Source organism: Vidua chalybeata, chromosome 1 (genome assembly GCF_026979565.1).
Source record: "Vidua chalybeata isolate OUT-0048 chromosome 1, bVidCha1 merged haplotype, whole genome shotgun sequence".
In the NCBI taxonomy this organism is placed as follows: domain Eukaryota; kingdom Metazoa; phylum Chordata; class Aves; order Passeriformes; family Viduidae; genus Vidua; species Vidua chalybeata.
In genome coordinates, this window is record NC_071530.1 from 56465825 (window position 1) to 56596756 (window position 130932).

The 130932-nt window shown below is 38.9% G+C and overlaps 2 protein-coding genes and 1 long non-coding RNA gene across 7 annotated transcripts in view; all 3 read right to left on the reverse strand.

Moving 5' to 3' along the window:
* Positions 1-481: 481 nt before the first annotated feature.
* Positions 482-19167, reverse strand: PPP1R17 (protein phosphatase 1 regulatory subunit 17). 4 transcript variants are annotated; one of them, XM_053946919.1, is made up of 6 exons: positions 19103-19167; positions 12075-12187; positions 7977-8129; positions 6419-6580; positions 3109-3205; positions 1245-1309 (listed from the first exon to the last, which is right to left on the reverse strand). In XM_053946919.1, exons 2-5 carry the CDS (start codon positions 12154-12156, stop codon positions 3132-3134), a joined length of 471 nt encoding a protein of 156 aa, XP_053802894.1. In that variant the 5' UTR covers positions 12157-12187; positions 19103-19167; the 3' UTR covers positions 1245-1309; positions 3109-3131. The 4 variants fall into 4 exon arrangements, with proteins under 4 accessions (XP_053802878.1, XP_053802885.1, XP_053802894.1 ...); XM_053946903.1 differs by lacking the exon at positions 3109-3205 and having other exon boundaries at positions 482-1309; XM_053946910.1 differs by lacking the exons at positions 3109-3205; positions 19103-19167 and adding an exon at positions 13057-13090 and having other exon boundaries at positions 482-1309.
* Positions 19168-44543: 25376 nt separating this feature from the next.
* On the reverse strand, positions 44544-110253 carry LOC128788129 (solute carrier family 12 member 7-like). Of its 2 annotated transcripts, XM_053942963.1 has the most exons (25): positions 110065-110253; positions 98332-98426; positions 96198-96320; positions 93607-93753; positions 92850-92904; positions 90544-90674; positions 88201-88442; positions 86279-86490; positions 81300-81467; positions 79715-79813; positions 79001-79058; positions 75124-75298; positions 73195-73313; positions 72413-72511; positions 70435-70554; positions 68683-68787; positions 66413-66581; positions 64253-64448; positions 59694-59863; positions 59412-59543; positions 57184-57291; positions 51636-51752; positions 49423-49604; positions 45962-46095; positions 44544-45506 (listed from the first exon to the last, which is right to left on the reverse strand). In XM_053942963.1, the coding sequence occupies exons 1-25, from the start codon at positions 110174-110176 to the stop codon at positions 45415-45417; spliced, it is 3360 nt and encodes a 1119-aa protein (XP_053798938.1). In that variant the 5' UTR covers positions 110177-110253; the 3' UTR covers positions 44544-45414. The 2 variants fall into 2 exon arrangements, with proteins under 2 accessions (XP_053798938.1, XP_053798947.1); XM_053942972.1 differs by lacking the exon at positions 51636-51752.
* A 12758-nt stretch (positions 110254-123011) lies between these two features.
* LOC128801555 (uncharacterized) overlaps positions 123012-130932 on the reverse strand; it is a 9531-nt gene continuing 1610 nt past the window's right edge. Inside the window, exons 2-3 of the long non-coding RNA XR_008435211.1 lie at positions 126506-126575; positions 123012-123235 (exon numbers count right to left, since the gene is read on the reverse strand). This is a non-coding gene — a long non-coding RNA (uncharacterized LOC128801555). The remainder of the gene's footprint in view (positions 123236-126505; positions 126576-130932) is intronic.

Sequence of the window (130932 nt, forward strand, 5' to 3'; positions counted from 1 at the left end):
CACAGTGGCAAATGGAGTCCAAACTAGTATGGTCCTCGGTTGTCTGTATAAGTGACTTAAAAAGATAACTAAATTCAGTCTGCCAGGCTAGATAATCTTCAGCCTCTCTGCTTAGTTCTCTAAGGGTTCAGCTGGCAGTGCTACTCCATCTGTCCCAGAGTTATTAAGGCAAGCACACAGCATCCAGTTTTGTGGTTTTTGGGGTAAAATATTCTACCAATACCCATCTCTCTACAAATGCTGAAGGCTGTAGCTAGCTGTGAAAAAAATTCTTGTTTGAATAATTGAGGTAAACTATTTAAAAAGTCACATGACACTCTTCTACCTTGCAGTAAGCATATGCCATTGAGTAACATTATTCCTTTTACTCAATTTTTACTTTCTTGCTGTGATTTTGAATCTTTACAACCTCTCCTAACTGATTACCTAGGATTCAATTTAAAAAGCAGATGTGAAAATAAATTATTTGGAGCAAAAGGATCAACTATCCAACAATTTTATCTTTCACCAAGCTGGTGGAGACAATTGCTTACACTGGTGTAACAGGCAGGCATTGCACTTCTCTGACATCTCTGCCCTCCATCCTATTTGACGTGTCTGCCAACACTGAGAGCCCTTAGGTGTAATTTTAATTCTACAGGAAGTTTGTATTTTCCTCCTTACAGACAAAAATCATGAGCAGATACAGGCAAAGGAAATTTTTACCATGCATTTCAGGGACTCTGGAATTGAATCCTGGCCCTTTCACCTTCTCCATCAACCCCATCGGGTCTGCACATGGGAATTTTCACTGTGGTCAGTGCTATTCCAGGAAAGGAAAGCTGGACAAATGAAGTCAAGTGTCAGGCAAAAAATGTATTTTGCATCACTAGCTGATGTTTTACTACTCTGCATTACCACTTCTAGTGCCAGGTACTGTATGAGTACTACACTGCACAAAACTAGATCTGATGTGAGGTGGATTCCTCATTAACAAAAATGCTAGGAAGCCATTTGTAGTAAACTGACAGAATCTTTCAAACCCTGTGTAACTGAAGTTTCTGCCATTCATGTCCAATGATTCTTGCTGGGAATTATGAGATGCAAATAAGCAGATAAGCACTTGATGGTAGTTTAAATTTGAGTGTACAACTGAGAAAATTATTTATAAAGGTGAAAGATCTTTTTTAATGTGCTGCCACTTTGAATGACCCATGATTATTTACACTGTATTATTGAAATATCACTGTAATCTAACTGCGGATTATGTCTCCATCCTTTTCTTCATCTTCTATAATCACTGTTTGTTCTTCTGTAAACAGCTTAGTGCCTTAAAAAGAGAAGAACACAAAAAACAAACAAACAACAAACAAAAAAAAAGGTGGAAAAGTGAGTTGATTTAATATACTGCTTTCTAGAAAATATCAGGCAAAAGAGAATTTTTCAGTTCTCTCCTATTTCTTGTTTTTAATGTAATTTTCCAACATCATATGAGTTACTCCTCATTTCTTTTTGGCATTTCAGTCTCTTAATACTTACTAGAATTCAATCACTGCATTTTAAGCTAAAATTATTAAGCATTCTTAAATCCAGTATATTTTTGCTACCTGTAAAAAGAGACTGAAGTTTCATTTGGGAACCTGTTGGTTATAAAGGTTTGGGTAGCTAAATAAGAGAAAGAGCTTGCATGATGAAGCAAATACTATAATTAATCTTTGTAACAGAAACAGCTTTTATGGACATGTATGTTTTCTCTATGTATATAGCCATATTAGTTAGATTTTGCAAGTGCAGGTGATGCAAGAGACATGTTAAAATATCCACATGACAAGTGGCATCTCCACTGAAATTATATAGTATCAATAAACTGCAAAAGCTACTGAACTAAGAAAAATGTGAAAATAGACTTGGATTGTAGATCATACCTCCACAAATCTGTCACTTCTCCTTTCTCTGTGTCTCTCTTTCTCTTTTTCTCTGTTAAACCAATAAGTCTGTCCTTTGAGGATCTGGAGGCTTTTATATAATACCAAGGTACAACAAATATTGTAACTGCTTTCCTCATTAAAAAATAAGTAAGAGTGCTGCAAGAACAATGCATTAGGTACAAAATATTTACCTATACTGCCCTTCATTTAAGTTAGCTTCTGCTTCATTTATATGCAGTTCTTGTGAACTAGCTGGTTTCAGAAGCACTATGAGATAAACTGAAAAGCATAAATTAATAACATTAATTTATGCCTTTCAGTTAATTTGCAACACAAAGGACTTCATTTGTTCAAGCAGCAATTAAGTAACTCTTCTTGTTAACTGCAAAGAATGATGCCTTTTTATGGAGATGGATGTAAATATTACCCACACAGACTTCTATCCCTATAGGCAACCTAGGCAAATATAGACAAGTTTTTTTTTTTTCCTGATGTCTTTGGGGTTTGGGTTGTATGTGCTCCAAAGGGGAGTGGGGGTTATTTTTTGTTGGTTTTTACATCCTGGGCAATTTCAGGGACAGGGAAAACATGACTAATATGTGCTTAAAATGTACCTTCAACTGTGTGATGAAATTCAATCTATGTGCATTTGCTATTGAGAGAATGACAGAAACTAATGCAATTTTCAGTTGTTTTCAGTTATACCTCCAATGACACTTTGTTGCCTACTGTTGAAGCCACCTTTGAACACTTGGCATGGAATCAAAGCAGCCTGCTAAGATGCTGCCTCTCTGTACAGAGCTTTTCAGTTCCTGTATTCTGGATCTGTTCTCCAGTGATTAACTGCCTGTGGCAGACTTGTGCCTGTATCAGGCAAAATAACCTATGTATTTAAATGCCTGAATTCCATTCTCTTCCTATTTTAAGGATGTATATTTAATTTTCAATATACATCCAATGTACGTCATTCTGCCGATTGAAATTCACCAGTGATGGCTCCATGATTTGCTATGATAAGCCTTTGGTTGAAGGCTGGCCCAATATTTGCTACTTATTTACTTTCAGATTTATTCTATCTGGTAGCGCACAGAAAGAAGCTAAGCTTTTGTGGAACTGCTGTGCAAAACAGAACCTGAATTATAGACTTGGAGACCTGAGAAGACCCAGCATAACTATGTGAGCTAAGTAAATATAGACAAACCTTTCTGTCCTGTCTCCTTGTTATTAGTCTTGCTGAAGTAAGCAGCATTCAGTGCTACATGGTATTGATGCCTTGGAGTGGCTACCTAGAACAGAGGCTAGACAGAGTTAAGAGAATAAAGTGGGTATTTATTAAAGGCCTTCAATAGCTACACCTTGAGCAGTGTAAAAGCCTAGTGGAGGCTACACCCAAGGTGGACAGCGGTCACAGGTTTTTCAGGCAAGTATAAGTTTTGTCTGTTTGCATATCACACAAATATGCAAACATATCAGGGGTTAATTCTCCAATTACAGCTTCCGGTAATGAAGCCATATTCCCTCAGCTCGTTCCTCCCCAATTCACTTTTGTTTATACTGTTCAGGGCCTGAGGCTGTGGTGTGTCCTTGGATCACAGGCCCAGAGGGATTCTTTTGTCTAACTAAAATGTTAACAGTTAACTATACTTTATATGGAGTTCAGAGCTATGCACTAATGCAGTGTAGGATTTGTAAAATATAAAAGTTAAAATCTTAAGGCATCAGTATCTCTTGTGACCTGCTAATGATGATTGCCACCATTTCCAATATTTCCCCTTCAGATCCCCTGCAAACCACTTCTAGATACCAATTCAAGAAACTCCACTTAATTCTAGTAAAAGATCTTATTTAATAGAGTATTCTCTTGAACAGCTGTCCACACAAATACTTTGTTGTAAATGCAGCTAAAATGGCAGATGTGTTATCCCTCTTTGTTTTGACCAGCACTCCTGGGACAGTCCCTCTCCCTTTTGGGTGGTCTGAGAGATTTTCTGTCACAAATAAAAGCAAGTCAAATGTACCATGTAAAATGAAGAAAATTAATGTATCTACTGGATGGCATGTGGTCCAGAGAAGCAGAATCAGTTTTACACCTTGAGAGCACCTAATTCAATTGGGAAATGCAGTTAAAGAAAGGGGGCTACTAAGTTAGTTATCTGAAATCTCCTCTACAAGGGTCAGGCTTCTAAATGTATTCAGCCTTCAAACTTCTGCTGAAGTGGTACAGTTAATGTTATGCCACGTACATACAAATGAATCATGAGCAGATGTCTCCTTCAGTAGCAAGCTCTCCTTCAGTCAGCCAACACCTTGTCTTTCTGAAGATATTAGACCAGAAAGCAAAATACAGTCAGATTTCTAACGGTAATTTTTTCCATATCACTTGACAGTAAATGGCTTGAATCTGATCCAACCCTGTAGTCAGCTTTGGAACACACTGTTGCCATACCCATTTAACATTATATAGTCCATTAACTAAATTAATGGTCTTCAGGCCTGTGGGTTTGAGCTAGAATGTAAATACATGTGTTAATATGGGAATGCTGTTCCTGAAATGTGACTGAGGTTTCCTAATCAAATGAGAGATAACTTGTAAAATCAGTTTCAAATCCTCATTCTCTCTCATAGTCTAGAAAACCAGTTAAGGCAGCTCCTTTAGAAAAATACCACACCCCTATTGAAAACATTTGGGTGAGAAGAATGGAAGTTTAACCATTCACCTCTTGTCTCTCCCAACTCAGCTGCAGGAGTTGTCCCTAGGCAGTCTGTAGACATGTGCTATCTTGTTGTTTTTCTGATTTGTAACCCAAGAGGTATGGCTTAGATCTAGGTGGCAAAATGTCTGACAAATCGATGATTTAAGACAACTTTTTCTGTCTATTTTTTAGCTTTCTAACAGAAATATTCATGTTTCTGTGAGCCATTGTGGTTCTAGAGTGTATCTAAAAATTGCAAGTACTTGCAAGTTCTATTGGGAAATTATGGTTACATTGTATATTTACCCTCTGTTTTCTTTAGCCAGATCCCTTAGCAGATATTAACAGAACAACCTAACAATCCTTAAAATCGATCTGCAGGATGAGTTGCATTTCATAATACACACAGCTAAGAAAACAGAGGTGGAGAAGCTAAGTGACTTTTTAAAACAGCAAACAGAGAAAGACTAATTTACAAATGTTTCCCAAATCAAACATGCTTCTCACTCCTTGAAACCCACAACTTCCAAACTGCACATTTTCTTCACAAGTGATCAGAGGCATCATATCAAAGAAAAAAATATTTGCCCAGTGTTATACAAATCACTACCATTTTGACTTCCCGTTTGTATTCCCTTTCTATTGTTTTGTATTAAAATGCTGATTTGTCCTTGAAATTGCTGGTGGTCCATGGAAAGTTTATAACATATATCTCTGGGCTGCATCCCTCTGAGCTTTGAATCCTGAACTCTACTGGGAACCTCTGGAGTTCATCAGTTAGCAAAGTGATTCCTTGGTAATGATCTTGCTATTGATTGTGGCAAGCATCTGACACAGTACTAATATGTGTCCATCTGAGAGCTGGGGACCTCTGTTTGGGTCTTACATTGCAGCTGTCTCTAGTACCTCCTCTAAAAAGGCTAGTTTGTGTGCTATAACTAGGTAATCAGAATTACATATACATACTTTTCCTTCATCACTGCTTAATTTAAATGAGAGGGAATATGTTCATAAAGCACAGTGCAGCTTTATTTAGCATACATTCCTGAACTCTTACTCCTGAGTTTACCCAAAAAGCAGGGTAGCTCTCTTTGAATGATCCATGGTAAGGTTTCCCTTCCCTTCCCTTCCCCCTTCCCTTCCCTTCCCTTCCCTTCCCTTCCCTTCCCTTCCCTTCCCTTCCCTTCCCTCCCTTCCCTTCCCTTCCCTTCCCTTCCCTTCCCTTCCCTTCCCTTCCCTTCCCTTCCCTTCCCTTCCCTTCCCTTCCCTTCCCTTCCCTTCCCTTCCCTTCCCTTCCCTTCCCTTCCCTTCCCTTCCTATTGGCATGTTATGCAGTGTCTATTGCATGCCATGCCAGAAGCACAGAATTATCTCTAAGGGGCTACTAATGAGAAGTTCATCACCACTTGGCTTCCTCAGTGCATGTCAGGGACTGCAGAATGAAGAGGGGATTAATCAGTACAGCTTTGCTCCAGGTTGTTGGAGGCATTTTAGTGCTGGTGACCTAAAAATTTCTATGCACTTAGGTTTGAAAAGCAGGGCAGTAGTTGGCTTTTCAGAAAAGTAGGATTGCAGTTTGCAAGAGATAATCAAGTGACCAAATGCCTTTTCTTTCTCTCCGCTCTTTCTATCCTCAGAGCTTGAACACAGGATATGTATTAGACTTTTCATGAACTCTCACTATGACCAAATAGGTCCAGTTCAAGAACTGCTAAGTATACTGAGAAGAGAGCAACCTCCTTTCAGCCTTCTAAGTATATCTCTGACACTAGCCACTTTTTGGTACATCTTAGGAGGGTCTTTACCAAAGTTTCTTACCAATTATCAAAGGTGGGATGTGTATTGCAGGCGTATCTTTTCTTCTGGGCTTTTTCTGCTCCAGTTCAGTAATTTGAGAGACTGGAGTCACTCTCTCTCTCTGTGACTTCTCTGTGATATCATACCTTTTCAGCAGATTTTCAGACGAGTCTGAAACTATGCCTGTAAGTAAGCAATAAAGAAAATGCTACTTTAGCCTGTTTACATAGAAGGAACTTCCACCTGTGTAGCTCTCCTAAAGACTACTCTGAAGTATAGAGGCACAACTGCATGATCTGCTGCATGATATACCTACCCTACATTTCTTTCAAATTATTTCCCATAGAGTCTAGAAAATTATGCTATCAGGCCAGCTCGCTTCTGATTGTACATAATGCACTAAAAATCGTGGGACAGATGAGTGTAATCTCCTATTCCAGAACTTTAGACATCTTACCACAGTAACTTAATCACACAGATGCTCAGGAGGTTAGTTGGGAGCAATGTGACCACATAGAAATGGTTGTTTTAACTAGCAAAAGAATGTTTTCTTTATGATATGACAATTGCAGGAAGAAAACACAGCTCTCCAGCCTCTGAGCTGCTCTTCCTAAGAGAGAATTGCTGATGGAAGGTGCATGTGAAAACTGAACAGATCAAATCCAATTTCAATTCAAATTTCAAATTCAATTCCCAGGTGTTTGTTTTTGACTTGGTGATTTGTTGCAGATATACAGAGAAGCATACAAGTAGTTACTGGCTAACTCCTCCATGTATGTGCATCATGGGAAGAACTCAATAATATAAGAGCACAGCTCTCTTGCTGGAAATTATAACACAGAATGCTTGTTAGCTGAGAGTGACAACATTTATTCCCACTGCTGTTCTTGGATCACTGGGTCTCAGTAGCAGTCTCCTGCTTATTCTTCCCTTCTCCAGGTTGGTGGCATTTGGGTCTCAAACATCTGTATTTGTGCCACAGTAGGGAGCAATCCACAAGAAGTCCCTTCATTGCTGTGATGTTTTCCTGAAACACCTACCCTTTGCCAGAGTCCCCATAAACACATGATCCCTGTGATTTCCAGGAGGACAATCCTGCAGGTGACTTGTGTGCTTGACTGGTCTACTCCCAGTGTGAGCCCCAGCCTCCCGCTGTGCACTGGATGCAAGTTTCATGAGAAAGTGCAGGGGCTGGACTTGATCCTTTTTGATTTTGGACTATATCCAACTGGGACATCTAGTATGGCTCAGCAGCTGCCAATAAATATACATAATTTCACACATAAACGTAACATTATTTATCAGCAAGACTATGAGATCCACAGAAGCATGTTTTTCAGAGCATAAACCTATCCACCTTGGTATTCTCAGAAGTGAGACCAAACCCTTCAACTAACATGGAATGTCTTTGAGAAAATCAGACTTTCTGTTCACCTGCCTTCCCAGGTGCACATGCAGGAAGCTGTGTTCCTGTCTGCATCCGAGGGGACATAACTGATTGAACATTCCATGGACTTTCACCCTACTCCAGTCCCCAGAGATGAATTGGGATTTCAAAGTCGAGAGATTTACTTCTCACCTGTTAGAAGAGGTGGAGTGTGCAAAGCCGGTGTATCTTTTCTCTTTGGCTTCTTTTGCTCCTGTTCAGTCTTCTGGGAGGCTGTGAGAGTTTTACCTTTTCTTGGTTTATTTTTGAGGTCACAGCTCTTTATCAGCTGCTCTGAAAGATCTTCTGCAGAGAAAAAATATAATAGAAATTAAAATTTAGGGGAGATAAAAAAACAGATGGTGAAAATAATCACTTTGATAATAGTGCTTTAATCCAAGTGCCCAGGTGTTGCTTTCTCTCCGACTTCGTTTCCGCCCGGCTGCTTTTTCCCGGGGCGCTGGCCAGGTGCTTCCGGGAGCAGTCGGAGACAGCAACAACCATCTTTGGGGTTCGTTTGATACAGACAGAGCTATTTTGAGAGCGCTACCATGACCGAGATAAAGAGACTCAAGACATTGGACACTTGTGTGTCGTCCAAAGTAGGTTGTATTTGCTCAAACGCCGCACAGACAAGTGACCGCGTGCTGGGGTTGGGTTACCATTTTTATGGGGAATACAAGAGATAAGGTAAATCCAATAGAAACAGAGTCTAAACTGAATACATTACAGGTGAAATCCAATGGGAATAGCTTCAGGGGGATGGGTGAATACACGTAAAAATACAGAATAGAAACTCCAACTTCAAATTCCTGAAACGGAACTCCAACTTCCGATTCACAAAGTTTTCTGCTCCTTCTGCGTAGCCACACACCACCACACCCAGGAAGAAAAATCTCTTAAACATTTAGAAAGCTAACAAAAGAGGGCTCTGTGCCATACTACATGGGAGTCAAGTGACTTAGGTAGTCCTTCTGTGTTGTTGGCAGTAGACATAAAACAGAGAGAGAAAGTTGTGGGCAGCTTGTGTGTTTACATGTCAGAGGGAAGGCTGCATCATTGTGTGCAGAGGTTCTATAGCCACCCCTGATTCATCCAGTGGTAACTGTGTGGATTGTATCTGCAAGAATTACAAGGCCAGTTTTGTGAAGGAAAGTTTTACATGTATAAGGTCAGTCTGACCTATTTGTAAAATGAGCCAGTCAGTATATTGTTCCCTTCAAGAGTTAACTTTATTTCCAGAGCTAATGAGCAATTGGTATTTGCTTTTTATTTACATAACATGACACTGGATTTTTGGTTTTCCTTTAAAACAATCCTTTATTCAGATCCCTCAGAGAATCAACAGGACTTTTTCTGCAAGGGTCTGTATTTTTGGGTGCTTATGCAAGCTGAAAATACTGAAGATAGCTTGTTGTGTAGTACACAACAAGTACACCCCTCTCCCTCAACTCTTCTTTAGGCTTGATCTACAACCTCAGCAGTTCCCGATAAGCCTTAGTTGAATCAGCTGAGTGATGAAGTGCCCTTTAACTGTGCCAGTTGGGCAGTGAAGCATTCATGACCCTACTGGGTGCTCTTGTATAGTAAAGCTAGGAGCTATTATGACCATACCAGAAATATCAGCAGTCCGACCAAGGTAAGGAACAAAGGATAAGCAGTCATTCTTATTAGTCTTGGCAAGTCATTTACCCAACTGAAATGGTACCATTGTTATGAGACATGGACACCATTGTTATGAGACATGAGATATTTTCATTTTTGAAAAAGTGAATCGTAGCCTGAATGTAATAGTATTATTTTTACTGGACTTTTAGGAAAAATCATCTTGTGATGCTACAAACAGCACTATAGCAGCAAGGAAAGCTGTTTGAGCTCTCCTTGAACACAGTGGACCTCTGAATAGGAAGCCTCTTGGAGCTTGCAAACCCTCAAGTCTGCAATACTTGAAAGACTGTTGTTGACAACAAGATCTAGGCACATACCACTCCCACACATACATATTCCTTGAGGTGCAGCCCATGCCGGTTCAGAAACACTAAGGGATTTGATATGAGTACTGCACTGAGCCTGACAGGAATTTTTGATAGGTACCTTTACACTAGTTGATATAGATGTATACATCTTTTCTCATGTGTTCATGCAAGTGAGTGGATTATGGTAGGAATGCTGCTATTTTGAATATATAATTAACTCACTGTTATAATTGTAGAAAATCCTATTGAATTATTTTTTTAAATATTAAATTAGTCAATGATTAAGTGCTTTTGCACCCTTTTCTTATATCCATATCCTCTGCACCCTTACCCTCTTGCATCTCCAGTCTTCATGTAAATCATTCCAAGTTGCTTCTAATCCAATTTACTTACGTATGCTTTGTCTGCATAGTAAGTAATAGAATGAGCCTTGCCACTTAACTCTGTTAAAGTTGCATTCTCATGAATTCATATTAAACTTTACTTTTTGCCAATAACCTCGATGATGATTCTTTAAGCATTTTAACCACTCATTTGTGAACCTCTCATTAGTATCATCACAGAAACTGATGTTTTGAATTCTTAAAAGCTGCTTGTTTGCCTTCAGCTGGGCTCCCCACATTGTTACCCAACCCCTGACTGCAGACTTGGATGCAAGCACGACTTCATTCCAGGGTCTTTCACACTATTTAAGGCAGCTGTTATGTCTGTGAGCCTGCAGGTAGATGTGGGAAGGATGGCCTCTGAGTTAAGTCCCTGGAGATGTGGAGTTTTTTTCTGGCCTTCATAGGCTTTCTTCATAGTCCTAATGAGCTCATTTACCCTCCCACTGCCTCAGTTTTCCAACAGTATAATGAAACTCATTCTGTATGTATTTAAATTAGCAATTTTATGGACCAACTATGGTATATCAGCAGTTGTAAAAACAGTGTCTGTGGCTAGAAATGCCATGTAGCAGAGACAGAACTAGGATGCCTTCCTCACAGTACTAATAAACTAAATTTATAAAACCTGTGGTGAAACACTTTTTTTTTTTTACAAGGAAGTGAAATTGCATTTGTCTTTCATTATTGTTGTCACAAAGGTAACAACAAGAAACATATTTTTCTTTCGGGGTTGCTAAATCTTCAGGACAATTTTGTAAGATAAGAGTGAAATCATAGCACTAGAAGCAGAGACAAAGATCATGAATATGCAAAAGTCTTATCTATCAAGCATGAAATCTGGTATTCAAGAGTATGACAGAACAAAGACAACTCTGGTATGCTCATTGTAAAAGCTATGTGAAGTAGCTTCAAGAAGGAGAAAACTGTGGGAAATAGTAAAGGTAAGATGATTTTCGGAAAGCTGGAAAAGCAGGCCTGAGAAACAGAAAGAGCAGAGAAACTTAGAACTAGCTACAGCTGCAAAGTCTGAAGGTAGGAAAAGTTACAATAGTATAGTAAGCAAGGACATGAAACAATAGCTGGAATTTTAAGTTTGGCTAAGATAGACCTTAAGATTGCAGAAAAATATGCTTAGCAAGATAGTAGAAGATTTTAAGCTTAATAATGAAGTATTGTGTATTGTTAATAGAAAAGCAGACAACAAGCAAGCATTGCGTGAAGCAGGTGTATGTGTAGTTTTAGTAATTGGCTAAAACAATTGTCTGTAAGCTTTAGCAATACACTATTGGCTAGAAATAGTGTTTTGGAGCATTTTAAATGCTCCATAACAAAGAGGTCTTTGGCTGTTGCTGGCAGTACATGAGCTTTTGCCATCTTTCTATTGTCTCAACCATGTAATGAGGCTGGTGCTGCAATAAAAGCTCAAGGAACGTCTCCCAGCAGTCCCGTTCTGTTCATGAAAAGAAAAAAAAACTTCCCAACACAGAAAACATTTCTAGAAAGCTGTCTCAGTGATGGCAAATGGAATGCTTGAAATCTTTTACTCAAATTGCATATGGAAGATATATTCAGGGAAAGCTCAGCTATATCCTAGTTTTAAATTTACTGTGGTATAAATGAAGAAACTGCTCTACCAGGGAGAAGATCAATGACTCTTTCCTTTCTCCTCTTTAACTTCACTCTAGAGCTTCAGCTGATATTTATATGCAGGAAAAATGCTCTTTGTCTTTCCATCTGGCACTAGAAGTGTCAGCAGAAGGTGTAATCTATCTGTTTTCATGGGGGGTTAGTTGTATCACTGGAGGGGAAAAAATGGGCACTGGACAGGACTTTATGATATGAAGACAACACCCCTCATTAGAGCAATGACATCATCAAATAACACTTACCTAAATGGTCACGCTGTGAATCTTGCTTGTCCAGTCTGTCAGCTGGGATATCAAGCGGCTGAACACATTCTGTTGACATCATTGAAATAGGCTTTTCTCCTCCTATAAAGATACTACACCACATTAAGAAAAAAAAATTTAAAAGAAATTCAGCAGCATGATATAAAACAGACATATTGGTGCTACCTAACAACTGATGAGGAGTTCTTGTCTTCCAGCAGTCTGCTGACATGATTTTTTACTGACACATGATGTGATGCATTTATTCACTGCCTTGGTTACACACACAGTAACCTATTTTTCCACCTACCTTGCTGTAAGGAACCTACACTAGTATAGATTGACTCTACAGAAAAACTTTTTCTTTTGAGCGTACAGAAAGTGCTATCTCGTGCAGAAAGTCCTATCTCATACACAAAGTAAATGCTAAGGAATGCAATGTTTTGGTTTGGTTTTCTTCTCCATTTTTTCTCAACAATAAACTAAGGATCATATTTGATATTTATTATATGAACCAATTTTAATTATGAATTCTGTTGACTTAGTCTTTTAAGTCCAGCTCCACTAAGAGATCTTAAATATCCCAGAAAAACCAGGTGTAAAGTGCTGCCTCAGAAAGATGGCCAATTCCCACAGATCCCAAAGCCATCATGAAGTGAACTTACTCATCACTTCGGTAAGATCATGGGAACCCATTTCACGCAGCTATTTAAGTGTCCATGCTCTGTAAGTCTCACTGGATTGCTCTTTGGGCTATTTTGTCCCCCTTTACTTATAGCTGCAGTGGGTGTAGAAGTCCATCCTCACCCATCCTCCTACCTGAGCTTCCCCAGCACCTTGCAAGATGAGACTTGATCCTGGGGCTGCCACAGATGCCACCACAGAAAGAAGAAACTTAGACCATTTTTCACTGCTGATAATTTCTATCATTGCTTAGCAGAAACTCATCAGAATGGAAAAAGTAATGTTAAAGGGAAACAACCTTCAATCTGAAGGTGCAGTCCAAGTGATCTTGGTATCTTCTTTGATCCAGCAACAGCTGTGGTAGTTTTTTATTCACAACCTCTGTTCTCCATTTTCAGGGAATAAGAGCAGACTATCACTTCCTTGTAAGGAGGAGAAAGGTAATGAGGAAAAGAAAAAAAATGGAGACATTATGAATAGAAGATGAAAGAAGTAATTGAGAAAATAAAAGATGAAGGGGAGATAGAGAAGGAAAGGCAAATAAAAAAGTAAGAAAAGAGGCAGCTGCAGAATAACAGTGAAAAGGAGGATGGGAAAATAGGAGACTAAACTGTGGGAGTTTGGTTTTATCTTGCTGGAGGAAAAGAAATTACCTTATTATTTTTCTATAAATTACAATGGTTGTTTGATGACAAGAAACAGAACAGTAGGGGAGTTAATCTCATTTCCATGACTAAACTTGCATCTGTGTAAAGAACAATTAACCCTTGAACAAAATCCACTCACAGAAGTATTTGCAAAAGAAGGTAGGAAAGGTTGCACTGATGTAGTTCTTCAGTGGATGGAAACACATGTCTTAAATGCCAGTGACTTACAAATAAATGGAGTAACACTGCTGTTATGATTGTATGTGGTGGTTTAGATAAGCCCTTGCCTTTTGCCCAGGCCTCTGACAGCAGGCAGTAGCTTTATTGAGGCAGCCAAAGCTCACTCTCATTCACAAGTTTTTTAATATAGGCTGATTTGGTCTATAATAGAATGAATTATTTATTTAATAGACAGAAAACTAAGGACATAAGACTTAAAACAAACTAATACTACATAGGAATAAAGACAAAAATAAAAAAGACTACTAGTAGACATATACAGAGCAAGGTTAAAGGTACCTATTAATGTTACAGCTATCAAAGAAATAGTATAACTTAGGATTCAGTGTATCTTACCATCCAGTTGATGGTGGGGCACACATCAAGATCCTTTCCCTCAATCCTCAGGGAAGTAACAACAGATTTGCATCCAAAGTCCAGGGAGAAATCTCTCACATTTTCAGGGTGTATGTGTAGAAGGCTTCTACCTCTGTGATAACTCATATGTCTTTTATAGTTTGTAAAACAGTGTCTCTCAGTCAAGAATATTTCATTTATCTCTTCCCACATCTGCTTTCCAGACTAAGATGCTGATTCTTAGGTGAGGTCTGAGCACTATGGTGCCAGGGATGACCTCCTGCTGTGCCTTTCAGCCCTTTATGGACCAACTGTCAGTGGTAGAGAGGAGGGTAGGATATATGTTCTGCCACAACTGCCTGGCAGCATCAAATTTGACTCAACTCATGTCAACATCAAAAGTTGACATTTATTGATATTGTACAAAGGGGAATAATTCCCTTATGTTTCACTATTTAAAATTTACAAAAATTTGTAATATTCTACAAATTATTAAGATCTTACTGAATCAGGTCTTGATGAGGGATTTCACCTCCAAATGTTCACTATAGAAATGTCCCAGTCCAGCCTCATATCTGTACTAAAGTGTTATACTGCCTGAAGGCTCATTTGCCTTCACTACAAGAAAAATCCTTAACTTAGGAAGACTCTACAGAAAGAAATCTTTGAAGGCACTTTAACACAGTTGCTCTGTTTATTCACTGTATAAGTAAGCTATAGCTGTGGTTTAAAATAAAGCAGACATAATTTTATTTAATACCAAACTTATTATCTGTCCATATGAAGGCTTGCACTACATTTTGTGACTTAAGGGAGTTTTATTCTTTCAATGCCATTTGATTTTATTGGATTTGATTAGGGCATGCTGGCTAAATATTATGACTATAGATAAAATGTTCTTTTCTGAAGAATACTCTGTTTACAAGGGTTTCAGTGAAATCAGGGATATTATTTCAGACACTATGGACATTTTTGGTTTTAACATGTCTTGAGGCAAAAAAGGCTGGGGATAGATAGCAAAATTTAAATGTAAAATTGGTAGTAAATTGTATTTGCTGGAAATAGCTTATAAAATATAGTTAAATTTGGTTAGATTTCAATAAGTTGTTTTATTGAATTATTTCACCCAATAAAAATTAAGCTTTGTAAAGAGACTTAATATAGAATTGCTTCATATTTTTTTTATTATGATAGTTTGGAAAATATTATTCTAAAATACATCTCTTAGGTCTGTGTTCATATTTTCACTGTCACACATGCCAAGCCCTTGGCATCTTCAGTGCTTTAAAATTCTGGTTTACAGGCTAACTTCTGACACTCCCCTTCCATTTCTTTTCTTTTGTAAGTCTGCCCTGAAGCCAGCATTGCTTTGCTTACTAAAGCACTGCACTTTGACAGTCTGTGTGACAAAAGAATAAAAATATAAAAATTACCAAAATATATAATGGATTTTGGTATCTTGGGTTTATATACATTGTGTATGACATGTGAACCTTTGAGCGCTGTTTCATCCTGTTACCATAGATTACACACAGAGCTCTCCTTCAAAGGAAAGTTGCTGTATGTGACCATTGTAATGGTGCTTTCCCAAATCACTAAAATCAGTTCCTGCCACTAAGGAAACAGATTCCCCAGCTACGTTCCCCTGGAAGGTAACCTGCTATGGGGACTGTATGAAGCATTAATATGGCTTTACAAATTGAAGCATGTTCTCAGATTTTCATGCATTAAGTGCAACACTTTTCCTAGTAGCCTTCACGTTAGCACAGTTTGCACTCTCTGCTGCCATCAGTCACCTTGGTAGCAAATGCTTGCTATTCATGTGATGAAGTAAAGTGTTTTTTTCTTGCACTCTGTTATGTCTCTTGACATAATGATCCACAATCATCTTTTGTGCATCTGTAATGGTTACATTGGAGGCCTAGTTCACACACAACAGAAGATACTTCCTGAGATGCTGAGATTTGCCTATATGATTTAGGATTAAATTGTCACTTAGCCAGAGACTTTGGTACAGTGCAGCTAGTCTGTACCACCTTCTTTAGAGATATGTGCCTAAATGAGTCACCTGAAGTCTCTTATTTCTTGGAAAAGAGAGAGCTGATAGAGACTGAAGCTGAAATGCTTTCCTTAAAGTTGAGACAAGTTCTGGCTTTGCCTACATAGTTTTGCCTTGCTCCTTGTTAAAACTTCTGGCATGAGATTGGATTGGCTCTACTTACAGACAGAGATGGTGATTCAGATGAAAAATATCTGAACTTTTCACTTTCTGGATATCAGCTTTGGATTTTTAGACAGGTTAAACCACATACTAAATTTTTTTTCAAAATTCTCAGTTGTTGTACCTGCTTGATTAAAGTGCCCAAATAAAGCTATCTTATCACTCACTAAAATAATTCTAAAACACACAAATACTTGCAAGTATATGATTACTTTCTTTGCTTAAATTTTTTGGTTTCCATAACAAAATTCACTAATGCAACCGGTTCCAGGCTTCAATTATGTAAAAATACTTTGCTAGAGACAGATAAAGAAACCTGTTGTAGTTTACTCTTTTAATGCACAGTTGGTTTAGCATAGATGTATGTAATCTGAAGGGACAATACAGTTCTCAAATGAGTCACCCATAGGTGATCATTCTTACTGATAAGATGAAGAAATGAAGTTCTGATATGCAATTCTTATAAAAGTTTACAGGAGTTATGTGGGCATCAATGTCAATACTCCTCATCATTGTACATTAAGGATCATGATTTTCTTTGTATATTGAATACTTAGAATTTCTGAACTAGCCCTTTATAAGGTATCCACAGCCTGTGCCTCTGAAGATTTCAGTAGACCGTGTGGTGAGGTGAGTGTGGCATTAGGTTTTATGGGGGTTTTTTTGTGTTTTTTTTTTGGGGGGGGGGGGTGGGTGGTTTTTTTTTTTGTTTTGTTTTGGTTTTTTTTGGGGGGTTTTTTTGGGGTTTTTTTTTGTGGTTTTTTTGGTGTTTTTTTTGTTTTTTTTTTGTTTTTTTTTTTTTCTTGTTCAGGAGAGTGTTTTATTCCTACAATTGACAAAATCCTGAAGAAAAATGTGCTAATTTCCAGCGCATGCATAATTATTAAACAAATCACTGGTATGTTGACAAGGATGCCAGATAAATAAAAGTACTTTTGAAAGCATCCTTATTGGGTGACAGCAGTCAATCTGAATTTAATAACTTCATTTTGACAGTTGGTAATAATGTTGCCACAGAAGCCTGTTTGGCCCTATGTACTTATCTTCTGAAGCCAGAGCAACTCCTAAGAAGAATAGAGGGAAGCAGAGGCAGAAACAGAGGCAACTAAGGTCCTAGGGTAGTACATTGTGCACACTTGTTTGTCCTCATTCTCATAGGCAGAGCCTGGCCTTGCTGCAGCTGGTGTACTCAATAGCTGGAAACGAAATAAACAGGGAGTATCTCACAGGCTGCTGCCAAATGCAGACATGAGGCAGAGGCTGGACTTCATCAGTTACAGTCCAGTCTGGACAAAAAAGTAGCATTTTGCTGCCCTGCCCAAACAGCTGCTTTGGCATGGAGGTTTAATCTTTAAACATGCCTCTTCTCCCACCAAGCATGGACTTACAGTTTCCTGGGGGGTTTGGTTATTAAATTATTTTAAATTTGTTTGCCCCTTTCTGTCTGGTTGCAATGAGCACATAAGCAAGGAGGGACAGGCAGGCTCCCAGCATCCTTACCCGCTCCTTTATCCCTGCAGATATGTGGGAGGTAAAGAGCAAGATCTGTCATTCCTTCTGTAGCATGCCCCCTGTGGAGGGCTCTATAAGTGTGAGTAGGCCCTTATTTGCTTGAAGTCATTTACAAATGCAGAAAGAAGGAATAAGATTGGATGAAGCCACCCTGCACACATCTGCCCTATGCAGAAATCATGTGAAACAGGTCAGGAGTCAAGGGGAATGGTGCAACATCTGGCTGCATTTGGCTTCTTCCATCTGCACTCAGCAAGCAGCCTTAGTATCTTTATCAGAAAATATGCACTTTCACCCATACCCCACCCTATCTCAGCCCCATTACAACTGCTTCCTGGAAAACCATCTGAATAAAGCAAGATTACAAGTCAGAGTAGAAAATAGATGCCCTACAAGTAGAAATTCTCAGTGTTGCTGCTCTGCACTCCAAACGTTTAATTACAAGTTTTACTATATATTTAACATTATTCTATTGGAGTGATGTGTTCCAGGATACAGGAGACAGCTTCATGTTAATGCACAAACTTTCTTCTCCAGTTACTTAGGCACTAGGCTGCTCTCCACAGGCATACTGTCAGATTAATCTAATTTTCACTTTTATAAAGAATATTTAAATCTTCTTAGCAAACACTTAGATATTTGAAAGCCTGATCTGAATGCCTCCCTCTACCCAAAACTTTTGCTACTAATAATAGAATGGATGCAGAAGTACCACAGAATTGTCTCGGAGCAGTTTCTTCTCACAGTCAGTGGGCTTCTGGGTGCTATTTCAAAAATTGTGGCTGGATGGTAGACGAATTCCCACTACTACCTTGTAAAATAAATTTGTAAAATAAAACCATTTATTTGGTTGATTGAAAAATGCAAGATACATTTGCACAAGTTCTGGTTACAAAGTCTTTGTCTTTGGAGATGATAAAAAATACAGTCTTCCCTAACTTTTTTTTTGAGGTACAAATTAACCCCTTGCACATGCCAGACTTAGTAGTGAGATAAGAAGTCCTTATATCAGCTCCCACTTTCCTGACATAAAAATTTGATTTTAAACTGTCCCAGCAGTTAGTGCTTTAGTTTGCTCTAAAATGCTCTCCTCCACATTTCCCTATCCACAAATCCCAGACCCAGTTAGGTCATACCTTAACTTTCCCCACACAGGACCATCCCCAGCCCATTCCCTACGCAGTGGGACCTGGTGCTTTCCTGCTCGTCCCCAGAGGTGATAAGGCAACTTGATGGTGGTGGCTGCTAAAAAAAACCCAAAGCAAACAAACAAACAAATGCACACACACCCTCAAAAAAAAAAAAAAAAAAAAAAAAAAAAAAAAAAAAAAAGAAGGAAATCAAGAAGCCAACCAGCCAGGAGGAAAACACATTGCTGAAGTACTTACTGAGCAGTGTGAGCAGTGTGAGGGGAAGGTGCTGTTTTGTTGTCGGGGCTCACTAGAGGACCTTTCTGTACTGGCCCTGCAGCTGATGCCCTTGCCCGTCTTATCTAGGAATAATTGGAAGCTGTCGCTGTGGCAAGGCCACACTCAGGCGTCCTCCTGGAGGCTAAGGAACAGCAGCACCACTCCCTGCCCCACCAGCAGATTCTAATCCTGTTTCCGTCCTCTTCCACAAGTTGCAGGGGCCAAAGGAGAGGCAACAAGATGCATGGGAGACCAGCAGTGCCTCAAGGCTGAGGCATCATTCCTGCCAGATGACCAAGATCCACAGATACTGGTGCTCTCAAAGAAGCAATAGAGGATGTGAAAGCTTTGGCACAGAGAGCCAAAAGGTGAGCTGCAGCTGCTGTGTCTAGAACTGCAAAGAAAATCACAAGGGGAGGGAGTAAGGCTGATGCCGTCAGGGTCCCAGGGGAAAGTTGAGAATAAAAGTGGAGCAAGAAGGCAGGGCACACACCCAGAGCAGTACCATAAGCATAGAAACTGTTGGACACTGTCTCCAGCACTGAGGTTCAGTGATGACTGCTTTTTTTTTTTATTTTTTTTTTTTTTTATGTATATATGTCCACAACTGGTTATACAGGCATGGTGTTGATGGGGCCAGGCAGGGAGTCTTCCATGGCTGCCAGGTGTTTGCCAGCAGAGACCAGTCTCTCCTATTTTAGCCCATGCCTTTGGATGGAACTGTTATTTCAGTTGAGGGAAAGAGATAAAAACTTGCCTGACATTGGAAAAGCTCTGGAAGAAATACTCTAGTCTGTGGTGGGACTGTGAACTACCCCTCTCTTAGTATTAATTTGCAACAAAAATGCCTTTGTCTGTAAAAACTGTGACAGCTCACAGTTGTCATTATCTTCTCTTCTTTTCCCCTCACTCAGTGACTGTAATTCAAAAGTGCCAGTGTGCATGGCATACTTTCTTTCATAAACAGTAGATTGTACAGAAAGCCCAAACAGGCAAAGTGCTAATTGCCAGCCCTGCAAACTATGCTACACCTGTGGGTCCTTTAGGTATCATATGTGGTTCTACAAAATGCCAAGCATGTTAAATGCTCTAAAGGAACTACCTAAAAGAACTGTGAGCTTTCTTCATCAATGCCTGGGAGAGACAAGTACGTTCATTTACTTGCAAGTGTAAGTCACCTGTGCTTATGTGTCTCAGTGGCCCACTTTTAAAAGCAAGTTCATAAATGCTTAAATTATTCCTGAAAAAAATGGAGGAGAGGCTCCCAAGAATTTTTTGGTGAAGATTAATATATCTAAATTTAAAAAAAGAAATTAACTAAAAACTCCAAACCTCCAAACTCCTCAAATCACACAAAGCCCAACCTTGCTTTTTATGAGTTTATGACCACCACCATTGTCCAGACCTCTCTGTTGCAGTGAATTTTAAATTAAAAACTCTCTAATTTTCACTGAAATGTATTTTACTTAAACACAATTATTTAATATTTTTCTATGAAGTCAGAAAATCAGAATGAGGTGAATGAAACAAAGTGGTCAAATCAGAAATATGTTTTGAAACTCAGCTGAAGATTGCCTTTTTATTGTCCTGGTTGAAAAAGTCAGCCAGTCATTTATAGCACTAAAGAATCCCCTGAGAATGAAAAAATAATTTCCTGTTCTAGGCACCAGATCCCAAGGTTGCTTTGGGAATGTTACAATATAGGTTTACCCAAAAGGAAAGCAGCCTATCAGCTATCTCAGCAAGATTGCACATCCAACCCTGGTCACCTTTTAGGTTTGTTAGCTACCATAATGCCATGAAGCATTTAACTGCAGTAGCAGATTTATCCCAGTTTCCACAGAATGTCTGTTGCTTTATCAGTGTGATGGAGGATTTACTGTCAGATGTGGTCCTTTAAATGTTTACAATTGTTGTGCCAAACATACCATTCAGAACTCAGGCAAAGCCAGGGTTCTAGTCCCAGCCACTATCTGCCTTCAGCTGCCCTGGTCTGTGGCATATCTCTCCCACAACTCTCCCAGAGGATATGGTGGACCAGGGCATCCTTACAAAACAGCTTATAGACTCTTCTTTCCCTTTTGGAAAGCATTATACTAGAAAACATTATGAAAACATTGTTACCCACTCTTTCACTTATGTTTTATTAGCTGATAAACTATCAGCAGCATAGGATTAGAGAGCCTGAGAATCCCTGTGTTTTACAGAGCCTCTGAGACTCTCCACCTGTCTTAGACTTTTTAGGTTCCTACCTCTCTTCCTCTCATTTTATCTTCTTTCCATGTACATTCTAAAGAGAGTAATTAATTTTTTCCTCCAAAGGTCTTCATTGACTTTCACACTGTTCATGAACACTCTGGTCAATTTTCACCTCCCCCCTGTAAATCCAGAGAAGAAATTATAAGTTACTAAAAACCCCAAATTACGGCTAGGATTTAAAAATAAATAATTTTTAAATTATATTTTTCTTCCAGATTTGCTTTCCTTATTTATTTCTTTCCAAAAGTGGAAATCCCCAACAAATCTAACATAAATCCTCAGCACATTTGTTTATTGCATGGCATGACAGTTCATGCTTCACTGACAACATTCCATCACCTAGCAGTGCTAACTATGGATGAGTGTTCATCTTTAGAGATGCTTTAATAGGTATTTTATTCTTTTGACACATTTCCTTCCATCATGTTTATCTAGGGATTAGCAGTGACGTGTCTAATTCATTCTGAGCTGTTGTATTGAATTTGTTGCTGCCTCACACTGCTAGCTCACTTTTGCCTAGCAGGAGACCAAGACATCCTCTTGCTTAAATAGTCCCACCAAGATTCCCTGATCTTTTGTTGAATGTAAAGCTTCACCTGACAACTTGACTACGTTACAACACAGAAAACTACTGAATCTGAGAGTCTATAATTTAAAAAAACCAACCCAACCAACAAAATGTCCCCAAAAGCTCTACCAAACCAACATATTAGAGGTCCCATTGGAGAAGTAAAGAAGGAGTAAAGCTATAAACTAAGGGGAAAATAGTAACAGAAAAGTGTCTGCACAGTCATACAGTACATGAGGAGAATAATTTATTTATCTGCCAGTCCTAAAAGGAATTTGCAAACTCCTTCCAACCAGATGTTTTGCTGATGTCCATCCCTGGATTTTCTCCACTATAGATAGGTTGTCCAGGAGATGCATCAGGTGGGTTTCATATGTGACCTTCTCTGTCTTCTTTGTAAATTCCCAAGACAGACAGGATTCCTGTTCCCAATAGCCATTCTGGCACAGAAGTGTGGCCCCAGGCAACAGGACCCAGGCTTCCTGGTTTTCACTTTTGCAGACACCTGTGTATCTGACTCTTGAGTTCTTCTATTTCCTCCTCAGTCCTCTCTGTTTCTCATTGTGCTTCTCTCTCTACCTCTTGTCTTCATTCTAAATAATATTTAATAACTAATATTTTTGTCAACTATATGTCTTCTCTTTCTTCATGTGTTTCTTTTTGTATTTTGATAAGAAGAATACTGTATGTTTTGCATAACATTTCCAGTGACAATAGAGACTCTTCAGTTTAGAGATGCTAGACTCCTCAGGTTTGCAGAATATGGAAAGTGATGGAGAAAATGAACGCATACCACTTTTTCACAAAATCCTGCTGTTCTAGAGTTAGAGGATATTCATTAGAAGTAGGACATCAGTTTAAAATTGATTTTAAAAAAGACTTCACATACCAACTAGCAAATTTTGGGACTTACTTTCCACAGGAAGCAATGGAAGTTTATGGGAAGACAATATAAAAAGGTATAGACATATTAGGAGAAGGAAAGCCAGTCCCTCTCTTGAGTGGGATGTTGGATTAGCTCAAAATCACAGAATGGGTAAGGTTGGAATGGACCATCAGTGCAGTCAGCTGGTCCAACCTCCTGGCTCAAGCAGAGTGATCCTAGAGCACATTGCATAGAATTGCATCCAGACAGTTTTTGAGTATCTCCAGAGAGGGAGACTCCACATCCTCTCTTGACAGTCTGTTCCAGTGTACGATCATCTGCACAGTAAAGAGGTTCTTAATTACATTCAGGAGCAACCTTCTGTGTGTCAATTTCTGACCTATTTCTTGGCACCATTGAGAAGAAAGAAGCCTTCCCTGAATCCTTCTCAGCTTAGAGGGCATTAAACCTGTTTGTTAATGGCAAATCTTTAGGAGAAATAGGATCATTTCTCCTTGCACTCAGTGAGATTGGAGAATGGCAGCATTCTAGCCAGCCTTTCCTCCTATTCACTTCTTGTGAGATAGTGCAGAACCCACCTACATCTCCAATGTAAAGAAGGGTTGAGGCTCCTGAGTCTGTAGGGTCTCTGAAAATATACTGTCTCTCATCCTCATGGAAGATACGCAGCCTAACTTCTTCATGTAACTCCTTGATCTGGTGATATAGCTCCTCAACACAGACAGCCTCAACACTTTCTGCAGAGCAGAAAACTCTTGGTCCCAGCTTCCCAGACAAGCACCAGACACTTTACAACCAGAGAGCTGCAGAGCTACATCTACTGTTTAGGGGTAAGCCTCCAGCATCACTTGTGCAGCAACTCCAACAGCCACTGGGGAACAAGCTCTACAGTGTGTCATAACCATAACATTTGGAACTCAAAGTACTTATTCCCCTCAGTATTAACTGTGGCTCGTATACATTACTCTCTGGTTCTGCAATGATGTTGACCTTCTTTAGGAGAGGAACCATTCCTCACAGACTACCACACCCACACACTCTTGTCACTCACAACCCCAGGATGCTTAGATCTGTCACAATTGTTCCTGGCAACCCCCACCCAAGACTCAAGCCTTGCTCTTGAGTGCTGTGGGTACCTTAGGTTTTGTTCATGTTTCTCTGACTCTGGGAGCCCCCTACTCAGCCCATTTTAGAGCTCAGCGCCCAGGGTAACCACTGCTGCTGAAGCTCACTTTACCAACTGACTCAAGATTTCCTACTCAAATTGTCTTCCTGTGATTCTGTAACAATAAGAGATACTAAATGAGACAGGGAGAAACATACACTCAAATTTTCTTTATCCAACCATTGTATCTGCTGGGAACATGAGGACAGCAGCCTGCAAAAAGTAATCAGGCTCTCCCACCAAAAAAACCCACCTATTTTCCTAGTTCTAGGTTCTAGTTTCCTAGAAACCACACATTTCCTAGTTTCTCTTGTCAGAGACAAACATCTCCTGGTTTCTTGTTGTCCTGTCACAGGTGGGCTGGCCCTGTAACCCGTTTCTTTCGGTTTTAATCACTGGATGCTATATCAAGGTTTAGGATAGCCTTTAACTGTTCTTTTGAGCTTTCACTTAATCTGCCTGTGGCCTTAACCCCTTTGCTCATCTGTGATCTTGACATGCTCATAAATGGCCTTGGAAAGATGAACAAGTGAATTTGTTTAACTGGATTTCTGAGCAAGGTCTACACAGATTATGTATTTCATTGAAGGAACTCTGTGGATGGATATCTTTAGGCTACCATTAATCTGATGAATCTACACATAGAAAAGGAACTTCTGTTGAGTTTCAGGCCTCTTATGTCCATTACACCTGCTCAACTGCTGTTCTCTTTCTGCTTTTCTTCCCATGTCTACCCCTTGTTTTCAGATTCTTCTGTTCCATCCACACCTACAGCATTTCCACTATGCTGCTCACAAGTCCTTTTCCTCTTTCTGGATGGTAGTTAGCCCAGATGCTGCATGCTTTAGCAGCAATTTGTAACCAGGGCCAGGATAAGGTCACGAGGCACAGATCTTCCTGGACACCACCTCATGACATCAAAAGGCTATCAGCTCCCAGTATGAGATTTCTTTGGCACTAGCTGCTCCAAGTTTCCCCGGATATCTCACTCCCGCTACCCTCCACCCCCTGCTGCGCACACACACACACACACACACACAAACACACACACACACACACACACACACACACACACACACACACACACACACTCTCACTCCTCTGTGGATTAGCTCAGCCCGAAACCCAGTTCTCAGAAAGGTGGTTGTCACATTTGTCTGGCTTAGTTTGGGATGACTTAGTTGCCCTTGTTTTCACTTCTCTGTTTGTTAAATGGGACAAGGATGTGAGGAATCCAGGCTACTGTGCTTCCAACATACTTTGCTCCAGTTAGAGAAACCCTAGATCTGGAATAGCTCTCCTGAGGTAACGAGATCATTATTGCTATTCCTTGTAGATGAAAAATTAAAGACAGTGAAGCCCTTATGCAGGACATTACCAAGGTGTCACTAATACAATTGACTCTACCTTTCAAGTAATTAGGTTTTTCATTTTTTTCCCCCAAGAGATTTTAATTATTTACTACTCTCCCTAATTTCTTTCTCTGCCAGTATCTTAGAAAAAGCTCTGTAAAGTCCAGGCAACATTTAAAAAGCTAATTTACCAGTAAGACAATACTTGACTACAGACTTTCACACCATCACCCCCTCCCCGCACCTTGACACACACACCGGCACAGCCCTTGTTTCACCATAGGTTTACAATAGCTTGACTTGTCTATTGTAAGAGAAACTGTACTTGTTGGGGAAGGTGCACATTACTGTACCTTCACAGACTGGGAACTGACCTAAAGTAATTTCCCAAAAATGTGTACAGGGTAATGAAAACGGTAGTGTACCATTAACATTGGGGTGAGCACCACAGCTTTCTTCACCACCTGGGACTATCGTTCTGCTTCTTTTCATGACTTCTAGCAGCCTGTCACCCTTGACAAATTTTTGCATTATCTAAAATCCCTCTAATAAATATAGATTGCAGTCATTCCTGGAGGCAGCTGGATTATCACAGAATACAGAGGAACTGGAATGTTTTAGATGTCTGTATTTGCAGAAGCCTTTTGCAGGTGACAAGGCCAGAGATTGACAGTGACATGCAAGGGAAATCTGTGGCATATCTTCAGGTGAGGTACCACAGAGCCCTCACACTCCCTTAGCATAAGGGGTGGGGTGATAGAACGGACAACTTAGCTTCCAACTTTTGGTCTTGCCTTCTCATTATTTCTGTGACTGTCCATACAGACTTTTGTATTTTAAGGGGTGGGGGGAGAAAGAAATCAGGAAAAGGCTGCCTGTGTTTTGTTACTTGCCATGGTACTAAATGTTTCCCCTATCAATGTTAAATAGCCTCAATGGACTACACCTGTGTCCCTCTTACTAGCTGTGATCTGGGCTAGTTGAAAGAGTCCTTTGTCCACCGAAAGACAATGAAAAACAATGAAATGAAGATGGATGAATTCAAATGCACCTCTCTAGAGAGGTGCGATCAGTGCTGTTTAACAGTGCTTTAATTCCTGGCAGTCTCTGATCTTGTAATTCTGAATTTTCCCATTTAATAGAAAAATCGCCTTTGTTCATGCTTCAGCCTCTCCTACCCATATCCATTTCTACAGGGAAGACTAAAACCTTGTTTCTGGAGCACAGAGTTAAAACAGTCAACAGCCTTATAAAGTGACAGTGCAGCTGTTTCTTAAGTAGTAATGGATCTTAATGGAAGTCTGCTCATAAAATTATTACCACAGCAGAATTTAAAGGTCCTGATACTAGGTCCCTATTGTGCCAGGCACTCTAGGAACATAGGAGAGAATAACTTCACTGCAATGAATTTAAAACCTTGTTAGATAAGACAGAAGGAAGTTGTGCCAGGGATAAGGGTCCCTCCAGGGCAAAGAAAAAGACCCTGATCACAGAAAAAAACATATGGTACAGCCTGAAATAAGATGAGGGGTTCTTGTCACCAGGTGTTATGAATGGAGATGGGAGCTTAGATAAGACTCTGCTTTTTGCCCAGGCCTCCAGCAGCAGGCAGTAGCTTTATTGGGGTGGCCAACACCCCAAAACCCATTCTCATTCACAAGTTCTTTAATACTGGCAAATTAGGTCTATTATAAAATTAATTATTTATTTAATAGACACAAGATTAACATACATAAGATTTTAAACAGACTATTTACTACACAGGAGTAAAACAAAAAGCACTACTAGTAGATACCATACACTGCATGATTAAGGTGAAGCGATACACAGAATAAATAAATAGACTCCACAACCTGGGGTAGTTATGAAGTGGGTATGTATTGTCGGCCCCCAGCACAAGTGAGATATCTCTCCAAAAACTTGTGCCTGAGCTTCAGTCTGACCACACCTTTATTCCCAAAGGTGTTCCATATGCAATACATTTCACAACTTTCCATGCATATTCAACCCCTGGCCCCGCCTGTCCTCGCTTCTCATGCTAAATAGGTCCAAGCCCTTCTAGGCATGCGTGGTTTGCTGTGGTGGTCCTGTGGGGGTCTCTCAGGGGTCTCTGAGGCTGAAGATTTTAGTCTTCCTCATTACTGAACTTTTGAACTTTTCCTCTCTGCACATGTGCTTTTGGTCCTTTGGTGCTTATCTTAGTATTCTGTCAGTCTTGATAGGCTTGGAGACAGCAGAGCTTCTTTATCTGGGTTCTTTGCATCCTTGGTCCCCTCTGGTATTGTTCTTTATGCAAGAGACTTCAGAAATTTGCATTTTCCTATGCCCTTTGTACCAGGCAGAGGTTTCTTAAGTAAAAGGTTAAAATTCAACACATAACTCTACAAGCTAAAATATAAATGCTTAATTCATTTTGTTAATTTAAGTGAACTCCAAAAATCTCTATTTCAAAGGTACCTATATTACAGCTAGTGAAGAAATAATATAGCTTAGGATTTAATATATTTTACCATCCAATTCTTGATGGAGCATACATTGAAATCCTTTGCTCTCAATTTCCAGAAAAGTAACCACAAAGATGCATACATGCTTTGGGCAGAAGCCGCCCCACACATTTCCAGAAAGTGTTTAAGAGACTTCTACCTCTGTGTGAATTTGTGTGACTTTTATAGTTGTAAAGAACAGTGTCTTTGGTCAATTATATTTATTTTTCTTTTATCTCTTCCCATATCTGCTCTCCATACCAAGATATTGATTCCTGGTCGGGGCTGTAGACTTTTTGACACCAGGAGATGACTCCTTGCTGGACCTTTGACCTGGCCTGGATTATCTCTTCCACCTGCACCAGTCATCTGTGGTAGAGAGAGGGGGAGGATGTCCTGCCACACCAAGCCCTAGAGCAGAAAGCCATTCATATCTAGTAGCTCAGAACCAGTTTATTTGTATTGCTTGAGGCCAAGATTTGAGACTTTTTGGTTTTTTCAAATACAAATTCCAGCACAGGGGAAGCCCTGGGCCAGACCTGGGGCACTGCATCACCATGCACTGGGATGCAAAAGGGAGGCAGTATGCTCATATTGGGTAGAGTTGGACTGTACACCTAGCAGGAGGTCAAAGCTATGTTTAAAGCAGCCTGTGCCCACATTTTTTTGGCTGTCACATCCCCTCTCCTGAACCCTGTCTTCTTCTAAACCTGTGTCAAATCATCTTTGGACTTGAAGTTGGAAGGGGCTGAATTCCTAAGATAGTACTTTTCTTGGAATGTCATGGCAGCATTGACATAAGGCAACTGATGCATTAACATGCCAGAGAGGTTTTGATGTTTATTCATGTGATGCTCTCAAGGGCTGATTTAATTGATGCCTGATATGACATCTAATGGGAGCTCTTGGCAGGGTACCTTAGATTAATTTCCTTATTATCTGACTAGATTTTATACTCTTTAGCAAAATCAATACTGAATGTGGTGCACAAAGCAGCCTCTTCTAGCTTCAAGGTTTAAAGATTTATGGGGACATCAGGGAAAACCACTGAAGGCAAAAGACAATGACAAAAGGAGTAAAATCCAAGTGACACAAATCATTACTGAACTGGGGTGTGGCAGCAGCTCTCTGGCCACAGAGAGCAGGCACAGACTTTCCCAGGCATTTTCCTGGGGAAGGCTGTGAGAAGATCAGAGAAAAAAATGAGAAACAATTCTTATCTCCATTTGTTGCACCTGCTGTTGTGCACATGCGGAATGTGTTATGGAGATTTGTTTACCAAAGGGTGATTTCTTAATTGCACACTGGATGGTGTTTGGATGGATTGACCAATTAAGTCAAAGCTGTATTGAACTGGCTGTAAGGGTTACTGAGTTTCTTAATAAGTATAGTATAATATAGTATAAGATGATATAATAAAGCAATTGATCAGCCTTCTGCAATCATGGAGTCAATGCTAATTATTATCCAGCTGGGGGCCTGCAGCGACACTAGGGTAGGTAAAAGCAATCATTAGGTTTTGAATTTTCTATCTTCATTAGGGAATATTTTTAAAATTTATCTCCCCCTTCCTGTCCTCCCTCCTGCTTTGCTGAGGCTGCATGTTGCCCTTGCATTCCTGATACTGTAACCAGAACAAAGAAAATGCTAAACTGTCTTTTTAATAGAGAGTTAAAGGATTTCAGGTGCTTGCTTCAGGTGCTAGTAGAGGTAAAAGATACTGAAAGAGCACCAGACAGCAAGGACAAGAACACTGCTGTAACCCTATGTGTCTTCTCGTTTTCTATACCTGGTCTGATATATATTGCATGGACCTTAGTGATGCCTCATCAGTTCTGTAGAAAGAGCCAATGGTTCTACCTGCTTTAGTTTTTGAGAGGTAAAATGGGGAAGAAAACATAATTTTATTGAAATCCTTCCATTTCTTTCCTTGTTTATTTTTTTAGTTTTATTTTTTGTCAGAGTTCCTACAGTGTCACAAGATCAGTTTTCTTCAGATTTCAAATTTGCAACCTGCTTAATGCTAATTAATGCTTTTCACAAGTAATGTAGCTTCCCCACTCCTCCAAGATATGAGCTTGCAAGCTATTTGTTTTTTAACTAGCTAGAGCAATTGTGATACTGAATCAGATCTATTATTATTTAATCAATTATTTTGAGTTGTCATTGAGATTGTCACCATATTTGCATATGACTGCCCAAAAGGGAAATAAATGATGGATTTTAGAATGTTGGTAACACTGTGAGTTTAAATAGGTACACTGGCTGTCACATTCACCAGTGCTACTCCCGGACTTTCCTGATCCCAAAATTACTGTTTGTTTTCTTTTTTCTCCAATTTTCAACAACAGCATTAGAAGACACAGTCCAGTTATCCTGGTAACGTGCTTGGAGGAGTTATGAAGTGAAATATGGAGACCCTGTTGGGCATTTCCCTGGTTTAAGGAGACACAAGAAGGTTCCCTCAAAAAGCTGTTAGACCCCATTTGCTCCTTTCCCTGTTCCTATGTCTGTTCATATGCGCCTGAGCCATTCCTCCCTATTCCCTGATTGGCCCTTATCTTTGTAGTGCCCAGAGACCAAGGTTCACCCCCCCACTCCTCACACGGGGCAGGGAGAGCTGAGACATGTGTGTGCTGGGGGAACTCTGAACATCTCACCGTGCAGCAGAATTAAACATCTGTGAATTTTATGCAAAGGCCCTTTCTGCTTCTTTACCCTGGACCTTACTTGTAGCAGTTCAGGCTGCAACAGTGAAACACCACTTGTGCTTTAGGATTATTCAGAAAGAAGTATTTTCCCATTGCTTAGTATGTTTTTTTATTGCTATAAGATTGTGGCTTAACAATTAAAAGTGTTGAGTGTTTGAAAGGTTTTCTAGCTATACATGCAAACACACCAAACATTAACAATATTTGTATCTAAGTGTTGCATATGGGGGAACCATACCATTCATATCTTGCATTAAATTATTTTATAATTGAATTGATAGGAGGAGCTGGACTGCACATACCAATCTAAAGATCATTCAAAGAGGAAAGATTTGTTAACTAGAGTCAGATTCAGTCCTTATCAATATTAATGGTAGAATTCAAATGGTACAAGAGGTCCTGCATGATCTTTTTAATCAAGAACAGCTGCTACCTGCCAATACCATCTTCTCTACATATAGGCATAAGACAGGCTAACAGTAATTGCAACATCACATCCCTACAGTGGTTTTATGCATTGGGTTGCAGTGACTCTTGCAAAAATCATTTTGTTTCATGGGAGGAATCATGATATCACTGAGGCAAGGAAACTTCTTAGCCATTCTTTCTTCCAGGACATCTTCAACAGCTGCATTGTTGTTTGTCCTTCACCAAAAGCTCTTGCTTTTCTCCACAAGCTGAGAGACAACATCTGCAAGTGCAGTTTCTAAGCCAGTGGAGAAAAAAAAACCACTATGCCAGATTTATTACTTATTTCAAACAAAAATTCCATGGAAGATGTTTTGGTCCTGTTTTCATGCTGCCTAAAGATACTCTTACAATCACAAACCTTGACATATAAACTCTTAAAAACCTGATAGTATGGAAGTGGTGTACAAATCCCATGTGGGGTCTCAAGAAAGGGGCAAATTTCAACCAGTAAAATTCATAGCCCAGCAGGCTGGGGAGGATCTTGTTAGTTCCTATGTTATGTACCTCTCTCTTCTAATCATTTTATTACCCTGAACATCTGTGGAAATATGGAGGTGCAAGGAACCTCAAAGCTGCTCAGCATGTTTGACTGTATCTTCTCCTTAAACATGTGCAAATGCTACTTCTATTTGCACCTTAGCAGAGCTGTGATTTGCAACACCAAAGCAATGGTACCTAAGATCCCCTTCGAACATTAAAAAAACAAGACATCTCATGTGATCTCAAAAAGCAGGACATCTCACAGTCTGGGAAGCCCTAAATTGAAAACTGTACTGCTTTGAAAATGAACCAGCTGCTTTTCCTTGCTGTGATTACAAACTTGAGAGGCTTTTCTGTATAAATCCAGGCTCTGTGTGCTTCCCAGAAAGCTGAACAAGGATTCTGATTCCAGGCTTAGAATGTGTTTCTTATCTCCTTTTTGGTTTTAGTTGGATTTATATGAAGCAAACATGAGTACAGCCAGGTGACTTTGCACAGTAATAGTTCAACAGTTTAACTTTCTATGCACTGTCAGCGAACTTCTAATTTGATACTGACAGTAACAAATAGTCAGAGGCAGTTAGTAGCAAGTTAAAATTTAGAATGTGGCTAGGACTATATGAGGTACTTTGCACCTGAAATCAGTATTGGTTGAAGGACTACTAAAATAACTGTCTATAAGGAGAACACATTTAAGTATTATTTCCTGGTCTGTCTGCAAGTTCTTAAGTTTCTTCAGAAAAAATAAGCCTTCCCTTGCAGTGTCGTGCTCTTTCTCCCGGGTCCAGAGCAGCCCCAGCGCCCTTCAGCACCGCCTTCCCCCAGACGCTTGGGTCTGCTGCTTCTCTCTGACATGCTGCTGTCAGAGAGAGCACACCGGTCAGGATCTGCCGGGTTCTGTTGCCCGCACGAGGGTTCGAGGCAAAGAGGGAAGGAATTGTCCAGATCACCCACAAAGGAAAGCAGGAAGGCTTTATTGTCGTGGAGAGCTGCAGTGGGGGGTAGTGACCTGCGCTTCCCCCTCCACATGGGGGAGATGGCGCTGGGACCCGGGAAGGAGCGGGATGATATAGGGGATGTGACAGGGAGGGCAGACGCCCCCCCGCCCAATCAGCGCTGGTGCCGCGGTGATGACGTGGCGACAGCAACCAACAGAAATACCGCAGGGGCGGACACTGAGCTTCGGGTTGAGTGGGATTGTGGAGATGGGGCAGTGGACACGGGATTCCCGCGGCCGGACGGGGGAGTGGTTACAGGAGTGGCAGGGGGGAAAACCCAACGGCAGGCAGCCTGGGGCTAGACACCGTGGTGGGGGAAGACATGGGGCATATAAGAGTATACATAGAACTCGGCTAGCTAACACAAATAAGAACCCCTAATCTAAACCCAATTCCAGGATGCAACATTCCCTGTCGGATTGAATGCCTTGAGGGGTCCATTGGCTAGCTCTGGACCCCAGCTTCACTGACAAGGACAAAAACAAAAGATGAAAAGTGCTTTTCCTTCTCGGGACTAACATCCCACAAGCTTTATTGTCCATGAGAACAGGGAGCATCCAGGAGAAGAGATTGTCCGCCTCATGGCAGGAGATTTTAAACCTGGGCAGGAAGGGGGCGGAGGAGAGGAGCTACAGGCAATGGGATACAACTGATGAGAGGGGCGGAGGGAGGAACTAACCCCGGGTGGGGGGGAAACCACTACCACAGGACTTTGGGGGGAATATGGAACAAACCATGTGATACAATATAAAATAACAAAGCTACCCAGTGCAAAATAATAACTAATAAACTACTTAGTGCAATACAACACTTCCCCTCTTCTTTTTAAATGTTTTTTCAAAAGACAGCTCTATCCCATGTAATTCCGAATAGGAGGACTATGAGTTTAGTAATCACAGAATAGGAAAATACGTATCACCTCTCTTCAAAACATCCTTTAAAAATGCCTGCTTTTCTGGTCACTCATCTTGTGGCAAATGAAACTACAGTGATCAAAACTTTCTAAAATGTAAAGTTTCATTCATTTGCTTCTGTCATATACCATGCCGTTCACGAAACAGGCCACAACTATTAAAAACAAAATCTACTAATCTGACATCAGTCTTTTCCTTCTGCTAAATCATTACTTTAAAAATTTTGGCAAGATTTCTTTAACTGGAAAAAAAATGGAAAAATATGCTGTTTTCTTTGTATGTTGAAGGAATGACCAAGACTAGACTTTAAAAAATGGGTGCAAAAGATAACAAAACATTATCTCAAATATTTCAGTTCCTCAGTCCTCACTATCTGTCTCTGAGGAACTTGATTCTTCTTGATAACATCAATGTTAATATCAACATAAATCAATATAGTAGTATAAGGCTGCAATGAAATCCATCATTTAACCCTAATTTTTCATTTAAGAGAATGGTAAATCCTTTAAAAATTGGGACACTTGTTTAGATGGAAGACACTATTAATTCATAAGGCAGCTATTTATGATATTTTCTAGGTTTATATTATATTTTTTAAATCAGGCATAATTTTTATGGTTACATTATGATATATATGCTTATTTGGAATTTCTTCAGAAAAACAACAAACCTTCCAATTCAGTGCCCTTATTGCCCTTGTAAAATTGGTTAATTAGGTCTGAAATTTGAAGCCATAAACTACTAATTTCACCAAGAGAGAGAGTTGAATATATTAATAAGTCAAACAATTGCCTTCAAAGTTCAAGCAAGCCAAATACAATCCATGTATTTGTAAGTTCTTCTCTCTGGAGCATTTAGATCATTGCTAGAGCTTACTGAGAAATATCAGGGTGGGTCCAGTATCAGTTCTGCCTGTGTTGTCTATGCAGACTGGAAGTGCACCGAAACACTGACTTAATCCCTTCAAGATAAATGCATAGCTTAGAAGGAAATGGTCCTGAGCTAGTCTGTAGCAATGAGACAGAGAATAGTAAAATTGTACTGCAGGTCAACAATCTCTTCCACTTAAAACCTTGAGACTGAGACTGAAACTTTTACATTGTATATGAATGTCTTAAACTTCATTTTTGCTTGTGGATGTTCTTTTATTTCCTTATTACTGGTGGAGAGCTTCTGTGGGTCAGGCTCAGCTGAATTTGGATCAAGTACTACCCTGGTAGGAAACTGCATTGAGGATATCCCTTGCTGTGGGGCAGAGAGAAAGCCTGTTGCTGTCATGTTTTTGCTAGGAGCTCTTTTGTGCATCATTTTTGAGCACACATTTCCAGAATGCACAGCGTCAGCAGCATCTGGAAACATTTATTGTGGGCTTTTCTTTCTTCCTTTCAGTCAGAGAATTTGAGCTCAGAAAACAGATGAGATTCTGCTAGTAATTGGTCCAGCTGCTGCAAAGAAAATAGAAGGAAAAGCATGTTGCAATAATAAAAATATAATAAAAGGAATCAGACAAGATACACGAGTATATGAAGCATGCCTGCTTCTGCTTAGTCTGAAGAAGACATGCAATATTTGACAACTGACGTGCTGTCATAAAAAGGAGGTGAAAACCCTAAAGGACATTTTATCTCAACAGATCTAATTGCCTAAGGGATCATTTGCAAACAGACTTCAATCTGCGGCCAATGCAATCTTTTCTGGAGCTTCTTACAATTGAGGGACTGTGGGAGTTGGAACTGTTTAGCCTAGAGAAGAATGAGAGGGGATCTAATCAATACATACAAATACCTTATAGGAGGATGTCAAGAGGAGGGTGCCAGACTATTTTCAGTGGAGCTCAGCAACAGGACAAGGAGGAAAGGCCACAGAGTAAAACACAAGGAGTTCCCCCTCAGTATGAGGAAACCCTAGCTATTCTGCACTTCTGAGACCCTTTAACCCAAGCTTGTCAGGAAAGAATCAAAAGACATGTCCCCTAATCATCATTTTTTACTCTTCCTATCAAATTGAGAGGTGATCCAGAAAAAAACCAAGCTAGTAACCATTTCCCAATAATTATGTAGGCTGACTGTGTGTCACCTTTTTTTCTGGAAATCAAGAACAGGGTAAGATACAGACCCTTTTATAAATATTGTCACTTTTCCCAGGTAGTTGAGTTCAAGTAGCATAGCCAAGGAGAAAGAAGGTCAAATACATAAACTGTAAGTCTTGTATTTGAAAATCCTCTTCTTGGCTCTGAAATGATTTTCAGATGTACCTTCTGAGTAAGCAATTCAAATACCGAATAACAGCACATTCAATTTTTCCCACATGACCCAAAGCAGTGCTTGTGCAACATACCATAAGGATGCACTCTCTAACCTGACATGCTGAACCATTCTGCTGAAGTTCCAGCTGTGCAACCATTTGACCAATGGCTTGCTGTAAGAACTGCAGATATCTGTTTTCCTTCCTGTAGGGAAGCAGTGAAAACACATTAGACTGAGCAGCGAACACCCTCCTTTTTTCATCCAGCATGATGTCTTTTGCATTCCTCTGTTGCAGTCTTGCTTTTATTAATGATGACAGAATACCTTACAAAATATGAATAAGAGTCTTTGTCTGCCTGATCCTCATTTGCTTGATTATCTAAGTTGCAAAATTTAAAATACAGTTTCAGAGCTATTTTGAGTATGCTAGACCTGCTATTTCCAAACAGAGATGGGCTGGTGGGAGATGTGTGGTGGTTGGAGCCCATCCGGGGTGAAGTGATCATAAAAGTATGGAGTCTTCGATATTTGGTGAAATAAGGAGAGGCATCAATAAAACTTCCACAATGGACTTCCAGAGGGCAGAATTTGGCCTATTCAAGAGACTTATCCAGAGAGTTCCTTCTGAAGCAGACCTTAAAAAAAATTGAGTCCCAGAAGGATGGCCATGCTGCATACAGAAATCTTGAGGGCACAGCAACAGACTGTCCCTATGTACCAAAAGAAGAGTTGACAAGGAACATAAGTGGCCCGGATGGGCAAGGAACATTTGAAGGAACTAAGAAAAAAATGAGAGTGTATCACTTTTGAAAGGAGGGTCAAGTATCTCACAAAATCCTTAAGGATTTGCTAGGTCATGTAGGAAAAAAATTAGAGAGGCAAAAGCCCAGATAGAACTCAATCAGGCTATTGCAGGCCGGGGGACATTATACAAATCATGAATGGGATTCAACAGCTCTCGAGGTTTTTTTCATGCTGGACTGTGCCCTGTCCACTGTACAACAAAGAGCTGGGCAGCAGTGGGCGGAGAGCACGGCCATCTGCCAGCAGTGTGCAGCTTGACCAGGAAAGTGCAGTCTCCTTGGAATGTGCAGCAAATCCCATTTCTTGGCCAGATCGAGCTAAGTGCTGGGAGACTTTCTCCTTGAGAATTGGAGTGGAAAAGCTTTTCGCTAAGATTCAGACGACTAGAGAGGTAGAACACGGCGCTCCGGAGCTGGCCGAAGGGAAGTGCCAGTTCCCGGCGTCTTTCGGCAGAAGCGGTGCTCCGGAGCGCATCGCTGCCGCTCCAGTCATCTGTGTGCAAAGTAGCCGCTTCGTCGCCTCCGGCAGCCAGAGATCGCGGTAGCTTGCAAGAGGTGAAGTACGAAACCGCGAAGAAGCCGGCTTGTGTGCGGAACTCGCAGACTGCTGGAGAAGGGTGGCTGCCACTCTTCTGCCTGTTGAATTCACTCTTGGCATGCGGCTGGAAGGCGTTCCAGGACAACTTTCCTGGGTTTTTACGAAGCCCTCATGAATCCCTTCTTGGAAAATCTTGCTCGTCCTCTGAGGCTCCCAGATGCAGGCAACACGATGGCAGCTGCTGAAAAGAAGGGCGGCAGTGAGTTGGTCAGGAAAGCAGAAGATAGGCAGCTGACTACACTTGGCAAGGAGCAGCTGCTGGGTTTTTGCAATTGCCTTCACTGCACACAGAAGCCCGCTGCTCTGCTGCTTCGTTTTTTGCATTCAGAAAATTGAACAGTTTTGAATCTGAGCCAGGCTGTTCAGCTTTGCTGCTTTTCACCAACTAATCTCCCCTAATGCAACCTGATGGCTCTCGTGGTTTTTCGCCTTCGCCAGGCTGGAATGTGCCCGCTACTACCAAGAGCTGGGCAGGAGCGGGCAGAGAGCACGGCCATCTGCCAGCAGTGTGCAGCTTGACCAGGAAAGTGCAGTCTCATTGGAATGTGCAGCAAATCCCATTTCTTGGCAAGATCGTGCTAAGCGAGAAGTGCTGGGAGACTTTCTCCTTGAGAAATGGAGTGGAAAAGCTTTTCGCTAAGATTCAGACGACTAGAGAGGCAGAACACGGCGCTCTGGAGCTGGCCGAAGGGAAGTGCCGGTTCCCGGCGTCTTTCGGCAGAAGCGGTGCTCCGGAGCGCATCGCTGCCGCTCCAGTCATCTGTGCGCAAAGTAGCCGCTTCGTCGCCTCCGGCAGCCAGAGATCGCGGTAGCTTGCAAGAGGCGAAGAACGAAGAAGCCGGCTTGTGTGCGAATCTCGCAGACTGCTGGAGGACCGTGGCGGCCACTCTCCTGCCTGTTGAATTCACTCTTGGCATGCGGATGGAAGGCATTCCAGGACAACTTTCCTGGGTTTTTACGTAGTCCTGATGCATCCCTCCTTGGAAAATCTTGCTCATCCCCTGAGTTCCCCAGATGCAGAGAACTTGATGGCACCTGCTGAAATGAAGGGCAGCGGTGAGTTGGTCAAGAAATAAGAACATAGTTATAACAACCTTAGACCAAGATGTGCTCTGCCTGACTGCTAGGCTCAAATTGCTGTCAAACTGAGCCCTCTACGATGAAACAAATGGCAAAATCCCTTTCTGCCTGCAACAAAACCTGCGCTCAGTGCAACAGTTCAACAACTCTTTCTGCTTGCAAGCAAACTACAGAAGCACAAATTGCGCATGGGACATCTCCCAGGCTTACCAAATGGCCATTTCTGAATCTTGTAAGGGTAACCTATCGTTGGTGTGTCTATCTTTAGTATGAATTGGTCTGTGGGAGAAGCAGACGCCAACTCACCTCCAGGATAGTGAAAGCGCGACAGGTGACAAAAGGCAAAGAACGAAGCTGCAGCACTGGGCTTGTGTACGTAGTGTTCAGATTGCAAGGGGAACATGGCGGCCAGTCGTCTGCTTGCCCAATTCACGTTAGCTGTCATATGGAAGAAGTTCATTGACATCTTACTTGTGCTGCTACCTATTCCTTTTCCAGCCCTCTGCAGAAACTCTTGTGCTTCCCTTCAGACTCCCAGATCCAGAGAATGCTACGGTAGTTGCAGCAGAGAGGGGTAGTACAGCATGCATTGGAGAGTTTGATGTGGTTTACGTGCGGTAAGGGGAAGGGCGCAGCCCAGTGCTGGGTTTTACTTCTACAGCCTTTTGCTACAGGGGCAGCTGCTCAAAGTGGCCATGAGAGTTGTGAAAGTGAAAAATGGGACAGCACCTCTATCTGAGAAGAAGAGTACAGAGCCACAGAGTGTTGTGCACTGTTTCAAGGCTGTTTAGAGGTCAGCTTTAAGAATGCCTTGTGTTCCACAGAACCCTGCCACACCAAACATGTAAGAAAGTGCTTATCTGCACATTTTGTGATGAAGTCCCATGGCTGTGTGTCACATTTTCAAGAAACAAGAACATTCCCAACTTTACGAGCCTACCCTCTCAGCCCCCCGAATCACCAGGCCAGCCCAGATATACGGAGCCTTGAGGGAAGGCACATCAGGAGATGGGCACAGGTACAAAAGAGGGTCCAATTCCTGATGTGGTTCTCCAAGCTTGTTTAATCCATGAGATGGAGGGGAAAAGAGAGACCGAACAGGAAGGGTCATGGCCTTTTCTAGGCTCTGGACAGGGAGGGCTTTCTGGCTCTCCGCCAACCCCAGGGGAGCAGGAAGGAAGGGACCCTGTTTATCTGATTCCAGTCACAGGGGTCCCCGAAAGGGAGGAAAGTATAGCCCGAGCGCACTGTAACACCAGCTATGTCTGATTGTGAATGAGCTCTTGCTGGACTTTTCGCAATTCTCACACCAGCTCACACAAGCCTGATGCTCTGCCTCTTTGTCCCCAAAGCCCTCCAAAATAACCAGAAATCACCTCAAAATCATCTTCAGCACCCTCAAAAACATCCCAAATTTCCCCCAAAACACCCCAAACACCCAAAATCACACCAACCCCCCCCCAAATCACCCCAAAGTCGGCTTTGGCGCCCCCAATATCACCCCCAAGACCCCCATCATTGTCTCAAAAAACATCCCAAAATGGCCCCGAAAACCATGCCAAACACTCCCAAAACATGCACCAAATCATCCCAAATCACCCCAAAATTTGCTTCAGTACCCCCACAAAACCGTAAAATCACCCTGTCGTGGTTTGACATGGAAGTAAATGCTTTCAGGAAGTTAGATCAAACCAATCAGTAGTCAGGTTTGGATACTGGCACCTGGAGTGACCACTGAAGATATGGACACGCCTCTGAGAACACAGAGGGTTAAAAGCAAGAACTCCCAGGGGAACTGTCACTTTACTTCCAGTCATCAGAGAGTGCAGACCTCCCCTGCCCAACCACAAGCTGAGTGGGGGAGGGGAAGCCATGCGACCTGAGAGTGGTAGGTAAGGCGTAAAGCAACTGGAACCAAGCCAGCTCCTGCAGATGGAAGGGTGGAGAGAAGCAGAAATGCCTTTGTTCCCCGCCCCCCCCCCCCCCCCCCAGAGGGAAAGAGACAGAGAGCCTGATGGCACCTAGAAATTTGCTGTCAGAGGAGAAGGAGAAGGCAGGGGAAAATGCCCAGTGTGAGAGTTGAGAGTTCTGGGCAGAGATTTCAGCCATCTGGGGAGTCTGAACTTTTAACCCTATCCTAGAAATTGAAGGTTTTGTAAAATATTACTCCTCCTCGATTTATAATAGAAGAGAGACAATTCGGGACCTGAGATGTTAGAAGAAGAAATTTTTAAGTAGGAAGAGATAATAGAGTAGCTTGTAGCTAGATTTTTCTTGTTAGCCATAGACTGAACCAAATTCTTCTGCAATAGCGACTGCATTTTAGGGGGATGCAGTGGTGAACCAAGGAGACCTGCTTCAGCAACCACCAGCACAGGAATGGCAAAACCAGAAAAAAGCTGAAGAAAGAATAGTGATGCCCTCTGTCTTCAAGAAGAAAATGATCTCTGTTCTTAGACCCTCAGCCCCAGGGGAAAAATGGGGGGACTGTAGTCCCAAGATGAAAAGCTGAACTGTTGTCTCTTTTGGTCCATGGCAAAGCGTCCTTAAAGGAGCCCTATGGGCAGTCTGTCCATGCACAGTGGTGAGAACACTGTGACATGGAGAGTGTCACACCGGCAGATTTTCTCCGGGCGGTTGCCATGTGTGACATGGAAACACAGGAGGTGGCAACTGTGTTTCCTGGGGGTCTATGGCGTAGGAGAGACTCCTCTCTCCCTTGATGGACTGAGTATTGATTATCTGAAGGGTGGCAACTTGATCAAGAATCCCGGGTGATGTCTCACTGTGGTTGTTTTGGAAATTGGGTGGGAGGAGGAGTGTTTTGGAGGGTCTTCATCCTGGATTTAGTGTGTGTCTTACACAGTAGTAGAAGTTTAAAGTTTTTTTCATTTGTTATCAAGCTTGGGCCTTCTCTGCTCTGTTCCTGATAACATCTCACAGCATTTATTTGAAGAGGTGTATTTTCATGGGGGCGCTGGCATTGCACCAGTGTCAAGCCATGACACCTACTATCAGCAGATGTCTCCCCTGAGAGAGGATTGGTTGTGAAAGAGATAAGGAAAACTTCTCACTTAACAGAAGACAACTGCTACACAGATGGCAATAGAATACATCTTGCTTCTCAATCTGGGACAGTAGTACTAAAGAATGAGTAACAATTTCATATTATGACTGCTATCAGTTGTAAGCTGTTTATTTTTTTTTTTTTTTACTACTATTTAGGTAAAGATAAATGACAAAGCCAGCTGATTTACAAACCTTCACACACTGTTATATAGCTATTTATAAGACATGTATTATTTTGAAGAACTTTTCTAACTACTATTACTTACAGGTCTTTAAAATATATTAAAAAGACTCTTCCAGTTAAAGCCTGGACCCTGGCCAAGTTCTAGCCTTAAGTAGTAGGGAAATATACCAATAAACCCAAGTGTTTTCTATACCAAAACTGTACTCAAGTAATTTTGACTTGCCAAATTTAGACCTATAATAGCTAAACCTCCTTTTGAAGTGAACTTGGAAATCTTACCCGGGAATGGTTTCCCAAGCCCTCACTTTAAAAGGAAGCTTACCAATTATACAGACTCTAAGTAACAGTACAATATTTAAGAAATTGATAATGCATTGTTTTGAATCACCATTCTATTCTTCTTGTACTACTAATTGTATATATTATCTAATTTATTTTTACTTAGTATAAGTTTATTGGTTTTATTGTTTTGCTTTTATGTTGCCTTCATGTTCATAACAAGAAACATATGTTATTAAGAAACAAAAAATTAGGGGGGAATATAGCTCCTCCAGAACTTAACATTAACAATGACACTAAAAATTTTGAAAGCAAATCAAATCAAGTCAAACTTGACCCCTTACCCTCCTGAAACACCCTCAGAACCCCAAGAATTAGAGCCACTGCATTCTCTGAAATTGGATTTTTGTGTTAATTTTAAATACACAGGAAAAAATAATTCTAAAGCTTAGGATGTTTCTCCCTGTCACCCTGTATATAAGAATCAAACCTTTTGGTGCAATTATATTTCTGGCAGCCTTTTTAAATCCAGTAATGCTCCCCCTGCGGCTGTCATCGGAAATGTTTTCAAAGATCAAGCCTGAGCCTTTAGTGGCCAAGGTTTTTAGCTAAAAGATTCTTTTTAAGATGGGTATGTGATGATTTTTGAAAATAATTGTATTAATCACAATACCTTGCCTGTTTCAATGTATGCAAACATTAATTAATAAGACCATTAAAGGAGTGGTTTTGGTTGAAAAGAGGGAGACATTGGGACACACAAGACAGATGGACTTCGGACCTGGTTAGCATAAGAGATTTGATAATCAAGATTCCTTGGCAAGAACAAACAGCTTTGAAGATTGCCAGAAGATTAAATCAGACTCACTTATCAGAAAAGAAAATTACATCAAGACTTCTGCAAGCAAGAGATGTTGTAAAATGTATAAGTTTGTTTATGTAATGATTAGCCCAATCATTGTAGTAAAACATTACTAGTCTTCCTAAACTAGTACATAAACAATGTAGTCCACAATAAATTTGGGTTCTTTTGACCCTCTCACAGTCTCCCCGTCTCTCTCATCATCCCTGATAGTATCCGTGATCTATGTTTACTGCCATAAGTTAATGGATTCTTACCTCACTTCTTGACATATTTAAAGGTTGCAGAGGACAGATTTGCAGGTGAGAATAGGTGCAAAATTGTCCCACAGCTCTATCTTGTGAGATCATTAGGAAGTATAACAAACTATCACCAGAAATAAGGCCTCAATGGCATTTTGCCCTGACTAGTCTTGCATGTGACTATCCCACCTATCCACCACTTTAAATCACAGTGTTTGATAACTCATAGCCTGTAATTCTTAATACTGTACGCCTACAAGCAAATATCAAAAAAAATGAAGCCAGCATGTAAGTGTTCATATGTCCTCTATCAGAGGATGGGTGTTCTCTGTAACACAGAAGCACATATGAGTCTCAGAAGCCTATCCACTGTTGGATCTTCAAAAGCTTCCTGTCTAAGTTGACGTTTTGTACTTTCCAGCATGACGGTTTGTTCTCCACCACTTCCACAAGCTCATCAAATGCCTTCTGGTATGCCCACAGAAACCTCTTGTCAGTTTTGCCTTGCATCTAAGGGAACTCATAGAGCTTTTGGTAGGTCCCAGATGCCTCTGAAAGCCTATCCCTAAACTAAACTTTTACTATGAGCTATCTGCAGCTGTCTTAATGTCGCATTGCAACTGATCTGAAGCTGCCCTCTAAACTCAACCAACCTAGAAGAAAATAAGTCCCTGGATAAGGTACGGATAGGTTGGATTCAAACCCAAGCAAAGACCTCAGCCAACACTGTTCTAGCTTAGATGCTGATACACCACTGGCTAGAGAGCTGGGCAGAGAGAGGTCATCCAATCAACTATCTGAGCCCAGGAAATCCAAAGCCCCTATAAAAGGGGCAGACATATTGAACTCATTGCTGTTTGCTGATGACCTACCAGTGTTGTGTCATGTGTCTGTCTCCAACCCACAAGCCCACATATCAGTTCTATAAATGCCTGCTGATGGCCCTGCACCACAGCCCATGGAGTGCCTTTTAATATGTCCCATGAAAGGCTTAGAGACATATAGAGTGCAGTAGGGGCATGTGCTGATGTTTTTCTTCTCACTAGCCTGAGAATGTTTTTTAATTCAATTGATACACTGTGCAAATCTAGAACCTTCACATGCCTTCTGATCTGTCCACAGGACCTTCATGTGCCTTTCATTGTACCTAAGAGCCTGTGGAGTGTCTTTGGTGTGCTCCCAAGGTACCTCTGAGTGCCTATGCATAAACCTATTCCTAACCCAAGGCATACAGCTGCAGTCACACCCAGTGGTATATGGGGACATTCTAGTGTGCAGCATGCCTTTCCAAGTGCCTTTTGAAGTATCCCAGCAGTGCTTTTGACTCATCAGGAGTTCACTGGGCCACCTGATTACCTTTTTATTCCCTCTGTTCCTGTGCATCAAACCACAGGGACAGGTAATGGCTGCTTTCAGCTTTTGCTGTTTATAGCTTTGTCTTACTTCACCTGAGTGTTATGATAAAAACACTGGCCTTGAGCCTAGCCAAGGACTTGGGCACTGCATCACTCTTGTTCTAATCTGAGCAACTCACATCTTGATTGTATTACAAAGGAATAAAAAAAGGAAAAAATAAAATAGTGGTTTATATGTTTAAACAGACCCATTCTTTTTAGAGCAGAACAATATTCTGATACACTTTAGGTCTTAAACAACATTTACAAAACTAAAGACCGCCTAAAAATGAACAGAATAGTAACAGGAGCAAAAGGTTTCTATTGAGCACCTAAACTACTCAACAATTTCAAATGAAAAACACTTAGGAGCTCGTTCAGTTCAGAAAAGCAGATTTTATTTCAAACAGCAGCACATACATATATTTTCAAAATATACAGATTTGAAAACAAGAGACTGCATTTCATTAACCACCTTGTTGTGGTTTATCAACTGTTGAATTATATTTGGAACCAGGTGGAGTTCCTGTACCATAGCCTTCATATAAGATGGACGCTCTCATGTTTCATTATTGTTATAATCATTCAAAATAACGGTAACTGCCAGTACCTCATAGAAAAAAAACTCACACGGCTTATCTGTTTACTATCATCTGGAGGTTTCATCTACCTCAGTACTTTAAATACAGAAATGTTATTTTTAACAGGTATTGCAAATAACGAACTTCTGGGAAACACTTAATGCACAACATAAACAAATTTGACTGGCTGTATACATCTCTGAAGGAAGGCTCCTGAACCACAACTAATTCCCAAAGAAGCAATATAGCAGCATTTTGGTAAGAAAAAAGGACAACCTTTTCTAAAACCTTTCCCTTTTATTTAGATGCAGAACAAATATTAAAATAATCAAAAGTTGCTGACATTTCTGTATCTTTAAAAATATGATTGCATTACCAATTTTGTTTTAGCACAGCTTAAAAAGTGTTAGAATATGCTACATATAAATATCCTAAGCTATCCACCATTTATTAATTCACCATTTATTAATTTTCTACATAAATCTGCTTAAAATATTATTTAAATTGAACATCTTGCTAGGAAAAAAACCCCACATCATCAGAAGATTCAGCTTGCAGCTAATTTTCAATGCACTAGAAGACAAAGAAGCTGCTCAAATTATGGCCAAAAAACTTCATTTTCTTATGGTGGGGATGTGTTGTGTTTGAAAAACACATGCAAACAGATTAAGAATAAATGGTGATCACTTCACGTCCACTGCCTCGGACTAGGAGAACTCTATCTAGACCTTCTGTCAGAACTTCCAGAAATTCCATGTCTGAAATACCATTTGGTCAAGGAATTTATTCAGAAGAGAAACAAAATATCTAGCAATCTCTCAAAAAGTCTGACATATAATGCAAAAATAGAGTTCAACAGTTTCATCAAAGAGTTTTTCTGTGCCACCCTTTACTGTCCTGTTACCCAGTTATTCAAGTGGAAGTAAGGCCTAACTTGGGGGAAATTCCTAGTTTTGCCCTACTCACCTACAGAAAAGATAAGAATAGGAAATTTTAAAATTAGTTTAAAGTTAAGGAAATCCTTTATATCAATAAACCACCTCCCCAATCAAGATTTTTTATCTTTTATTTTTTAACTCTCTTTTTGTCATTTTCTTATAGGCAGACTTATGCTTACCATACGTAGTAATGGTTATCCCAACACGTAATGGCAGAATCACAAAAATTAAATTCTCAGTTTCAAGAAATATGGAATCAATACAGTAGAGGATACAGTTTTCATCCCCTTTTCTGTTTTTAGGAGGTCCAGGCATATTCAGGAGAACTAGCTGAGCATGCTGTGATTTATTAAGCACTACTCCATTGAGCTTCACAGCAGTGTGCATTCTTCTCACATTTGACTGATTCCTAGCATGCAAAGAAATATTTGTAAGCATTGTTATAACACTTACATAATTGAATCATACAATATTTATTTGAAATTATAAGTATGTAAAACAAGCTATTTTCATGGATACTAGTATTTGTACATATTCAAAATAAATAAAATGCAATACCTTTGACAAGAACATTTAACTTTGAAATTCAAGCAGTTCTAAGTAAATTGTCAAAATGCACAAATCTTCCAGTTTTCAATTATCTTTTACCAAGATGAATCAAAAACTTGATTTCAATAGATATTACAGGTCAGACAAGAACCACTAAGAATCTCATTTATTGACTTACATAAAAAAGTAACTGGATTTACACAAGAATTTCCAAACAATGAAATTCCAGGAATGCAATGGAAAGATCACAGTATTTATGTTGTACAGTAAAAGATTTTACTCAAGCTTCTTTGGAAACATTAAAAATTCTACAAGCTGGTGAAGAAAATTCACAAACACCATAGAATTTTGAAAAAATTGCTAACTTCTTATGTTGCAACAGTACAGCAGTAAGCAGTGAGCTGAAACTGAGCTTATCCCTTTACATTATCAACATTACCTAATATTTTCCTTGTTTCATCTACAAAGATAATTGTTGTAGATCTGTGCACAAGAAGAAAAAACTGCTAGGATTTTTTAAATGTCCTTATTTTACTATCTCTTTTGTATGGCTCAGTGGTTTTTCAGAACAAAAGAACAGTTTCCTTACAGTTCCTGAGAAAGAGCTGTGTGTAGAGTTAGCCAAGGCTGGAAATGAGTCATATGCTACAGTGTGACCAAAATATTCAAACTTTACCATAGTCCATTTATCTAAAAGATCTGCTGCCTAAAAGTAGGGGTTGTTTCTGTTTTGGTTTGTTGTTGTTTTTTTGGTTTTTGGTTTTTTTTTTTCCCCAAATAAATAGTTAAAAGGTATTTGACTTGAAATTTAGTGGCCAGTGGAAACCAGCCCTATCAATTAAATTGATTCTTCATGCTCTGCCACCTCCCATCTTCCCCCTCTAAGCGAATCATATTTCTAAAACTGAGTTTATCAGTCCCTCCTGGGGGACTTTCTATCATGTTGGCCACCTATCTTAAGAACCAACTGTACAAAAACTATATATGGAACAAAGGAAAGCTTGAAGTTCCATTTTTTGGAAGCAGAATTGCATTTTGAGAAGACCAAAAAGAACTATGAAGAGAGGAAAGATTGTATAACTGAGATGCATAAATACTGAAACTAAAACATTGCTAAACCAAAAATAAAATGCAGGGTGTAACTTTGTGACAGAGTGGGCAAAAATTCAGCACTGAAATAAAGGCTGGTGGTGTGTAAAATGTGAAGTGAGGCTAACATCACTTATCCTTCAAGCACTGGTAGAACTGAAATAATACATAGTAGACAAAGTAAACGTCCAAAATTTTTATAAGAAGCTCAATTTGCTAAGCAGATAAAATTAAGAAAATGCTGAACTTTGAAAAAAAACCAGAGCAGTCAAGTGAGTTCAACTCAAGAGATGTAGTATTCCGTTTTTGTGTGCTGTCATACCCAATGTATGTCCGAACTTATGTGATTTCTACAAATGCTTGGGTTGGTAGAAGGCAGGCAAGAACTGACTTTTGATGAAACAAGAAAGTTCCCTTTGTGAACAAATATTCCCTATTGTCCAAGTAGTTATAGGACAATGGGAGGTTATTCTTCCAGAAAAAAAAAATTCATTTCATAATGTAATTAATTAGAACTCTAAATATTATGCTGGTGCAGAGAAGTACTGTCAAGTTTTACATTCTTACAGAAACTGTAACACATGTTTTGTGACTTACCTTGAAAAGAAAGTTGATCATATTTAAGGGAAGATTAACAAGTCACAATGATATTTTTTTCAGGGACATGCTAAATCACAGTATATTAAACAAGGAACAAAAGAATACATGCAATGCAAATTACAATTTAGAAGCATGCATAAAATGTACAAGATCACAAGAACCAGAGAACCCAGCGTTTGTTGTTTAGGTGAAGTGAAATTTAGACTTACAGATTTTCCCATTCTCTATGTGAAAGGGAAGCAAATGCATAGAAAAAAAAAAATTATGCCATCAGGTACATTTTAAAGTCAACAATATTAATATACTGTACAGGCACCCCAAGTTTGAACTGTAATTTCTACCCAATTACACATAGTAATCTTAAAATAATAATATCTGAAATCAGTGTTTTGCACAATTCTAAAGTAGTAATAAGAAATGTTTCAAAGATATGAATTTTAAAAACCCCTAATGATTAGAGTATAATGCAGCCTAGGACAATGCTTTACAGCATGAGCACAATAATTTTTGGAATGTGCAGAAGGCAAGCTGTTTCTAAAGAGCTCAAAGCAAATCCAGGACTTATGACTTTAAAGTACTAATTTGAAATACACTTTCTAACTGCATTGCCTACAAGTCCCAGATTTAAGATGTGTTTCATTTAGATATTAAGATTTCCCTTGACATCCACAGTTTTGGTTTGGTCATGTGCAGAAAAGAATTTATGCTATGCTTCTAAGTGCAGTCTTCCAGAACTAAGAAAAGATGCATGTGAGTGCTTAAAATTACAACATGAGGAAACAAACAAGCTGATTTCTATCTGTCATTGTTTTTGTGTCTACTACATTGGTTTGATGCAGGGAGTAGCTCTTATCTATTTAAGAAAAAGACATTAAGGAATCTTTAAATAGGAAATACTTAATATAGCAATACAGATATATTTACACAAGTTTTATATTTCTTTAATTTACAGGATGAGGTCTGAATGTCCATTAAAACAAACATACAAACAACCAACTCACCCCTCTCTCTTCCCAACAAAACACCCCCCACACCCAAAATCACTCACCTAAACTCAAAAACATAAGCTAAATGTCTTGAAAGACTATCTGCTTCTTTGGAACTCCCTCTAATACCAAACATAATAAAAATACAGGGACATACACACTAATTTTTCACCCACAGGAAGAAATAAAAAGTTATTAAGCTTTTTAACACATATGCTTTCTGGTACAATCCAAAAGTTGAGTTAGCAGCTTAAAGGCTGTCATATTTAAACTTCATTCACAACATTCTTGTGAATGACTCTTTACAGTCATTCCACCCAAGTCTATGCTATTTTTATAAGGATGCCATTTAAGTGCATGAAAAGCTCAATTTTTGTATTCAATTTTAAATAAAGCAGAATCTCTTAAAAAACAAAACCCAGATAAAACAACAAACTAGAACCTCCCCCCCCCCCCCCCATTAAAATACACACAATGAAATAAAAAGCTCCAAATACCACATGCATACTTACGGCTTCATGTTGAAAATATCTTTAAAGCCAGACACATTTGAATCCTTGTTTTTATGCTTTTCTGCTACAAACTTTTCTTTAGTCCAGGTCATTTGCACTTTCTCTGGCACAGCAGCAGCCACACTTACTTCAACTGCTGGAGCAGAGCGTGAGGCAGTGTTTTTATCATGGATCAGCTGAGCCTGGCCACAAAACAAATAATCACCCCAAAATTCAGCCAAAACCAGCATTTGTAAATTACATGTTTTTACAGTTTTGAAAACCAAAGAATCAAAGAAGCTGAAGAAAAATGCACCTTTACTTTGTGAACAAATATGAGACTATTGTGACTTGAGCATGAAGTGAAATTGCTTGTAAAAATATTCTTATTTGTTTATATTTGCAAGACTATATCTTACGTGAAGTGTTACTTTTGTAATGAAATAAAGTGAGGTTGAATTCCACCAGAGAGTACTTTATTAACATCAGGGTGTTTTGCCAATGAAAAACTTTCATTGTTCACAAGTTACATTATTTTCTCAGATACTGTTGTAAACATTGTCCATTTCACATGCCTTTAGTTGAACTACAACATGAATCTCTGATGCCAGTATGGGACTGGCTGAATTTAAGTCTAGTTATAGATTTAGGTTATTGAATTAGATTATTTATGCCTACAAGAGCATATTACATAACAAATCCAACCAATCTAGCCATGAAGGGGTCTTCTCTTCCCTTTTAACAGTAGAAATTCTAATCAACTTCAAGAATAAAAAAGTGCATATGCATGTGGGAAGAATATTGTGTTTTCTATTTTCCATTCTCCTTGCTTCTTTGGAGGAAAAGAATAAATATTTAACACATTATTTACTTACTTTTCCTTGTAATACTTTGTCCATAGGCTTTTCTATTTCCATCAAATACAACACAAATACAGTACCTTAGGCTCTAAAAATTGTAAGTGAATTGGTAATTTGGGGTAGGATTCTTTTTGTGCTTTGAACTTTTCTATTTTGGAGGTGGTATTTCTTTTATCCTGTGATTGTTTGTTTGTTTGCTTTTTGTTTAAGATATTTAACAGGTCTGAAAGCTATTCGGAGACTTGTTAAATCATGAGTTGAAGCCCCTGTTCCATTTGAGAACATCAATTATTCACATGTTAGACATAGTCATGGTCCCCCTACATACCTGGTAATTAAGAATTTCATTCAGTTCAATAAAAACCATTACTAAAACCCAAGCAGATGAGAATTCTACTTTAGTTCTCAGAAAAGCAATTCCTCTAGTGGTTCACAAACTGAATTGCAGGTGGTTTTAAATGCCTTTGAGCTTCAGTATATTCCCTAAAATATTTCCTAGTCCCTATCCTTCAGGATTCCCAAATTCTGGAGTTCAGTTGTGAGGTTCACATAAATATCTCTTAGTATGATGGTCTTCCTGCATTCACAGATGATTAAATGATGAGTCAAGACCACAAAGCAGAAGTTCCTGTGAATACAGTTATATCACGAGAATCAAAAAAGCTAACAAATACATGCCAATATTGCAAATACCATGCAGCAGTATCCATTTCATTGTAATGAAATTTTGTATTTGTATTGTATTTGTAAGATGAGTTCAGTACAACTATGCTTCAATGGAAGAAAATTTGCCATTTTTAGAAAGACAGTGAGACCAAGAGAAATTCTGGACTTATAATACATGTTTATAAAAATGCAAACACAACAAAAGCACATTTTTGTTAACTGCTATTTTGATACTAAATTCAATTAATGACACACAACATGTTGCTCTCTCACTCCATGACAAAAGGGAAATACAAAGGTATACAGCACTTCTACAAACTAAGCTACACATTTTACATATGAGCAACACTTCAAGTGCACACTAAACTCATTGATTACATCAGTCCATTTCCTTTCAATGTCAGCCACAGAATACAGTAATGACATATATGGGTTAATAATGGCTTGCAAATAAAAATGGCTTGTGCTCCTTGAAAGACCTAGTATATCAATACAATCTCTGAGAATCTTCAGTACTTCAATAGAGGAACTATAAAGGAAGTCAATGGTTTGTGAAAGCATGAAATATGTTCATTAATGTAACACCCTGCTTCTGGCTCTTAAGAAAATAGACAGTTTCAGAAATGTGTAGTTCAGTCTGCAATAGTGATACTTGAAGTGTTGCAATGGAAAATATGTCTAGTCATGGTCAGCACTATGCCCAACTACCTCTTCCTCTTGATAATCATTAGTCAGCAGTGCCTGAGCATCTTGGACAATGGACAATGGACTGGAGTAGCTTTTTCTTCTAACTGAGCCTCGAGACTCATCTGTGATGCTCTGAATCTAGGACAAAAATGTTACCAATGACAAAAAAAATGTCTACAGTAAAAAGCAGATATCATATTATTCTTCATAAATAGATAAGATGTGGTATCAGCTCATAAGGCTCTTTTTCACAGAATTCTTTTGAGGTTGGAAGAGACCTTCAAGATCAATCGACCATGCCCTAACACCTCAACTAAACCATGGCATCAAGTGCCATATCCAGTCTTTTTTTAAACACATCCAGGGATGGTGACTCCACCACCTTCCTGGGCAGGCCATTCCAGAGCTTTGTCACTCTTTCAGTGAAAAACTTTTTCCTAATATCCAACCTCTATTTCCCTTGATGCAGCTTGAGACTGTGTCGTCTCATTCTGTCAGTTGCTGCCTGGTGAAAGTGACCAACCCCACCTGACTACAACCACCTTTCAGGAGGTTGCAGAGAGTGATAAGGTCACCCCGAGTCTCCTTTTCTCCAGGCTAAACAACCCCAGCTCCCTCAGTTGTTCCTCATGAGGCTTGTGTTCCAAGCCCCTTCCCAACCTAGCTGCCCTTCTCTGGATGTGCTCAAGAATCTCAACATCCTTCCTAAACTGAGGGGCCCAGCACTCAAGGTGTGGCCTCACCAATGCCGAATATAGGGGAAGGATGACCTCCCTGCTCCCGCTGGCCACACCATTCCTGATACAGGCCAGGATGCCATTGGCCTTCTTGGCCACCAGGGCACATTGCTGGCTCATGTTCAGCTGGCTGTTGACCAGTACCCCCAGGTCCCTTTCTGCCTGGGAACTGTCCAGCCACACCGTCTCCAGCCTATATCGTTGCAGGGGGTTATTTGCAGGGGCCAAAATGCAGGACTCGGCACTTGGATTTATTAAACTTCATCCTATTGGACTTTGCCCATCCATTCAACCATTCCAAGTCTCTCTGCAGAGCCCTCCTACCTTCCAACAGATCGACACACACTCCCAGCTTAGTGTCATCTGCAAATTTACCAATGGAAGACACAATCCCCTCATCCATGTCATCCATAAAGATATTGAACAGAACTGGCCCTAGCACAGACTCCTGAGGGACACCACTGGTGACTGGCCGCCAGCTGGATGCAGCACCATTCACCATTGTTCTCTGGGTCTGGTCATCCAGCCAGTTCTTAACCCAGCAAAGAGTGCTCCTGTCCAAGCCATGGGCTGCCAGCTTTTCCAGGAGTATGCTATGGGAGACAGTGTCAAAGGCCTTGCTGAAGTCCAGGTACACAACATCAACAGCTTTTCCTGCATCCACCAGGCGGGTCACTTGGTCATAAAAGGAGATCAGGTTGGTCAAACATGACCTACCCCTCCTAAACCCATGCAGGCTGGGTCTGATGTATGTTCTGGCCATTCTGTAAGTTCTGTGCGATGACACTCAATATAAACTGTTCCATAACCTTACCGGGTACTGCGGTCAGGCTAACCGGCCTATAATTAACAGGATCCTCCTTCCCACCCTTTTTATGAATGGGTGTCACATTGGCCAGCTTCCAGTCATCTGGAACCTTACCAGTGAGCCAGGACTGATGGTAAATGATGGAGAGCGGCTTTGCAAGCTCATCTGCCAGCTCCCTCATTACCCTGGGATGGATCCCATCTGGTCCCATGGATTTATGAATATCCAAGAATCTCAGCAGTTTTCTGACTGCCTCCTCTTGGATAATGGGGGGATCATTTTTAAATGTTTAGTAGTTAGTTATGAAGTCCCTTTACAGACATTTGTGAAAATCCTTCCATCTCTGTGGGAAGCTCAAATATTCACTTGTTTTTGAGGGTCACATCCTTTCATATATGTATATATTCAGGTGAAATTTTTCACTCAATTACAATCAAAAGCATGAAAAAAATTAAAGCATGTGAGAAAGCTACTTTTCAACTGTAAAAACCTAAAAACCTAAAAATCTAATAATTCACAAACTATAATTGTGCTCCTCACCTGCATGCACCCAGATTTCTGCCAATCTTGCCTAATAACACAACCCAAGACAATTTATTGGTACAAAGTATTATCACCTTCTCACAGGTCCCATTATCATTGCTTTGCCCAAGAGTCCTTAGTGAGGATTAACCAGAGAAAGAAGTCAACAACCACCAAAAAAGGAAGCAAGAAAGGGAATGAGGCTCTACATTTTCTTTCCCCTTTGTAGCACTACTGACTAAGTCAAATAAATAATTGTTTACCAGTTAGACCTAAGTTGCCTATGTTATGCTTTGCAGGCATATATTATATTTATACCCAAATAGAAGCAAATTGATCAAGTTTTCCAAAAAAGTAAACAAAGATCTGGTGAGTCCTCTATCCCCAGTTCTACTAGAAAACCCAGAGGCAATATCAAATCAATTTTCTTTTAAAAAAGTGACAGGAGAAGGGAGGATGAGGGTGATTGCTCAGGGGTAAAAGCATGCTTATAACTAAAACAGCAAATAAACACTGTACCAAAGAAAAGTCTCCACTTTGGGAAGGCCTAAGCCTCATTTGAAGGTATACATGCACAAAAGCACTAATCTTGGTGGTAACAGGAAACCAAATTACACTCAGTATTCAAAACTGGAATACCAGGTTATATTTTAATGCCTGGAGACAGATATTAAAAAGAAATGCAATGCTAATTTGAACTAGTGATACTAATAAAAGAAATGTTTTGGACGTCAGCAAAAAATTGAAAAGAATGGCTCAGCTAATTAAAAAAAAAGATGATCAGAGTAAGAATGGGCTGGGCACTCTGTGTGTATATACTAATCTTGTAGCTCCAGAGGAAGTGAAGACATAAATAAACTGTTGTGGCTCGAATTTATTTTACTGATTCCTTGATAAGTGGTTTGTTATGTTGTACCCCCATGTTCTCCCCAAGTTGGTTTACCCCTGGGTTTTACCCTCCCTCAAAGCTGTCCCTCATGCCATTCCCCGCCCCTTGTTTCAGCTCTTTCCCTGCCTGTCAAGGCAACCCACCCCTTGATTCCCAAACCTTCTCTGCCACTTAAACCTCGGGCCAATCCCTGTCTGCAACACCCCTTTGGAATGCCCATACTCCTCAAAGCCCCATTGGCCCATGTGCCCCGTCCTCTCCACTCTCCTACTCCAATTGGCCCCAGACACTTGATGTAATCCCCTCACTCCTCCCCTGAGGATTCCCTATTGGTTAGCTGTTTGTGTATACCCCCGACTTGTATCTAAAAAAAACCCTTGCACAATAGAACTAGAGGCTTTTTGTCCTGCTTCCTTCACCTGGAATAAACTGTTCCTTGTGGAACCTTAAGACAGAGAGCCTCCTCCTTTCTCTTCTGCCTGGTCCCTGTCGTGGCTTGTGTCTCGCACCTTAGAGCAAGTGGTTCTAAAGGTTCTGCCTCTGGTAAATCCCCATACCGAGGCAGTTCCCCACTTGTGGCACGGTGCCAGAGTTCTAAGAGTTATCCCAGGTTCCGGCAGTCGCTTCAATAAACCACATTTTCTTATGAAAATACAAAAGAACAAGGTAGATTTAGATATCCTAATCAGAAACAATAGATGGAGATGACTTTTATTTTTGGACAAGGCAACTAGAGTACTAGTAGGTTCCCAGTACTAGAGGTTTCTGGAGTTATCAAGGGTTTTACTTCAGACCCTGAAATAAATTCAGTGGTATTTTGAATGTCTCAGATTTTACCCTGCCTGATAAGAAGGAAGAAATTGATGCTATAATGGTGATGGTAAAGTTCAGATAAAAGTGAGTAATAAAGAAAAAAAATTATATGGAGGGAATAGAAAGAAATAAAAACTTCCAAGCAAATAATACTCTGAAGTATAGTCCAGATGCCAAGCAACTCAGAGCTGAGAAGAAATTCTTCCATCTCCTCTGCAATTTATGTGCTATAGAATACAGAGCACTAGCTCTTACTAATCATGTGGAAGTTAAATCCTTCAAAATCTACAAAAGATAAATTACTCAAACTACACTGGAAAAATATTACTGCTTAGTAAAGAAACAATAAGACTGAATGAGTTGTACAGAAAAGTTTGGTTTTTTACTGGAGGATATTAGGCAGGCTCAAATTGAAAGAAAACTAGCGTTGAGATGGATAAGAAAGACGTTTTACAGCAAGAAACTGTAACAATAGCAGGCATCTTTAAGAACCTTTAAAAAATCCTGTGAGGTGGAAAAATGAATAGAGAGAAGAGGAGAAATAAAAGGAAAAAAGCATAAATCCTCCAAACTGCTCGGACTTGTACAATTAACACCAAAAAAGAAAAGCCATATGAAAAAGAAATCTAGCTGTTTTACTATGAGCAATTAAACACAGTAGAGTTCTCTTGTTTGCTATACGATGGAAATCATTTATGTGATGGCAAAGCCAGAGCATTCACTATCTTCTACATCACTAAAAGGTCTTGATAATACTGAAAGAGTTAGCAGAATAGATGAGGGGGTAGAAGCACAAGCCAAAAGGAAAGGACTTATAAGTTACAAATATTCATAAAAATACAGCTGAATGAAGCTTGTTGCTATAATATGCAAAATAGTAAGGATAGGGGAGCAGCAAAACCAGCATTTCTATCTTGATACTATAGGATTATAGTTTGTTGGGCTAATTTTGGTTCCAAAAAAAAGAGTTGATTCATAAAACATTCAAAACAATGCAGAAACAAAAGCACAGTCAGTGTGATTTGAACAATTTTGTATTATATTGTGTAATATGGTGTATTTGTAAGTCATACGAGGAGTGGCTGAAGGAGGTAGGGTTCTCTAGCATGGAGAAAAGGAGGCTCAGGAAGGACTTTCTCACTCTATTCAACTACCTGGAAGACAGTTGTAGTGACGCAGGGTTGGTCTCTTTTCCCCAGTAATAAATGAGAAGACAAGAGGAAATGGCCTTAAGTAGTACCAAAGGATGTTTAGATTGAACATTAGGAAAAATTTCTTCATTAATATGGTTATCAAGCATTTGAATGGGCTGTCCAGGGAGGTGGCTGGAGTTGAGTCTCTGGAGGTATTTAAACAACACGTAGATATGGCACTTAGGGACATGGTTTAGTGGTGGACTTGGCAGCATTAGGTTAGTGGTCAGACTTGACTTAAAGGTCTTTTTTAACATAAATGATTCTATGATCCTAAGACCAAATCACAATAAAAGATAATCAGTCCAATTGTGTAATCATGAATCTTAGCTACTGATGTCAAGTTTGGAAAGACTCTGAATGTATTCCACACTGATGCTTAAATGTTTTGCTAATCAACACTTACACTCAACAAAACCAGGAAAACTCTTAAAATCTATTTAAAAAAAAGTTATTTCTTTCCCCATATAACTTTAATCTTGTAAGTAAAACTGGTTGTAGAGAAACACAATGCAGTTATGGAAGTTTTTGACTAGTTAGAAGCTACAGCTAGAAGATTGTTCTTTCAGATTTTTTACGGAACATCCTGTCAAGTCTAAGTTCCTACCTCCCTTTCTCTTTCATTCTTTGATAGCTGCATCTGTTTTAGCATCTGAGATCGCTGTTCCATCATAAGTGTCTTCTCATATGTGAACGCAGAAATATCATTTTCAAACTGCAAAATAAATTGGCATTAGAAACACCAGAAAAAAAGTACTGTTTAGAAGAACAACATTTAGATAGTGCATCTCTCATATCTGTATTCATTTGGTGGATGTATTTATGGCATTAGAGTAAGCCTAAGCACATAATTAATCGATCACTTCCGTCCTCATTCTTAAAACCTAATCTTCGAACAGCAATTTCATACAGTGAACTATCCTACTGTAACAATATTATTGTGATTTTATCTACATTTTAGGTACTTGGAACAGACTTTCCACTATTCTGTTCCAACTAGGTTGCAGAAGTGAGAGTTGAAAGCACTTATTTAAACTGGGTCTGCATTGGTGCTACCTGCGCATATGTGGACACTTGTTTCCTTAAAAAACTGTAACTGTTAGGCACAAATAACACATTATCCTTTCATCAGAGAGAAATGTTCATAAACAAAGCCATTTCTTGCCATAGCAAGAAATTCTGGCATATATTCTCATACTGGCTGAAAACTAAAATACAATATAAAAATCTATAGGAGTCACCTGTGTTATCACTGACTTGTAACATATCTCTTATCCTCTGGAAGATTCTCAGAATTAAATATTACCGACAGAAGAAAAGAATAAATTGTATTTCTGTAGTGGTTTAACCCCAGCCAGCAACCAAAGCCCATGCAGATTCTAACTCCTCCACAAGTGGATTTGGGAGAGAATCAGAAGGATAAAAGCTAGAGAACTCATAGGTTGAGATAAAGACAGTTTAAGAGGAAAAGCAAAAATTGTGCACACAAGCAAGCAAAACAAGGTATTAATTCACCGCTTCCCATGGGCAGGTCCCCATCATGTATAATGGTTACTTGAGAAAACAAACAGCATCACTCCAAACATTCCCCCCTTCTTCCTTCTTCTCCCCAGCTTATATACTGAGCATGATGTCATATGGTCTGGAATATCCCTTTGGTCAGTTTGGGACATGTGTCCCAACTGTGTCTCTTCCCAAATTCCCCCAACTTCCTTGCCAGTGTGGCAGTACGAAAAGCAGAAAAGATCTTGATTCTGTGTAAGCCCTGCTTCACAATAACAACAACATCCCAATATGCTCAGCAGATATCCAAAACACAGCCCCATACCAGCTGCCATGAAGAAAATTAACTCTACCCCAGCTGAAACAAGCACAACTTTCTATACTGTCTCCTGCTCAAAATTCAGCCAAGCCATTTCATGGCACTCTGTGTTCTTTCAACTGTACATGCCACAGCATTTGAGATTTTCACATTCAGTACTCTAAGCAAAGAACAGTAAATTTTTTCACAAGTAATTTTTTTCCTAAGTAATTAAAAAAATTCTTAAAATTGTTTTATGATTGATTAGTATGATAAACCTTTTAATAAGTTCAGGTGATTCTAGAAACTTGTGGTGGTAGAAGTTTTCAACCAGTTTACTCATCTTCATCCCACTTCAGAATGAGTAAAAGTTTTGGTTGGGTTTTTTTTCCCGCATGAGTCTTACTTTGGACATTATGCTAGTCACCTTTTAGTGCTGGAAATTACATCCTTAGTTTCAAAAAAAAGTGGGCCTAGACAGAGTATAGCTTTTGTCCTTTCTCCTAAACAGTTAATGACCCATATTTTAAAAAGGAAAAAAGTTACAAAACTCATTTTGTCACTACCTTGACTTGTGAAACTGTAGCTATACTGTCCTGCTTTCAGTACTGGCTGAGGCTGGTGATGCCAAGAACAACTCTCATTTGAGCCTAGGGATTCCTTATTCCAGAGAGGTATTCTTACAGCAGTTGGAGACATAGCCAAGTCCATCCTGTCTCATACCATATCTAATATCAAGCACATTCAGCCTTCCATTTCACTGCTTGCTAAAAATTCAAGCTTTTCCTTCTGAATGAGCCAGCTCTATGGACTAGTCGTCATAAATAAACTCTACTTGATAAACCCATTAAACTCACCACCACATACAGCAGCATTATAACATGGTAAGATAACGATGCTTAACTTCTTGTTCTTTGTGGGACTGCAATTTTTCAATTCCTGTATTTGGGCTAATATCCCTTTCTTTGAAAAAAGCTAAATCTGTTTTCTCAAGTTTAGTCCCAGTTGCACATTAAAAATATGTAGTAACAAACCATTTCAACAACTTCCACTTGAGCATTTAGTCTAAGGTGGTATAAGAACATCTGAAGATCCTTCTTCATTTGAATGCTATTATCATCCATTTGAGCAACGGTGAAGATACGCATTTTACATTTTCTCCAAACCTACCAAAAAGATACACAAAAACAGTTTGCAACACTGTGATTGCTATTACCATGCATTATTTGAACAAGGTGAAGGAGTATTTAATTAGACATGCTTAGAACCACTTAGTGCTAGAAAATGAATTCCTAGCCATTTTCTGTTGTCCTTGCCTTGTGCTGTCGAAGGAGAAAAGGCAGCAACATCAGCATACCACCATCATGAACAATCCACCACACATCGATATTTCCTTCAGTAAAACGTTCTTGATTTGTTGGAAATAAGTCAATGTTTTTAGCTACCAAAAGTGCTTGTTGAGCTGCAGTTGTTTCTCGTACAGTATCTGGAAGGGAAAACAAGACATTTAATCAAGAACTCCTAGTTTTCATACACAGATTTTGCTTTTGTTTTAAATTCAAAAGATTAAACCCTCCCAGATTCTGCTGAGGCAAAAGAGGAATATCCCAGGTGTCTTGGCAAAAGAGGAATACCCTGGGTGTCTTGATTCCAGCTGGGACAAGGTTAATTCTTGCAATAGCAAAGAGACGTGCGGCTAGGACCCAGACGTTACTCTACATTACTTAATGCTGCTGAAAGCAGGCGGGAGTATCTTCCAAACAGAAGAGGTTCCTTCTGGTCCAATAAGCATAGTGCTGAGCTGGAGGGAGTGCTTGGGTGGTACCAGTTCCAAGACAGAGGAAGAGGTTGAGGTGACACAGCTGTGATCAGGTGGAGCTTCATGGTGAGCATTTTTGCATATGCGTCATTCTCTCTTTTGTACACTATTTGCTGTTAAACATTGTTGTCGTTTCCAGTAAATTGTTCTTAACCTGTGATCTTTATCTTTTACGCCTCCAATTCTCCTCTCCAACCAGCCTCAACAAAAAAGGAAAAGTGAGCGAGCAGCAGCATGATTTAGTGCGTCAGTGGGAACACTAAATTAGGGAGTACTACTCCTAAGCCACAACAATATTTATTTGGTGTCTGAGGTGAGGCACAATGGGATAAGATAACAACAGACTGGCTAGAGCAGGTCGGAAACAAATTTGATCTAGGCATTTTTTGGTTTAGGTGTGGAGCCACTGGTTGCAATGTTGCTTGGTCTGTTCAAGTATAATCTGATATATATTCCTGTATGTGCTTCTCATTATATTTTTCAGAGTAGGAAAAGAGATCAGGATTTCTTTGCTGATATACCGAGGGATGTCAGTTTATGACATCATAATGTCAAAGATGATGATCATAATGTCAAAGAAGATGATTGACTGTTGCTCTCCTACTCTTACCTCAGGTACTACCTTTGCATGTTTACTAATCATACACTCTCTGTGGGGGGAACAGGGCAGGATAATTTTCCCCAGCTTTTCATCCCCTTTTCCTGGCCTTTTACACCCCCTTCAGCCTGTTACATTCAGAGAATTCTGAATTCCATTTGGATGTTAAGGAAATCATACTCTTGGTGCTAAGCCTACCAGGTTTCCTTAGTCTACACCACGTTTAGAGTAATGGACTTTTCTTAGGAGGTTACTCAGAGATCTGTGCCAAGGGTGTATAGTCATGAGTAACAAAGAAAGTGGGAGAAAATGGGCCAGCTTTTGAAGGATTATTCTGGTTTGGAACTTCACTCCTGAACTACAGGACCATGGTAAAGTAACAGAATACTTGACAGAAAAATGCTATGGCAATTCCAGGGAGGTGTGAAGTTCTCCAACATGCTGGGCCTTGGCTACTATTTATTGGACACTCTGCAATACTAGACAGCAGTCTCAGGGGGAAGAAGAGGAAGGCAGACTGACAGGCACTGTGGCCACTCAAACTGCAGCAGAACCAGAGGAACAACCTGTGCCAGTAGCAGTTACCCCTATATAGAAAAAGAAATCAAAGACAAAATCAGTTCACTTAGTGAAGGATGAAAAGGAAGGGGAGCCCTCACAATAGGAGGAACAGGCAGGGCCAGAGATAATCACCCAATCCCTATCTCCAGATGAGCTGTGAGATATACAAAAAAAAATTTCAGCCACCAATTGTGTGAGCCCCTAGTGACTTAGCTGCTCTGATGCTGGGATATTGCTGCCCGTGATATGAAACTATGCTTTGGCTATCCAAGACTGCAGATAGATTTGAAAAGTTCAAGCAAGTTAGAGAGATGCCCCATGCCCTGCCAGTATGGAACAGAGTCACTGCTATAAGAAGCAAGGCTGCACTGGAAAAGGGTGAGGCTCCAGAACACTTGGAATACATTGATTACATCATCTTGTGGGGCAACACAGCAGACGTTTTTGAGAAAAGGGAGAAGATAACCCAAATCATCTTGGAGGCCAGTTTTACCATAAAGCAAAGTAAGGTCAAGGGACCTGCCCAGGAAACTCAGATTTTAGGAATCAAATGGTAACATGGACACCATCAGATTGCCATGGATGTGGTCAACAAAACAGCAACTACGTTTGCCTCACCAACCAGCAGGAAGGAAACACAGGCTTTCCTAGGCAAGTGTGGGTTTTGAAAGATACATATTCCAGAACACAGTCAAATAATAAGTTCTCTCTATCATATGACTTGGAAGAAGAATGATTTTAAGTGCAGTCCTGAGCAACAGAAGGCTTTTGAACAAATGAAACAGAAGACTTTCATGCAGTAGCCCGTGGCAAGTCAGGACAGGACAAGATGTGAAAACTGTGCTTTATACTGCAGCTGGGGAGATTAGTTCTTCCTGGAGTTTCTGGCAGACAGTACCTGGGGAGACTCAACAATGATTCCTAGGGTTCAGGAATCTCGCATACAAAGGATCTGATGCCTGTTATACCCTTACTGAGAAAGGGCTACTGGCATTATAACTGGATATTATAAAGGGGTTCAAGCATCTTCAGAAGTGATTAGCACCAAAGCACAGCTCCTCCTGGCATCCCGACTGCCAGTACAGGGCTGGATGTTCAAAGGGAAAATCCCTTCCACACATCATGCCACTGATGTTATGTGGAGTAAATGGATCATGCTGATCACACGGTGAGCTTGAACAGGAAACCCTGATTACGCAGGCATCTTGGAAGTCATGACAAACTAGGCCAAAAGTGAAAATTTTGTACTAAAATCAGAGGAGGAAAAGGTGATACATGCTGAGGAGGCCCCACCATATAATCAGCTACCTGAAAAAGAAAAGTGTTATGCTGTCTTTACTGATAGTTCCTGTCATCTTGTAGGGATACATGGAAAATGGAAGGCTGCTGTATGGATTCCTATGTGGTGAGTCACAGAAGCTATTGAGGGACAAGGCGGATCAAATCAGGTTGCGGAGCTGAATGGCATCCAGCCGGCTTTAAGTATCACCGATCAAAAGAAATGGCCAACATTCTAGCTGTACACTGACTCATAGATGGTAGTAAATGCTCTGTGGGGATGGCTAGAACTACTGAAAAAGACCTATTGGCAGCACAGAGGTAAAACCACCTGGGATGCTGAATTGTGGCAAGACATTGCTGCTTGGGTAGAGAAGGTGGCTGTAAAAGCATGCCATGTAGATACACACATACCCAAAGGCAGGCTATTGAAGTACATTGCAACAATGGACAAGTGCATTGGGCAGCCAAGAATGAAGTCTCTCAGGTGGCAATATATGCTGAATTATTTCTGGTTCACTGGGCCAATGATACCTTAGGTCATTGGAAAAGTGATGCAACATAGTGATGGGCTTGTAATGGAGAAGTGGACTTAACCAGGGACAATGAGCATGGACTACAACAGATGCACCAGTTTTGACCTCCTGATGCAGCTTGCAACCAGCCCTTCTGCTCTGGAAAACACTTAGAACCTGCAGTCATGGACTAAATGGACTCAAGAGACATCTTGGAGGAATGGATATCGACTGTGGAAAAGATACTTGTTTGTGTGTGTGTGTGTGTGTATACACACACACACACATTCATATACATACGTATATATATGTGTAAGTTGGAAGGCGTAGGATCTGGGCACAACATAAATGGTATAAAATATGTGGTGGATAATGTTTTGCTTCTGGCCAGGACAGAGTTAATTTTTGCAACAGCCAGGAGGGGGCATGGCTAGGACCCAGACCTTATTATATGCCACCTCAGGATATTGCCAGAGGCAGGGGTAAGGCAGTCTCTTCCAAGGAGAAGGGTTTTCTTCTGGTAGAATAAGCATGGGCCTGGTTCAAAGCTAGAAGAAATGACTGAGTGGCACCAATTCTGAGCTGGAGGGAGTAGTTGGGGTGGCATGGCTGTGGTTGGGTAAAGCTCCTGGTGGACGTTTTCGCATGAAAATCACTCTCTTTTGTATACTCTCTGTTATTAACACTGTTGCTCTTACTACTCATTTTCTTATCTCATTGCTGTTTCCAGTAAATTGTTCTTATCTCAGTCTGTGATCTTTACCTTTTGTGCCTCCAATTTTTCTCTCCAACCCAGCACAAGGGGGGTGGGGAAAGAGAAAGAGGGGTAAGTATGCAGCAGTGTGATTTGGAAAGTCTCACTGGGAGCACTAAATTGCTGAGCAGCATTCCTAAACCATGACACTGATTTTAGTGACCAGCCTGCTTAGAAGAAGAAAAAGCAAACCTGTGGTTGAAGAGGGCTGAGAAAGGCCACTCCAGATTAAATCAGATGCAGATTCAGTTGTTCACTAGATGTTCAGTAGTACATTTCATCCACACAGCAAATACATTAGTCACACAGTTGAATTACAAATGCAAATAAGAAAGTCAATAAACACACACCAACAAAATTTTTCCATGAGAAACGATTGTCTGTCTGCTTCCATGACTGTGGCCATGCCATCAGGACTGTGTTGTGCTTCATCCCTCCTAGACCAGCTGACTGAATCAAATAGGATATTCCATCTCTGAAGTTAGGAGATACCACAATCTGGCAAAATCCTTTAGTCTTTTCTACACCCATTAAGGCCTTAACATTCTGCAATAGGAAAATTACACATAGGGAAATACAAACCATCAACACTGATAATTAACACCAGAAGGAGTAACAACATTACAATAGCAAACAATAGCAAAACTTTATCAACAATGTCTAATCAACATGAAGAAATCACTAATTCCAAAAGAGAACATGATTCTATGAAAACTAGAGCCCAAATTGCTACCACCCCAAAAGACACCATACACATTTTTTTCATTATTTTAATTATTCTGCCTTTTACTTCCAAAGAAGAATGAACAAGACATGAGTAAAAACACATAGATAAAGATAAATGAAGTGACACTGCTTCAGGTAAAGTCAAAAGCAGTGGATGACAAAGCAACATATGGTTGGAATGATCAGCCATTTCTTTTGGAATTGGAAGAGTTTGGAAGTGTGATGCCAAGTACTTAAGAAGAAGAAGCTGCCAAAGTTCCTTAAATACCTTTGACATTAAGAGGCTGATTATTTATCAGCTCCCGACATGGAAAACCAGATGCCAAAGAAAATTGGAAGCACTGTCCAAATAATGACAAGATAAACAGACCAGATTAAAAATCCCATAATTTTCCATCTTTCAGAAAAACAGCTCAGTTAGGCTGTCTACAAATAACATTTCAAATTCTTGTAAAAGTTTCTGTTTAAAGGGTTTTTTCTGTTTTATTTCATAGGCCTGATTTTGTATTCTTCATCTTGTTTTCTACTCATACATGTTGATAGCAACAGCTTAGTAATAACTACTTCCACAATATAGCATGGTTGGACTTTTCAACTTGTTTTCAAGTTAATTGGTCTCTTAGGACCTTTTCATGTGATATCAAATAGGTCATCTATCTTTATACTTTGTTATTTTAAAAACCACTATGGATAAGCCTGAATAGCAAGAGGAAGAAGAAAAAGGAAAACTGTGAGGAAAGGGGCAGTTAGCTATGTTAGCTAGTCCATTTCAAGATTTTAAATGCTCATCTATTTAAGAGATACCAGGTCTGAAAAAATCACAGGGGTTTTTACACAGCTTTGAAGGCTACTTGGATCAAAATAGTAGACATATCAACTGGTACTCCTTTGAGCAACACTGCAGAAATTAATCAATATGGACGATAAAATGGCAATCAAAACCTACTTTTGGACATTTCAATAAAGTAATAAAGAAACATGATACTTTATCTAAATATTTCCCCACTCTGTAAAGATAGGAGTAGGAGAGTTTGCATAGGCAAGTAAATACAGGTATTATTGTTAAAGAAATTGAAATGAAACTAAATTTACTTGTGTTTGTGGGCACAGTTGGATGTAATTTTAAATTATGTGACAACTTACTATTTTTTTTCTACTGATCCTACTTTCTCTGGAGATATGGTATAAATAGAAAAATAAAATAAAGGATCTCAAGAAGGATCCTGTTTACAGTTTTCTGGCAAAGAGTACTCCTAATCCTAATTCTCATATGTATTTCTAGAAGGATGTAGAAAATCACATCATGAGGATGATATTACGCCACACATTCGCATTTTTTAGTTAAACATTAATTTTTTTGTTAAATATATGATGTTTTCTTTATAAGGTAATTTATTAAAGCTTGGTGGGTTTACTGGGGTTTTTCTTGTTGCTTTTGGGGTTTTTTTTGTGTGTGTGTGGGTTTTTTTGCTTTTTACATTTTTTTTTGAGGGGGGGGCGTTTAATTTTTTTTAATGTAATTTGATTGTAAGCCCAGGACTCTCAATATTAAAGAAAAAGCTAGGAAGTATCAGTACTGTCTCATCCTATTAAAAAATTTTATAGAACATTTTGCTACATACACCAATACATTCTTTTTATATAATCACTGATTGTGCTGAAAGCAAAAATAGAGGTTTTATTCAATATTATACAACAGTTCTCATTCAATGTATGAGCTATCCAGATTCAACATTTAAATACTAATGTAAATTACATGTATTTGCAAGCTCTCTTTTACATACCTCTTCAGCTTTCTGAGTTTCTGTACATTTATCTAAGTAGATTCCCTGAAGCACAGAACCCACAATAGTCAGTCCTTTACCAGCCTTCAACTGAGAGGTAAAAGAAAGCAATCTAGGGTGTTTGACTAACTGCTCATTATCCAAGTTTAACAAGACCAAAAGTTGAGGTCTGCCAAACAAAGGGAAAAAAAGTTTAGTGCACACACACACATTCATTGTGAAGAACTGGAAAATTAAAATTAAGAATTAATCAAATGCAGATTAATTGCTTAATTCAATGGAAAACAGCCAACTCCTAAGTAGGTAAGCCATAATTTGCAATAGCAACAACAGTTCAGGTATGGAATACAAAAGCCATCACAATGTCATTTTGAAATGCTCCCTTAAAGACTAGTTTCACCTAAAAAATTATAAAATCACTCTTCCAATGTCATCTGGTGCAACCTGCTGCTTGAAATGACTAAACACTGAACACTGTTTAGTGCTTCATTCAGTTGGATTTGGAAAACCTCTAGAAACAGACCTCTGGATCACCTCTTCAGTGCTTAATTATTTTATCATGTTCTCTTAGTCTCCTATCCTAATCTGCTGTAAGAAATCTGACTCCATCTTCTTAGTAACCTTCTTTTAGGTTTTGCATGTTTATAAGTTAGTTATAACAACTTTTAGGCTCCTCTTCAGCCTCCTCGAACCTGAATAAGCATAGCCCCTCAGCCCCTCTCCAGAGGGAAGATGCCCCTGTGCTCCAACCGTCATCTGCGGTTGTATCTACTCAAGTTTGCCATTCCTACATCATAGTACATAAACATGGAAGAAAGATTGTAAATGTATACTAATGAGTGCTAAACAAAAATAAATATCTCCCAATATATTTACTTCCCAATGTACTATCTGTCCTCCTGTCCAGCATGCCATTGCCAATACACACTGCTGGATTACTATCTACTGGGAACTACAGGTTCTTTTTACCAAAGCAGCTTCACAGTCTTGTATCACTGCTCTGTATATGCCTGTACCAGGTGTATTCAGATAAGGATAGAAGGATAACTTGCAGTTATCCTTTCTGGATTTTCATGATGTTCTCAACGACTCACCCCTCTGCCTGTGTAGGTCCTTACAAAAGGACAGTCAACAATCATACCAAGAGTACCCAAAGTTCAGTTTCAACTGCATACTAGATGAGGATGCACTCTATTTCCTTTAATCAATATTCAATCTACTTACTTTTCCCAAATCAACATTTTATACTTTTCCTGTCATTGCTACAAATTCAAAAGACTGATGACAAGTTGGATCATACTTCCTACCTCAAAATTAGCACAGTTTAAGATATAACAAGATGGTTCAGTTCTAGCAATTATATTGACACAATGGAAAAAGATACCTCATTTGGAACTGAAGCAGTCAAATATTTAACAGGATTGTCAACACTACATTACATTGGTATCTCTGATATGCCAAGTTCATCAGTCCCAGGAAAAATGGTAAAATAATGCCATTATACTGAAGGATAACAGAACACTGCATGTGCATGCACCCCATGATACTATCACTGAGCAGTGACTAGAACTATTCATTAGTTCATTCATTACATTCATCAGAAGTGACAATGTGCAAAGGTCCTTCATTTTTAAATGTTAAGTAACTTTTAAAGTTGGCTTTGAGGAAAATTAAATTTAACAAGTAAAAAACTTACATTGCAAAAATAGTAGTGGAGATCTAACTCCATTACAGTAAAATGTGAGATTTCGTTTCAATGGCATCTAAGCAATTTAGAAAGTGCTACTATTGAATGAAGCTGTATAAAAAGAATACCATAAAAATGAATTTAAACAAAAAAGAGTCCTCTGTAGATTTGTACAAGGTATTTCAGAGGGAACATATACACAAACAAAAAAAAATTGCACTTATGGAATTGCAGTGTTTCTTCGGTAGAGATGGTGAGATTCAAGGGTAACTGTTTCTTTGAATCTGAAAAATCTATAAATAATCAAACATTACAATTCTTCTGTACTTTTGAAAACCATGTCAACACTACATGAATTTAAGTTCAAGTCAGTTTGCCACAAAGTTGATTAGATACTGACCACAAGTCACATTCCGTTTCAGTAAAATAGTAGTATTGCAATGACATCATTGCCGTGCCCAAGTTAAAACATTATTTTAAAGGTGAATCTCACTTTTTCTTTACTTCACTGCTTTACCAGCAGTATTCCAATATATTTACATATTTCAAGAATTAAGTGACCTCAAAAAACATAGGACTCTACCTCCAGTTCTTGGTGTGAGGAGGACCGTCTTCAACACGAAGCAAAGCATAGCGAGCTGCATTCAGAGACAGGCCTCGGATTCCATCGCCCCATTCTTTTTCCGCTCTTCAGGACACAAAAGAGGTTCAATTAACAGGGTCCCATTTATTTATACAAATCAAGTACGTTTTTTCATCTGGGGGATAATGGATGTAAAAATTGATCACTCTCTTTTTGCATGAATGCATGAAAAAACCTTGTCTTGTAGACTTAAATCAAGATTGAAGATTAACCAAGGTGAAGCAGTTCCAGACCCCTTCAAGGTAATTTTTCTCTATTTATAAATATTTACTATGGTCTAGTTTATTCATACTTCAGAAGCATTTTTGTAATGGTGAGAGCTACTTAAGTTGCTTTTTAGCACTAGAATGAATAAGTGAAGGATACTTAAAAGGAATTTTTTTAAAGAAGCAAAATTAGTAAGTGAAACTTGACTTCACATGGATTAGTATAACCTATCTTGCCCTCAACACCACCACTACAGCCTTCTCCACTTTCTTTCCTTCCCAGCTTCCCTCCCAGAAAGCCTAAACCTCCATCCATTCTCCTGACCATTTTCAGTCTCCCTATATTTTCCAGTCATTTTAATTCCAATATAGAATATTGGTGATTAATAGTGGTCAGGAGAATGGATTCTATACTGGCAAGGGGTCCATCTCCCTTGCCCACCCTCCCTCTGATTTTCACTCATGAGTTTTCTCTGAACTTAGCTAGCTCTAGTAAAGCATCTCCTTCAACAAGGTAAATGTCCTGGTATGTGCCAACATTTGTAGAACTTATATATAAATTTGGAATGATGCATAATTTTATGTATGAACCGATATATATATATATACACATGCATGCAGAACTGTTACCATCTGATCTGACTTTCTCGCTAAAATTGGGAAATTAATTTTCTTATCATTAGCCCAGTAAATGGAGATGTTATAATCCACGAAAGCATCTAATCTGGAAATGGAGATATTAAAAGATGGAGAATCCACAGGGTGGAACAGTTAATACCAGCTGATCCACTTGAGAGCTGTTTTTAATCACTCATCAAAACAGTGGCCTAGCTTCAATTTCCTGCTCCAAGATATTACTATTTTCTTTCAGCACAGGGTAATTATCCTTAGAAAGGGACAGCATGCATCTTTACTGATCATAATTAGCTGTACTGTTTCTGTATGTTGTTTAGTTGGAGTCTTTGCTGGTTTCATTTTTTGGAGTTTTTTTATGAACACAGCATGCACTTTAAGACTCATAGTTGCTTAGCATGTCTGACAGGCATGACTATTTCTTGACAAATGCATACAGTGCAAAGTATGTTGCAATTTAAAGATTAATTCTAGAAAGTAATCAAGTCCACGCACGCAAAAATGTAGTTTGAGCTTCTGCACAAGGTAATAGTTTTGTAATAGCTGCTGCTTGATGTTGGGAGGTAATGTTCCTGAAGTACCAAAATTTTACACCATCATCTCTGCTCCAATGAGAGTTTCCCAGACTTACTGATTATTATTTCTGTCAGTTCTCACTGTTGAAAAGTATGTAACAGAGCTTCCAGAGAAATTCAAGTCCGAAAACTTACAACCCGTAACAGAGATCAGATTTTACCTTGTTTCAAAGAATACTCTGAACTTTATTAGTTCAGTTGTATCTATTTTATACAAAAGAGCTTTTGCTGAATGGTAAAGATATTAAATATAGAATAAATAAGATATATGGTCTTACCCTCTATATTCTATGTATTTGTATATACATCCTGCGATTAGCATGGCAATCAAAGCATAGTACCAAGAGCAAATGAACATCAAGGCAAGACATAAACTCATCCCCAGGAATGAAAGAGTCCTAAAAGAAACCAATTTTTTTTCCATTTTTGTAAATAGGCATACAAATGTTCTACAAAGTTAATTTCTTATTTAAGTTAACTTCCAGAAAGGCCTTTCTCCTTCAAAGGCTATTTTTTAGCTATTATAAAATAAAAAAAAATTGTCCCACTTTTAGCTTATATGAAAAAAATGCATTTAGAACCTTTGTGTGACATAAATAATGCATCTAAATTAGATATAACAATAGATTTACTACATTTGTCAGTATTGAAATTTCAGTATCTCCAAGTAAGCTCACATATTATCACTTATTACTGTAGATTTGAATTTAAGCTAAAAAATTCAAACAGTAAAAAACAACTTTGTTACTTCCAGCAAAAATAGTTGATTAGTTTAAATTCAATTTGACTCATCAATTCTATTCTTCACTTCTGTTGTGGTCTGTCTGTTGACCAATAACACAAGTCAGTGGAATACAGAAAACAATCTTCTAAAGGTTACAAAGAAGAATGAATGTAAGCTAAAAAAATTACAAAAGCATTTCCAAACTTAAGTCTATATGCCTGGTTTGCCCACATTTATTAAATTTAGATGTAAATCATCTCAAAATTGCCAGTTTTGTGTATATTTTTAGTCATATACAACCTCCCAAATTAGTTTTCACCCAATTTCCAAATTAGTGCTAACTTTGACTATATTGACGGGGTGTCAATATAGTTAACTTTGGTTTGGTACCTTTAGTTTGGTACTTTAGTGCACTGAGTTCAATTTTGAACTTAGGGAATGATTTCTACAAGTTCTGAGGACATCAGTCTTGTAGTTTGTATAGAACAACAACAGCTGCTCTTTCATGCCTGAATTAATCTAAGACTCTACTTTCACTCAGAAAAGAAAATGCCATCCCAATTCCTGCTGAACATTCCAACACCTGCTTTGGCTAGAAGTAGTCACACAGTGAGTCAGCTGCCTCACTGATGTCTCCGAGAAAAATATAAAAAAGAATTGTTGCCAAATGTATATATTTGGAGGGTTAGGTGTCAAACTAGTATGTAACTACAGAGCAGATTCAACAAGTTTTTTCAAAGCTAGTACTGCAACATTTCATTTTCACTCAACTCTTTAAAAGGAAAAATCATAAGTAACTCTTACATCCTAGAATCATGCCAGCTTATCTACTAAATGCTCTAGTATTTAAGGTCATTTCAACAATAAATTTCTCAATAGAATTATTTTTAATTAAGTTATGTACTTTTAACATACACTTAGAAATAAATCAAGAAGCTTAGAGATGTTTGAACTCTTAACCCATTAAAAAAAGATTAAACAAAAAAACACACTTTCACCTTTTGTATTCTTGACCTTTACTCACTTTTTAAAGTGTTTACTTCAGTTATCAAATGCAATGTCCAAAGCATATTTTAAAACCAGTCATCATCAATGAGCCAACTGATGTATATTGAATGAGACTTTTTTCTGTAGAAGTTTTAGGTTTGTGTATTTTTTGCATAACCAAAATGAAATTCGTCCTAACCTTCCTGAACACTTTTACCAGTTCTTCTGAAGTATATATACAAGGCAGATTTTATGGTTTTTCATCCTCATTTTCCCACGGAAGCTCTCTTGGCTTCTAAGCAGAATACAATGTCATCCTGTAACCCCTTTCCAAACCATCTATATTAGCCGCATGTTTTCATGATCACTGTTATTACTATGGTGCTATTCTAAAAACATGAAAACAAGTGATGCTCTTATTGAGTACATGAATCATAACTCATGTAAGTCAGAAAGGAGATTTTGTTTTATTATTGCAATAAAATCAACAATTGAGGGCTGTATAGTTAGTTTTTAACTCTTCTGAATGAAAAAATATTCCCTACCAGTGGTAATACTTGAAACGAGGTCTCCAGTTGGGAGTTCGCAAAAGTGTCTGAACTGCACAAGCCAGATTTACAAACATATAACACATAAGGAAAAACCTGTTAAGAAAGGAAGAGCATTTTCTAATGAGAAAGGTACTAGACAGATGTGCATTCAAATATAAACACAATCCAAAAAAGGGAAGGAAGGTATACATTTTCCTGTAAACTATATTCAGAGTGGCCAAGAGAACACAAGACACACATTAAGATTGCTTATAGAATACTAGGCCTCAAAATATAGTATTACCATAATATAGAGCCTCAAACACGTATTTTGGAGACAAACGTGGCAAATAACTGACAATCATGGTGTATCATTTTTGGCTGGAACAGAGTTAATTTTTTTCTTTTTCTATAGAAGCTCAGATGGTATCGTGTTCTGGACAAAGTAAAAAACAATCTATTCATATTCTAAAAGACTGAATTTTGTCTGTCTCTGTAAGGTGCACTTGGCCTAAAATAGCAGTAATTATTATTTTGAAATCCAAGTTTTTAAAAAGTTGAACATATTTTTATTAGTATTCCAGACCTCTGTCATGGAAAAACTTCTTTGTGCCTAGAAATTAGTTCAGCCAAAATATTTTGTTGTTTCATATTACCCCCAGGATCACACAGGAATATAATTTGATAGAAAACAAAGTCTAACATGTATTATTTAAAAAAGAAAAAGAATTACCTAGTTAATTTTAAAAGAAAATACTATTTAACTTAAGAACACAAAACACCACACTCATACTTACATAGAAAGAATCGGTGCTACACTGTCCAATGAGGCTATCAAAATTCCTATTTCACAAATACCAACAGTGAGGAGCAGAGCCCAAGTTGGTTCTCCATTTGCTTTTCCATGACCAAATATCTAGTTCAATTCAAGTTTACAGTAAGATTAGGGAAAGCTGTTCATTATACAGTAGTAAACTATGGTGCAAATAATGAACTAACTTATTTAGTTCTAACTCAAAGTAGTTATTAGTTACAAAGGAAAATTATGCAATCTATACTATGAAAAGCCAAAATTAAAACTGCAAACCACACATTTCCAGTAAGAAATATGCTTACTAAAGTAAGCAAAGACTACATAACATGGAAGTCCTATAGAAGCTCTTACTGAAATATTCTTAAGAAAATTAAAAACCATATGCATAAGAGATTTATGCCTAGTAAAAAGCTAATATAGTTTAGGCCAGTACTTTTTGTAACATAGAAATTAGGTATCAATTCAGTACTTATCAACATAATATTCACCCTTAAAGAGAAATTAGACAAGACTATGATCCTGCACAGAGCCCTACCAAAAAACATTTTGCATGTGGTAATTTCTTTTGTGGAGAATTCTATACAGCCATACTGGTGACAGATGGCAAAATGCCTGAGGTTCCCATGGTATTTATTCTCCTCCATATTCCTCCATTCAATTACAGAAATTAAGACCTCATTCATTCTCTATGCTGTCCTCTTAGCTTCCTGTCCTCCATCAATTTTCCTACTATTATATTAAAATCCCCTTTTTTTCTACTCATGTTTCAAGTAATTTGGGTTTTTTTTTTCTTAAGTATATCATAGTCTTGCTTCTGTAATAAACCCTACTACTAGCCATATCACTCCAAAACAGCAAGTGCATTCTCAAGTGCCAAATCCCTCTCTAAATATCCTACTTCTCTTCAATTCCCTTTCTCTCACTTCCTGAACCACAAATCTTTCCTTTTGATTCTTCATTCCTTTCAAGTCTAACTCTCAGGATGTGTAATCATAATGTCACCTTCTCTCTACCAAATTTTTGCTTCAGGCAAAAGTAAATTTTTCTTGTTTCTCTTTATACTACCCAGAACTTAAAACTTATTGCATTACAGCCCCTTTCCATTGACAAGTCAAACTCCACCACTACTCAATCCCTCCACTTTAGCATACTTAGTGTATCTATTTCCTGTTACAGATAGTCTTGCAAGTCTTGAGGTAAGCTTTCAAACTCCAAACTTCACCATACAGATCACAGCTTTGCTCTCCAGACACTATTATCTTTTGGAGTTTTATTTACTTATTTTTAACACAAGTGTAGTTGTCTAGATTTTGCAGAAGCAGCCCAGCAAGAATTCTCTCATCATCTTCTGTTTGCCAGCTCCCTTACTTTGAGAAAAATCTGATTTATTTCTTCTTAAAATATGCACAGAGATGTTGGAACAAATCTTCATATTTGGAGTCATGGGATAGAATTCTTGTTACATCTTTACTGACTTAATTTACCTTACAAAAATGAATAAAAATTAGAATTTAATCTCTGTAATATGAGAAATTTTATGCACTTCCATTGTGAGATTAAATAACTCTGTTCACAAGTGCAAGAAGTAAACACAGCCTAGAGTCTAGAAGTTCAGTTATGAGTTGCTTCTTAGTTCATTTATTTCCATTTATAGAATACTATATTCAGTTTGGAACCACTAACTTTTATGTGTAAAATCAAATATAATTAAATTGCACTGCACAAAAATATTGAAGCTCAAACTTTGTCCTGCAATAGCCTGATCTGTTATTGTACACAAATAGAACTGAGCTCCAAATCTTTTCTTCACATTCTACAGGAATAGCAGAAATAATGCATCAATTTTTTTTTTCAAAATAGAAGCTACATTGGAAATACTGTAAGAACACGAACAAGAAAAAAAAAATCTCACTTGAATAAACGGTACAATGCCATCTCTTGCAATGGCCTGCAATAGTCGGGGTGCACCAGTGAGACTCTGGAGACCAGCACCACATGTTGAAAAGAATGAACCAATCACAATAACCCACGGAGAAGGCCAGGCCAGTGTACCAACCACCAGATTTCCATTAACTGCTTCTCCAAACCTTAAGAAAGAACAGGGGAAACAAAAATAACTAAAACAAAACAAAAAAAAGAATCAGTAAGCATTAAAATAACTTTTACTGTAGCTTCAACACCCACATTTCAATCTTTCTGGACAAGAGCACTTTTTAACAATAAACACTGTGTTACAGTACACACTATAGGATTTCCAACCAAGCAATCTCTCTTTATTCTGCCATTTTAAAGAAGACATTATAATCACTTCACATTAATGCTGCCTCTAAGCAGATATGCAGCAATTATCAGATACCTTGGCAAACTTTTCAGAATTAAAAAAATAGCAGGAGTATGTACATTTGTATCTTACAGATCCTTGCGAGAGCTAGGAACTAGTTTACAGAAATCTGTTCCACTATATACACAAGTATACCCTGGGGCATAAGCAGGAGTTTCACAAAAAGTATTAGCCTTTCCTTTTAAAAGTGTGAGACTGACATACAATACGTAAATAGAGAAAATACTAGACACAACCATTTTGAGTTTTCCACATCTTCTGGCTGTTGTGCAACCTGATGCAATTTTTAATTAACTAGAGCAAACAAGTGGGTAGAAGTTAAGAAGAGGTGCTTTCATTACAGTCCTGAGTGTCCAATCCAATACTAGCTCCACTTTTTTTTTTTTTTTTGATACCTAACTTTATGTTAATTTAGGCATGACTTGAATAAACTGCAAAAAGGTTATTCCTCCCTCCCCCCTCCTTTGAACTGGCAGTTTTGTTTTAAAAGCAAGTATGGTTCTTATAGTTCATCTTACTGTTGGTAGTAATCAGCCAAAATTAATTTTAAGGCTATCTCTACTGTAATACCACCATTATTTTTTCCTAATATGTTCAGTTTTTTCCAAATAAAAGGAAAGGTCTACAGAAATAAAAGAGAAAAATAAGGAAAATTAAATGTTTTTTGTCTTTTCAGACATGCTTTTAAAATAGGGTCAAGAAACACAGCAATTAAGTGAATATAATATGCCAGTGTTCAAATTCTTGCTTATGCCCAAGTTTGGATGCACAACTACACACTATTTTCAGCAGATGAAAAAAAAAGAAAAGGTAAAATCACACTCCTCAAATTTATAGGATAAAACCCATATTGTCCTCCTATAACAAGATTTCTCTAACTGTATATTTATTCTTAGTTCAAATTCTAATGCCTATTTTTCAACTAAATACAGAATAGGAATAACAACAAGAGACGCAAGAAACAGAAAAATGTACAACTTCTTTTTTCCCATTGCAGATACAACAATCATAATGAAAAAAGCCTCAGAAACCAGTTTTTAGACCAGACTGAAAATCCACACACTTTACTGTTCAGCTGAATTTCAGCCAAATAAGAACTGGCTGCAATGTAAATGAAAGTTCATGGACTCAAGGCTCTTGCTACAATGCAACCTGCTCTAACAATAGCTCACAAAATTCCCTCACCTCCCACTGCCCTGTAAATTTCAAAAATACGAGTTTAGCTCTGCATTAATTTCTTATTTCAGAATTCATTTACTATTTCCTAGGCAGTTTGATTTGGCTTTTATATTTATGGTGAAGGAAAAACTAACAGATATTTTCACTGGTGCAGCAATATCATTTTAAAGTAAAAATCACAGAATCACAGAAAGAGTAATGTTGGAAGGAGCCACAGTGGGTCATCTGATCCAAACTCCCTGCTCAAGCAGAGTACAATGCACAGGATTGTGTCCAGACAGTTCCTGAATATCTCCAGTGATGGAGACTCCAAAACGTCTCTGGGCAATCTGTTGCAGTGCACAGTCACTTGCACAGTAAAGAAGTTCTTACTCATATTCATGTGGAACTTCCTGTTTCTGGCATAAGTTTCTGCCCATTGCTTCTTGTCCTGTTGGTTGGCACCACTGACAAGTGCCCAGGTCCATCTTCTTAGCACCCCTCCTTTAGTTACTTAAATACATTGATGAGGTCTCCTCTCAGTTGTCTCTTAAGGCTGAACAGGCCCAGTTCCCTCCGCCTTTCCTCATAAGAGGGATGCTCCAATCCCTTTATCATCTTCATAGCCCTCCACTGGACCTCCAGAGGCTCCATGTCTCTCATGTACTGAGGAGCCCAGAAATGGACACAGCAGCCCAAATGCAGTCTCATCAGGGCTGAGTGGGGGGGCAGAATGATCTCCTTTGACCTGCTGGCAATGCTCTTCCTCCTAACGCAAACTAGGATTATGTTGCAATACGGTAGAAAAAATATTAAAAAAAGGCCTCATAAGATCAGGCCTGCTCTCCTGGAATCAGTGGCTGGCCTTATCAAGCTAGCACTTTATAAATTCCCATGTGAAAGCAATCCTGGTGTGATCAGTTTGTTAACATAACAATCTATTCCTGGGTGAAAAACAACTAGCACCTGTATAAATTGTTTTTACACAGTTAGAAAAATGAAAACTATCTCTCACAAGCAACTTTTCCTGCACGTACACATCAAGGGTTTCAGTGACCAATCAATACAGGATAGCAACTTGTTACTAACCAATACAGTAACTGGCAAAAAAGAAACTAACCAATTGGAGTCACACATGAGGTCTGTAACACTGTATAAAAAGGAGTTATGTGAATAAAGAAATGGCTTTTTCCACCATGAAGAAAATGAGTCTGCACAATTTATTCGCATAATATTACACTGGTCTTCTTGGCCACAAGGGCATACCACTGGTCCAATACAGAACCCTGGGGGGCACCACTAGTTACAGGTGTCCAACTAGACTACGCCACTGATCATGACCCTCTGGGATTTGCCAGTCAGCCACTTCTCAATCCACCTCACTGTCCACAGTTCTTGAGTTTGCCTATGAGGATGCTCTGAGAGAGTGTCAAAAGCTTTCCATGGATCCCCTGCTGCTTCTTGTATTAGTTTGATTAGAATCCAGCTTTTAATTTATGGTTTTCCTTCTAGACTTATGAAATAAGTTGTCTCAACATCAACTTCACCACCTTTTAAACAATACTCCAATGACACTATTTTATCACCATAAAAGCAAATGTGGCCCTCAGTAGAAAACAGAACCAGACACCAGCAAGAAAACAATTGTAAAACCTGACAACAGTTTCATATTAACCAACTTCTCCTAATGGAGAAATTGATCAAAATCTGAAGATTCTCTTCATACTCGTGTCCATCACATTTATTCCCTTCATTTGTCATATTATGCCTTAAATTCTTCAGGCAATTACATTGTTGAAAATAGACATGACTCCTGATGTACTACTGAGATTTTAAAACAAAAAATAGTCATATGTCTAGTGGAAATCATAGGTCTGATGGTGCACTGCTGTCTTCTTACAAACTCCCCTTGTCATGCAACTGTCAAATTTTAAAATTTGTTCCTCAAAAACCTATTACTTCTCCCAAAGTAGTATCACCATATCCCCATCCATCAGCTCTGCAAATACTAATTATAATATTCTTCATCAAGAACATTATATTAGGCTGGTTCAACTTCAAACATTTATCTTAGATTCTGCTTCTGCTTCTTGAAGGCATACAGTCTAATAACCTGACTAGTTTTTGCAGCCATCTCAGTTTAACATACACGCTTTCCCTCCAGTTTTAAACTAAGCAAAAGAAATATATACCACATAGATATTTCACACAAGAGCCATTAATAAGTCCTATTAATATAACATATGATTACATATACTCCATGTAATATTAGAAGTTGAATATTACTTACTTATCTCTTAATATTACACCTTCTATACAGGCACCAAACAATACTATACAGGAGAGATCTGTTAATGAGACTGAAGGAAGATTACTCTCTAAAAAAATCACATAGAGGAAAACCCACCTTTTTTCACCAAGGTATGAAATTAAAATGTCCATGACAATGAAGTATGTGTGTGTGTTTCCTGGCTGCTTTTTTGGTTTTTTTAGCTCTTCCCTACTCCAATTTTTTAGTTTATGTTCTTTATGACTGTATTTCACAGTGACCTGTGAAGTACTGGAAGTAGCCAGCTCATACATCATGCAATAGGACAGGCATTTTCTCATACAAACAAGCAAATACTTGTGTACTCTAGGTTTTGAAGGACCGACGACTTCTATTACTGGGTGTTTGGTTTAAGATCTGGTTATACTGAGTATGACAACAATCTGCCAACTGAAGCCTAATGCTAAAAACCTCCAGATCGCTTAACTAAAACCATCAATTACACCTTGGAATTTGAAGCACTAGTAGAATATATATATATATATAATTTGACATATTTTAATAATGTTTATAAATAATAATGATATTTTAGACAAATATAAAAGATTTCTTTTCAGTTTAGATTTCATTCATTTTATACTTAGGAAACTCCAATAATTTTCCAGTGAAAAATCTGTTATACCTACAGAATCTACAGAATGTAGACTAAGAAAAAAGTCACAGTATAAAGGATACAAATAAAAGATGTAGTTGAAATAGCCAAAATTGTACCAGTAGGAATAGATTTTTGAGCATCCTTTAGATCTCCAGATCTATTTGAACCTGCCATAATACCTTAAAAAGAGACAAAATTTATGTAATAAAAACAATTAATAATAACTCCATAATAGCAACTAAGAGAATAAGAAAATCTAATTTTAAGCCAAATTTAACTCAAATATTGCCAATGGGGCAGGCTACAGAAGCATATTATAATCCCGCACAAATCCTCAATTTATACCTTCATTTTATTCAGAAATCTGTGTTACTACCCACTTGAGTAAGCAAATACTATAAAGGTCAGTAAAAAGACAGATTAAAAAAAGATTTTCAAGCATTACTTCAGAATCATTCTTGAAATGAAGAAATACAAGGAGTAGCAATTTTGCCACTGGGAATGGATGTTACAAATTAATAGGGACTTAGCAATTTTAGCCAGTGTGACCTAATGCACTAACTTTCTACTAAAATCATAATAACAATCATAATAAAATAACATCATAATAACAAGCAAATGTAAGCAAGCAAATCAATAAACTAACAAATAAAACCTTAGAAGCAAAAAAGAAAGGAGCAGGCAAGAAAAAGAATGGTTAGAAGAATTACATGTATGCATGTGTGTGAATCTAAAAAGAGAACAGAATTATTTTGTGGCACATACAGTGACAGGAGGGAAAGAAACCTATAATATATAGGTGGTTTATACATATATATATATATATATATATATATATATATATATATATATATATAAAATAACTAATTCTGCCATCTCTCCTAGAATTGACCAGACCACTAGAAGCAAAACCATAGAAGCTAATATCAAGATTTTGAAGTGCAAAAACATTGTCAAACTCCATGGAATAAAACATTAACCATGGATTCAGATATGATGAATGTTGGTAAGAGTCTGAAGTAAAGAAATGGGAGTAGTGGGGTTCAAACAGTGAATACAAAAGGATGATTCCGCTTCATAATAAACTAGCAAACAGTGCTGCAACTTTTTAGCGGAGTTCTATTGTGTTACTTGATATTACAATTACTTCAGCTGGGACTTTTGTAGAAAAATATATCTGTTTTTTTCAGTCAAGGGTGAGCTGAGGAAAATGAAATACAACTAGTCTAGGCTTGACAAAAAAGTCTACACAGTTAATGTGGCAAAATATTGGACATGTAAACAAATCCCAGGCAGTTAACCAGGCATCTTGGACACTGGAAGAATCATTTTAATATTAAACTGTTCTCTCAAGCCTTTGAAGATTAAAGTGTTATAAAGGCACCTTATTTTGAATAAACATTTAGTAACACATGAGGGTTTTGCTTTCTTTGCAGACATGGAGATGGCCCTTAAACAGTTTTCTGGTTTAATTCCTGTAATCTCCAAATGTCATCAGCCACAACCCCTAGCACCAGAAGGTTTTAGGTACATAACCTCAGGCACAGAAACTTGCAACAGCATGAGTCACCTATAAGAGTGGGGAAAATGAAAAAAATTCACATGAAAATATTTTTTTCCAGATAAAAGTACATATCTTCATGCAAGAAAAATAGTTGTGTTTACCTGTCACAGATGGAAAATAAATCCCTACAAGCATTGTGAAGTAGGTCATGATGTCTGTAAAAACATAAGGAAGTCCACCCATTTTTGACTCTTCTGATCCAGCAACTGATGGCTGATCTTTTTTCTCAACTACTGATCCTTTTTCTGAATAGGCACTCCAGAGATTATCTACAAGGTGGGGGAAAAAACAAAATCAGCGTCACCTCTCTGTTTCAGGATATCAACTAGTGAGAATGCAATAATCCTAGGAATCAGATGCCTTTTTCTTACACAAAAATCATGACATTTCCCAGTATGATTAATAACAATTGTAACACATGGGCACTCCAGTCCATGCCACTAAAAATGCAGTAGTGTGAGATGTGTCCTGCAAAATTTTCTCTTCCTTTAAAGCAAAATATAGTTATAGAATTAAATTCTAACATATTTGTAGAATGTACACTTACATTGCACAGACACACAGATGTACTGTTGTGAAAAAATAAGGAACCTTATCTCCAGGTTCAAGGAATTTTAGTATATACTAATATTTCTTGTTCTTGTATTTTGAAGAGCAGTATGAAAAAGAAATTCTACTTAACTGTAGTTTGAGTTCTTTGAGACCTCCTGTACAGAATAATCCTGCATAACAAATCAGGATTCAGCTGTTAATGTTAAAAAATTTCCATATGGTGACAAAAGCAGGGTAACCAGACTCCAGAAAATGACTGATAAGCAAAAAAAAAACCCAGCAGAATATGGCTCTAATTCCCCAGCAAACTAAGCACGTTTGTTTGAAGAGTGATAGGTCAAAGCGTAAATTTTGAGAACTTAAACTTGTGGAAAACAGTGGTCATGTACCTTGATAAGATTGTGAGAACAGACCACACTGATTCTTATTTGAAAATGAGACAAGTTGTCCTATCATATGTGAGAAAACAAAGTAGATACTCTTCTGGCCTGTCAAGAAGGCAATGGATTTTACAGCAAGGAAATAAACAATTCCCATGGACTGCCAGGATGATCGAATAGCCGATTTTCAGACATCCTGAATAACTCTGAACAACTCTAGGGAATTTAAGTACAATATTCTAAGCCTTTATAATAGCAAAAAGTAACCTTGAGCACAGTAGAAGATGGACTTTGAACCATAAGTGGCCAAAGAGAGGGTACTCATACCCAGATTTTTAACAAAAATCTTACAATCGTTAAGCATATATGGAAGTATGCATGAGAAGCAGAAGAGAAAGCAGAGGAAAGATTAAAAATAAGCATTATTTCCTAAGGTGTTGGGGAAGATTAAATGGGAAAGCCTTGTAAATACGATTGCCTGGCAAAGGATTTGGAAAATACAGAGACTGTGGGTGAGACTGAGATGAGAATGAGCTTTGAGATGTCAGATCTTGGTTGCTGAGCAACTGGAGAACAGTGGTGTAGCCAGTTGAAGGCAACTCCCCCTTTTGACCTACAGACAGATCCAAGGGTCAGATAGAATGTTCTGCCTCATCCCTCAAAAATGTATAGTTTATCCCACATCTGTAACCCTCCCCTGAAGTATCAGGTATCTGTAATCCCATTGGCCCAAGTCTTATTCTGCACCCACTCTGAAGCCCCCTGATAACGTGTACCTGGAGGACCAGAGGCCCTCTTGGAATGCTCTCTTGGACCCTCTCTTGGAATGCTCTCTTGGACCCTCTCTTAGCATCCTTTCCCGCCCCCGCTACCTCTCTCTCTCACTATCTCTCCCTGCCCCCACTCCTGGGGGCCTGCTCCGAGCTGCGGCTGGCAGCTCCAAGCAGGCCCCCCACACCCACACCCTTTGCAATAAACCGTATATTCTAAGACCTGACTTCAGAGATCTCTCATCTTTATCTGTCCCGACCGTCCAGGACACCAGCACTCCTTACACTAAGGAATGCTATGTGTATTACTGCAATCAAATGAAGAGGAGTAACAGACTGATCTAGAGATAAGACTGAAGCCATAAGAAGAGTTAATAAAACAAGAGAATTTTAAATTTCAGGAATTTTAGCAGAGATTTGATGAGTGATGTAAAATAAGACGATCTCCAAATTAGCATCTATTTACCCCCAGTGAAACATAAGAAGAAAATCCAAAAATCAGCTTAAATTGCCAATCAAAACCACTTAATACTTAATAAGCACTCAACAGCTTGTGTCCTTTATTCAGCATGACACAGGAATGACGATGACCTAAGCTCTGCAATGCATGCAACTTAATTGTGGAACTGTGCATGCCAGCACAAGTGGGTAAAATTGGCTTAGATACTTTGTTGAATAGAAATCACTTTCCCATTTCATAACATGTCACACAGAGTTTTCCTATGCTTATTTTCCCAAAAGCGATAATCCAAGTGGACTTGAAAGTTAGATTGAGAAACAAGAATAACTTTTCAGAAAAGTCCAGACATTTGGCCCTTCTAGGACCATTCCTTGATTGCTAAGGCTCCCCTAGCAGCTAGCATTTAGGGTACATACACAAGAACAGGTACAATGTATCAGACCAACATGCTACCAACATCAGAAAAATGTTGATAAAGGTAGTTGGCAGAACTGTATAATTTCTGTTAGGTTTATAGGCCTATTTAGTCAGCCATCTGCAGAATGATTTATTATTGTTAGGACAACACTCACAGAAGGTATATAAGAGATGAATACTTACTCTATATGAGTGCCCAATAAATGGTGTGAGGACTTGGCACGCTTCCTGAGACACTCAGTCATGGCATCTGAATATTCCCAGTCACAGCTCAAGAAACTTTAATGTGCAGAGCCTGCAGCTCCAAAGCCTTCACACAATGCAGAACATTCATCAAGTGGAAGAAAACTCTCCTTGAGAAATCTCTACCACGAGAGCTCAAGCTTATGCTAGGTATCAGAATGTGTGCTCACACTCAGCAAGTAAGACACCTAGTTTTAGTATTAGGTGTAACTAGGATAGTGAAATGCATTGTTATGGAGTAGTTCTTGTTTAGAGAAATGTTAATCAGTGAACAGAAGCAGAGCGCATATTTTCAAAAGCAGGAAAAGCAGTACTCAGCCTGAAATCTCCAAGAACACTGAAATACCTGAGGTTGATGTGAAGTAGTATTTATACCCAAGGACAAATGGAAGGCCATTTCTTTCATTTAAAAGTGTTTCAGGGAGACACAGAAACTAAGGACTCATGAGTAGCATCTCTACAGGAACAGTCAATAGCAACAATAAGAGTTGATAGAGGCAATAAACATGGAAGTTATTTTTGATTTCTGACAAAACTTAGTAGTTATTCACAGTTTTTCTTGAGTTTTGAAAAACTGGGGAAGCCTCAACTCAGCTTTTGTATAAGAAAATTGTCAGAAGTATTCAAATTCCTTGAGGGAAACATAAATGAAGACAATCCACTTGGATCAGTCTATCTGTATTGCCCATGTTTTTAAAATATTCCTCACCCAAGGAATCTACACAAGACATTGGATAAGAGGAAATCTCCTCACATGGATTAAAAAAAAACAGTTCAAAGACAGAAAACAACAGGTAAAAGTAAATGGAAATACAGCTTTATAATGCAGAAGAGCCACCAGTAAAGTTCTACAAGAATGACCATCAGGATGTAACCAGTGCTATCCAGTACACTCAAACAGCCCAAAAATAGGAGCTAGCACCAAGATGAGAGCCTGCTGGCAATTCTCAGTTAATTCAAAGTTGCAGAAGGAAAAACAGCTGCAAGGAACTTAAAAAAAAAAAAAAAACAAAAAAAAAAAAAAAAAAAAAAACAACCAAAAAAACCACACATGATGAAATTTACTAGAGGTAGGCAAAGAGCAGTGAATACTGGAAAGCATGTTGCTCACACTGAGCTTTCAGCAGACTCCAGGTCTTTAGAGATCTTAGCATTATGTGAGAATAAATTAGCAAAATATATTTTAATACAGGATTGCTTGTTCAATGAAACATTAAACAGTGAATGGAACAAAAGAAAAAAAAAATAGTACTCAGCCTGAAACCTCCACAAAGTAAAAGAACAATTTAATTCTTACAGGGTAGCAAAAAATTAGAACAAACAGCTAACTTGTGAGCTGGGACAGGAAGTGCAAAATTATTCATGAAAAATTGTAGATAGGCATATGGTAAATCATAAAACTCAGAGAACAAACTCTAAGTTACATTTCTTGTAGCAAGCAAATAATTTCCTTTTTCATTGAGAAAATTATTTTTTTAAAAACCACAAATTTAGATTCAGAGAAGTCTATGTTTCATTTAGTACCTTTTACTGTATTTGTACACTTTATATGTGATATTTTAAACTGGAGTACTATGGCAGCAGTGACTTTCTAGTGTCCCTATGTAACATATTTATATAAATCAAATTTTATTTTAAGGAAACACAAAGGAGAGGTATCAGTGTATCCATTTCATTCCCAGAAATATTATTTGTGTGTGTACAATACAAATTATTACACATTTAAGATGAATCCTATGACTTGATGCAATTTGAATTCCAAGCTGCCACAAGCATACAGATCTGTAAAGAGAAGAAAATCTACATACTTTGTAGACTGCTTTTCTCTAATTCAATCACTAACTTGCACAGATTGGACAATCCACAGAACTTCATTCTTGTTGCACCACCTGTGAACTGGAAACAAGTTCTCCCTCAGGAGAGTTTGAAAATATATTAATGAATGGCTTTATTGAAATGTGTGTTTGGCATACACATTTTTAAAAACAGCTGTGAGCACTTTACCACTTTTTTGATTGAACAATGGCTTTTGAAAGTGTACCTATAAAACTCCAAATACCCCCAAATTAAAGCACTTGATACTAAGATTCTAAAGGCAGATGAAAATTTTATAGGAAGAACCATGTTCAAGGTAGCAATCTTTCACACAGACTAGGGGTAAAGAGATAGTGACAGACCAGACCACTATATTACTGACCAGCCATTGGCCAAATTTAGAATGTCCAAAAACTTTTAAATCACTGTGCTTTCCAACTTACCAGTTAGAACTCCACTCATTATTCCTGGAATTCCTTGAATTTCTGTTACATTATTGAGACTGAAGTAATCATCACATGTAGCATTAAGCAAAGAACTATCACAGAACAGGCGCCACAAAGGTGTAGTCTTTGTTTCATTATTGCTTTCAGTAAATTTGGCACAGACATCAAAGTTGCGTTTTGACAATGTACGGTTTCCAAGGAGACAGATACTATAAACAAGAAAAATAAAATCAGCGTTCCTTCAATACAAGGCTGTGAATTAAGCCATTTTTTGTCCACTAAACTTCTTCAGAAACCTGTTATTTACACTATCTACCTTAAGGCCTATACTACATCTACTAAAACAGTATATAGTTTCTACATCTAAAACTATCATCAATAGCCTTTAAAACATGGATCAAATATTTCTACTTTATGGTATTGGCAGCTATTTTGCCTTCTGATTTGTTCTTCAGAAAGTACAATCAATTTAAGTAGCTTGACTACTAAATAACAGCAATTATGATGCATTCAGTCCTACAAGAAAGAAGTAAAATTAAGTAATACTTTATACACTTAATTAAAAGATGAGTCTGATGAAGAAAACATAAAAGTAAGATTAAGCAAGTAAACCATGCTCATCCTTTTCTAGCAACGAAAAACTTTAAATGATCCTCAAAAACATTACAATCCAAAAGCTGTTTTGTTTGGGTTTTTTAGCGACCACCATCAGATCAGTGTTACCATTATATAAAACAGCACTTGAGTTTATCATTTTGAGGCAGACTCTAAATGTAAACCATTATATTTAGTGGAAAATAAACTCTTTTTATATTTTTCTCCCCAGTACAATAATATTACAGTAGTAGCCACATATAAAGTTTCCAGGAACTTGGTAATGAGTCTTACCTATGCTACATATCCACATAAACTATCTTTTACCTATACAGGTGACAAAAAGATATTACAATTTCCCCCTTGGAAGTTACTGTTAGAAACACAAGTTTCATTCAGAAATATGTCAACATTTTGCATATTACATGTAAAATAATGTCACAGAACAGTCCACAAGTACTGCTCTAATGGTCAATTTGAAATGTAATTACCAATGCTTCAAAGTAATATTGAAGTTGTACATATGTACCATATGTAACATCATATGTAATTGAATCATACAGCCAAAGATAACTCTAGTTATGAAGTGCCATGCAAGATTGAAGTTATCAGCCTATTCCGATCATGTCTTAAGCAATATAATTTTTCCTCTTTCAACAGAAAAATATGCACAAAATGCAACTTATATAACTGGGTAAAATAAAATGCAACTAGTAAGTGGAGTAAAGTAGTAACTCCTATTGAGCTAAGAATTAAGCACATCGAGGACCTTGAAAAGCAATGTGTCATGAATAACAACAATACCATTTTATTTTATTAATGGGAAAGCCTTCACAAACACAAGTGAATTTAAACACTTCAATGTTTCAATTTTAAGTAGGGAGAAATGGAGGTTCCTAAAATTTCTTCATAACACAAAGTTTAAAATTATGGCTCTTTTATAACTATGGTTAATAGCTACAATGGTTTCTTGATCTTTTTACTTTATAGGTTTTAGTTTAAATCTTTAGATAAAGCAGTTCCATTTGCTGTCAGCAAAACCTACCTTCTTGCTCCTTGGTGTGGATGAAATAACAGCCAAATTTTAACTACCAAAGAATATTTCCTAGAGTTACCATATCTTATGAAAAATGAGAGAAATATTCAGATATGTAACTCAGAATAACAAATGACGACATCAGTATTTAAACTACATAAACCTACCACTGAAACCAATGTGTTTGTATTTTGAAACTTAGCTTAAAACATTAAATGGTTACAGTAGCTATTCCCTCCCCACAATTTTTTCTTTTAAATAACCCACACAACTTTGATATTGCACTTACGGAAAGTCAGGTGGGTCAAAAGCAGTCTTAATAACTCCAGCATATATGGCAATGATGGAAAGAATAACACAGGCAAGGAAGACCAGTGCAAGTTTGTTGACATACTTTACTCCCACAAAAACTACTATGGCCATCAGAATGACAATACATGTTCCATAGACTCTCATGTTGTTCAGCATAGCCTCTGTTTCATCACCAACATCTGCCACTTTAAATATAGCAGCACTTGGAGAAATATAAGTCTGCAAGAGAAATGGTGAACTATCATACATGTAATAATGAACATTTTATTAAATCATTTAATTGAACTATAAAATCTAACCTTCTATACCAGTTTTGCTTTCACAAATGAGTTTAGTCATTTAATCATATAATTTGGGCATCAAGAAACTGTAGAGATAAAGGAAGGGAAGGGTGAGGGTGAAGAAAAACAAGGTTTAAAAATAGGATACAACTTTTGCTCCAGCTTCTTATCCTGTTAAAAAGCTTCCACTCCTCAAATTGATGTGTTTGCCAAATGGGAAAAACCACTAAGGAATTTGGGTGGGGAAGGAAGTAGCACACATAAAAAATAAAAACCCCAAACCATAAACAGGACTTCCATTGACTGAAACAAAATATGAAGAATCAAACAAAAGTATAATAAGCTAAAAATGCTTTCAGTATTACACACCCTATATAATACTTCATAAAATTTTAATTAAAGTTGCAACAGCATAATTCAAGATTAGAGTGAAGAAGCTCAGCCACGTGCTAAACCAGACATTTCAAACTACTGCAATTTCAAACAAGATTCTCTTAGAGATCTCTTTCTTAAATTTTGGTGTGCTCTACCTGCAAAGAAGTTGGAAACTGTTTATACCACTTATACTGATAAATGCGTGTGAGAAGACAAACTGATCTGTAGTTCTGAGACATTGGTGTACTACACTACACAACAATATCTATATTCCTTCTTCTAGCACCCCTAAAAACACTCCTCTCTGCTCAGCTACCAGGGCTTGAGGCAACTCCAGTCCTTAAAAAAAACTGCTCAAATGACTATTTTTCAATAATGTAATTTCTAAAGGCAGGGAGAAACTTTGAACAGGAGGTTACCATGATACATTCATAAGCAAAATCCAGAAATAGAGACACTTATCTACCAGAATTTCCTTAGATTAAATTTAAGTTTAGCAAATTAGTATTTACTAGAATGCTGGAAGATATGAAAATTGTCACATCATCATGGAAGAAAAAGAAAGCAAACTAAAAAATTATTACAAATAAAGTATATAGTGTTAGAAAACCCTACAGTATGGTGACATTGCAAAAGTTTCAGGACCCTACACAGTGATACTGCAGAAGTTTCAGGCTCTGTATGGAGGTACTCCAGAAGATTTTCTTGTGGATTTCAAAGCCTTTGCCAGGGAAAACCACAGGCAGATGATTGTTTTCTGCTTCTCCAAATAATCCATGCCCCAGTGAAGGAAAAAACCCAATACTCATGCCTTGTGGGCATGTCAGGGATCTATTCTGAGGTCTTTGACAGAATTCCTGGGCAGCATTTTACTTCAAATTCTGTAGCTGTATCCCATACATTTTTATTAGCAACACAAACCCAGCACAACTCTCCCTCTAGGGAGAACAGTGCACCAAATTCAATCCACAATTCAAAATCTGCTCGTGTTACTACTATAGATCAGACAACAACCCAGATCAGATCACACAAGCAAGCATTAGTGAATACTATCTCTAATTTAAATGTAAAAAAGCCTGGATTTGATTACATGGATCATAGTAAGTAACAAGAAAGAATTCTGAAGTATCTCTTGTGCATATTTTCAGTTTCTGATATGATGACCAATTATTGGCCCCTCCTGGATGACGCAAAGCCATAGTAGCTGGGCCACTGCCACAAAGGCAGCCTTCCACAGCATCTTTGCAAATATATGAAAATTCAAAGCCAGTAGTTTGGAAATGAGGAAGTGTGATAGATTGTTATTGCCTCATCAGAAATATGCCCTTCATGTTCTCCACAACTTTTCACTGGGCAGCAGCGAGTTACCCTGGTAATGCTTGACAATTATTATTTGAAAAGAGAAGATTTCTGCTTGGTTCCCACATTATGTAGAATAAATATACATCAAATAGCATTTAATTTATTTTTGTATTAATGATAAAAATTTAACTCCCTCAAATAGTCGCAAGTAGAGTAAGAATAAATATCAACATCCTGAAAATGTAGTAACAAAACATTAACGATCATCAAACTAGAATGCATTTTAGACCATTAAGAACACTCATCAGCAATATCCCGAAACAGCCCAAATACATTTAGTCTTAATAGAAACTAGTACTTACCAATAAAATTTCAATGGTACCAAGAATGTACATTGCTCCTGCAAAGGTTGTGCCCAAGTAGAAACAAAGTCCCACTGCTCCACCAAACTCTGGCCCTAAAGATCTTGAAATCATGTAGTAAGAGCCTCCAGCTGTGAATTTAAGAAAACAATAACAAACAAACAAAAAAATCACAAAACACCTCCAGGCCTTCAGATTAAGGATCGCAGTAGAGAAGAAAATTTTGAATAATTCAATCAACATAATCATGATAATCACTGCTTGTGTCTCCACTGACATGCTCATGACAAGACTGTAATCAATGTCTGTACCATCTAGGTAGTTAGAATGTACATTTCAAGATTAATATCCTGATGTGCATTGTCTGTGGAACAGAAAGTGAAGACCAAAGCAAGAAGAGGAAAAACTCCACAAGCTAAACAGAAGTAAATTAGAAAAGCATATACAGGTATAAATAGATGTGAATGAATTTTTGGCTTCTAGCATTAAGCTGATCCCCATCAAACAATAAATTTCCAAAATAATTGCTTTATGAGACAAGGACAAAAGAGAATATTTTCTTCTGATTTATGTTTTCTGTACACGAAACCATTGCCACTTTAACTACAGATCACAGTTTTTTAGTACTGTTTAAAGGTGTTGGGTAGGGATTGCTTATTCTTTGTCTACTTATATACTATTCACTTCGACCCTGAGTTCTTTAATTCTCACTCTTATTTCCATACATATGCATCATCTTTCTTTAAGTCATAAACTACACCACCACCATCCTATTTCCATTGCATTATTTGCCTTTTAATAAGGCTCTAAATTTCAAGCTTATCTCTGTCTTTTAGAATGTCAACCAACTCCCTCAAGGCAAACTCTTCTCTCTGGTTCCTTCTCCATCTACTCTTAAATTAATTCTTTTTTTCCTGCTTGTGGGAAGAAGGAGACAGAGAAAACATGTGTGTAATTTTAAATAACATACATCAATGTGCAGAGTCTGAAGCTGTTTTTCATAGACTCATTAAGATTGGAAAAGACCTCCAAGATCATGAAGTCCTAATCGTTGACCTAACACTACCAGGTCCACCACTACACCCTGTCTCTAAGCACCACACCTCTCCTTGTTTTTTGAACACTTCCAAGGATGGTGATTCCACCATTTGCCTGGGCAGCCTATTCCACAGACTTCAATGTTTTCAATATGAATGAATGAGAAACTAAGAAAGATATTACGATACATCACCAATCCTTTTACTAAATATAATGCTCTTGCATATAAAGGCAAAAGCAAGGATCCCCTGCTCAGGTCTCCTCCAATCCTAGGTTCTTATCTGTGCTTTCTGCCTTCTCCATATATTTCAGGACAAGCATCATTTCTCTAAGAAACTGGCACCAACAACAAAAAAAGTGAAAATGAAGACCTGTCTCATGTAAGAACTGCAGGCTTCAAAGTCTGTGAGAGATGCTAAACAAAACCATTAAATGAACGTTAAAAATATGAGGGAGAACAGAGCAGAACCTTTTAGTTATCTGCACACTGATTTGAATAATTCCATTTTATTATAAAACACAAGTATTTTAAACAAAATTGTCTATTTTTTTTTATTTAATATATGGTACTGTATACCTGAAATACATTTATAATACAATTATTCTACATCCTTCACAAATTATAGCTTTTACTTTTGCCCAACAACTTCAGTTTAAGTTTATTAGCTAAACTGTTCAGACTTCATACCAATATCTGAACACCAGAACTATCAATTATTGTGCTGAGAAACTGAAAAGGGTAAGAGCCCCAAGAGCTAACTGATTTTGCAACTAAAAAAAAAATCCGTTTACTTTATGAAGCCGAATCAATTTATCAATCTGTCCTGAAAATTTAAGGAGATGAGCAGAACCCAGAGTGTTTATACAGAAAAATATTTTTGCCATGAGACCAGTTACTATTCTTGCAGAAAACAAGATAACTAACACCAGTGTTTAGCTGGAAGGTAGGAAAATTCAGGAGAGAGAAAAGTAGTAACCTTATTTGTGTGAAGACTAGTCTCCATTAATTCAATTTATAATGTCTTATCTTTGATTAAAACAGGATCAAATGACTGATGATAAAGATGTGCTGCAGATTGTAATTCCCAGAAGACCCAGTTAAAGCCTGCAACTCACATTAAAAAGTTATTTATAAAATCAATTAGAAGAAAAACTGCATTTGACACAAAAGCATTACTTCTGATATTTGAGAATGATAAGAATTTCTTATCTCAGATTTAAACTTCATTATTTGAGAATTTGCCATGTAAGATAAAATTCTTCATTACCTGGAACTACACCATTTGTTGCTATAGCACTCATTGAAATTGCAGTTAGCATAGTCTGTGAAAGACAAAATAGAGGAAATTTAAAATACCAGAGTTTTGGAGGGTTTTTTAAAAAGATTGGGCAAAACAGTAATTAAATTGAACTAGATTTTTTTTCCCCAAGATGTTTAATTTGGGATATCCATGCAACTCAAGTACTCAACTTTTCAGCAGAAGATTCAGTTAACTTATACTTGATGCAGTCTTTAATAAAGAACTGGAAGAATACAGACCATTGCATATACTTAAAATACTATGCTCATTATTCCAATTAAAAAGTAGTGAAAACTAATTGTAACATTATTATGACAACATCTGGTAGTGGTCTCATATTCTAAAAAATTACTTTATGGATGCAATGCTGTGGGGTTTGATTTGTAGTTTATTATTCAGTTTGTTCTGAAGTTGAAAAAAGCAGAACAGTTCAGATCTCAATGTAAATAATGAAATATTTGCTAAAGGCTGATTTAATAAAACTCATATAATACTTCAAACAAAAGCTTACGTTGATCTACTCAAAAGAATGTTCATACGGGTTAGACTGACACATGACATTCTCTCAATTCAACCATATTGGTTAAATATCAGTACAATTTTATCAATATGATTAAATACGGTTATTTTTTCCCTGATACTCATATATTAGAAGGTATCAGTACTCTTCCAACAGAGGATTTGGACAGGAGTTTAAAAAAGAAGTAAAATAAGGGTAACTTACACAAGCACAACACATGAACACAATAATGAAAGACTCAAGAACTCCAGCTGTTCCTACAATCCATGTTAAACGCAGGAAAAGGATAACTCCCAAGATGTTTTGCAAACAGGGAAGATATACACCAATAAAAGTGCCCATTCGTGGACCCTGGAAACAAAGTGAGAACATCAATTCCTTTGCACTAAAAAATTTTAAATCCATAAACACTTTATTCCACAAACACTTATCACAAATGCTTCCACAAATGCCAAGTGAAACTGAATGGTAGCTTCAGAGTGTCCAGCTTTGCAAATATTCACGTGCTATTTATGAAGAAAAGTTCCTGAAAAGAGAGAAAACTATTTGTGATTACAAACTCTCTTGTTCCACAGGAATTAGGATGAAACCTTGATAGGGATAGGATGGCCCTTTATCTGTTGATTATAACACTTTACAAACTTTTTCTGAAATACCAGTTACAGGCTACAGTTTAAAGATAAATTACTGTCATAATCAAAATATCATTTATATTCTGCAAAAAGTTGATCACAAATTGCCACACAGCTGGCACAAAAAATTAAATTCAGTAGTAATTTCAATTTAAAAAAAAGACAAGGTATTAAGACAGAGCATGAAGTAATGCAGAGCAGACTACATTTTTTTTTTTTCAAAAATTTTAAAACCTGCCACAACATAGTATATGTGTACTTTTTATTTGTTAATGATCATCATAGGTCAAGACACACACAAAAGCATTCAGGCTTCATCACTGAAGATTCAGTCTTCTACACTTATGAAGAGAAATCAGACTTCGAAATACTGCAGTTAGAATCAAGTTATACACAGTAGCTTGCCAGTTACATAAGATGGTCTTAAATCACAACTTGGTCTGTGAAAAATGGCAATCAATTTAAATAAATAAGCAAGCATTGATGCTTTAGAAGTTATCAAAATTATTAAGAAGACACTAAATTTTCAAGTATTTATAAGAAACCATAGAATGCCATTTAGACTATATTTTTTATCTTTAGCATCTTGGGCAATATCCATGTGCAGCATCAACACCACTGTCTCAATCACACCATTGAAAATGCTACTCTGACAGACTACTACTTAACTATCACAATTTCAGAAATGAAATTAAGACACATACATTAAAATTGTGTTATCAGGCCACCACATGGAGCACAAACAAGATCAAGAGCAAGTGAGGACATTATGTGAATTTGTTCATAGTCAGTTCCAGAGGGAGTAATAAGATGCTGCATTGACAAAAACCTCTACACAGCAGCTGAAGAGACAACAGGGTACACACTAAGTACACACTAAGGAAAGTGTGCGAAGATCAGTGTTACTTTTCTCATATCTGAAGTTTATCTTCAGATGAGATGAAACAAATATAGATCAAGCACAACTAGACAGAAAGAAAACACACTCATTAACAAATGCAGGATAAGCAAATAGTTAAACAAACAGTTGGACTTTATCCCTGACCCTTGCCCACTGTCCTGGTACCAACTTCCACTCAAAATCTCCCTTCCAGTCAAATGAAGTGCTGTTCTAAGCTTATTTTCAAATGTATTTTCATCTCTGTCTTTTCTGTTCTGTGCTCATTTTCCTTTTTCTCATTCTCACATACTTCTCTTTTCTTCATAGCTCAGCATATAAATTCAGTAGCAGCACCCCTTCTACACAAAGACAGGTGACTCCCAGCACTGTCCCTTCCCAGCATCTACCTTAATTTTCTTACTTTCAGTCACCACGCTCACCATGCAGCTCATCATCCCTCCTTTGTCTATATGTTCTCTGTCAGGTCACATGCTTTAATCCAAGCTTTTTCCTTCAAAATCAGCCTCTGCTAACAGAGGGATCAATCCAACATGCTGCTGCAGACTCCAACTGTTGCATGCATTCCACTTCTACAGACACAGAGATATACATTTTGGGTATCCAGTAGACAGACAACCCTTGATGAATTCAATTCAGTTCTAGCAAGTGTGTTTAGCAATGTGTCAAACAGAGCATATGACTTCCCCTCCCTCAAGTATAATATTTAGATGTTTGCAACAAAGTGTTTCCTTGGAATGCATCCATTAAGTTATAAAAATACTTACTCCAACACACAAAACCAAGACAGCTACTCAAAAAAACTACTACCATGTTAAGAGGTTCAAATATGCTTATAGAATTAAAAGAGTGAACTGTTTCATCTCAAATTTGCCTTAATGTAACCACCTAAAAACCTAGGCAGTTAAAATATATTAATAAACCTGCAAGAAGTCCTACTGTACGCTCACTAGAGCTAGGTAACAGGTACTGATGCTTGCACAAATTCACAAGGAAGACGAAAAGGAAGAAAAAACTGGGTATACTCATTGTTTTAGATCCTAGCTTTGCACATGTTTTACCTAGGGGTTTTACAGCACAGTTTTGCTAAACATGCTAACAAGAACATCAAATTAACACAAGTCCTGCTGCAAATGCTTCAGTTCTAAACATGGTATTACAAACCTCACTCCCATTTTTAGGTGTCCACATATTCTCTTTTCAGGTTGAAAAGCTAGCTGTAAGAGGTGTATTTTATCTCAATAAATTATTAGAAATTGAAATACCTTGACTTCCTTTCGTTTGCTGTCTTCATCTGCTTCATGTTCCACCACTCCTTGAGTCAGATTAGTGTAGTTTGCTAGTTTATTCAGAAGAGATGACACCATGGGGTTACTATCCATTTCTTCCTGTTGGGTTTTGAAGAATACTGAATTTATTAAATAATTTTTTTAAGTCATCATTTTATGATACTACTTCAAACAGACACTCAACAGGTCAGTCCTGATTTAGCCAAATAAAAAAATTAGCATGACAGAATGCCAGTCACCTTTCAACCAAGAAGAAAGTTCTATTATTTCTAGAAATTTAACTCTACATGGCTATGTTGCACCATTTCTTTCATATTTTTACACTACCATACAATGTGCAGCTCTGATATGAGGAAAACCTAGAGAAAGACCACTGTAATTTTAAAAGTCTATTTTTATCACAACACAGTCTTTAGTGGATTGAACTGGTAGGGTTGTTTTTCCAGCATCTGGCTTGTGTTTAGAAAGTGACTTCAAATGATTTCTCAAGCACTAAATTACTTACTTCCAAAGTGTTAACTTCTTAAAAATACCCATACATGTGCATATCACATATGTTATAACACCTGACACAGAAGGCAGCCCATCTTTCTTTACTGCTACAAAACAAAAACATGCTAAAACAAATAATACAATCCAGAAGACTATACAACACAAGATTTCCAAGAAAAACGGATCCATGAGAATTCAATTAAATACAAAAAATTGCATACTGGGAAGAAGACAAGAGATCAGGGTGACAAACACAGACAAGAAGTAAAGTATCTCTGCCTGTAGGTTAGGTAATGATAATGGTCATAATAGTCAAACTTCTTTTTTAACTGTTTATACAACTCTAACATCTGAAAACATAAGAAAAACAAGATTGTAGGAAACTAACTCTGAAACATACATATTGTCAAAAAATTTCACCACAACAACACCAGCAGTGATGAAGTCACTAGAAGGCTTTCAACGCAATACTATTAACAGCAATACCTGTAACTTGAGATACATAAAAATAATGGGTTTATATCACCTGATTTAATGTAAGCCATGTTTCAAAATAACAGACTCGAGACAAAAAGCAGCTATGGCCAAATCATCATCACTGAGAAATACAGCAACTAATTTGAACCACATAAATTTTGGAAACGGCTTTATGGAGTAGAGCTTGAAGGAAAAAAATTCAATGACAGAACTTTAATACCATCATTCCTGTCAAAAAATACTAAGATATTGCATACATGACAAAAAGACAATTAATGATCAACATTACTTTGATCCTTAGCAAAATTTTCTCTAAAACAGTGAAAAATAGTAAATATACATTATTTGGGTCATACACAGGTGAGATGAAAGACCATGTCCTCTGTGCAAAGATATTTGAAAGGAAGAAGAGAGAAATGTAAGAGAACAACAAGAAAACATTGAGAAGAATGCAACAGTAAGGTGGCTAAACAACGTTGGAAGCACCTTGTCTTTGTTAACAGCAAGCATCAGAGCAGGAGTAGTTGATGCTGCTAGAGCAGAGCAACTAAGGTTTTTACTAGAAATACTACTTAATTGCAAAAGTGGCCCTTAAGAGTACTCAATTAATATACTTTTTCAGTAATTTGATTTTAATAATTCAGTTGATTAAAAAGGTATGAAACATTCATTATGAAGTATATGTTTACATTAGAAATTGCTATGGTGTGCTCTACACTGTAGTTGGACAACACAACTAAGTCATGGTTTGTAAGTTTGTTTTATAGCTTTGCTGCTTAACAGAAAGTCTGTAATTCCCCTGTTGAATAAATTATTTTGCTACTCCTTTTAAAACTGAATACTGCTTTCTTTAAAAAAGATTTAACTTCCAGTAGCTTTCTCTAACAATGTCTAGATGCGAGCCCAAAAAATGTAAATGCACAAAGACTTATTTCATATCTTCACATTAATGCACACCAAAATTTACTGTTCTTGCCTATACACCATTCAAACCCAGTGAAATGGAATGTTAGCAGGAACCAAATTATGAAAAAGTTATTAAAACTCATTTTCTCCCCCACTAAATTTTAAGACAGAAAGAAAACAGGTGATTGCTCATCTCCATTAAAGGTAAAATATGGTTTTGGAGTATTTAACTTACCTCAAAGAGAGCCATATTCTTTCCTTCATACATGTTTCCTCTGCCCAATTCTGCACAGTTAATAAATGGACTACTTTCCCCGGCAATCCCATCCCCTAGTGGAAAAGTAACACAATTAAAAACAAGAGGGAAAAAAAAAAGATACATTATACTATAAAAGGAATAATCAGAAGACACTGGTTTAAGAATTGGCTCTAAGTAACACCATAGGTTGCTACAAACCCAGTTTTCATCTCAGACATATGGATGTTAAACATTTAAGGAAATTTAGTTTAACAGTCTAATCTTGGTATAGTGTTCCATCTCTTAACTAGTACTCTTTAACACACATACTGATTTCTCCCCTACCCTTTCTAGTTTCCCTAAAAACACTTGATAATTGCACTTCATAGAAAGGTTTTGAGTATAAAATAAAATAACCCTCCAGCAAACCTTTTTATTACTTTACTGACTCCTGCAAAAAATCTCCAGTAGTTGAGGCATGAATTTATGAAATACAATGCAAAAGGAATTACTTTGTAAAGGTAGTGGGGACACTTCCATGACATGTTATACTTAATCCATTCCTTATTGAAATATAAATTGCATTAACCTGTAGCTCTACTGACCTGCTCTGGCACACCTCTCAAAAAATACAGCATTACTTTCATTGCCTTTCAGCCCACAAACTACAAAAACTATTACATGCTGATACTGTCACAACACTGGCATTTCCAAATAATCTCAAATCCTTGCCTGCGCCACTTTGCCTGTGTGACCTTTTGGCCTTATACTCACAGATTACAGCAATAGCACCTACAGTCTCTTCACTACAGAATTAAAGAATAGTTGGAGAACAAGCTGAACTCTTTTCCTCTCTCCCTCTGCTCCCTACATAAAATGCCAGAAGAAAGCTCTAGCAAATGCGTACACCAGTCTCAACACAACATATTATCTTGGTTGTAAACCAGACAGATATATCTCAGTCCCTCAAAGATAAGAGGGACTATGGATTTCCCACCAATTTCCTACCACTCTCCACAGTATCACTATACTTATTGGTATCATGACATAGAAACCACATACTGTCATAAGAGACACAGAAGATAACAACTATCCTAAAAATTAGGGCTCTAAAATTAGATCCTCAGTCCAGAGAAGAAATGGTGATGAATTCACACATCCAATATATCTCCTTCTATCCACATCCTCCAACTTTCATTTTTCTGTTTCTCTACAGTTTATATTTGGTCTCTCACTACTTCAAGTCCTACAGCCAGGTTAGGTGCCCCTCTTCCAACCAAGGTTAATGCAAGGCCAGCAGAAGGAACACTGTCAACACAAAAGAATCTCCCTCATGAACTAACACCTTGAGATGTTTCACAGTATATGGAACATGGTGGTTTACACAAGATTATCTGAGAAATTAGCATTTATGGGCTCCATTTTAATGGGCTCCACTGTACTTAGAGAAAGGTTCAATTAGCTTCTCTTTTTGTATTTGTGTATGTTTGACACAGCAATTTGATAGGTGATGCTGATCACGTAAAATATTATTTTAGCTTCACTTGAAAGAGAATCAATGCTGAAAAAGTGACCACAAAAGCAAACTGACAAGTACTCTGTCATCTGCAGTTTGTTGACTACTTCTGCAATTATCATAAAGTCATTAGAACCATAGAATTATAAAAGAATTAAGGTTGGAAAAGAACCCTAAGTCCAGACTTTGACTGAACACTACCACGCCAACTTAACATAGCACTAAGTGCAACATGCAGTCATTTCTTGAACACTCCCAAGGATGGTGGCTCTACCACTTCCCCAGGTAGTCCAATCCAATGTTTAACCACCTTTTCAGTAAAAAAATTCTTCATCATGTCCAACCTCAGCCTCCCCTGGTGCAGTTTGAGTCTATTTCCTCTAGCCATATTGCCAGTTGCCTGGGAGAAGAGGCCAACCCCTACCTTCCTACAACTCCTTCCAGGAGGTTATAGAGAGTGATAAGGTACCTCCAGATCTTCCTTTTCTTCAGGCTGAATGACCCCAGCTCCCTCAGCCACTTTTCATCAGACTTGTGCTCCAGACCTTTCACCAGTTTCATTGCCCTTCTCTGGACATGCTCAATATCTTTCTTGAAGACAGGGGCCCAAAACTGGACACAAAACTCGAGGTGTGGCCTTAACAGTGCCAAGTACAGAGCAACAATCATTTCCCTAGTCCTGCTGGCCACGCTATTTTCAATAGAGGCCAGGATGCCATTGGCCTTCTTGTCTACCTGGGCACATCACTGCCTCATATTCAACCAGCTGTTGACCTGCACTCTGAGGTCCTACTTTGATGAGCCACTTTCAGGCCACTCTTCTCCCAGCTTGCAAAGTTGCATGGGGTTGTTGTGCATGACCTGGCGCTTTGCCTTATTGAACCTCATACATGTACCACAGTGGCTAACCTCCAGTTGTTGTTTGTCTGGAACCTCCCCAGTTTATCAGGACTAACAATAATGATAGAGAACGGCTTGGCAAGCTCTTTTGCCAGCTCCACCAGTACACTCTAGTGGGTTCCTTCCAGCCCTATACACTTGTGAAGTGGCTCAATGGATCACTGACTATTTTTTCTAGATTATAGAGGGTAAGTTCTGCTCCCCATCTCTTTCTACCAGCTCCAAGGGCTGGTTACTGTGAGAATAACTAGTCTTTCGTTGAAGACTGAAAAAGGCACCTCAGACTTCCTCATCCTTTGTTACAATGTTACCCTTCACATCTAATAAAGGATAGATTTTCCTTAGTCCTCTTTTTGTAAATATATTCATAAAAACACCTATGAACACCTTTGAGTTTTCATCACTGCTGTCAACAAAATCACCTTTATTTTAAATTAAAAACCACCACCTTTTGAAGTATGCTTATTTAATATGTTTAGATATACAGTGAATCTTATTAACATGTAAGTCAAATTGACATGTATTATACCATTCAGTAGAAAGAACTAGTTTCAGAATCTCAACACACAGACATCTGTGGTGAAATTAACCAAACAATCTCAATGTTTAGCTCATCCTTTCTTCAAAAGAAGATTCAATAAAAAAGAAATTATTCATTAGAAAACCAGAACTAAATTAAGACAGGATTAACACTTTTCACAAATGCTGTAAATCTTGCCCCTCATGCATCAAGTGGACAATAGAAAAAGCTATTTCAGTTACCTCTACTGAGGTAACATGGAACACAAAAGGAATAAGTACTTCATTTCACTAGTAAGTCTTAAGCCATCTACAATTTATCTTAACCCTATCCCCTTGAATTCTATGAGGAAGCTTTAAGATAGTCAAAGCACAGAATCACTTAGGTTGAAAAGAGCCTTGAGCCCAACCACGAACTTAACACTGCCAAAATCACCACTAAACAATGTCCCTAAGCACCACACCTACACATACTTTAAACACCACCAGGGATGGTGACTCAGCCACTCCTTTGGGCAGCCTATTCCAGTGCTTGACAAGCAAATCACCTTTTCCTTAACTCTCTTTGAAATTGTGTCTGTTTAAACACTTCTCAAGTGTGAGCTGAGTGAAACATAAAATAAAAATTAGAACTTCCAATGTAGTTTCAGACATATCTTTATGCTGTATTTCTTCTGAAATCCAGTTTCTGCAACTGCAGCACTCCAAAAATCTCTACTTCCGGTTGCTTGATTTCTGAAAGTAACTCAGTTTATGAGGGTTTATAGGCAAAAATCTTAAATCTAGACTAGTATTTCATTTTGGACCACAAAAAAAAAAGGCAAAATAGAATAACAAAAAAAAAAAAAAAACCCTCTTCTTTGGGTTTGCTTATAGTATGTTTCAGCTGTCTTCTGACACACAAAAAAAAATTTGCCTGTTGATATCATACTCCATGTCACCCAACATAAGTCATCAAAGCTTAAGTTTTAAAAATTATGTTTCTACCCTCGTACCTACTTTAAAAACTATTACAATTTTTAAACTGATAAAGAATGTTCATATAACCTAGCACAATTCTGTGCTTACTGCTGGACCACTAGACAAACTAAAGCCATAACTAATGTACCTTTCCTAAAAGCCTATGTGGTATTTGCTGTGTTGACAGGACATGCAAAAAACTCTACTCTTGATTTCTATAGATGAGTCATTATATCTGCATGAAAATTAGCTGCAACGACATTTTATTTTGTAAACAAGACATACATCTACAGAAGAGAAGGTAAGAGATATGTCTCAAGGTAATAATCAGTGTGTTGATGCAGATCATCACAACGTGCGTGCCTATACACACCAATCCCCCAAATGTCAACACAGAGTAACCCACACAAATTATCACAAACTATACCAGAGCTGTGCTGGCCTTAAATTTTCTGGTAATGTCATCAGATGATTTTTTATTAACATTTCCACACACCAAACAAAACTTAGATAAAAATTTTTGTGTGTCACAATTGAGTGCTGGTCACAGACACGAAAGGCAGTAGGGTATCCAAATTCATATTCTTCAGAAGTTGCAGAGCAGTGATCCTCACAAACACCAACAGGTAAGGTATGTCAACAGTTAAAAATTTCTAAGCTGATCTAAACTGGCCCATTTCATACAGTGTAAACCAGAACCCAACAGTATTGCTTAAACATGCAGATGCCACCTTCGCCAATAAGGTGGGCCTCTTATTCAGGGGTTGGACTACATGGTCTCCAGAAGTCTCTTCAAACCGTAGCAATTTTGCAATTCCCCTCTCACGCTTATTACTCACCCCTCTGATATGCGTCCCTATATCATACTGTTCCTCATAGGAACTGAACTATTAAACATAAATGCTGTCACCAGAGACGACGAGCGTAGGAATAGAGCAATTACTCGAACAGAAACTACTTCCTCAGCATTCATGACAATTCCACCTCTGCTTCCTTCCCCACTCCTGAATCACAAGTAGTAGAGTATGAAAAATATATGTTATAGCTGTCTTGTTATAGGGAAAGTGTCAGAGAATGGCTAGAGGTAGACAAGAAAATGATCATTTAAGTTATCCTAAATTTGCACTGTGATGCCTGTTCAAGATATTAGAACAAAAATATTTTACTATCTAATTTCCCATCTTTACACAGGCTCAGGAATTTCATTTGATCATTAAGCTCTATAATTTTAAGAAAAACATATTGAAATTTAAGCAGTGCATCTCTTGATGTTTTCAGAACTGAAATAAGAAAAAACCCTATTAATTTATGTAAAGCTTAAGGGTATTTTAATACTGAAAAAATCTCAAATTGCTCCATATTTCTATTTAAATTTGGTTCTTTCAAACTTCTAGCTATAACATCCTAGTAACTGCTTCCAAATTTAACCACTCAAAGTATTTTCTCTCTGTGAAGGTAACTATACTTATTCAAATCATGTCAACCTATCTCTTGAAAAATCAAAAAGTTCTTAAAACATTTTTCTAACTTTTAAATTATTTTTGTGGAAACATTCTATACAGGTTTTAAGTTACACAAAAAAAAAACAAAACAAACAAAAAAAAATCAAATTTTGAAAATCAAATACAGCATCAAATTTTGAAAATCAAATACAGTGTTCTAACACCAGTCTCAGTCAGTGCTATTTACAGAAGTATAATCATCACCTCTCTACTCCAAGGATCAGGCTAGCCCTCTTTACCACAGCATTAAACCAAGCTCATGATATTCTAATCCAGTCTGACCCCTAAATCCTTTCCAGATTCACTGCTTCCTCACTGTCCCAGACTATGTCTGCCATCATTATTCATATCCAAGTAATGCTCCTATTTAGTTTGTATTCAAACATGTTTTGTCCAAAAAAGAAAGCACCTTTTTCTCCTGACATGCCATAAGAGTTTAACATCTATCTGAAAAATAAAAGTAGATAGATAGCTTGCATATGGCAAAAAATACAGGTGTTGTTCAAAGGAGTAAGAATTACATAAACTTTTGAACAACACGACCTCAAATAAGGTAGCTCAGCCATGATAATGTATAACTGTTCTCCAAACAAGTACATGTGTTAAACTAGAAGAGCTTTGATTCCCACTAGAAATTGCTAATTTTATATGTTGTTATCTAAAGCAGAACTGCAGTTGGGGAATAACCCTTAACAGGAAAGTCCTAATTCTTCATAGTTTGCAAAGGGCAACTCTTAATCACAGTCCATGTACCTTGAGGTAGGTTCTGATTAGCCATTTACAGGTGAAATGTAACAGTTTTAAATAAAAACAATGGTAACATTTTCATTCAGATAGCATTTGGTCACATTAAGAACAAGCCACTGCAAACTGAGAATATGAAAATGAGATCCTGTTTGCACAAGAGACCGCAAACATTTAATGTTAATGTAACAAAACTTTTAAAGGTAAAAATATATAAAGTTTAAAAGTCAATAGAACTGATGCATATAACCATCACATCCAAGAAAGCTGCCTGTGGCAAAACCTGTAATTCTATCTTCTCTATCATGCATATTACCTTCCTGTAGGTTCAAGTTTTTGATTGGCAGGCAACTAAAGAAAAGTCATACAATCTTATAAATTAAATGTCTTAACACTTCTAATCTAAATCCACATATTGGAGCCACCTTGGAGTTCTAAAATACAGACAAGTTTTTAAAAGCCACTATCTTGCTATAATGCAAATTATGAAAAAGGCATCCATAAACTTGTTTGAACACACTTTGCCTCAATTTTTGTGCCACATTGGTTTATGAATTCAGTGCAACCTAACTTAAAGTTTCATGTTATTGGGTTCTTTTTAGTAATTTAATGTCTAAATATATTTACTACATCACAAATTTCCTGCAGCATTTTTATTAATGATTAGCACAATTTATATGGTATGGTGATATGCAGAACAAAGTGTATTTAAACCCCTTGTAAATAAATCTCTTTATAATGGATATCATAATGGATGATTCTAAAGTTACATCCATCACCTATGTAACATTGCTAAATTTTAGATTTTCTTTACTTAGGCTACTATTATAATCAAGCACAGCTTACTTCTAGTGAAAACACTGCAAAGACTCTTTATAAATTCTTTAAAATATGGCTGGAAGTACAGGAACCTCCTATGTCAGTAAGAAAGATATTAGAACCACAGCATTGTCTTGTAAAGAGACTCACTTGGATTTTGCCCATTTTCTTCATAATCTTGCTCACTCATGATTAAGGAAAATTAAGTCAGTCTCCTCTGATGATTCTTCAGGTATCAAGAACTGAAACAGGAAACTGACAGTTCCTTCCTCCCAGCTTAGTGTAAGACGTCAAATCCTGTTTCTTACTAGTATTGAATTAATCCTGAAACAAGTCATTAAGGCTTCAGGCAGCATGAGGCATGAACATGACACGAACTACATGACAGTCACAGAACTCTCTGAAGAGAATTAAGCTAAAAGATTCCTGTCAGCAATAAACACCCTGCTTAGTGATATGGGAAGGATGAAGTCACTGAAACATCCCATGTCTCCATTAAATAAGTACTTTAAAAGTTTTATTTCTATCAAATAAATTCACTTTAAAAGATATCCACTGAAAAGATCAGTAGAGGTTAGCAACAAGTAGTATGAACTTATTTCAAAGACCTATCTACATTTAAAAAAACTTCTTTTACACACCAAGTACATATTAGCAGACTTTAAGCAACTCAGTTCGTTTTTAAACATTGATTTTATGTAGAAATAGTTGGCACTTATTCTACTTAAGATGTAGCAGATAAACACTTAAAAATATAGTCCTAGTAATTTTGTAAGCTCTTTTTAAAAACAAATATTTTGCAATTATAAAGGCTTCTTTTTAAGACTGGCAGCATAATTTGTTCATTCTCTTTCAAACTAAATATGTAGTTGTTTTCTAGTTTATGCATTAATGTATTACACATTTTATACTAGCCTTAAACTCATAAAAAGTGTTGCAATTCTGTTAAGTGGATGCCAGTAATAGAAACAGACTAGTTCCTGGGATCAAATTTTTGAATAACACCTAAAATCTACTTTTCTCTGATCATAATATCTATGCTACAAGAATGGTCAACTGTGGCTGTTAAGGTTGAAGGGTTGACTGAAAATACACTAGACTTCTCAGTGAGATTAATCTATCTTCCTCCATTGAACATATATATACACACACAAACACACATATAACTGTGTCAACTGTTGCCTAGTTTTCCAATAAATAACATTTTGCAGAAATTCACAGCATCCATGTTTCATTAGTTATATGATGGCTTCTTCACAGATGATCAGGTTTGTTATTGCTATTCCTTGTATTTGAGGGTCTTCAATTTTAAAAGATTTTGCAGGAGTTAGTTCTCACATTAGTTTCTAAATAAGAAACTGCTGTGGCAAGATAAATACTACTATGGGATGCTAAAAATACTAGTGATGCCTTGAAACACCTGATACACAGAACTACTAAGCAACAAAAAGCTGATCAACTTTACAAAATTTTTACAGGTCTATCTAGACAGTCACTACAACTTTGTGTGAAGAAAACAAACAAAACACCCAACACAAATCAAGCCCAAAATTTCTTATGAAACTTCATACCTTACTGTCTACAGACTCGTATTTCCTTCTCCAACCATTTACTGTCTCCTGACTACCCTTTCTTTGTAGTATATTATAAACACATTAAAAGACACAGGCACATCTTCTTTCTGCTACTTTGTGAACATTTGAGTCAGCAGGCTGCACCCTTAACCATGTTAACTTCAAGTATTCTGCCTCTTCTGAAGTACTACTGTGACTAGTGCTACACTCCAGCCCCATAGGCAGTCACAAATGTCTTCCCCTCCTTTCATATACATCAAAGTATCATATAGTCAGAAAATACAAAGCTATCAAATTTCAGATTATTAAGAAAGAGTGCAGATCATAGAGCAAGAACATCCCAGGTTACTCCTTTACCATATAAATGATTATCAGGTAAGAATGTGTGAAAGGGGATAAATGCACAAAACTGAGCACAAATTGATAAGTGCCCTGCTAATAAGAATCAAAACTACTTTACTGTTGATCTAATGACTAGACAGCATAGCTGATTCCCTCAAAAAAATTAGCATTGAGTTTGACAGGTTTGTCAGGTTTTCATGTGTTTGGTAGGTTGGGGTTTTTTTTTAAAAACAGTACTAGTGCAGTCAAGGAAAAACTACTTGGTTTTTAAGACAGACAATTCAATCAAAACTGATAACATGCTAGATTTCTAAACAACTGGAACAAAATAACATGCTGAGCTATATAGGCTAAGGAGAAGTCAAATGGGAAGTTCCCATTCTCCTCTTTTTTATGTTCATCTCTGCTCTCAGCTTTACCCACCTCCCACCTTGACACAACCCTAGCCATTCTCACTTTTTGCAGTACGCACCTCAAGTCAAAAATATGGGAAGCATGATTTTTACCTCTGCAGTTTAGTTTACTCACAGTTTAGCATGCTGAACCAGACCAGTGAAGTGTCTGATAGTCAAGCGCAGGAAAAAGGAAGCAAACCCAGACACAGAGGAGGACAAGGAAAGAAATAATTTACTTCTTAGCCTTTTTCTCAAGGCTGGAGTAGTGAGAAGGGCAAGGGGTCCTTCTCTGAGCAGCAGGCAAAAGCTTAACTACAGCAGCTTTTAGCAGTACTAACATTTCAGAATTCTTTAGTTTTCAGAAGAATAACTCAAGAACAATTATTTGATTATACAGCATTAACTTAACAATTCCATACAATACCCAAAGCAACAGTAAGTAGTACATCTTTCACATCCCAAAACTCTCTGTCAGAGGGTAGCATTTAATCTCTTCATGAAGTCAGAGCTCTTTGCCTATAATTTATATACAAATCAATGCCTTCCCTTTTCAGTATTTTCCTCTCTACTTCCAATTTTACAAACACACAGGAAGAGGCATACATAAATTCATCCACTTGACTGATACAGATCCATAACAGTATTTAAATATATCTTGCAACTGTAACTACTAGTCTCCAAAACACCACCTAATCGCATCAAGATTTTTTTTATCTCTGGCCTTTAGTTGGAACACTATGAAAGCAGCAGTTCCATTCTTCTTCTCACCTTCCCAGGATTTAAACATATTCCAAGCCTTTCAGATACTTCATATATACATGCAGTCTAACAAATCCTGTCTAACTATGCCTGAATGTATATTCAGTATTTTGACAGGCCATCTGAGTAGACACCATACACCATGCCTTTCTGACTAGCTCTTCTACCAAAAGAAAATTTGTCCAGATTAATGCTGTACTACTAATCATCCATCCAGTACAAACAGATGTCACAGAAACAAACTGTTGTTTGTTGTCAGAAATAAACTGTTGTCACAGCTTATATTGTTTTGGTTTTCCTATTGCATTTAGTTTAGAAAAAGAAGAAGCAGTTATTAGAACACCTAGTCAGCCTTTGAATTTACTAAGGGAAAGGCAACTATATGTATTATATATCTTTAATATGTAAGTAAGATTTAAGAGTAGAAAGCTTTGGAAGAAAATAACTGTGTCAGTTTTGTGTTTTACTATTTAGCTTCCTAAAATAATGTAAATATATTAAGTGTGTCAAATATCTGTTTTTATCTTTTTACATTCATATCCCACATCACACAAAATTAGCCTTATTTATCTGTCATCTTTACCACAAAAATAAGATGCCTTTTACAAACCCCCATCTATTCACCTGTTATCATCTAACAAAGTTAATTCCCCACCCAAACCTTTACAGAAGTATCGATTGTAACAGAGCAGAGATTGTCCAAAATAAAGTGCAAGATGCGAACTAGCTCTCGAAGTGCTAGCAGTGATTCACATACGATACTTGGTATTGCTGCTGCAACACGCTTCGAAAAAAGGAAGTGTTAAGAGCCACAAGAATTACTGCTTTCCCAGCAGTGCCTTGTCATGCAAGTGAAGAATCACTCATTTCTCCAGCAACGCTGGCAGAGAAATACTACTGCCCCTGCATAAGGGGCTCTCCTGAGCAGACCCTCATTCATGATGCCCGAGCTCCACCTCCGGTTTGATTCTACTGCCCCAGGAGGCTTCAGGAACGAGGCCTAGCAAGAAACAAGGCTCCGAACGCGACGGCATCTCGTAGCAAACACCTACTTAACCCTAGACGTTATATCTGATGCAGAAGCACATGCCTGGACAAACACCTGGAACAAGGCAGGTAAAGTTGTGCTCTTCTCCACAGTGTGAATCTTGCCTCTTAGCCCTCTCTCTAGTGTTCTCCAAGAGCAGTTAAATTTTAAGATAACCTAATGGTTGGATTTGATGATCTGATCTTCAAGGTCTCTTCCAACATAAACGATTGATTCTACGTATTTTCCCCGTTTGTTAAACCGCCGTGAGCGGCGCTGCTTCCGCCCGCTCTCCGTCGCAGGCGGGAGGCGGACCGACCGCCCCACACCGCCCCAGGCAGGCGCCGCGCCCGACAGCGAGCTGCTCCGCTCCCCCGACTGGAGCCGCCCATGAGTACTTCCTCCATTCGGCCAGCGTCGCTGACTAATGGAAACAAAGAGAAACAACCTCTCAGCCACCCCAGGCGCCGGACTTTCGCCCTTTCCCGAAGCGCACTTCTACACCTGGACAGGTAGCCCCGGCATAGTTCGCTGCGGAGAGGCGACGCGGCCCCTCCATAGTATTCGGGGGCTCTCCGCCGGCCGACCGGCCCGCCACAGACCCGCTCCTCTGCATGCAAAGAGCCGACGCTCTCTTCACGCGTTGACCCCCGGCGCTTCCCGACTCTCTCACCAGCGCCCCGGTCCCTCTCGTCGCCTTCATCTTCCTCCTCTCGCAGCTGCCCATCCCGCTGCCGCTCCTCGCCCTGCGCCTCCACCGGCACCACCGTGAAACTCGTCGGCATGCTGCAGACAGCCCCAGACCCGCTGGCGCCTCCTCTTAGGGGAGCGGGCAGGGTGAGCCGGGCGCTACCGCCTCCCTCACGTGAGAGCCATTTCCTCACGCAGCGGGGGGGGGGGGGGGGGGGCGGGGGGGGGCGGTGGCCGGCACCGCGCCACTTCCCCCCTCACCGCTTGACTGATGGCTCTGCGGCCATAGCTTCGAAGGGAGGGGCACGGGCCTTGGAGCATCCCCTCTGCCTCAAACCTTGGCTTACAGTTACCCTTGCAGCTCTAAGACCACCAGGCTGCTGCTCCTCTGATCCCACCAGACAGAAACTGCCTTCCAAACGAGACCAGAGCCAGGCTGTAGGACCTTAATCTTCCAGATCACTGAAGGGATGACAGTATTCAGAAGGCCCAAGCAGGAGATTTATGATCACCTTTTGGACAAGTGGAGAAAGTTCACTGTGTGCCTTTGGACTACCAGGACATAAAGATGGCTCCCAGAAATCTGCCCTCCTATGCAGCAGCCATAGTTTACAGTAGACAGGTGAAGATCCTGGGATTCAGGCCGGAGTCAGAATTTAAACTCTGACCAGCAGTGAAGCAGATTCAAAGAGTCAGTGGATGAGCAGTGTATCAAATTAAATATTAAAGATGTAGCACTAATGATGAGATATAGTTCTTGGTTACCTCCAACTTCCATCTCAAAGGAGGTTGTAACATCTCCACTCCAAAAGTAGAGAAAACAGATTTAGAAGCTCAGGGCATTTTTCTTGTCTCCTGTTCTTCTAGCAAAGTGCTAGAATAAATCAGAAAGACTATTCATGTCAGTCTATATCTGTGTCTTTTGGAAGAGAACTCGTGGTTTTGTGGCTCCCATACTTCATTGGGATGGAAGATGTATATGTAACACTATAGTCTGTCCCACAGCATAAAGGCCTCCAGAGAAGGGTTAGGCAAAGTGATTCTGGCCATCAAAGGTGGCAGTGAGCTGGCAGATGTGGAGATGATTGGTGTGAAAAACAGAATTCACTGAAAAACATAATTCACAACCCCTCCTCTTTGTTTTTCTTACTGTATTTGGCTTGAGCTACAACTTTTGCACTTCTGAACTTTTGGCATACTGATACTTTTCACAGATCTTGTTTTCATCATCTTTTTCTTTTCTCTATAAAATTATATACTATAATTTTCTGCTTTCGTCCTATGGTTCCCAACTTTGGATTGGTGGCTACTGTCATTATTTGCATGTTTTGGACTACATAAGTGATTAATCGAATAAAGCATGGGATCAAACATGGAAGAAAGATTAGACCTGTTATTTTGCATAGCACTACAAATCTGGCCCTCTCCCACCAGGATATTAAAAAAAAATCTTCTAACCATCCTTTATTCATTATAGATTCCCATTTTTGGACTGGCACATGGGCTATTCTCCTGATGTTTCTGGCTATATCCAAAACTGCATCCCCTTTATCATCAATTTGTAGACAGCAATCAGATGTGTTAAACTTTCTGCAAACCCCTCCCTATTCTGCTAACAAATAGTCTAGTGATAACCGATTTTGATACACTGCAACTCTGGTTTGCCTTTGCTGTTTGACTATTAATTCCATGGCCCCTGCTGTTTATTAGATATTATTTCTGCAACTGCTTGGAGTTTTATTATGTGATTCAATATATAAATTGGGGTTCGATATCTCCAACTCCCATCTTTTGCCCAGGTAGCTGGACCATATGTATGTGTTATCTGTTCAGGTGGCCACTCTTCATTGCCCCACTTTTCGTATCCCCCAATTTCTCCAATTAGTTCTTTCTTATTTCTTTTTAAGGTATCATACACCAGTATTCCCAGATTATCTCCATCTTGGCTTGGCAACAGGAAAAATCCCGGTTGTATAATCCCCAGAGTGCAACTTCTTTTCCACAGGGGAGGAAGTTCTGGATAATCCCTTTTCCCACATACCCAAAATAAGCCATCTGCTGCTTTCCAGTATTCATTCCTTTGGTTATTAATATTTTCCCAAAATTTAGATTGGGATCCCATAATAGGGGTTTTTCCCAGGGTCATTGCACCAGAAAAGTTTAGTTTCCTTTTCATATTTACAATTCTTTTTCCTCTCCTGGGTCCAATATTGTGTGGGTTTTTCAGGGATCTACCATGTGAAAGTTCCATTATAAACTTTATATCTTTTACGAGAGGTCTGTTCTATATTGTCTGAAAATTCTCTTCCCATAGGCCAGAGGCGCTCCTCTCCAATTATTTTTGAACTTAATATCCACCCCTCTGGCCAATTGTCCCCTTTCATTTTGGTTCTGTTCCATTTGAGATGTTCAACTGGGCCTAGGCTACTACCCTTCCATAGCCATTCTTCAGACATTAAAGTTCCCCCACAAACCCAGCAGCTGGTAACATTTAGGTCCTTGCTGATCCTTTCTCCCAGGTCTACAAAGAAGTTTTCCCCTGACTTTGGTATTTCTATTTCATTTTCCAGTTTTTGTCTCAGTTTTGCATATAAACCTCCATGTGGAGTTGGCTTCAGAGTGGTGGGTTGCTATGTCTGTTTTCTTTGTTTGTTTATCATTATTCATTCCCGTATTAAATCTTGTATCACATCTCGTTCCTTTTTCCATTCTTGGGTTTGACTTGTGGAGACAGTAATTTGTCTCCTCATGGGCACCTCTGTTTTGACCCTACAGTTTTGGTAACTTTATACATTTGGTCATTTTGTATGCAGGTGTCTACCTGAGAGGAGTTATAGCAGTGGCTAATGAAGGTATGAAAGCTAAAGTAAGAACCTTGGGTTTTCCCATGGTATAGTGGTCTGTAGTATTTGTGGCAAGGATCATCTGGATTCCCAAAGGTGACATGACTAATAAGGAGTAACAGAAGACCAGTATAATGTGTACCCCCACCTTCCATGTCTGATGGGTTTGCTGCCCAGCATGTGGACATGAGTGGTGGTGAGTATAGTGGTTAATCTGATCTCGCCTTCTGGTCTCCTTATCGCAAAATTACTTATGTCACCTGCTTTTCTTATATTGTGATACTCTGTAGTTCCTTAAATAGTCAGCCCTTATTAAGTTCACTCTCGGAATAGGGTTTTATTACCTCCCCATCATATGGAGTCGTTGCCTGCGTTCAAAAGATAGTCTTTGTTTTTGATTTACTACAGCCTCCCACTCAGCTTCTAATAGCTCGTGAATATCAGGAATCATCCACTCAACTCCACAACAAAGTGTTAGAATTAGTGCCTGCCCTCAATTAGTGTTGGAACTTTTCCCTTTATCTCAACAAATTTTGCAACACGCTGCCTGGGCAAGCTACAGCACGAGAACTGGCCACAGTTTTCACACTTACATTGTACCCAACTTGAGTGTCTCATTCCAGGGTGTTTTAAGCAGGGTATGTGGTCAGGAATAAATCTGGAAGGTGTCTCAGCAGAGAAGGTTAATTGTTGTTCTTTCTGCAGGTTACAGGCAAAAGCGAAAACTCTAAGCTTGCCATGGACCCTGTGTTCGTTAGTTTGTATATACCTGATCCTCCTGACTGGGGAGGTAGCAAATCACCGCCCCGGAGTTTAGAAAGTTTCTGGCTGACACAAAATAATCGATAAAGCTCGCAGGGAACTCCCTCCCAGTCTCGATTGATGCGTGGTTGCTCGTGGTTTACTGGCCACATTGAGCTTGTGCATTCCATTTTAAAGTAATTTTCAGTCCTTCTGTGGAAGTGACAACTTTCGAGTTGCAGGGTTCTCTTATTGGTCCTTTTATCCTGCTAGCATGAGTCCATCCTTGTTCTGCAGTTATATTGATACAGCCAATTTGGTGGTTAGCAGCACCTGAAAAGGACCTTCCCAGTTGGGGGTTAAAGGTTGGTCTTTCCATGATTTCACCATTACCCAGTCCCAGGAATAATACTATGAATTTTGAAATTTAGGGTAGCAGTCTGAGGGATTCTTCCCTTTTCCCGGAGTTCCTCTAAAGTCTGTGCTATGGACAGGACATATTTCTTGACACCATCCTCCCCCTCCTCATAAGTGGCCATGCTATTGGATGAAGTCAAAAAGAGTAGACCAAACATCATTTCATAAGGTGAAACTTTTAAGTCTGATTTAGGCTGTGTTCTAATTCTTAACAAGGCTAGGGGTAGGCACTTGATCCATGACATTTGGGTTTCAATCATAAGCTTTGTTAGAGTTCTCTTGAGAGTTTGATTTATCCTTTCAACCCACCCCGAATTCTGCGGATGCCATGGAGTGTGTAATTCCCACTTTATACCTAAAGCTTGCCGTAGTATTTTTGAGGTAAAATGTGTCCCTCTATCTGAGTCAATGTGATTTACCATTCCATACTGGGGAATGATTAATTCTAGAAGAGTTTTGCATACCACACTGGCAGTAGCTTTAACTACTGGCACCATCTCTACCCAATGTATTTAATGATCTACTATTACCAAGAAAAATTGCCACCGTTGCATCTGGGGGAGTTCAGTGAAATCTACTTGGATGCTTTGAAAAGGTCATAAGGCTAATTCTCACCCTCCTCTGTGAGTTTTCCTCATGACTTTTCTGTTTACCTTCTGGCATATCGCATATTTTTTAGTTATTTGTTTAGCTATTCCATAAATTCCTACGCAGCCCCAGTTTCTCAAGAACTGATCAATCAGCGCTTGAGTACCCCAGTGAGTTTTACCATGCATGCTTTCTAATATTTTCCTGGCAAATGGTTTCTTTAAAAGCTGCCTCCCATCAGATAACACCCACTTCCCTTCATTGTTCTTTTTTGCTCCTATTCTAAGGAGAGCCTCTTCTTCGGTTTTACTGACTACTGGTACATCCTGAATTTCTCCAGTAGGGGTCAGTATCATCACCACTTTCTCTTCCCCAGCCTCAGCTGCATTTTTAGCTTCTAAATCTGCTAAATTATTCCCTCTTATTTCTAAAGTGGTCCCTTTCTGATACCCCCAAATATGCACAATAGCAATTTCCTCTGGCAACTATAAGGCTTCTAAAACATCTCAGATGAGTCTTTCATTAATTAGTTCTTTCCCTTTAGAATTTAACAATCCTCTTTCTTAGATTTTCCCAAGCATATGCACCACCCTGAAGGCGTACTTGGAGTCAGTATATACAGTGCCCCTCCCTTGTGTCAGTACCTCAAGGGCTTGTTTCAAGGCATACAATTCACATGCTTGAGCTGACCAACTGGGGGGTAGCCCTCTCTTTTCTATGGTCACTATTCCTTCATCTACTATAGCTATCCTGACATTGGCTCCCCCTGACTCACCCTCGAGGGTCTGCCGATGTATAATTTTTTCCCCCCCTGCTGGGATGGTCTGTCAAATCCTCTCTCACTTTGTTCTGGTAGTTAATCACTTCTAAGCAATCATGCACTACTTCTTCTACTGGTTCCCCATACAAAATCTAGGCAGGATTCAGGTGCTTATCTGTAATTAGTACTAGGTCATCTTTGTCTATCAAAATTGCTTCATATTTAAGCACTCAAAAATCAGTGAGCCACTTTTCAGCTTTCTGGTTCAGAATATTTCTAACTGCATATGGGGTGTGCACTTTTAATTTTCCCCAAAAGTCAATTTTCTACTTTCTTCTACTAATAGGGCAGTGGAGGCTACTGCCTGGATATAGGTTGGCCACCCTCTACTAACAGGGTCTAACAATTTTGACAGATAAGCTACTGGTGTCTTGGACCTCCCACATTCTTGGGCTAGGACTCCATGGGTTACTCCATTTTCCACATCTACAAATAGGTAAAAAGGCTTATCTAGTGCAGGAAGACTTAAAGCAGGGGCCCCAATTAACTTCTGTTTTAAACTTTCAAATCTCTGCTCATCTTTTTCCCATGTAATATCTTCCTTTTCATATAGGCATTTAACAGCTTGAGTGTATACTTAAATCCATATTCTACAATATCCTAACAACCCCAATAGTTTCCTGATTTCCTTTTCACTTTTTGGCTGGGGAAGTGAGGTTATTCCTGTGATCATTTCAGGATTTAATAAGCCAGCTCCCCTGGTTTATTATATATCCTAAGTATTTTAGTTCATTCTCTACAAATTGGAGCTTTTATTTTGATACCTGAATCCCCTAGTTCCCCAAAAAGTTTAGTAATGATATGGTGGATTCCCAGACCTTTTCCTCATCCTCCTCTGAGAGAAGTAAGTCATCAACATACTAGATAAAAAGTTTTACCTCCAGTATTATGGGGAAACATTGCAATATGTCTTCTAGGGCCTGTCCAAATAAATTAGGGGATTCAGTAAATCCTTGGGGCAATTTAGTTCATCTGAATTGTTGCTTTCTCCCTGTATCGGGATCTTCCCATTCGAAAGCAAATATATCTCTGCTTTCCTCTGCAAGGGAACAGGTCCAAAAGGCATCTTTGAGATCTATCACACTGAACCACCGGTGTGATGGAGAAATAATTCTACTTGACAGTGTATAGGGATTTGATACTAATGAATATCACTCTATAGTTATTTTGTTTACTTCTCTCAGGACTTGGATGAGCCTGTATGTCCTGTTTGATTGTTTTACTGGTAATATGGGGGTATTGTGGGGAGACATGTACAGCTCCAAAGTTCCATCTTTGATCAATTCTTGCATTACAGTTTTCAACCCTTTTCTCCCTTTGAGAGAGAGTGGATATTGCTGTACCCAAATTGGGCAGTATTTGTTGGGGTTATACTACTATAGGGGTTGTGTTTAACTTACCCCTATTTCCAGATTTGGCCCAAACTAATTTAATTTGCTTTTCATCCTCCTCTTTTAACCTGAGAAGTTTAACTACCATTTTATCCCCCTCTGGAAGGACCCCTATGCCTTGTAGTTGCAAGTCCCTTCCAGCAGATTACATCCTGCCCCGGTACAAATAAAACATTCTCCATTCCTATCTTGTTGGTTCCTTCAAATACCATATGTTTTATGACTGGCACTCTAAATCCTTCCCCTTTTGCTCCTACTACTTGAATTGTATCTTGGCTTTTCACACACCCTGTTGGGATTTTACACACACATGTCCTCTCTACCCCTGTATCCACTAAAACCTCAAATTCCTCCTCCTGGAGGCCTACTTTTAAAGTTATCAAGGGCTCCTGTTGGTATTTTGCCCCCAGGAGATAGAGGCCCTGACCCCCCTATTCATCTGTTTCTTGAACCTCCTTGAAAACTTTCAGATCATTTTCTTTCTGTGGGCAATTTCGTCTTAAGTGTCCAATTTTCTTGTAAAAATGGCAGATTTGGCCCTGATTATTAAATTCCCCTTCTTCCCTTCTAGGCTTCTCTCCCAGGGGGCTCCATTCCCCTTAATTTCCTCCTAGCCCCCCTTGCTGTGGCCTGACTGGGGCTTCACCTCCCTGTAGGAGTGACTCTTTGCCCAGTGGTTTCCTTCAGCAATAGCAGCTGCCATTACCTTAGCCTTTGTCTTTGCTTCTTCTTCATCTCTTCATACATATACCTTTTCGGCTTCTTTTAGCAGGTCATTCAACCCTCTGTCTTGCCAATCCTCTAATCCTTCTAGCTTCTTTCTTATATCCAGCCAGACATGGGTGACAAAGGTCACTTTTAACAGTGTTTGTCCCACCTCGGTATCAGTATCCATTCTGGAGTATTGCCTCATATTCCTTTTTAACCTCTCCAGCCATTCAATTGGTGTTTCATCCTTTCACTGCTTAGAATTTTTAAAAGTTTAATAATAATAGGATAAAAAAGGACAATATTTCCAGCACTGGGATGCTCCTAGCCAACAACCAAAGAACACACCAGTGTATACAGACAATGTTATCTTTATACTGTTACATTGCTGAGATACATGCATATTCATGTGTTTCATGCATTATTCAAACTTTCTTGTGAACTTTCTGATGTGCTGGGAACTCCTTTGTTTGACTTCTTCACACTCCGGCTTATCTGCATGACATCCTGTGTGTCAGGTCAATATATTTTATTTTTTCTTGTGTCACCATCCTGCTGTTTCACATCCTCTAATAAGGATTTCGTATGTCCTCCTTGAATTTAACATGGTATTCTCTAATTGTCCTCTGGTGCTCTGGTTTATGTCACAGTTATCATTTGGACAGGTTGGTCAGTGGATAGCCTTACATTGTTTTTAGTTATACAAAAGCCTTCTTTTTACATCTTATGTTGTACTAAGGTCTATAACACAATACATTCATCACACTATTATTTCAATAAATGATACATAGATATTATATTCATTACACTACTATTTCTATGAGGAACACATTGCATACTTAAGCTGATCGATTATATTATATTAACAAGCAGCTAAAAGAGTTATAATTGATACTATTTCTAAATACTTCTAATCACTAACAACATGCATAAGCTAATACATAAATGCAAAAGCCAATATTATCTGGTCATTTTTCACAGCTGGGCAGCAAGAAAAGGACACAGAGAGATGCATGGTAACATTTTGATATTTGGTAATGGGCTTCCCATTCAAATCATGGTGTCACTACAGTAACAAGAATAGCGGCTGCATGAAAAAAAGAGTTTCTTCATTCTCTCTCAGCCTTTTTCCAAGCTTAAAAAAGCAACTGGAATAGTTTCATTGCTAATGATAGCAGATCTCCAGTATTAATGTTATCTGCAGAGTTAAGGATGTTTGGGGGCACTTTTGATGTTCATTTTAACTGAAAACACAGAGCTCTGCACCATCACCATCTTTCTGTTAGGAAAGATAGGAATGCAGCAAAATTCAAACAGAAATACCCAGATGGACCTTTAGAAGTCATTCCTCTTGTTAACAAATATGGATTTTAATGAATATTCTACAATATGCCCCAAAAAGAAACTAAAAACTGGAACACATGAAGATCTGTATAGGAAACTGGTTTATATATCAAGAATAATAAAAGGATAAAATTAATGCTAACAATAAGGTTGTGATTTAAAACAAGACATCTGTCTAAGGAAGTTACTGATGTCACTAAGACGCCAATACCTTAAAAACCTGTACTGTCTTAGATGTTATCAAAATATTAGAAGTAAATCACTAGAAAGAACAAAATATATTTATTGTCACAAATAAATGTAAAGTCAGAAATAGCAAAGCAGGAAAGAAGAATGCTTAACAGTCTATGTGAGTGAAAAAAATCACTAATATTACAAATTTTCACATCATCAGGACTAATGCACTTTAGGCATGTGAAACTGAAAATAAACTAGCCATTGAGTTCTTGGACTCAGGAATGTTGCATTTTTAGAAACCTTGAAGTTTTTAGAAATCTTGAAAAATAGGGAAAATTCCAAGAGAGGAAATTACTGTCCTTGTCAATATTGAGTCATCAATACAGTTATAGATAAGAATTTGTCCGGCCAAATTAAAAAAATAAAATATAGTTTTATTTAGCGATCAAATTCAGTCTGAGCCAGTCACAATAAAAAGGACAGTGCCGAGCCCAGGATTGGCGCTGGGTGAGACACAGGTCTGACCGCTATAGCATAGGGTCCCCTGTTTTACACCGACCCTTCCTGTCCAAGCAGTTCTTATACTGTCTATTCTGCCTAAAACAGGATTTCTTTTCTTCTTTTTAACAGTTCAAATATTCATGAAGTTTATTTTCTCTGCATGGAACTGAACAAAATTGTGTCCTGGAAGCGATGTATGCCAATCAGAGTGTTACTGTAACTCAGCATTGAGATGCATCTTCTTGATGGCTCCGGCTATCTCGATCTGAGACATTTATCAAGTATTCATCGCCTGGGTGTTCTTCGGATCACCTTGGAGAAGCACCCATCTCCAAGCCGGCCACGTCCATTCGTTTGCAAATTAGGTCCTTTTCTCCCTGCTGCCAGCTGCGGTTTCAAAATACTGTGAAGCAACCTTCCCGTCCCAGGCTTGAGTCCTTAAGAAAACTTACAGGAATATTTCTTACCAATATAACATATTTCATATATTTCTTTTTATATGCACAAATTACCCAAGATATACATAACAAAGACTTAAAAAGAAGAAAAAGAGTGGCTGAGAGCAGCAGTGCATTACTTTTCCTGGCCCCGGTCGGCTCCCGAGCGCTCGGCTTGGGCGCCTTGGCTTCTCGTTGGGGTCGGTGTTTGCCACTACTTCTGGGCGCTTCTGCTGCTGCGCTCCAGGGTGGGCTGGCCGTGTGTTGCCGTCGGAGCAAGGGAAGAAATGAAGAGGCAGGAAATTCGTCCAAATCCGTCCACATGGCAGCTGGCTGCTTTATCGGCCACAGGAGCCACGATGTAGAAGCCGCAGCCTGCTTCCAGCCTCGCATGGACGAATCTGGCCACGAGGCTGGGGAGCTGCGGAAGGATATAGGGGGAGGGATAGGGGAGGGCAAAGGCCCTCCCACCCAATCGGTGCGGCTGCCACGGTGATGACGTGATTATGGCAACCAATGGGAACACAGCAGGGGCGGACACGGGGCTTCGGGGCCACTGGGTTCGCGGGAACAGGGTGACAGGCAGGGAATCCTCAGGAGTTGTCAGGGAGTGGTTACAAGAGTGACAGGGGGAAACTCCAATGGCAGGCAGCCTGGAGCTAGCCACGGTGGGGGTGGGGGGGGAAACACAGGGGACGCACGAGGGTACACAGAACTGGCAAACTAACAAAGATCAGAACCCCAATCTGAACCCAAACCCAGGATGCAACAGCTGAGGAAAATTGAGCTAACAGGCTTAATGATAATTTTGTTTTGAGGAAAGATGATCATGATCTGTATATTCTGGGGGACAAGATAATGTGTCTGAACAGTTAAAATGTTACAGTCCTCATAAGAAATAGCCAAGGCATTTGATTTGATACCGTCAGAAAATTGGTTGGAAATTTATGTGGAATTAACTGCATATATATCCCATGTTTTTCAAAACTGCTTTCTGAAAAATCTCAAGCTGTTAGCAGAAGCAGAAACAAAAAAAAAAGCAGGGAGCAAGGAAGATTAGGATTAGGATTTCCTCAGAGCTGTTTTTCATCAGCCATTTAGATTTTCTAATAAAGTCTGTGGTTCACTATGACTGCAGTAAGTAATGGCAGAAAATGTTTGTAATATGAATTGAAGAAATAAAGGGTTTATAATGCGGTCATAAATACTCCTGTTATAGGTAAAAATTGACCCAGCCGAATTAAAAAGAAAAAACAATAATTTTTATTATAAGGATCAAATTCTATCTGAGCCAGCTACAAAGAAAAGGATAGCGCCAAGCCCGGGATTGGCGCTGGGTGAGACACAGGTTCAACCACTGTAGCAGAGGGTCTCTCCTATGCTTCACACCACCCGTCCTGCACGAGCAGTTTTTATACAGTTTATTTTGCTTGAGGCCGGGATTTCGGTGATCGGCCTTTTCTTTCCATTTAAAGTCCCACATATTCATAAAGTCTCTTTTCTCTGCGCAAGGTTGAACAATCCGAGGTCCAGGAAGCGATGTACATCGATGATGGAGTTACAGGAACCCAACATTGAGATGCATCTCCTGGAGATTCCAACTATTCGAATCTCGGGTACTTGGCAGGATGATCATCGGTCATCCTCCTGCGTTCCTAGATTATCTCAGAAAACGGCCCATCTCCGAGCGAGCCATTTGTATTAACTTGTAAATGAAGCCTTGTCTACAATGGTTTCAACATACATGAGACAGTCCCTCCCCCTTTGCTTTGGCTCACTTGCTTTGTGTCTATATTTAATCATATAAAATTCCTATCCATATATCACTTTATAGGCGCGAATTATGCCTATCACACATAACACTCCGGAGGTTCAGGACTACAAGAGGTGAAAATTCATCTTGGGAAGCAGTAACTCCAAAAAGGATACAGTGTAACCCAAACTGAGTCTGACACCTTTTCAGTTTGACCTTTGCCAGATCTTCCTGACTCCTCAGGAATTATTGTTTTTTACTGTGACGAAAATGCAAGCCAGCTGCATTGTGCTTTTTATTTCTTGTCTAACAAGTGTTTTTCAGAGTCCCATGCACCATGCCAAGTGATATTCTTGTAAGACTTAGTTTGTTACCTACTTGTGCCTCCTCAATGAGAAAAGAGAGGCATCATAACCTCCCATTATTGGATTCCTTACAGTCTGTTATTTCTGTCTTCTAGAACACAGTTCATCTTAACACCTTGCAATGGACTAACTTTGTGAGAGCTAGAGAGTGTCAATTGCCCAAGTGTTCATGCCTAGGGCATGCTGAGAAGCTGCAGTGCCTTTTCATATCTATGGTGATTAAGACACACCTGAAACAAAGTATCAGACTGCATGTCTGTCTTGCATTCAGAGCACGTGGAAATAGAATTCAATGAAAACCTGATGAAATCAGTCATTGCCAACCCAGTCAATTCAAGTAGTGATGTTACTTTTTAGGCAGGTTGAACAAGACCATAGTGGTATATTCACACTGTTTTGTGAATATGGAATACCCAGCAGCAGCTCCAGAAACACTATAACTTCTCCATTATTAAAGAAATTGGTTCTGTCTTCCAGGATTAGAGCATGCTGATAGACAAGCACAAACTGGTATGAAGGTGGAATGCTACTGAAATAATAACATCAAGCAGCGTGGTTGACTCCTTGGACAAATAATAAATGCATTGATAAGAGAACAGTGGAGGATCCTTTGATGGGTTATTTCTGATGTTGTATCCCCTACAATATGAAGCATGTTACGATATCATCACAAAATCAAAACCTACGTATAATTATTGAACAATATTTGCAAAATTAGTGGCAAGTATTTTTTAGTTATAAAAGGCTGGGAACACAACTGGATTCAAAAACTATTCCTCCATTCAGCAGATATATAAATCTTTGCTAACGAAAGGCTGAGGAAACTAGGCGGGGTGGCACAAATATTTACAATATAGCATGTTTACTGCAGAATGATATACCAGAGCATGTGCTGATATCACCACACAGGTTTCTAATGAGATTGAGATTTGCTTTGTAATCCTTTCATGAGCCATTTTTCATTAAATGCACATACTTGGTTATACTTGAGTTGCTAGCAGAGCAATGCTGTTGGCTCACAGGCAGCCTTTGCATGACAATTTCATCTTTCAGTAAACTCTTGTGGCTTCTGGAAAAAGAGTGAAACTCAAAAGTTATATTGGTTTGCTAAAGCAAAAAAAACTCATAGCTGAGCTTTGTAGAAATCCTCAGACTGAGTTGGGCCTGTAATAAGTTTACATCTTATAAACTTGTAAAAAATAAGTTTACATCTGATAGTTTGTGGTGCTTTTTAGTCCATGAGGTTGGGTAGACTATTAAGGTGCTATGACAGCTGCATTTCTTAAATTTGTGGCTTCAGTTTACTTTATGAAAACCTGCATATTGTCTATTTTTTTGTAAAGATGGGATGGATAAACAACAAAGCAAAAAGGTGTGTACATGGGCCTCTCTGACACTGGCACCTGGAACAGGCATTCTGCCTTTCTAGACAGTAACTTACAGTGGTCAACAGAAGAAGTTTCCAAATGCAAGATAGCTGGCAGACAAGCTGACAAATTCCCCCAAAAGTAAGGGATAAAGATTGTCTCAAGGACCAGTACCAACAGTCAATGATTAGAAGTTACAGGAAAAATAGATGCAAAGAAACCATATTATGTATTTTAACTCCAGATGTTGCTTAATTGTCCAGCAGGATCATTGAAAGGGCCACAGTAGGCAAATTTCTTTTGTGACTTCAGATTGATTTGTTCCATCCAGCAGAGCTGAATTTCCTCTTTTTGGAGAGCGATCTTATGTCATTTACTATCCTCATTTAAGAAGAAATTTATCAAAGAAAGGTATTGTTTTTATCCTTCTCTGTCTTAGTGATATGTTCTCAAAGACCCTGAATATACTAATTGGCCAAAGTTGTGCTGACCAGCCTCACCTGAGACACTTCTACCTTCACATTCTCTGTCCCTGGATCTAGGGACTCCCTTTAAATTTAGGCCTGGGCCTTCTGTCTCTGTGTGGTCTATGGTATGGTTGTACTTGCCTTAAGTTCCATCACAGCTCTGCTTCATCATGAGCTTTGTTATCCAGAGGCTGGCCTGCTTGTCTCACTTGGGCACTGTGGAACTAGTGGCTGGAGAATCTCCAACTGTACTAGCTTTTGTTATTGTGGTTTGGCTCCTCTACCAAAGGGAGCAGACAGGCCTGAGTGTTCCTTGATGTTCTTCTGAATGAGGCTCTGCTCTACCCTTCAAGTCTGCCCTTAATTTAAAAGCCTACACTAAATGACCTCCAAAGGTTCTTCACACACTACTTCTTTCTGATTTTGTAAAAACGCAACCACTAGCCCGCACCAACTAGGTGCAACAGAATTTGCTTTTCAACAAAGAAAAATAGGAGGAAACTAGAAAGCTTGGTAAAATATCTGTTGCCTCCAGCCTCTACTTCTGCTCTCTCTTTTCTACTTTTGCCTCACTGTGTCAGTATTGTGTGGTATGGAGATGTCATGAAGCCTAGCTCCTGTAGTTTGCCATGCGATATAGGAAACACTAATAGAATATTAATAAAAACAGGTTCTATCTTTCCTGGTGATAAAACAATGATAGTCATCTCTCGCTATGAAAAAGGCTAAGCCTTTGTTAACATGCCTATTACATCACTGCTGTCTTAGAACTCTGTGAGCACTAATTTCTGTTCATTCTTGTTGCATTGTTCGACATCACTTGCAGAATTAACTGTTCTATCCTTTCCCTCTCTGTCCACTTGACATACCATTTCACTTACTGTCCTGGGTTGATAAGGAAGTGAGTTTTATTGGGAAGTTATAGTCAAACCAATCAGTGGTCAGATTTGAATACTGACACCTGGTATGACCACTGAAAACATCAGACACGCCTCTGAGAACACAGTGGGTTAAAAGCAGAGAACTCCCACGGGAACTCTCTCTTTGGTTCCAGTCAGTGAAGAGTTCAGACCTCTCCTGCCCAGCTACAGGCTGGGCAGGGGAGGGGAAGCCATGCAGCCTAGGAGAGGTAGGCCAGGGTGTGAAGGGATTGGAACCGAGCTGGCCCCTGCAGGACAGAAGGGTGGAGAAAAACTGAGATGTTTTTGTCCCTCCCGCAGAGGGAGAGAGAGAGAGACAGAGAGCCTGTGCCACCTGGAAATTTGATATCATGTGCCAGCAGTATGCCGGCAGAGGAGAAAGAGAAGTGGGGGGGAAGGTGCTCAGCCATGGGTTTTGTGGGAGTTCTGAACAGCCTGCTGCAAGATTTCAGTCGTCCTGGGAGCCTGAGACTTTTAACCCTTTCTTAGGCAAAGAAAGCTTTGTGAAACACTACTCCTCCTCAATTTGAAAGAGAAGAGAGACAGTCTGGGACCTGAGATGTCAGAAGATGGAAAAGAAATCCTTGGTGGGAGGAGATGATGGAGTGGCCTTTGGCTGGACTTTTCTTGTATAGCCAATTCTGAACCAATTCTCCCCAACACAGATACTGCATTTAGGGGGATGCAATGACTTGAGCCAAGAGAGTGCAGGAGTGAGAGTGGCCTGTTTCAGTGAGTGACGTCATGTGCAGGAGAGTAAACAGAGAAAAGTTGAGGAAGGTGTGGTGGTGCCCTCTGTCTTCAGGGAAGAAGAAGATCTCTGTTCTCAAGACCCTCGGCCCCAGGGGAGGAGAAAATGGGGGGGACTGTTGGCCCAAAATGAGAAACTGTTGTTACGTGGTACTTGGTGAAGCATCCTTAAAGGAACCCTATGAGCAGTTTCAGTCCATGCACGGTGGTGAGAGCACTGTACATGGAAGGTGGATGTCATAATGGCAGACTTTCTCCAGGTGGTGCCATGTGTGACATGGAAACATCAGAGGTTTCAACTGTGTTTCCTGTGGAAGACTATGGTGCAAGAGAGACTCCTCTCTCCCCTGATGGACTGAGAATTGATTATCCGAGGGGTGGTAACTTGATTGAGGTTCCAAGGTTTTGTCTCACTGTGTTTTGGTGGAAATTGGGTGGGGAACGGAGAAATGTTTTGGAAGGTTTTCATTCTGAATTCTGTGTGTTCCTTTTATTATAGTTGTAGGTTAATAAAGTTTTTTCTTTATTTCTAAGCTCGAGCCTGCTCTGCTCTGTCTCACAGCACTCATTTGAGAAAAATATGTTTGCATGGGTGCACTGGCATTGTGCCAGCACCAACCCATGACACTTACTCCATGAGCTGAGAGGATGTTGTGTGGAAAAGATGCCAAAACTGTCAAGATGCACCCTTAGAATACGCATACTTGTACAGTCTGTGCCAGTTGGAGCAAATTTTATTAGTTACAGAAGCGACAAAATAAACCATTTTTACTGACTAAAAAAGACTGCAGTGCAAACCTCTCTACAGGCTGAAGTAGAAAAAGAAATTGCTTACACAAACATGACTTTCACATACAACTGTTCCTCTTCATCGTTGCTGAACCACTACTCTGACGGAGGGAAAACTGAGGGAGGGAAAACATAATGAAAGTATTTAAAACACTTGTATCTCTTTAAGTTGTTCTCTGACAAAATGTATGCCCTCTCCATCCTCCCAATGGCATCTGCTAGCATACACAATTGAGCTGACTTGCAACATAAGCACTGTAGGTTAATAATTGCCAAGATTTAAATGAATTGTGAAACTAGTTTCATAATGCCAAATAAGTGAGGAGAACATAGAATCATAATAAAAAAATGTAAAGAGTTGCTTAAAGAACAATACTTTGTCATATGAGTGGCAGGTAAAAACACTAAGATGATACAATAGAAGTTAATATTATTTTTGCTTTAACTGTGTTTTATTATTCTGCTGACATAGAGTACTTGACAGAAAAACCCCTGCATAATCCAATTACATTTCTTTTCTTCCAAAGGGAAATTATGCTCAATTCAATGCTAGGAGTCCCTCTGCCTGGTGAGAGCCCTCATCACTGAGCAGCAACACTGATATACACTCCTTGGAAGAGTGAGTTCTCTGCTGGACAGTATTATGTTTTCAGTAGAAAGGGTGGGGGGTAGTTTCTTGCATACTCATTAAGGATGTTATTCTGGGACATGGCAAATAGCATAGCTGAATCCCTTTAGGCAATAAATACTTAGAATCTTCCTGGAGTACTCCAAATAGCATGTTATTATGGTAAAACTAGGTGCTTCACCTTCTCTTTTTAATTAACCGACTGGTGACTGCTAAATCGCATATTCTTTAATATGTCTGCTGAATGAGGACCCTCAGAGGACATGGGCAAAATTAGGACCTTCTTTGCTTTGTCTGAAGTGAAGTGAGTCTACACAAACAAGCTGATTCTGACCAATTGTGTAGAGAGCTTGGCAGAAGAATGGTTAAACAGCAAGGGACATGAAACTGTAAAATTGGTCAAAGTATGAGGGGCTACGTGACTGCTGCAACGGTCAGCATGACCCTGGGTATAGAAATCAGGATATGTAGAAATCAGAGTTTGCAAGAATCAGAATGCTGAAAACTGCTTGGTATGTAGAAATAGATAGAGAAGAACCAAAAAGTATCAATCACAAGAACAGCAAGAGCAACCGAACAAGACAGATGCGCAAATCACACAGCAACCAATCATGAGCTTGGCTTTTGCAATATGCATGAACTAATTAACAAGTATATATAAACTTTGTAATTTGTTGCAATAAACTGAGACTTGATGATCATGATATCATGAGTCTTGTCTCCCGCGGCACTTCTCCGACAAATGGTGACCCCGACGTGATACGAGGCAAGGGCAGGAGAGGTGCTCCGTTGGGTTCGGGTCCTGCAGCTGGAAGGACGGCGACAGAGCTGCCAGTTTTTGCTCCGCGCCCTGAGTGACCACAGCGGTGGGCTCAGCCGATACATGCTGCCGAAGCTTGAAGGGGCCAGCAACGGTACCGACACAACCATGGACAGGCAAGCAGCATATGATTTATTTAGTACTTTTCTCAGAAAAAGACAGGTTAGGGGGATTGACTTAGATAAGGATCTCCCTTCGCTCTTACATCATGCTCATTCTTATGGCTTTTTTGTAAACCCCCATACTGTTCATGAACTTTCAGAATGGAGAAGATATGGGGATAAGTTGTGGGAATTAGCGTTAGATGATGATAAACCGGGCAAGAAAATGAGTAAACTTTGGAGAGTGGTCCATAATGAATTGTTGATGTGTCAGGCAGAAAAAAGGGCGGTGGAAGGGGTACGAACAGCTCAGGAGAAAAATAAGGAATATGAACCCTCGCTTCTCTCCAGTGAGCCAAACCCTCCGGTTCTCACAAACTTTCCCGTCCCCATCTCTGCTTCTGCAATGCCTGTACCTCCCACAGACACTGGTGGCATTGAAGTGCGACCGTCAGCTCCCCCTTTACCCCCACCGCCGCGTCCCCCTCCAGGCATACAAAACGTTACTGTAGCACCCGCCCTGCAACATCCTCCGTCTCCCGGCCAGGAGCCTGTCCCTGGGGCAGAATCTGACCTCGCGGAGGCCATGGCTAAAGAGAGACGTGAGGTATGGGCTGCTGTCGCGCGGGAGGGTATGCAGACGGGGGACGCTGAGCTCTTCACGGCAGCACAGGAAACCCTTGCTTTTCCAGTAATATTTACGCCAAATGCTCAAGGGGGGTACACTGCGCAGGTCCAGAGCCTTGACTGGAAAATTGTAACGCAGCTGCGTGCCACTGTGGGGAGCTATGGTATTACCAGTGAGCCCGCTAGGCAAATGCTTGATTTTATTTTTAATGCTCATACCTTATTACCGTCCGATGTTAGGAGAATGGCCAAATTGATTTTTACCCCGCATCAACGCTTACTTTTTGAGGCACGCTGGAGAGAGGAAGCGGTAAGAAGCGCCAATTTACCTAGGGCTCAGGGCGACCCTTTAGCAGGGCTTACTGTAGCCGAGCTTCTGGGAGAGGGTGCCCATGTACGTCTGGAACAACAGGCTGCCCTAGGACCCGACAAATTAAGGGAAGCCACAATAGTAGCAAGAAGAGCGATAGACAAGGTCAAAACCCCGGGTGGAGTCCCAATGTATATGGGGATTAAACAGGGTAGAGAGGAGCCTCTTGGCACCTTCGTGGATAAGATAATGGAAGCATTGTCCAAAGCAGGGGTGGCCGATTATATGCAGGATGCCCTACTCAAACAGTGTATACTGCAGAATAGCAATTCTACAACCAGAAATTTGATTACTTCCTTTCCTGGGGATTAGACCGTCCAAGCATTGTTAGAGAAGGCTGCTTCAGTGCCAGTTGGGTCTCAGGCGTTAATAGTTAATGCTTTACAAGAAATAGGACAGGGGTTACGGGAACAAGCAATAAGCTCTCAAAATCAGGTTTTAGCAGCCCTTGCTCCCCTTCAAGCTGCAGCTGCGCGCCCCCGTTCTAACACTACTGGAGAGGCACGAACAAGATGCTACCGCTGTGAAAACTTAGGTCACATTCGAAAAGAATGCGGAGCGACAGGAGTTTGGTGCCGCAGATGCCAATCAAATACCCACAACTCCAATGCATGCCGAAAGAAGCAGGGAAACTCCCAGAGCAGCGCGAACTGCGGCCGCGCTGGGACACAAATGGCAGCTGCAGGAGCGAAACCTCCCAGCAACTCCAACCTGCCACCTGCAGGAGCCTCAGCTTAGACTTGGCAGCTGCAGTAGAGACTGATCTCTTGACCTCAAAACCATATAAGATTCCAACGGGAATCCATGGCCCCCTACAAATACACAGACAAACTATGGGAGGACTCATTATTGGCCGCTCTTCAGCCACTATATTAGGCCTCTTTGTAGAACCAGGAATCATCGATGCCGATTGTTGCGGCGAAATTATGATCATCGCTCATACGTCATATCCCCCAGTGACGGTACCAAAAAGTCAAAAAATTGCTCAGCTAATCCCACTCCCACAAATGACCAAGGGATTGGAACCTATGTCCCAGGTCCCTAGAACTCCGGAAGGATTTAGTTCGACAGGAGGTCTTGCATTGCTTACCCTAGACCTTAACACCCGCCCCAAAAAATCTTGCTGCCTGATTCATCAAGGACATAGCATTGTGCTTAAAGGACTTTTAGATACAGGTGCAGATACTAGCGTCATCGATCCAGGTCATTGGCCTGCGTCTTAGCCCACTCAGCCTGCAGCAACCACAGTGAGCGGTATTGGTGGGATGACACTTGCAAGCCGTACCCCAGTGCTGACTGTTGAGATTGAAGGGAGACAGGCGTCTGCAGCACTTTCTATAACAACTTTTGCAGAAAATGCTGAATGCACACCTTGTTGTGCAAAAAGAAAACAGGGGAAGTGTAGAGAGCTTGGCAGAAGAATGGTTAAACAGCAAGGGACATGAAACTGTAAAATTGGTCAAAGTATGAGGGGCTACGTGACTGCTGCAACGGTCAGCATGACCCTGGGTATAGAAATCAGGATATGTAGAAATCAGAGTTTGCAAGAATCAGAATGCTGAAAACTGCTTGGTATGTAGAAATAGATAGAGAAGAACCAAAAAGTATCAATCACAAGAACAGCAAGAGCAACCGAACAAGGCAGATGCGCAAATCACACAGCAACCAATAATGAGCTTGGCTTTTGCAATATGCATGAACTAATTAACAAGTATATATAAACTTTGTAATTTGTTGCAATAAACTGAGACTTGATGATCATGATATCATGAGTCTTGTCTCCCGCGGCACTTCTCTGACACAATTATTTCTCAAAAAAGAGAGCAAATATCTTTTATGTATCAGGGAAGCTAGCCAACATAATGATCTTGCAAATCAATACAGAACTGCTAATCTTTCTGTAAACTATAATAGCTACAGTTACAGC

Bases quoted from the DNA above. Each gene is read 5' to 3' on its own strand.
- PPP1R17 (XM_053946903.1), bottom strand. From the start codon at position 12,156: ATGATGTCAACAGAATGTGTTCAGCCGCTTGATATCCCAGCTGACAGA. The intron at 8,130-12,074 runs GTAAGTGTTATT...TTTTCTCTGCAG, and splicing joins TTCACAGCGTGACCATTTAG to AAGATCTTTCAGAGCAGCTG. The intron at 1,310-6,418 runs GTAAGAAACTTT...TCTCTTTTTAAG, and splicing joins CATCCCACCTTTGATAATTG to GCACTAAGCTGTTTACAGAA.
- LOC128788129 (XM_053942963.1), bottom strand. From the start codon at position 110,176: ATGCCGACGAGTTTCACGGTGGTGCCGGTGGAGGCGCAGGGCGAGGAG. The intron at 88,443-90,543 runs GTAAGTACTAGT...TTTCTCTTGCAG, and splicing joins GTACCATTGAAATTTTATTG to ACTTATATTTCTCCAAGTGC. The intron at 81,468-86,278 runs GTAAGTTGGAAA...CCCACCTTGTAG, and splicing joins AATGAGTGGAGTTCTAACTG to ATAATCTCTGGAGTGCCTAT.